We start from the raw sequence: 144,179 nt of genomic DNA on the forward strand, positions 1-144,179 counted from the left end.
AATACCATAGTCCAAAACATTGACATATATCGTAAAAAGCAGCGGTCCCAACACTGACCCCTGTTGAACTCCACTGGTAACTGGCAGCCAACCAGAATAGGATCCTTTTATTCCCACTCTCTGTTTTCTGCCGATCAGCCAATGTTCCACCCATGATAGTAACTCCCCTGTAATTCCATGGGCTCTTATCTTGCTAAGCAGCGTCATGTGCAGCACCTTGTCAAAGGCCTTCTGAAATCCAAGTACACCACATCAACTGCATCTCCTTTGTCTACCCTGCTTGTAATTTCCTCAAAAATTGCAGTAGGTTAGTCAGGCAGGATTTTCCTTTCAGGAAACCATGCTGGCTTTGGCCTATCTTGTCATGTGCCTCCAGGTATTCCGTAATCTCATCCCTAACAATCGATTCCAACAACTTCCCAACCAGATGTCAGGTTAACAGATTTACAGTTTCCTTTCTGCTGCCTCCCACCCTCCTTAAATAGCGGAGTAACATTTGCAATTTTCCAGTCATCTGGTACAATGCCAGAATGTATTGATTCTTGGAAGATCATTGTTAATGCCTCCGCAATCTCTCCAGCTACTTCCTTCGGAACCCGAGGGTGCATTCCATCAGGCCCAGCATCTTAAAACTACGTCCCCTTGTGTTAGACATTTCAGCCCTGGGGAAAAGCCTCTGGCTATCCACATGCCTCTCATCATCTTATACACCTCTATCAGGTCACCTCTCATCCTCTGTCACTCCAAGGAGAAAAGGTCAAGTTCACTCAACCTATTCTCATAAGGAATGCTCTCCAATCCAGACAATATCCTTGTAAATCGCCTCTGCACTCTCTGCAGAGTATGCACATCCTTCCTGTAGTGAAGTGACACTCTACAGCCCATTCACATTCCTCTTGGCTGCAATATCCCAGAAATCCCAGGATCCTCACCGAAAGGTGAAGCGAAGTGACTGTAAGCCCTGCTATTCAGGTCCAACTTGCTCGCATTTTCCAGGGTTAGATCAAGCTACGAAGCACTGGAGCTCTGCTGAACACCTTGCAGGCTAATCAATGCTTTTATTAACTGTGTCAGACATGAACGGAGGCAATAAACTGCTGCTGTCTACAATTAGCAATTCAATATTAATAAAAGGAAGATTACTGGTATGTAGCAGTACTAACGAGTTTAATCACAGGGACATCAGTGTAATTGCAAAGGAAAAGAATTTGCAAGCAGATTTCTACTCTCTAAAGAGAGAATCACAGGTAGATTAGAGGGTGTTATCTTTTTACTTGACTTCAAATATTCTCCACTATCGATGGCCACTTGTGGAGCTGTTTGAAACTCCACAGCAGATGTGTTGGGATGTCAATCTCCTAAATTCCTGGGTGATATTGACCTCGGGTAAACAGAGCACCATTTAATCCTGCCAGGGACATCACTCGGAAAGAGAAGTTAAACACCAAAGGTGGGAATGTCAAATGTTGGGTCTATCTGAGGGATCAGAATCAGGTTTATCATCGCGGGCATGTATCGTGAAATTTGTTAACTTAGCAGCAGCAGTTCAATGCAATACATAATCTAGCAGAGACAGAAAAAATAATAATAAATAAAATTAAACATAATCATAAATAAACAGATCAATTACGTATATTGAATAGATTGTTGAAAAATGTGCAAACATAGAAATACTGTATATTAGAAAAGAGAGGTAGTGTCCAAAGATTCAATGTCCATTTAGGAATCGGGTGGCAGAGGGGAAGAAACTGTTCCTGAATCGCTGAGTGTGTGCCTTCAGGCTTCTGTATCTCCTACCTGATGGAAACAGTGAGAAAAGGGCATGCCCTGGGTGCTGGAGGTCCTTAATAATGGACGCTGCCGTTCCGAGACACTGCTCCCTAAAGATGTCCTGGGTACTTTGTAGGCTAGTGCCCAAGATGGAGCTGACTAGATTTATAACCTTCTGCAGCCTCTTTTAGTCCTGTGCAGTAGCCCCTCCATGCCAGACAATGATGCAGCCTGTCAGAATGCTCTCCATGGTACGACGATAGAAGTTTTTGAGTGTATTTGTTGATGTGCCAAATCTCTTCAAGCTCCTAATAAAGTATAGCCGCTGTCTTGCCTACATCAATATGTTGGGACCAGGTTAGATCCTCAGGGATCTTGACACCCAGGAATGTGAAGCTGCTCACTCTCTCCACTTCTGATCCCTCTACGAGGATTGGAATGTGTTCCTTTGTCTTACCCTTCCTGAAGTCCACAATCAGAATGTATATCAGGAATATATTGGACTTCTATTTAGATATCTTGTCGATTGCGAATGTGGTCAAAGTAAGTAGAATATAAAATGTAGAAATTTGGTACTGTGTACCATATAATTAGACCAATTCTGTTTTTCCTGTGCTGCCCTCCTGACCCCTGAGTCACTAAATGGGGTGGGATTAGAGAGGAGACATAAGAAGCTGCAGATACTGGAATCTGGAGCAACAAACAATCTACTGCACGAGCTTAGCGTGCCAACGAGCTGATGGGAAAGGGATTGTCAATGTTTCAGTTGAAACGTTGCATTAGGACTAATACTTGAGAAAGCTTTACTCTGTATTCCAGTGCTTTCCCTGCCTTGGGGGTGTTCACAGCAAGAAAATTGAGGAGACTAAACTCTGTATCTAATACTTGCCATCTCTGCTCCGGGAGTGTGATAATATACCAAGCAGTGAACTTTATTCTATATCTCACACTGTTGGCCCTGTCGGAACATCGACTTGTTATCATCATATGTCTCGGGATAGAGTGAAAAGGTTTGTTTCTGTGCCATCCAGGTGTAAAAAGAAAGAAGAATGCAAAATAGAGTGTGACACACAAAATGGTGGAGGGCCTCAGTGGATCAGGTAGCCTCAATGGAGAGGAACTACCAGTTGACATTTTGGGCTTAGACTCTTATTCAGGGGGACTATGAAGGGTCTCGGCCTTCCATTTCCCTCCATTGATGGTAACTGACCCACTGAGGTCGTCTAGCAGTTTGTGTGTTTCTCTGGATTTCCAGCGACCGCCGTCTTTCTTGTGCCTGCAGGGTACAGTGTAGCAGGTACCGAGGAAGTGCAGTGCTGGAGCGCAAATAAAGAGAAAGGGTCACAGCGAGGTTGATTGGAAGATCAAGGGTTAATTTTTTAGTCTGTGAGAGATCTGTTCGGGAGTCAGATAAAGGCAGGATAGGATCTGTCCATGAATTTGGTGGCCGTTCTCTCAGTCTTTTGTATCTTCTGGTTAAAGGGATGGAGAAGAAGGGAGAATGTCTGGGCTGAGAGGGTTCTTGATCATTCCCGAGATAGCAAAAAGTGTAGATGGAGTTTGAGGAGATTTGATGTGTCACCTTAAACACTTGTTAATTTTTACAGTTGTACTGTGGAAAGCATTCTAACTAGCTGCATCGCCATCTGGTATGGGGGCACTGCACAGGATGAAAATAAGCTGCAGACAGTTGTCAACTTTGTCATCTCCATCATGGGCACTAGACTCTGTAATATCCAGGACGTCACCAACAGTGATACCTGAAAAAGGTGGAGTCTATCATTAAGGACCCCCATCACCCAGGTCATGTCCTGTTCTCATTGTTACCAACAAAAGCCTGAAGGCACACGTTCAACGATTCAGGAACAGCTTCTTCCCCTCTGCCATCCGATATCTGAATGGACATTGAATCTATGATCATTACCTCACTACTTTATTTCCAAGTTTGCACTGCTTATTTAATTTAACTATAATAGAAAAAACATGAATTGCAGTATATATATGCCTATTGTAGTTTATGTTTCCTCGATTATTATGTATTGCAAAGTCAATGAATTTCAGGACATATGCTGGTGATATTAAACCTGAACCCGATTACGATTCTGATTCACATTCTCATTCAGATTCTGGAGTCAATGGAATGAGTCTAGTTTTGGAAATGGACAGATCTCATTCACAATTCTGCAATTGCTTGAGTCATGGACAGAACAGTTACTTTACCAAGTTGTGCCACATCTGGATAGGATGCCTTCAATGGTGCATCTATAAAAATTGGCGTGGGTAGATGCTTCAATGTGGAAGGAACTTTACTTTCTTTGCAGTTCGTCCTGCTCTAGTATTATCCGCAGATTGATATTAGACAGAGTTTTACTCAATACCTATCCCAGTCCGTACCTGTCCTGAGAATGCCTGTTCAGCAGTGTAGAAAGACTTATGTCTAATATCTTGTCAATCTCGGGTTAGACCCAGCAAGCGAGCTGTGTACATTCATTGATGTAACTGAATCAAACAGGTTATGGTGAACAAGAGACTGCAGAAGCTGGAATCTGGAGCAACACGTAAATTGTTGGAGGAACTCAGAGGGTCAGGCGGCATCTGCGGAGGGAAATGGGCAGTTGATGTTTCAAGTCAAGACCCTTCCGGGTCGTCATTGTCGTGGCTATCCCTCGAGGTCGAGGATGATGGTCTTCGTTCTGAAGAAGTGGCCCACAGAGTGAAGATGCCTGTGCGTGTATTTGTTTAATGTGTACTTGATGTTGCACTCCAAGAAGCACACGATACTTCACAAATCAACCAACTGATTCCAATAGCATGGAAACCACGACGATTGGAGCTGATGGATTTGTTGCAGCCTTCATCCGCCTTCACAGCCGTTGGATTCGAAGTAACTTCGTCCGCCTGTTCCACCGTTGAGGTCCTGGTTGGACTGGTCTTTGTCAGGGTGCTCACCCTCGACCTTACCGCCATGGGTGACCCTACCAGGAGCATAGCTCCAGACGGCATTGCCCTCGGGATCACAGGACCACACAAGCTTCTCCACCACAACAAGGTGACAATCCACGGAGAAGCCTTCTGGGTATGGTTATGGTGAACGCCTCAATTCAACATTAACATCCAAAACTCAGCTTCAGGTTGTTGGTCCCTCTGTACAGATCTGAGAGTAAAGGCTTGGCTGAATACAGTAAGAGTAGAGCTCACTGCTCTATTCCCAAATGAATTCCTCCAGCATTTTGTGTGTTTCACCATATCTGCTTTATGCGTTCTTTTTACGACCTTGATTTACTTGTCTGTAGCAGGATCTGCCAGGATGGCACACAAACTGAGACCTTCACTGGACGTAAAATAACAAATTTAACCTAAAGTTGGATGGGATAGTGTAGAGGGAGCATCACTCTATCGAGACCAAGCATTCCCTTGACAAGAAGTGTTTGCTTGGACGAGGTAAAGGGAACTTTAGTCTTTAAATAATCTGAGCTGTACCAACCCTGGGATAGAGGAACTGTGACTTTTCGGGTCTTCCTTACCAGAAAAAAAAGATATCATAGGTTAATTCCTGGGATGAGAGGGTTGACAAAAGAAGCTAAAGAATTTAGGTTGGTATCCTTTGGAGTTTAGAAACATGAGGGGTGACCCTATTGGAACACGTGTGAGAGAGTCTCGAACAAGGGGGCACAGATAGAGCTTGTTGGATAGATAATTCAAAACTGACATGTATCAGCCCTTCTTTTTGCTGATGATGGTGTATCTCTGGAATTTTCTGCCCCAGAGGGTTGTGGATCCTGGATTGTTGGAAGTTTTTAGATTGGGCATAAATGCGTTTTTGGAAGATCGGGAATTGAGGATTATGGAGAACTGCCACGGAAGAGCAAGTGACCTCAGCCTAGAGCAGACATAAGCATGAGAAAGTGCAGATGCTGGAAACCAAAGCAACACACACAAACTGCTGGAGGAACCCAGCAGGTCAGGCAGCATCTATGGAAATGGGTAAGTAGTTGACTTTTCAGGCCGAGACACTTCTTCAAGATTCCTGAAGTCCTGAAGAAGGGTCTCGGCCTGAAACATTGCCTGTTTATTCATTTCCATTGATGCTGCCTGATGTGCTGAGTTCCTCCAGCATTTTATGTATAGAACAGTCATGATCATACAGAATGGTGGGGCAGACCTGAGGGTGGTTTCCACCTGCTCCGATTTCCTTGGCGTTTGCATCTAAACTGTGGCCGGAGCTATCCTAGAATTGATTGGTGGGCCATTGTCGTGAGAGATTTACTCTGGGCCTAACCCATTTTGTCTCAGTACTGGGGTATTTGATGGGCCAGTGCAGATGGAGTTTTACTCTCTACGTAACCCATGATGGCTCGACCCTGGGGGTGTTTGATGGGACAGTGCAATGGGAGATTTACTCTGTACATAACCCCTGGTGTCTCAGTCATGGAGGTGCTTGATGGGACCTTATTAAGAGGGTGGTGACACATCCCAAGGAGTGTTCCTTGGGGCAATGAAGAGGAAGATTTACTCTGTGCCTGACTTGTGGTGTCCCAACTCTAGGGTTGTTTGATGGGACACAGTGCGGAAGAAACTTTCCTCTGTCCAATTTGTGGTGTCTCAGACCTGAGAACAGATCTGTGTAACTTGTGATGCCTCTGATGGGACTGTGTAGAGAGTTCTTAACTCCGATCCATGCTCTCCCAGTACTCACCTCGGCTGCTCTGTAATGACCAAACCTGATGCTGTGGGTGCCATTAAGAGTGGTGCTCCCTCCCAACCCCAGAAGCCCCTCAGTCCCACTGATGACAAAATAGAAGGAATATACAAATCAGAACAATCCTCAGAGGCTTCAGCTGGAAGGAGAAAAGAAAGACTCAATTTCTAAGGATGCTGCAGCTATAACAAGCAGTTTTAAATATACTTTTTCAGATACATCATGACAGATTGTAAAAGGAAACCATCCGGCCTCATTATAAACAGTCAGTGGACCAGCATGTTACTCTTTATGGCTTTACGCTTCGCTGTGCAAAAATTTTGAAGAAGTATCAGAGGCTGCAGCAGTCAGCAAAGAGACTGTGACGCAGAGAGGCTGGCAAATCTGCCCAGTGTGTCGCATTGGCATCGCATGCCAGTGCCAAGCGTTAGCAGCATCAGGCAGGCATCGCCCTCGCCATCGGCCGCATAGAAAGGACATCGCGGGGGTGAAGCACAGCACCAACTCTGAGACTGCCTTTATCTTTGGGAAGTTATTAGCCTTTAACGGTTATTGTGGTTACCGGAGTAATGCATCCAATTGACAGGGAAAGCAAATTAGCTGAACAGAAAGCAGGTGTTATTTAAACATTAAAAATTCAGGCAGACTTTAGCAGAGAATTTCCTCTTGGCAGTCATTTAAATATTATGAGGAGGTGGAAATCGACAATGATTCACTCGCACAAAGAGTGTGCAATCAGGGCAAGCAGAGGAAATAACTGGCAAATAAAAGTCCTTGTTAATCGCTGCTGACAAACTAACGATGTCTCCCTTTCCGACAGCATGTGCTGGCTTCTCGGAACAATTGGTCCCCAAGGAGTATATATTCTGCAGGGACTTTGACCCCACATTGACAGGCGGGGTCTTCTGCAGGATTAAGAATTTATTTTTAATTACGTGCCTTTCACTCTCATTCCCATTCAGACTAAAATCAGCCCTGGTTTGGTACAGTGGAAATTAGGATAAGCAAGAACAAGTTCACATTAATACATCAGCTCCCTAAACGGCAGGATTCCTAAAAAGTGCTTTCCAGCCAATGAAACACTTTCTAAAATGTCACTGATTATTTTTTTAACATTGGAGCTGACAGCAAGGTCCCATAGATGATGTGACAATGGCCAGATACTCTGAATTTTCAGCGGTGCTGGTTAGGATTAGAATGGAACTGGAATTGGTTTACTATCGTTATATTTACTGAGATACAGCGAAAAGCTTGTCTTGCATACTGTTCATACAGGTCAGATCATTACATAGTACGTGAAGGTGGAACAAGGGAAAGCAGTAACAGAGTGCAGAATAAGTGTAACAGCGACAGCGAAAGTGCACAGATATAACCATCAACTGGGCTGAGACTCCAGAGAGAAACGTCCTGGCCTTCTTTCCAATGACTCCCTGGTGCTTGAGTTCAATGGCTTTTTCAAAAGGAGTCTCTGCTGTCTGTGCTCCACTCCCAGCACCACATCGTTTTTGGTTGCATTCCCTGGAGCACTTATTATTTCCAAATTTGAGGAAGGACATTCTTGCTATTGAGGGAGTGCAGCGTAGGTTCACAAGGTTAATTCCCGGGATGGCGGGACCGTCATATGTCGAAAGGTTGGAGCAACTGGGCTTGTATACTCAGGAATTTAGAAGGCTGAGAGGGGATCTTATTGAAACATGTAAGATTATTAAGGGATTGGACACGCTGGAGTCAGGAAGCATGTTCCCGCTGATGGGTGAGTCCAGAACCAGAGGCCACAGTTTAAGAATTAGGGGTAGGCCATTTAGAACGGAGTTGAGGAAAAACTTTTTCACCCAGAAAGTGATGGATATAAGGAATGCTCTGCCCCAGAAGGCTGTGGAGGCCAAGTCTCTGGATGTTTTCAAAAAAGAGATGGATAGAGCTCTTAAAGATAGTGGAATCAAAGGTTATGGGGATAAGGCAGGAACTGGATACTGATTGTGGATGATCAGCCATGATCACAGTGAATGGCGGTGTTGGCTTGAAGGGCCAAATGGCCTACTCCTGCACCTATTCTCTATTATCTATTATATTAATGACAATTACCATGTTTTCTTATGATGTAGAGAAAGCCATTCGGCCCCTCAATTCTATGCCAACCCTTTTAGCAATCTGACTGATTGCATTCCCCCCGCCCAACCTATTTCCCTATGGCCTCTTCTCTCTCTCTTGCCCAGGGATGACCCACTGTCGGTGTTGCTTGTGCGGTCTGTGCCAAATTGAACACTACTTTCACGATCAGTAATTTGTTGGCTGTTTTGAGGCGTCCAAGTGTCATGAAACGTGGAGTATAAATTCAAGTTCTTTCCTTTAAATCAGTCGCCTCTGAGATGTTAGCTGAAGTAGAGAGGGTGAAGAGGTAATGCCTGTCAAATAGATGGCTGGCATTGGTATGTTGGGCCAAAAGGCCCTTTCCTGCATGGTTCCATGACACTATGATGTATTGAACCTTAAGACACATTTTAATTCCACTTCCCATTCCCGTTCCAATGTGTCAATCCATGGCCTCCTCCACTGTCGCAATGAGGCCACACTCAGGTTGGAGGAACAACACCTTGTATTCTGTCTGGGTAGCCTCCAAACTGATGGCACGAACATTGATTTCTCAAATTTCTGGTAATGCCCCCCCCCGCACCATTCCCCATCCCCTCTTCCCTCTCTCACCTTATCTCCTTGCCTACCCATTGCCTCCCTCTGGTGCTCTTAACCCATTTTCTTTCTTCCATGGTCTTCTGTCCTCTACTATTAGATTCCCTCTTCTCCAGCCCTGTATCTCTTTCACCAATCAACTTCCTATCTCTTTAATGCACCCCTCCCCACCCCCCACCGCAGATTTCACCTATCACCTTGTGTTTCTCCCTCCCGTCCCCCCTCCTTTTAACTCTACTCCTCATCTTTTTTTTTTCTCTCCAGTCCTGCTGAATGGTCTCAGCCCGATACGTCGACTGCACTCTTTTCAATAGATGCTGCCTGGCCTGCTGAGCTCCTCCAGCATTTTGTGTGTGTTAAGTGAAAGATTGTGGTTCCCATCATCAGGTTTTGCTTTTCATTAAAGGGTCTTTGTTCAAGAAGTGACTGAGGAAGAAAATGGAACAGTGACCTTTCATTATGTGAGGACAGGAGGTCCAGAAGTCTCCCATACCACCAGGCTCAAGGACCTGGTTAGCACAGAGCTTTACAGTTCCAGCGACCGGGGTTCAATTCCCGCCACTGCCTGTAAGGAGCTTGTGTGTTCTCCCCATGACGACATGGGTTACCTTTGGGTGATCCGGTTTCCCCCCTTAGTCCAAAGACGTACTGATTGGTAGGTTAATTCGTCATTGTAATTTGTCCTATGATTAGACTACGGTTAAATCGGGGGATTGCTTGGCATCGTGGCTCTAAGTGCGGAAAGTGCCTATTCCATGCTCTATCTCAATAAATAGAAATGTTCATGAGCCAAGCTGCATAACTCTATTCACTGCAGATTAGCAACAGGGTGACCACTTTGGTCACCTTACATTCAAATGGACTTTGTGTTTTTTATATTTTAATTGTGTCACAACTGCTGAGAACTGAGGTGACGAGAAACATCTTTACTCAAAGGATGGAGGTACACTTCAAGGTTGCACACCTAGTCCCCTGCTTTACTGCTGAAGCATACTTGACCATGTTGTTAAGTGCAGCACATACGCCATCTTCAAAGTCATTGATGATGCCACTGCTGTTGGACAAAGAACAGGTGCTGATGAGTCAGAATACAGGTCCGAGACAGGACACCTGACTGGATAATGCCACAGCGGCCTCACGCTGGATACTAGATTGCTGACTTCAGAAAGGGGAATGAGACAAATGTGTGCCAGTCTACATTGGTGGATCGGTGGTAGAAAGGGTCAGTAGCTTTGAACTTCTTGAACATTCACAGATCAGATGATCTGTCCCAAGCCCAGTGCAGAAAAGCAATCAAGAAGAATGTCTATCAGTATCCCTACTTCCCTGGAAGATTAAGGAGATTTGACTTGTCACCCAAAGATGCCAACAAACTTCTACAGGAGTACCGTTTGAAAGTATCCTGACTGGTTGCTTCATGTCCTGGTAGAGCAATTTGAATGCACAGGAATGTAAGAAGCTGCTGGAACTAGTCGACTCAGCCCAATACATCATGGGCACATCCCTCCCCGTCAGCAGAAATATTGACATGAGACACTTCTTCAAGAAACCAACGTGTTATCACCAAAGATGCCCAGCATCTTGGCCGTGCCATGTTCTCACAGTTACCATTGGGCAGGAGGTAAAGACGCCCGGGTTGCACGCCACCAGATTAATGAATACTTGGACTCTGATAATGAAATTTACTTAGAACCTTTGAGCTACTTCCCTTCAACTATTCAATTCTTGAACCAACATGCACAACCGTGATCAATGCCTCAGTACAGCGTCACTAGGACCACTTTGTACGAGAGTGGACTTTGCCTTTTGTTTTGTTTTCCTGTGTGCTTTCTTGTATAACTCTGTTTAATTTATGGTCATAGAGTCCAATGGTTCAATTTAATATGAGAAAGTGAAAAAAGTATACAACCTGAAATTCTTACTCTTCACAGACAGCCATGAAACAGAGAGAATAAATGTAGAGAATAAAAGTAGTGAATGACAGAAAATGTTAGAACCCCAAAGCGCCACATCCACCCTCCCACACACAAGTAGCAGAAAAAGCATCAAACCTCCCTTCCCCACTTGCTCCAGCAAAAAACATCAATGCCCCACTACCCACCATGCAAACAGTGGCAAAGCCCCCCCTGAGACCATGATCTAGACTCTAATACAAAGTACAGTCCATCCCAACACTTTGACTTCTCAGACAGACTCTCACTAGTGATGGAGAGAAAGAATCACTCCTGCAACAGCGAGGGGGGAGACCAACGACTCATTGTTTCAGTGTTACAATCTGCCATGACACTTGTCTGAGTTCCCCTGACTCAAGGACCAACAGACCCTCAGTCACCATTGAGAAAGAGCGAGAGAGAGCGAGAGAGAGCAAGGGTCTTCTTTTGGCAGCAACGTACACCACCTGTTGTCTCAATGTTTCAACCTCCCATGATGCTTCAGTCAGCAACATCGGTGAGGACTCGGGTTGTCTACCAGGCCGCTCCCCAAAGGGCGCACATCTTACAGGCTGCACCTGGAGTTATTGAAACACCAGGCCATTCAGCAAGTACGAGAGCAAGAACCTACCGTCACTGGCCATGAAGAACCGTAATTTGATCACGGACTCTGACAGGGGTCCAGCTGCTTGAAAAGAGAAAAGAGACATGAGAAGAGAAGTCCTGAAGAAGGGTCTCAGTGCTAAATGTTGATTGTTTACTCTTCTCCGCAGATGCTGCCTGACCTGCTGAGTTTCTCCGGCATTCTGTGTGTTGCAGAAGAATAAACTATTTGTAGAGTTATACAATATGGAAGCAGGTCCTTTGCTCCAGCTGGTTCATACTGATCCGAATGCTCCATCCAAACCAGCCCTATTTGCTAGTGTTTGACTCGTAATCTTCCAATCGATCTACCTGTCCAAATGAAATTAACTATGTTTATGATTCTTCTTGTTTCTGATGGAATGTAGTTGTGATGCTGCTGCAAGTGCATTTTTCATTGCACCAATGCAAAGGTTAATTTAATATCAGAGAATGTGCATGGTATACAACCTAAAACTTATACTCTTCACAGACATCCACAAAACAACAAACCCCATAGTATGAATGATAGAAACACCGAAGCCCCGAAATCCCACTTCCCCACCCTTCACAACACGGAGAGCGTTCTGAGCGGTTGCATCACCCACTGCCTTGTTATACTTCTTTCGCACAAGCCGTTTATTCTCCTTTATATTGTAGCTTCCATTGCTCCCAATGTGGCCTCCTCCACATTGGTGAGACCTGTCGTAAATTAGGGGACCGCTTTGTCAAGCACCGCCACTCTATTTGCCGAAAGCAGAACTTCCCGGTCGCCGAACATTTTAATTCTGATTCTCATTCCTGTTTCCACATGTCAGTCCGTGGCCTGCTCTTGTGCCAAGATGAGGCCAATCTCAGGATAGAGGAGCAACACCTTATATTCCATCTGGGTACCCTCCATTCCAATGAATATCAATTTCATCCCTCTTTCTCTATTCCTCACTCTGACCTTTTACCTCTTCTTACCTGCCTATTATTTCCCTCGGGTCCTCTTCTCTTTCCCGTTCTCCTATGGTCCACTTTCCTCTCCTATCAGATTCTTTCTTCTCCAGCCCTTGACCTTTCCCACCAACCTGGCTTCACCTATCACCTTCCAGCCATCCTCTTATCCCTCCTTCCCATCCTTTTATTCAGGCATCTTTCTCCTTCTTTCTCAGTTCTGAAGAAGGCTGTCGACTCAAAACATTGCCTGTTTATTCATTTCCATAGACGCTTCCAGTCAAGATGGCACCAGGACACGATTCTTCGGGCGACACCTTGCAGGTAGCAAATCTCTCGAATTATTTCACTTTCTTTTTGTTTTGTTTGTGTTGTGGGAACTGTTAGAGCCCATGACGTGCATTTTGGAACTTGATCGAAGAATCCGGTGCTGTGTTGTGTCCAGAGAGATGCCTCGTGGAGATTAGAGACCCGGGGTGTGGCAAAAGGCTGGCTCATGGAAAAGACCAGGGACAAGGTGTGGGGTCATGAACAATTCCATCTCGAAGTGGTGAGGAAGATTAAAGCATCGAGGTGACATTGATCAATAGCTGGATCGGCGCATTTGGACCTGGTTCGGATCATTTGGACCAGGGGATGAGTTTGAGTGGCCAAAAGATGCTTCTGATATTCTGAGATTTATGTGACTATGGACTGTGCTTTATATTGGTTTCCTTCAGTTTTTAGATGCTTTCTTTCTTGTGGCCAATTGGTGGGTGAGTGATCTGTTAATTTTGAGTGTGGGAGTTTTAATGCTACTGTCACTCTGCTTTTCTGCAAGTGAGAGGGTCAGGAATTATTACTGTTGCTGTTTTCTTTCTGCAAGAGAGTGGTTCGGGAATTGTTATCGTCACTGATTTTTTCTGCGGGTGAGGGGGTCGAAGATTGTTATCGTGGCTGTTTTTTTCTGCAGGAAAGGGGTAGGGAATTTGATGCTATTGCTGCTGTTTTTTTCTGTGGGGGAGGGTGTCTGGGATTTTGGGGTCTGCAAGTTTTGTTTCTTTCCTTTTTCATGTGGGGGGGGTAGTTGACGTCTTTTCTTTCATCTACTCCCATGATCATTCTGTATTTCGTGGCTATCTGGAGAAGACAAATGTCAGAGTTGTATTGTACATGCACACAATAGAATGAACCTTTGGGGAGGAGGTAGAGGAGCCTGAAGACCTGCACTCGATATTTTAGGAACAGCTTCTTCCTCTCTGCCGTCAGATTTAAAAAGGCCCATTAACCCATGAATCTCTCTGTGGCTATCCACCCCATAGGATGATGATGGTTCCTTTTAGTCAGTTTGTGGGGAACCCCACTCCTCAGAAAGGAACAGCGTGTGTGTGAGTGGATTTTAGGTGAGTAGGGGATTGCACAGGTCCAGACCCACCCTCCCGACATCCCCTCCCAGATCCAGCGGCATGGTGGGGTCCAAGACGGTTGAGGGAAATTCGGTTGCAGTGAATGGCCAGACCAAGCTTCGATGCAAGGGGTGCCCTTTCCGCGCTTCATGGCACGTGTTTGCTAGATGGCCGTTGACCCTATGAGAGGGTTCATCTGCCCTTTGACAGGTCTTGGTTCTCGTCCTACAGGGTGTCTAGCCACCCTCTTCACCAAGCAAGCCTGGTGGGGGAGCCGGTTTAGTCGCCGACCACCGGACAATGCGACAGGTAGTACTGGGTTACATAGTACCAGCAGCACTCAGACGAGTGACCTGACCAAGCTACTATGAATACTATCATGAATACTACCTCATTATTTACCCTCTTACACTACTTATTTATGTGATTTTTAATTTTAACTTATATTATTTTTCTCTTGCACAGTACAGCTGTAACAAAACAACAATGTTCACAACACACAAGACTGTATATATAGCTAGGGTGCAGTGCTGTGTTTGTCAACATGGAGCTGAGGTTGAGTTTGTAAATCTGGCGGCAGCAAAGGATGTTGTGAACGGCGAGGGTGGAGTGCCACGGGAGGGGTGTGGGACAGGTGGCAGAGAAAGCGTGCCAGAAATAGCGGGTGGCACTGGTGCAGGCACACCCAGCCCTGGGACACCAGGCAAGGTCATTTTGATTCCAAACAAATGGTTTATTGATCAATACAGAATGTCCCTCCGGTGCTTCCCCACTTCCTCCCCTTAATCTTCTCCTTTTCCCAGTCATGATTCCCCTTTGCACTCTCAGTCCACGTAGAGACCTATAGCAGAATCAGGTTTATCATCATTTACATAAGTCATGGATTTTGTTTTTTTAGCAGCAGTAACAGTACAGTGCAATACATACAATTACTACAGAACTGTGCAAAATATATACATATATATACTGTGTGTGTATATGTATACACACTTGACTCTGATACTGATTACTGATTCTGACATGTATTTGTGCATGTGACAGTAAAGTTGTCTTTGGCTCTGACTTTTGAATCTTTGGAATTCTCTACCTTGAAGGATTGTGGACCTCAAGCACTGTTTATTCAAAGCGAGATTGATATTAAGGGACTGGAGATTGTAGGAAAAGTGCAGGGAAATAAGGTTAAGGTGGAAGATCAGACATGATCTTGACGAATTGGAGAGCAGGTTCAAGTGGTTGATCGCTGCTGCTGGGTCTTGTATTCTGCTGTTCTAACTAGAATTTCCAAACACACTAGACATCTCCGTGATATGCCAAAGCCAGAGTTGAGCTGGTCCCTCCCTCATACCCCTGAGCTGTGACTGTACTGATTTGCAAATGTGTTGGGACATTGAAAACCGTGATGACTCTTCATTAAATTAGTTCTATTAACGAGGCCCATTCTTACGCAAATTACAGTTGCTGTTAAATAGCTTTCGCTTATGCTTCAAAATTTATCTTTAACAAGCCTGACGAGCTCTGTCACTTCACTATTCCAGATAAGAGGATCACAATTATGCTAATCTAACTCGATTTACATATGCAAATACAATTAATTACTAACTCCTGATGCTCCTCAGCAGCTTGTGACATATAAGTCGTACATTATAGGAGACTGCAGGAAATGATGCATGGAGCTTTGTTGGGAGTTTCACATGGAAATGGAGAAATATTAGTATTTAGGGGGGTAGGTGGGAAACAGAGGACAGAATCAGTCCAGTCCTGACCAGAAATATTGACTGTTGTCTTCACCCCGGATGCCGTTTGACCTGCTGGGGACTTCACATCAGTCAGTCTGCTTGTTTCAGATGTAACTCTCTGGGCCAGGCTCTCACCTTTGAGCACATGGGGTGCAGGTGCCAATGCTTTCTAGTCATAAAGAGCACTGAAACAGGCCTTTCAGCCCATCGTGCCCATGCTGACCATTGCACTCATTAATACTAATCCCATTTACCCACATTAGATTGATAGTCTTCTATGCCTTGGAGATTCAAGTGCTTCTTAAATTAGGAGAGTCCCTGCTTCCATCACCTTGCCAGCCAGTGGGTTCCAGATTCCATTCACCCCCTTGTGTTAAAAAAATTCCTTCAGATCTTCTCTAAACCTCAAACAAAAAAAAAATCTACAGAAGCTGGAAATCCAAAACAACACACACAAAATGCTCTAAACTCCTCTAAACCTACTATCTCTTACCTTAAGCCAATGTCCTCTTGACTTACACAAATGCTGAAGAAACTGAGCAAGTCAGTAAGCATTTAGTCATAGTCATAGTCATACTTTATTGATCCCGGGGGAAATTGATTTTCATTACAGTTGCACCATAAGTAATTAAATAGTAATAATAAAACCATAAATAGTTAAATAGTAATTTGTAAATTATGCCAGGAAATAAGTCCAGGACCAGCCTTTTGGCTTGGGGTGTCTGACCCTCCAAGGGAGGAGTTGTAAAGTTTGATGGCCACAGGCAGGAATGACTTCCTATGATGCTCTGTTTTGCATCTCGGTGGAATGAGTCTCTGGCTGAATGTACTCCTGTGCCCACCCAGTACATTATGTAGTGGATGGGAGACATTGTCCAAGATGGCATGCAAATTTTTTTTAGGCCAAGACCCTTCCTTTGCAGTCCTAATGAAAGGTCTTGACTATAAAGGTAAAGAATTTATGCCCCTCCATAGAGGCTGCCAGGCATGCTAAATTCCTCCAGCATTTTGTATGTATTGCTCAATATTTTGATCATCAGAAGAATCTCTTGCATTTATGATCTGGCATTTTGTCTTAGACACCAACACAACGAGCAAAGATGTCTACGCTATCTAAGCCCCTTTTATGTTTATATCTCAGGTCACCCCTCAGTTCCCAGCACTCTAGGGGAGATGAACTTCCTTCTGTGATTTGAGAACAAAGGTTCACACGGTAGAGACAAGGGGATGCAGCACTCTTGGTGTTGTCTTCTCCACAAGAAGGATCCCATCTCCTGGTGATCAGCAATGACCTTGAGCTGATAGCTTGTCTGTCGTCAGACCAGTTTGGTGACCTCCTGATTCGCAGCTGCTGAGAGAGCCCAGCACGATGAGAACCTTCTCCATTACAGGAAGTGGACAAAGTCAAAATGGAACTAAATGATGACTCCTTTGCTCACATCTTCAGAAAGAGCTCTATTTCTATCTTTGATATCTTTTCTCCCCCTTTTCAAGGTTCTTTTGAAGATCCTGACCTGGAGTTACAGTCTGACTTTGGTTCTTTGCGGGAATGGGACCCGCTCTCAGGGCCTCACAACCGGCCGCTTTTTGATATCCCGTGGACGCGGCCTGGAAGACTAGCGCCTTCACGTTGCTGGATTTTTGTGGCTCTGAAGACGTGCTGATTCTAGGCCGGTGCCTCTAACTGAGGCATCGGGAGCAGTGTGTTAGCTGCCATAGGTGGTGTGTCCAGAGATTAACGCCTTTCTGGGGCCGACTCTCTGGGCGTAGAGCTCAGAAAAAGTGAAATTGTTGTTCTGTGATAGCGGTACATGGCAAGGCATAAAAATTACTGTAAGATACAATAAAATAAACAAACATTGCAAAAGGAAAATAACAAAGTCATGTTCATGAGTTGATGGATCACTTATAGATCTGATGGCAGAGAGGAAGAAGCTGGTTGGGTATGGGCTAAATCATGGTGACAGGGTCTACACCCCAAAGCAGTCTGAGATCAAGGAACGACCTGATGTTCGGATGATTTAAGTGCTGGGCCATATTGAAAAGATCAGCGTGTCAGGATCGGAGGCGAGGTGAGGGCTGGTTCTGCTCACTGCTCCACGGCATCTACTCAGCTCTACGGTGAACTGCAGTGACGCCAGGCTTCGTGTCTGTGGTCTCGCAACATTCACTTGGCTTTACGATGAACTGCGGGCACGTGGCCAAGTGGTTAAGGCATTGGACTAGCGACCTGAAGGTCGTGAGTTCGAGCCCCAGCCGAGGTAGCATGTTGTGTCCTTGAGTAAGGCATTTAACCACACAGTGCTCTGCGACGACACTGGTGCCAAGCTGTATTGGCCCTTGCCCCTCCCTTGGACAACATCGGTACCGTGGAGAGGGGAGACTTGCAGCATGGGCAATTGCCGGTCTTCCATACAAACTTACCCAGGCCTGCGCCCTGGAGAGTGAAGACTTTCCAGGCGCAGATCCATGGTCTCGCAAGACTAACGGATGCCTTACACATTACGCTGAACTGCAGTGAACACCAGGCTTCGTGTCTGTGGTCTCGCGACATTCACTCGGCTTTACGATGAACTGCGGGTGTTGCCTGCTCCAGCTGTAATGATGCCTGGCTTCGTGTCTTTAGTAACACTCCAGTTCTGAATGCTACTTACGTATTGTATAGCGTTCAGAACTTACTTATTGTACGCCCAATTTAGTTTTTTTTCTCTTTCTCTCCCTGCAATGGGTGTCTGTTTTAATGGGCTCTTTCAAGATTTCTTTGTTTTGTGGCTGCCTGTAAGGAGACGATTCTCAGGGTTGTAAAATGTATACATACCTTGATAATAAATGTATTTTGAACGTTGAACTTTGAACTAAAATGCTGAGTGTGGGTCTTCAGACTCCAATACCTACTCCCTGGTTGTAGTAATGAGAAGGAGAAGTGTCCGGGGGGTGAGAGTCCTTTATGATGGCTGGTGCCTTCTTGATGCACTGACCTTTGAAGATGATCTTGATGGTGGGGAGGTTTGAGCAGTAATGGATTTAGCTGAGATCATAACCCTCCACAGCCTCTTGAGATCCTGTGCATTGGAGCCTCGGCAGCAAGCAGTGATGCAACCAGTCCGAATACTCCCCGCCGTACCTTTGCAGAAATTTGCTAGTGTCTTTGATGACCTGCCAAATCTGCTCAAACTTCCCAACAAAGTATCAACACTGGAGTGCCTCCTTTGCAATGACAACAATATGTTGGGCCCAGGATCCATCCACTGAAATGTTGATGCCCAGGAACTTGAAGCTACTCACTCTTCCCACCACTGACCTCTCGATGAGGGCTGATGTGTGTTCCCCCGACTTCCCCTTCCTGAAATCCACAGTCTTGGTCCTGCTGCTATTAAGTGCAGAGTTTACATGAACGGCTTTGACAGCTAGTGATCCTGGGGGATACAGATAAATATTAGCTTTATTTATCACAGTTACAGCACAGCACGTGTGAAATGTGTCGTTCTGTGTCAATGGTCAGCACAGTCTGAGTATTGTGCTGCGGCAGACCGCAACTGTTGACACACATCTGGCGCCAACGTTGTGTGCCCGCAACTTGGAGTATGGAAGGAAAATGGAACAGACAGTCACGGGGAGAACATAGAAACTTCTTACAGGCTGTGGTGGACTTGAACCCCAGTCGATAATCACTGGCACGCTGAAGAAATTGTGCTAACTGCTATGCGGTCTCAGCGGCAGTCAAATCCCTTCAGGGCCGGAGGTACCCAAGTGCAATTGGAAAGGCACGGTATAGCGCTCAGGGTCTGCCGATGGCCGGGATCTCCTTTCGGAAGACTACAAGCACATCCAGCTTAAGTCTTGCCAGCAGGACAACCCACTTTCTCCGCTTCCCATCCAACAACGCCTCACGGCACAGAAGAGGAAACTAGCGGGTGCAACCACCCCCACCCCCCTTCCCATGAAAAAGTTGCTCGACTCTATTGGTCTGATCGCTTAGATCCATGGAACGCTCTTCGGAAAAATATTAAAAAGAAACCTGTCTGGGGCTACTTACCAGATATCAAAACCCTGTCAAAAGCCAATTGAATCGAGCTTCCTGTTCTTCCCTTTGTGAGTGCTCTCCTTTGAACTGTCACAGATGAAACATGAAGAATGAGATTACGTTCAACTTCTGCATCAAACCACTGACACATTCTCAGACGCTCTTTACCATTGTGTTTTGTCGATCAGTCAAGTGTCTCTGGAGACCAAATGAAGAAGTAGCAGCCAGACATTAAGATCCTGATTGTAGATCTGCGTTTTGACGATGTTCTTGCTGCGTTTCAAAGGCACCCCTCATGGGGATGTGGAAAAGCTTGTAGGATTGCTGGCTGCGTGGGCTTTGTTATGTTTGGCTCTTTGTCTGTGGAACCAGGTTGACGGTCTGGCAGCCTTCTCTTGCGTCTGCCTTGATGAGGCGTGTAGGTACTCTGAAGCAAGTTGTTAGCAGCCTTAAGGCTCGGAGCAGAAAATGGCCGTTCAGAATAGGAACCAGGTTTAATATCACCGTCATTTGTCATGAAATTTGTCGTTTTGCAGCAGCAGTACCATGCAATACATAGTAATAAAAAGTAAATCACAAGAGGAAGTGTGTTTATTGCCGTAAAGCGGGTAATTACAAGGATCTTGCCTGACTGGGGGACCTGTGATATAGGGAAAGTTTGAATAGGTTTAGGGTGAAAGGTGAAATATTTATGGGGAAACCGAGGGGGAACTTCTTCACCCAGAGGGTGATGCAAATGTGAAACGAGCTACCAGCGGAAGTGGGTTTGGTTGCAACAGCTAAGAGAGTTCAGATAAGTATCTGGGTGAGGAGGGTATGGAGGGCTATGGTCCAGGTGCAGGTCAATGGGACGAGATACAATAACAGTTCAGAATGGACTAGATGGGCTGAAGAACCCGTTTCTGCGCATAATGCTCCAGGACTCCAGGTTAGGAGAGCACAGGAGAATAAGGGGAGATCATTAAGGGGTATATGAAATTATGAGGGGTATAGATAGGGTGAATGCATGGAGACCTTTCCCCCTGGGTAGAGTGAAGCTACAACTACAACTGGAGATCATAGGTTTAGGAAGAACAGTGAAATACTTAAGGGGAATCTGAGGGGAAAACTTCTTCACTCAGAGGGTGGTGCGAATGTGGAATCAATTGCAGCATTAAGAGAAGTTTGAATAGGTACCTGGATGAGATGGGTTTGGAGGGACGTGATCCAGGTGCAGGTAGACGTGACTAAGCAGGTCTGGGCTATCATGGACTAGTTTGGTCATAGGGCATCTTGATGTGCTGCAGTGCTCTGTGACACCATGACCCTACCAACCTGAAAGAGTCAGAATGCAGAAAGCACAAAGGTGCAGCAAGATTAGGAGGCAGGGTAGAAACATACTGCAGCGAAGCATGAAGTGACATCAAGGAAAGCCCCCCTCGCCCGCCCGCCCACACGTTCCTGAGGAACAGGCACCCGGTTTGGCCACAGCTGAAGTGAGGAGAGCCCAAGCCAGGGTAAGCTGCAGGGCCAGACAACATACCTCGACAGGAGTTTAGGGACTGTGCGGCAGACTAACAGAGGTCCTAAGGGACATCCTTAATATCTCTTCAAAACATTTCACTGTCCCTGCTGGCTTCAAGACAGCCATCATCAGACAAAAATAAATGGAAGAGAAGAAGATAAAAAGTCAAGTTGCAGTTTCAAAAAGGCACCAATCTGCATGCTGTTGGTGAAAAAAATATATAACAATGAGAATGACACGGGACCGTGTAGCCTTGTGACTTACAACGTGAAAACGTACAAGAGACGAGCAACGTGGCTTACACCAGAAGTGAACGGCAAATTAGCATGAAATTGGGCAGACTTGGTTGTTTCAGCCAAACCACAAAATGAGTTTGAATGGCATTTCAAAGAGACTGAACTGAAGCCTGCAGATATACAACTAAGAATTCATACTGGAGAAAAGATAATCTGAGGGAATAATATTTGTAACGGTGAAATACAATAACCAACAAGTCACATTGGCCTTGTATATGGTAGAAACAGGAGGGCAAGCATTGTGGGGCTGTGATTAGCTGATCCAGCTAAAACTCCTTTGGAGATCCACCTGTCATTTGCACGCCACATCCCATGCAATCAAGTCGACTGAAACAAAATAAGAAAGATACTGGATGATGCCACAGCAGTGTCAAGAATGGCATTGGAAAACTCAAACATATGAAAGGTAATTTGAATAAAAATGCCACATTCAAATTTTACAAAGCCCATGCAGTTTTTCATGTCATCTGTGACAAAGAAACCAGTGAGCTAGATCGCATGGAAGCTGAAAGAATTCTTTCCAAAGTTGAGTGGAGCCCATGGGCAATGCCAATGATCCCAGTAGCTAAAAAGAATGGGTTGGTCAGGATCTGTGGTGATTTTAAGGTCACCATCAACCCAATACGGAAAGTAGATCAGTATCATCTTCCCAGGATAGAGGATATCTTTGCAAACCTTTCTGGAATGAAACACTTTAGAAGGTAAGCTCAGGCCAACTTGCAGAAGGAGGTGGAAGAGAAGTCCGAAGTGTTTCTCACCATAAGCACTCACAAAGGGCTTTATCACTCTAACAGGTTTATGTTTGGAGTAGCATCTGCACCTGCACGCTGGCAGAAATTTATGGACCACAAGGTGCTTGCAAGGCTGCCCAGGCACTCAGTTCTACATGGATGACATCATTGTTACTAGTAAGGATGAAAGGAATGTCTCCAAAATCTCAAAGCAGTGTTAAAAAGATGAGAAGGTTATGGGCTTAGAGAGTGATGCAACAAATGTGAATCCTTTAAACCAAGCATCACTTACTGTGGTCACACCATTGACGCACAAGATTTATACAAGTGTGCTGAGAAATTTCAAGAGGTGGTGAATGCCCCGAGACCAAAGGATATGGCAAAGTTATGCTGCTCCACCCCTTGTACAAACTTACTTATTACCACAGATGGGGAAGAACTGGCAATGGACAAAGCAGTGAGGTGACTTTCCGAAAGGTAAGGGAAATGGTGACATCAGACACTGTACTCACACATTATAATCCACACGGACCAGTGAAACTTGCCCATGAAGCCTTGCCTTGTGGTATAGGTGCAGTCATGTCACCTGTTATGAGTGATAGAGGTGAACATGCCATAGCCTTTGCATCAAGTTCCCTTACTGCTGCAGAGAAAAAATTTGCCCGGATTGACTGAGAGGCCTTTAGTCTGGGTTGCGGTGCGAAGTATTTCAACCAGTACTTGGATGGGAGAGAGTTTACACTCGTTACTGATCATCAACCACCGGTGTCCATTTTCAATCCACGGAACGGTGTTCCGCTAACAGCAACAGCACGAATGCAGAGATGGCATCTGGTTCTCGGAGGACACAATTCCAAGGTGGAATTCAAGAGGATGACCAATCATGGATTTGCTGATGGATTGTTCCGTTTGCCCTTGGAAACAGCAGGTGGGAACTTCTGACTGTAGCAATGAGAGATTGAAAATATTATGAATACACCTGCCCGTTGGTTGGCACAAGTCTTCAGAGCCTCATCAGGTACTTCATTGATGCTTGCTGCCTTACGAGGGTTCACCCTCCTGAAAGACAGTCTGACATTGGCATCCGAGACAGAGATCACAGAGTCACCGAGTGCACAGTTGCAGTTATATTCTCCCTTTCAAAGCGGACTTCTTCAAGTGCACCTGGTTAAAACCTCCCACAATGATGGTAAACGTGTCAGACTATCTCTTCTTCCAAACCATCTTGAAGAAGAGATTTATCTCCATGTTCCTGCTTCGATCTGATTGAACTTCTAGCACCAGTAAAATACACTTCTCCTGATTAAATGGGGTGAAGTCACTTGGTGTCATTTCTTTGGTTGTTATTATTTGTGGGAGTTTGATGGTAAAAAGTGGTTGACACATTTCCTTCTCCATATGTCACAAATATGCTTCATTAGCATTAAAGTGTGGTTGGAAGACAGGAACGACGCTGCAGGAATGCAAGCTCTCCCTTGATTCAGAGCCCCGGTACATAAATCAGAAAATATTCCAAGATCACCAACATTCCACCAACAATGCACCTTTGACTTTGGGATGTGGGAGGAAATTGGACATCAATGACCTTGGAAATAGTACTTGTTTTAGCCCAAGAGCTAAGAGACTTAAGTCGGTAGCTCAAGTGCGAGAGAAGGCCAATTGACCATTCTGACACCAACTGAGCTAAATCCCAAAGTCCAGGCAAGCGCTGAAAACATTGATGTAACAAGCCACTCTAATTCACTGGATGATGTACATGGACACTGAAAGCTAATATGCAGATGGAGCAAGAGAGTAGGAAAGTGAGTGATATGCTGGTCTCTATCTGAGCACAAGAGTAAAGTAGCCTTTCCTGCAATTATTCAGTGTCATAGTGAGACTGCAGCTGAAGTATTGTGTCCAGTTTTCAGTACCCAACCTAAGAAATAATGCTCCTGGCACAGAGGGAGCCCAGTGAACGCACAGGAGACCGGTTCTAGTCCTGGTGGGTTTGCAGCAGGAGGTCAGCTTGTATACATTAGGCCTGTATTCGCCACCAGAAAAGGACATTTCATTAAAACTTTCAGAATTCATTAGCCTTGAAGCAGGGAGGATGGAGAGTCCAGAGGAAGTTCACAAGGATGATTCCAGGAATGAAAGAGATATCATATGAGGAATGTTTGATGGTTCTGGGTCAGTACTCACTGGAATTCAGAAGGATGAGGGAGGATCTCATTGAAACCTTTCAAATGTTGAAAGGCCTAGACGAGTAGATGTGGAAAGGATATTTCCCATGGTGGGAGAGTCTAGGACAAGGGGGCACAGCCTCAGGATAGAGGGGCGCCCTTTCAAAACAGAGATGCAGAGAAATACCTTTAGCCAAAGGGTGGTGAATATGTGGAATTTGTTGCCACATGCAGCTGCAGAGGCCAGGTGGTTGGGTGTATTTAAGGCAGAGATTGATAGGATCTTGATTGGACATGGCATCAACGGTTATGGGGAGAAGGCTGGGAACTGGGGTTAAGGAAATTAGAAAAAATGGATCAGCCATGATTGAATGGCAGGGCAGGGTCGATGGACCAGATGGCCTAATTCTGCTCTTATGTCTTATGGTCTTTCCCCTAGTTGAGGAATCTAGAAGCAGGGGTAACAGTTGCTAAATAAGAACAGACTATTTAAGGCTGAGATGAGGAGAAATCTCTTCAATGAGGATGGGAAATAATTGGATCTTTACCCTGGAGGATTACCAAGGCTCAGCTAATGAGTTCAATGTGAGAGGGAGAAGATCAAATAACACCTAGAATACTTCATTGTGCCTGTAATTGACTTAGAGAACAGTTGTATAATATGAATGGAGCTGCCTGTTTCTCTTCCTATTTATTGCCTGTTATGCTGCTGGTAATTAGGGCAGCCATTCTCTTCCTAAACTTACAGGGAAATAAATACTTCTACATGTTCAACCCAAGGAAACTTGCGGCAGTTCACAGAATTTTTATTTTATATACTGGCGTCTTTTCCAAAATATTTTCTCAGCTCAACAGGTTGGAGAATACTTACATCTTTCCCTATTTTGATACCAACTGGCAGTATTAGCGAGATACTAATTCAAGCGGAGTATCAATGCAAACAGAGCCTCACACAGAGCCGTCTGACACACATCAGGAGGTTTCACAATGTGAATTAGATTCAGGTTTAATATCACTGGCACCAGTCGTGTGATTTGTTGTTTTGCGGTGGCAGTGTATTGCAATACATAATGATAAAAAAATAGAAATTGCAACAAAAAATGTACTTTTAAAAATTAAATTAAATAAGTAGCGCAAAATCTGAGCAAGAAAATTGAGGACGTGTACGAAGGTTCAATGTCCATTCAGAAATTTGATGGATTTGGTGAGAGGAAGGAGCTGCTCCTAAAGCATTGAGTGTATGCCTTCAGGCTCCTGTACTTCATCCGTGATGGTACCAATAAGATAGATAGATAGATAGACATACTTTATTGATCCCGAGGGAAATTGGGTTTTGTTGCAGTTGCACTAACCAAGAATAGAGTATAAATATAGCAATATAGAACCATAAATAATTAAATAATAATATGTAAATTATGCCAGGAAATAAGTCCAGGACCAGCCTATTGGCTCAGGGTGTCTGACCCTCCAAGGGAGGAGTTGTAAAGTTTGATGGCCACAGGCAGGAATGACTTCCTATGACGCTCTGTGTTGCATCTCGGTGGAATGAGTCTCCGGCTGAATGTACTCCTGTGCCCAACCAGTACATTATGTAGTGGATGGGAGACATTGTCCAAGATGGCATGCAACTTAGACAGCACCCTCTTTTCAGGCACCACCGTGAGAGAGTCCAGTTCCATCCCCATAACATCACTGGCCTTGCGAATGAGTTTGTTGATTCTGTTGGTGTCTGCTACCCTCAGCCTGCTGCCCCAGCACACAACAGCAAACATGATAACACTGGTCACCACAGACTCGTAGAACATCCTCAGCATCGTCCGACAGATGTTAAGGGTCCTCAGTCTCCTCAGGAAATAGAGACGGCTCTGACCCTTCTTGTAGACAGCCTCAGTGTTCTTTGACCAGTCCAGTTTATTGTTAATTCGTATCCCCAGGTATTTGTAATCCTCCACCATGTCCACACTGACCCCCTGGATGGAAACAGGGGTTACCGGTGTCTTAGCCCTCCTCAGGTCCATCACCAGCTCGTTAGTCTTTTTCACGTTAAGCTGCAGATAATTCTGCTCACACCATGTGACAAAGTTTCCCACCGTAGCCCCGTACTCAGCCTCATCTCCCTTGCTGATGCATCCAACTATGGCAGAGTCATCAGAAAACTTCTGAAGATGACAAGACTCTGTGCAGTAGTTGAAGTCTGAGGTGTAGATGGTGAAGAGAGAGGGAGACAAGACAGACCCTTGTGGAGCCCCAGTGCTGCTGATCACTCTGTCGGACACACAGTGTTGCAAGCACACGTACTGTGGTCTGACAGTCAGGTAATCAATAATCCATGAGACCAGGAAAGCATCCACCTACATCGCTGTCAGCTTCTCCCCCAGTAGAGCAGGATGGATGGTGTTGAACACACTGGAGAAGTCAAAAATCATGACCGTCACAGTGCTCACTGGCTTGTCCAGGTGGGCGTAGACGCGATTCAGCAGGTAGACGATGGCATCCTCAACTCCTAGTCGGGGCTGGTAGGTGAACGGGAGGGGATCTAAGTGTGGCCTGACCATAGGCTGGAGCTGCTCCAGAATAGGTCTCTCCAGGGTCTTCATGATGTGGGAGGTCAATGCCACCGGACTGTAGTCATTGAAGCCGCTGGGGCGTGCCCTGAGTGCTGAGCGACCTTAATGATAGACGCTGCCTATGTGAGGCATCGCTTTTTGAAGATGGCCTTGATGCTGGGGAGGCTGGTGCTCACGTTGAAGCTGGCTGAGTTTGAAAATTTCTGCAGCTTTTATCTATCCCGCGCAGTTGTCCCTCCATACCAGATGATGAAACAAGGAGTTAGAAGGTTCTCCAGAGTACATTTGCAGAAATTTGCAAGAAATTTGTAGAAATATTTTGGTGTCATACAAAGTCTCCCCAAACTCCTGATGAAATATAGCCACTGTCGTGCCTTCTTTTCTAATTGCATCAATATGTTGGGGCCAGGGTAGATCCTCAGAGGTGTCAACACCTAGAAACTTATAAGTGTTCACCCTTTCCACTGCTGATCCCTCAAAAAGGAGTAATGTGTGTTCCCTCAACATCTCCTTCCTGAAGCCTTACCGATGTTGAGTACAAGGTTGCTGTGACATCACTCTACCAGCTGATCTATTTCACTCTTGTAAGGCTTCTTATCTCCATCTGAAATTCTGCCAACAATACTTGTGCTTATGGCAAATTTATAAACGGTGCTTGAGCTGTGCCTACCCACGCCTACGTGGGTGCAGAGAGGTTAGAGCAGTGGGCTAGGCACACATCCTTGAGGTGCGCCAGTGTGGACTGTCAGCAAGGAGGAGATGTTATTTCCGACCTGCTCTGACTGTAGTCTGCTGATGAGGAAATCGAGGATCCAGTTGCAGAATGAGGAACGGAGACCCATGTTTTGGAGCTTGTTGATTGGTACTGAGAGTCTGGCGGTGTTGAATGCTGAAGTGTAATCAAGAACCAGCAGCCTGACTTGGGTATTGCAATTGTCCAGGTGATCCAAGGCTGAGTGGAGAGCCAGTGAGATTGCATCCACTGTAGGCTTATTGTGGTGATAGGCAAATTGCTGTGGGCCCAGGTCCTTGTTTAGGCAGGAGTTGATCCTGGCCTTGACTAACCTTTCAAAGCACTTTATCACAGTAGATGTGAGTGCCACTGAGTGTCATGGTCCGGTCCGTAAAGTCCGTATTCTGGTTCATGGTCCGGTCCATAGCTCCTTATTCCAGGGTTTCTGATTTTCCCCAGTTTCTGTTGTAGGCACTTGATTCTCATTTTGGTGTTGAGACATAAATACCTCTGCAAACCAGGGATTCCCTGCTGGACTGTTCTGTTCCCTTCCCTGTCTTTTCCCCCCTTGCTTGACTTTCTGCCTGGATACCTCGCCTGACTCTCTGCCTGGATACCTCACCCCCATTGTGACACTGGGTGATAGTCATTGAGACTGCTCACCCTGCTCTTCTTTGGCACTGGTATGATTGTTGCCCTTTTGAAGCAGGTGGGAACCTCCGACTGCAGCAGTGAGGGATTCAAGATTAACACTCCTGTCAGTTGGTTGCAGAGGTTTTCAGTGCCCTACCAGATACGCCTGATGCCTTACGAGGGTTCACCCTCCCAGAAGATGTTCTGACGTCTTCCTCTGAGACAGAGATCACAGAGTCGTTAGGTGCCTCAGGGATTCACACAGTTATAGTTTTATTCTCCCTTTCAAAGCATACAAGGCATTGAGCTCATCTGAAACATCACAACCAGTCATGATGTTAGGTTTCGCCTTGTAGGAAGTAATGGTCTGCAAACCCTGCCAGAGCTGACGTGCATCTGATCCTGTCTCTAATGTCAATTGGAATTGTTTTTTGTTCTTAAAATAGCCTTCCATAGATCATACCTGGGCTTCTCGTTCCATAGGTCATACCTGGGCTTGTATCGTTCTGGATCACCAGTCTTGAATGCCACAGATCTAGCCCTCAGCAGAATACAAATCTTCTGGTTCATCTATGGCTTCTGGTTTGGCTACATCTGGTATACTCTTAAAGGCACACGTTCATCCACGCAGTTCTTCATAAAGTTGGAGCCAACTCTGCCCTACTCATCCATATTTAAAGATGAATCCCTGAAGATTGTCCAGTTCTCTAACTCAAGGAAAGCAGAGACTCCTCTGCCTTCCTTGACCATACCTTCTTGCTCCTCACCACTGGTGGAGAGGCCTTTAGTCTCTACAGGTACACCTGGAGTAGGAGTACAGACTTTCCAAAGTGTGGACATGGAATAGCATAGTAAATATTCTTCATGGTGGTATCAATGGTGGTCAAGTGTGTAGGCACCTCTGGTTCCTCAGGTGACATAATTGCTGGTAGATGTTCAGAGACTTCTTCAAGTTGGCTTGTTTGAGATTCTCCCTGCAATGATGGAAAGGCATCAGGATGCATTGTTTTGTGACTGCTGATTACAGTATTCAGCTCCTGATGCTGCCTGATGTTGGTCAGAGGTGGAAAGCGCACTGCTACCAGGATGATGGCAGAAAACTCCCTCGGCAGATAAAATGGATGTCATTTGACCGCTAGATGTTTCAGGGCGGGTGGGCAAGATTGAGACAAAACCATTACCACCAGATACCTCCTGTCTCCAGTCTTCTCCCATGGGATGCTGACCACCAGTTGTCCTTCTCATAGAGTTAGATGAAGATAGACAGGTCAGACAACCAATGGTAACAGAGGTCAGTAGGGTTCCTGGAGCAAATGGAAAATAGACAGACCGTTTCATGCCAGTTTGAGTGACTCAATATGGTCAATCAAGTCATCATACTCTCCATCTTTAACTATTTTTCCATCTTATTTTCCTGCTTAGTCTTCAAAAACCTAATCCTTTCCCAAATTCCATTAAAAAGAGAAGAACTATGCATTGCTATAGTCATAAAAAACACAAAGAAAAATCAATTGTGACATAATGGGCAGCTAAAAGAGTCACTGACTCAAGTTCCAGAGATTTGGATTTGATCCTGGCCTCCTTTGCATTGAATTTGCATACTCTCCCCGTGACCGTGTGGGTTTCCTCCAGGTGCCCTGGTTTCCTCCCACATCCCAAAGATGCACAGGTTGGGAGGTTAATTGGCTGCATAAGTTTCCCCTGGTATGCAGGCGAGTGGTAGAATGTGGGTGGGAATCTGATGTGAGTGTGTGGAGATTATAAAAAATATAACTCGGAAAATGTTTAGCTCGGATGGTTGGTGGTTGTGTTGAGCTGTTCTCTGATCTTGGAAAACCGTTTGCAAACACTTTGTCACCATATGAGGAGGCATCATCAGTGTGCTGTTCACTTGTGGTGTGTCTTCTGAGTGCTTGGCCTTTATATACATATCAATCAGCTGACTGGTCATCATTACAGAAACTCAATTGTGACATAGGCAGGTTTAATATATGTTTAAACATGTGCTTGGTCACAGACTAGGAGGTTGAAGAGTCTGCTTCCATATCATTACAACAATGCTGGAAATGCTCAGCAGGTCAGTCAGCACCTGTGGAAGTGAAATAGAGTTAGGATTACATTCAAGTCTTTCCAAGCTTTAGGTAAGAGCAGCCCAGCCAATGCCACTTGCCTGCTCCCTCTTCACAACTATGCAACCCTTCCCTATTAGACAGTCTCCCAGCTTCCTGCTGAGCACTGCAATTGAATCTGCCTCTACTCCTTCCCAATCCTGACCACTAACAGTGCAAAAAGTAGCTCTCCGTGTCACGTTTTTCCCTCTGTCGCTCACTTTCATTTGATGTTGAATTTCAAGTTGCACACGTAAAGTCATTGATCTAAAGTGTTACTTTTGTTTCTCTGCCCACTGAAGCAGCCTGACCTGCTGAGTGTTTACAGAGTTTTCTATTTTATTTCAGATCTCCAGCATCTCCTTTTTTTTTTGAAATTTTTGTGCCTTTCTGTAACACCTCTTGAAACAACAGGACACTCCAACATCAAGGTAGTTCTTTTGCGTTTTGGTCACTGCTGCTAAGTATGGACCACATCTGATTTTAAGCATGGCCCAAATTCTGAAAACATTAATTTAATAAATGACCAGGCAAACAGTTTTAATCTTCTTTTGCGTTGTCTCTGTGTCATTGAGTTATAGAACATGGAAATAAGCCTTTCGGCCCACTTTGTCCCTGCTGCTCCATGAACGATACGACAGTGTTGCTCAAGGGCTGTTCAGGCAGATGCGTGTAGAGACAGGGAATGGATCAGGGTTCCCAACCTGGGGCATAATAAAGGTTGGGAACCCCTTGAAGGATACAGATGTTGTGATGTGCCAGTCGAATTTAGAATCAAGTTCTTCCCCTCCATCATCAGATTTCTGAATGGCCCATGACTTCATGAACAGTACCTCGATATTCCTTTTTTTTTCATTTATTTTGTAATTTATACCAGGTTTTTATTCTGTACATTTACGATCTGGTTATGAGTGTCTAATAGTGAAAGATGACTTTATGTCATACGCACAAGTACCTATATGCACATGTACGGTGAGCAATGTCCAATGCTGCTCGATCCATTGAATTTGTTGTTCTGAATCAATTCAGTGGTTTCTGAGTGATGGAAGAAGAATAATCTCTCATCACGAGTTACAAACTTCTACAGGGTTGGATAGGCTGCGTGCAGGGTGGCTGTTTCCCATTGGCTTGGGGGCCACAGTCTCACAGTAGGGGTTTAGATAAGAAGAGCTTTCTTCACACTGAGGGTGGTGAATCTTTGGATTCTGGAGATTCAGTCAGTGGGTGCATTGCGAACAGATATTGATAGATTTCTGGATATAAAGGGAATCAAAAGATATGTTGGGGGGGGGGGGGGAGTGTGGTAGTGTCAATAAGATGGTGACGCAAGAGATACTTAGCCTGATGAATGTTCTTGACTTGAAACATCAACTTTCCATTTTCCTTCCTAGAAGCATCCTGATCTGATAAATTCTTACATGTGGATTGTTAAAAAGTTATACTCTTGCAATAAATTAGACATAATTTATTTAGGGGCAGAGCAGGAGAGTGGGGTTAAAAGGGAAAATGGATTTTTCATAATGAAATGGCAGAGCAGAATTGACTGGACAATGGCCTAGTTCTGCTTTATATCTTATGGTCTTATAATCTTGACAAACGGTTGAGAAGACGAGAGGGGCCAAATTGCTTTTGTTCATATTTTAATGTTAAATAGATAGTTTTCTTCTGCTAAGGAAAAATTTTAAACAAGGATTCCTGCTAAGCACCTATGCAGGCCAGGCAGTATCTATGGAAAAGAGTATAATCGATGTTTTGGGCTGAGATCCTTCATCGGGAATGGAGAAAAAAAGATGAAGAGTCAAATTCAGAAGGGGGGGGGTGGTGGTAAGGGAGGAAGAAGATCAAAGTGATAGGTGAAACTGGGAGGGGGGGGAAGGGTGAAGTAAAGAGCTGGGAAGTTGATTGGTGAAAGAGGTACAGGCCTGGAGAAGGGGGAATCTGAATCATGACTGGAAAGGAAGGGGGAAGAAGCCAGAACAAAAGTCAACTGTTTATTGCTTTCCATAGATGCTGACTGACCTGCTGAGTTCCTCCACCATTTTGTATCTGTTACTCTGGATTTCCAGCAACTCCATAGTCCATTGTGTTTGGGACCTTTCAATTCTTGGCTCGGTTGAGTTGTTCTCCTATCAGCAATTCATTTGCAGACCGCTGGTCACCATACCAGGAGACATCATCAATGCGCTGTTAATTTGTGGAGTGTCCTCTGAATGCTTTGCCTTTATATACTTATCAATCAGCTGATTGGTCATTATTACTGGAACTCAATTGTGTGATGTAGGGAACGGTCTTGTCGCTGATTGGTTGCTTGGTGAACCCTGTGCATTGTGGTCTGGAACTCTAGCCACACAGACTAATAAATAGGATCAAGGCTGACATGTTTGTTTACAGAATTGTTCACGGAAGCCATGCTTCTAGTAATTCTTTTGCATGCTGTGTGCTTGCTCATTGATGAGTAATAAAGGCCAAGCATTCAAAAGGCACTCCACAAGTGAACAGTGCACTAATGACATCTCCTTCAATGGTGATAAAACATTTGCAAGTAAATTGACAAGATCACAGAACAACTCAATCTAACCATCAACCACACATTTCCTGAGTTATTTCTTTCAATTCTTCTTTAGAAGGCCTTCAAGGTTCCTGCTTAACAACTCAACCAAGAGTCAGCTGCTTCAACCTCATGACACGTGCTCACCGCTGTACTGGGAGTGTCAGACTGAGGTGTTGCAGGAGCAAGACTGGAGTGTGCAAAATAACAAGAATGTATCTAATAAATAAAAGCGAAACATATTACTGAGGCACTGACAAGCACCATATCAATCAGTGCTACAGAAGAGACAAGTCAGTCTCAACAAAACAGGTAATTAGGCCTTTAGAAGCAAGCTTTAGTTCACAAACGGCTGAGCCAAGCAGCTTGAATCAAACACTTTGTTTCATGTAAGCTACCACCTTCAGATACTGACAAGCAAAATGCCTGTTCAGCGTCCACACACTTTGCACTCACTATTTTCATTGTCTCTTTGAGAAAAAGAGTTTTGCTTGATTGGAAGATCAGTCACAATTTTTTAACACATTTGCTCAACGGTGTGTAGATATTGCTAGCAATTCTAATATTTAATTCCTCTCGTTTTAGAAGGGCAGGGGTGAACCGTTGCAATCTGTGTGGAGCAGGAGCTCACTCCAGGACATGGACCCAGTGCTAAAGAAGGAATAAATTATATTTCCATATCAGAATGGTATCTGATAGCAAAGGAACCTTCAGGTGATTTAGATGCATCAGCTGCCCTTCCCAACCATTCTTCAAGAGATCAGGAGACCCGATTGAAAAAGCCTTGGCAATTTGTCACTTATACAGTGGCAACTTCCAAGTGAAGAAACGATTCAACTTGTATGTGTTCCAGTTTAGCTTACTGCACTTGGTGCCAAAGGTGTGATCTCCAAAGGGCGGCCATATTGCAGGAAACTGCCATTCAATCTGGAAAGGCAACCCAGACCTTCCAGGCGCCTTTCACTTCAACCCACTCTGCACTTGCTGTCTGAGCTCTTGGCCTTTGCCTCTTACGCTCTTCCAAGAAAGCCCAACATAAAGTCAAGGAACAGGGTACACTCAAAATGCTGGAGGAACTCAGCAAGCCAGTCCAACATCCACCTTGCCTTCAAACTTACCTGCCCATTTCCAACACCTCCCTCCCTTTTCTTGATCTCTCTGTCTCCATCTTTGGAGACAGTCTACCTACCGATGTCTTTTAAAAACTCACTGACTCTCACAGCTCCCTAGACTATACCTCTTCTCACATTGTTACTTGTAAAAATTCCATCTCTTTCTCTCAATTCCTCTGTCTCCACCGCATCTGCTCTCTGGATGAGGCTTTTCATTCCAGAACTAAGGAAATGTTCTCCTTCTTCAAAGAAAGGGGCTTCCTTTCCTCCACCATCAACGCTGCTCTCAACCGCATCTCTTCCGTTTCGCGCATGTCTGCACTCACCCCATCCTCCCTCCATCCCACCAGGGATAGGGTTCCTCTTGTCCTCACCTACCACCCCAAAAGCCTTTGTGTTCAGCACTTAATTCTCTGCAGCTTCTGCCATCTCCAATTGCACCCCACCACCATCTTTCCCTGCACCCCCTTCTTTCTGTATTCCATAGGACTGCCCCTTACACATGTCTCCCTTGTCCATTTGTCCCTCCTCGCTGATCTCCCTTCTGATACTTATCCTTGCAAGCAGAACAGGTGCTACACCACCTCCTGTACTTCCCTCACTACCATTCAGGGCCCCAAACAGTCCTTCCAGGTGAGACAACACTTCACCTGTGAGTTTGTTGGGGTCACCTACTGTATCCGATGCTCCCGCTGTGGCCTCCTGTATATCATTGAGACCTGATGTAGATGGGAGACTGGTTCAATGACCACCTACTCTCCATCCTCCAGAAAAAGTAGAATCTTGCGGTGGTCACCTATTTTAATTCTACTTCCTATTCCCATTCTGACAAGTCAGTCCGTGGCCTCCTCTACCGCCGCAATGAGGCCACACTCAGATTGAAGGAGCAACACCTTATATTCCATCTGGGTAGCCTCCAACCTGATGGCATGAACATCAATTTCTCTAACATCTGGTAATTGCCAGAAAATTTCTGTCAAAGTGAAAACAAATTTCTGCAAATTGGTCTAAATTTATTACAGTTATTAAACATAAAATAATTGATTCCATAATTACACACCCTCTTCAAATCAGTATTTAGTAAATGCACCTTTGGCAGAAATTACAGCCTTGAGTCTGTGTGGATAGTTCTCTATCAGCTTTGCATATCTGGACAGTGAAATTTTTTCAGATTCTACCTTACAAAACTGCTCAAGCTCTGTCAGATTGCATGGGGATCATGAGTGAACAACCTATTCAAGTCCAGCGACAACTTCTCAATTGGATTGAGGTTTGGACTCTGACTTGGCCACTCTAGGACATTAACTTTGTCATTTTTAAGCCATTCCTGTGTAGCTCTGGCTTTATGCTTGGGGTCATTGTCTTGTTGGAAAACAAATTTTCTCCCAAGAACAGTTCTCTTGCAGACTGCATCAGGTTTTCCTCCAGGATTTCCCTGTATTTTGCTGCATTCATTTTACTCTCTACCTTCAAAAGCCTTCCAGGGTCTGCTTACGCCAAACATCGTGTTTAGTCTGATGGCCAAAAAGCTCAATTTTGGTTTCACTGGAACATAAAACCTTCTTCCAGCTGAATTCAGAGTCTGGTACATGACTTCCGGCTAACTCTAGCTGAGATTTCATGTGAGATTTTTTCCAATAGTGGCTTTCTCTTTACCACTCTCCCATAAAGCTGTGACTGGTGAAGCACTCGAGCAAGTTGTTGTATGCGCAGTCTCTTTCATCTCAGCCACTGTAGCTTGTATCTTCTCCCGAGTTGTCATAGGTCTCTTGGTGACCTCCCTCATTAGTTCCCCTCTTGCATGGTCATTTAGTTTTTGAGGACAGCCTGCTCTAGGCAGATTTACAGCTTGATGATTGACTTAACTGTACTCCAAGAGATATTCAGTGACTTGGAAATTTTCTTGCATCCACCTCCTGACTTGTGCTCTTCTATAACCTTTTCTTGGAGTTGCTTGGAGTGTTCTTTTGCCTTCATGGTGTAGTTTTTGCCAGAATACTGACTCACCAGCAGTTATTTCCAGATACAGGTGTATTTTTACTGCAATCAATTGAAACATATTCAAAATAGCAAGCAAACATTCAAAAATTGCAAGTAACAATATTTAAAATAGTGAGCAAAGAAGCACATTCACTTGAAAATAACCTAAATATTGCCCAAGACCTAGAATGACAATGTCCAGCGAACGATGGTACAGTCTGCTGGCAGTTTACAGACACACACAATCTAGCCTGCCATTCCACTGTTCGAACATGGGAGGGCAGCACTGAAGGGAGAAGACTGGCCCCAGCCGAGCTCAGACACCACACTGTAAGTGCTTCCATGTCTCTCATCTAGTCTGCAGGCCTAGCCAGGCAAGCTCGAAGCTTGAGGTCTTTTTCTCACTACAACCGAGGCTACACGGCTCCCACGCTGCCTGTCCCACCACCAGACAAAAGTAATAGGCCTGCAGCAGGATGCTGTCCAAGTTGCATGCCATCTTGGTCAATGTCTCCCGTCCACTACACAATGTACTGGGTGGGCACAGGAGTACATTCAGCTAGAGACTCATTCCACCGAGATGCAACACAGAGCGTCATAGGAAGACATTCCTGCCTGTGGCCATCAAACTTTACAACTCCTCCCTTGGAGGGTCAGACACCCTGAGCCAATAGGCTGGTCCTGGACTTATTTCCACCTGGCGTAATTTACATATTTCTATTTAACTATTTATGGTTCTATTACTGTCTATTATTTATGGAGCAACTGTAACGAAAACCAGTTTCCCCCGGGATCAATAAAGTATGACTATGACTATAACTTACATTATCATCCGTCCAACAAAGTCTTGCGATCGCAAGTGACATGTCCGAAACAAAGTATTCAGGTTTGTGTGTATGTGTATGTGTATGTATATGTGTACACATTCGTATAGTGTGCATGATTGTGGGTGCTTGTGTGTGTGTGTGCATATGTGTGTGTATATGTGTACATATTCGTATTGTGTGCATGATTGTGGGTGCTTGTGTGTGTGTGTGCATGTGTGTGTGTATATGTGTACATATTCGTATTGTGTGCATGATTGTGGGTGCTTTGTGTGTGTGTGTATGTGTGTGTGTGTGTGTGTGTGTGTGTGTATGTGTATATGTTTGCATATGTGTATATATGTGTGCATACATGCTCGTGTATGTATGTATGTATGCATGCATGCTTAGAGAAGTCAGATGCAGAAGTAAATTGCACCCGTGACTGTCACACAGTGGCGACATCTGTAGAACCAGTCTTAACTACAGCTACATCAGCAGGGTTGGGCTGCTGTATGTCCAGACCGGTTTGTGGTCCACAGAGCAAGAAATTGACCAAAGATCTAATATCCCAGCCTGCTGTGTGACCACCATAGATTCTGGCACGTAGAGTTGAGGAATGGCCCGCCATATTCTTTCTTCAACGATGCAAATCCCTGTCGATTTTGACTGTCCATAAGGTTTTAATTTTCCCAATAAAATAGTTTCTGTGTGTGTGTCCTCAGAAACCTTTTGAAATGTCAACACAGACAGCAGCTACTGAGAAAAATAAGGGAAAGAATGCTTCAGCTAAGTAAACACGAGGTACTGCATTGGAAACCTCGCTATGTGTCTGATAAACTTATTTATGTACACATGGCATTTCATGTCAATGCGGGCTTAGCTGGCTCCAATAAACAGACAGATGGAGAACTCTGAAGGTCTGTAGTTTCCAACTTAAAAATGTAACCCCTTTGTGAATATGCAATTCCGTTGAAATGTTCTTCCGACTAAAAGCCCCACAGAAGTGAAAAATAAAATGATTGCTTGGGCTCCTGGAATGTAGTTCAGAATTTTGCCTGTAACATATTGAAACCTTTAATAGCTGACAGGTAGGAGACATGGGCGGGAAAGAGAACTAATTCCCGTTTGCTCAGACTAGGGTGGGATGGAGGATTTACATCAAAATTCATGGATTCTGTAGATAAACTTGTTTATAGTCAGTTCAGATTTATTTTAAACATAAGACCTCTCAACCAGAAGGGCACAAGGTCAAGGAAACGGGGTCAGCTGAGACTCCACGCTGTGTCCTTCTTTCATTATCATTTAAATGGATATGGGCTTTGCAGGCCAAGCCACCATCATTCTTTTGTTCATTAAGTGTCATGCTGTATGACGAGGGCAATCATGGTCTTTCCATAACCATGATTGCTGTTGGCAAATTCTTCTGCTGAAGTGGTTTGCCATTGGCTTCTTCTGGGCAGCGTCTTTACAATTCGGGTGACCGCAGCCATTATGAATACTCTTCAGAGCTTGTCTGCCTGGAGTCAGTGGTTGCATCACCGGGACTTGTGATCTGCACCGGCTGCTCATACGACCATCCACCACCTGCTCCCGTGGCTCCGCCTGACTCTGATCAGGGCGGTGGGGAGCAGGACAGACAGGTACTAAAAACCTTGCCCAAGGGGGACCTGCAGGATAGCAGAGGGAAGGTGCAACTTACACCTCCTTTGGCAGAGACGTGTCTCCACCCCGACACCCATCACTATTGATCATTATCGTCATCCAATGCCCGTTATGCCGCTGCCATGCAGGGAAGAAATGAAGGTTCTCAATAACCATATAACAATTACAGCACGGAAACAGGCCATCTCGGCCCTTCTAGTCCGTGCCGAACTCTTACCCTATCCTATTCCCACCGACCTGCATTCAGCCCATAACCATAATCTCTGTCTGTCCTTAGCCATTTTCTCTATTGTGCCCCAGGTGTGGTATCTTGACAGTGTTCAGGGCTTCCTTCACCATGCCAGTAGTTTCCTCTCGATTTTCACTACTGTCAATCGTACAAATCCTGGGTGGAGACTCAGGAATACTGTCGCACTCAGATGTAGAAGGATTCTTCGTTGCTGTTTGCATAACAGTTCTTTTCTTGACCAATCGGTGTTGTTAGCCCTGTGTTGAACCCCAAACCTGGAGGAACAATGGACCATTCTTAGTCTGGCCTCTACCCTTTGGCCTGTTTGGCGTGGGAGGCCCTGACTCCAACCAACACAGGCCTCCAAACCCTACGACAAGGTTGTGGTCCTCTTGGAAGTTCACCATTTATAGCCCTTTCCTAATAGCCCTCGAGAGGGTGGTGGCAAGCTGCCTTTGAACCACTACAAGCCTAGAGTGTACACACCATGCTGTTAGGGAGGCAGTTTCGATATGTGACCCAACAACAGCAATGTGTCTCCAAGTTGGGACCGTGCGTGGCTTGCTGTGAGTTTGTAGCCCTTGTCCTAGGGGTTGGGTTTAGCTGGTTGTCAATAAGGAGTTGCTGAGTTGCTGCAATGCATCACGAAGATAGATGTAAGGTGCTACTGTTGTGGCTGGGTGATGGGAGTGAATGAATGGCTGTGGATAGGCTGCTTATCAAACCTTATCAGATCATCAGTCGATTGATCCCCAGTATTGTCTGAGCATATGTCAGGATCATCTTAAAGTACAAAGGAAAGAGAGAAATTGAAAGATAAAATAGTTACATTAATCTTCAGTTATATTGTAATCTTTCAACATCAAGTTGTATTTCACCACAGAATAAGGAATCCTCGTTTTTTCTTATTATTCATTGAAATCCTGAGTTAATAATTCTAGCTCAGTGTTATCCGAGACCTGGCCCATGTAAACATGAATAGACAGCTGGACGACCTGTAGATAAGTCACCCAGCAGATTTGTCACAAATGGAAGAAAGTTGCACCTTAGGTTCATAAAATAAAATAATCTGGTTGAAGTTTTATACCAAAGTTTGATGGAATATTTTGGAAATATTCCCCACAAGTGTCAGTCATCCAGAGCTGTCTAGCAAATGGCCTTTATTATAAATGCATTGGTTTTAAGAAACTCTTTTTTGCTTCACGGCAATGGAAAACAAATGATATTTTTGAAAAATAAAGGTTCAAAGGTTTTCAAGAAAGTCACTGATCAACAAATGTGACACAGTCACTGAGTTAGGGTTGAAGTTTGGCGCCCAGTATATGATCAACAAAACCACTGGAGGTTTGAAGAACAGAACCTGAAGTAATTCCTGAAGTATCTTTAAAGATAAATATTAAAGTTTAAAGTAAATTTTATTATCAACGTACATATATATGCCTTTTTTCTCCAGTCCTTCCAAAGGGCTTTGGCCCGAAACATCGAGTGTACTTTTTTCCATAGATGCCGCCTGGCCTGCTGAGTTCCTCCCGCATTTTGTGTGTGTTGCTCGGATTTACAGCATCTGCAGATCTCCTCTTGTTCGTTACCTATATGTCCTGTCCACCCTCCGTGGCAGCGAGGTTGTGAGACTGCTCCAGCCGCTACGCACTTCTGCGAGCTTCACGACGGTTTGCCCCGCTGTTTGGTGAACTGAGATGCAGGCTATGGACCTGCTCTGGCTGCCCCAAGAATCGAACCTATGGACTTAATTTGGTTCAAAATGCTGTTGCTTGCTTTTATTGTTTGCATGATTTGTGATTTTTTTTTTTCCTTCTTTCTCTGCGTATTGGGTGTTGGTCTTTTTTTCAAATTGGGTTATTTCGGGTTTCTTGCTCTGTAGCTGCCTGTACGCAGACAAACCTCAAGTTTGTATAATTTATACATACTTGATAATAAATGTACTTTGAATCCTTTGAACGTAACCACATACAAGCCTGCGATTCATTTCCTTGTGGACATACTCAACAAATCATTAGAATAGTAACTATAACAGAATCAATGAAAGACTTCTCAACTAGATTATACTTTACTTTATACTTTATACTTTATTGACGCCAAACAATTGATACTAGAACGTACAATCATCACAGCGATATTTGATTCTGCGCTTCCCGCTCCCTGGAGTACAAATCGATAATAAATATTAAAAAATTTAAATTATAAATCATAAATAGAAAATAGAAAAGGGAAAGTAAGGTAGTGCAAAAAAACCGAGAGGCAGGTCCGGATATTTGGAGGGTACGGCCCAGATCCGGGTCAGGATCCGTTCAGCAGTCTTATCACAGTTGGAAAGAAGCTGTTTCCAAATCTGGCCGTACGAGTCTTCAAGCTCCTGAGCCTTCTCCCGGAGGGAAGAGGGATGAAAAGTGTGTTGGCTGGGTGGGTCGTGTCCTTGATTATCCTGGCAGCACTGCTCCGACAGCGTGCGGTGTAAAGTGAGTCCAAAGACTGAAGACTGGTTTGTGTGATGTGCTGGGCTGTGTTCACGATCTTCTGCAGCTTCTTTTGGTCTTGGACAGGACAGCTTCCATACCAGGTTGTGATGCACCCTAGAAGAATGCTTTCTACGGAGCATCTATAAAAATTAGTGAGGGTTTTAGGGGGCAGGCCAAATTTCTTTAGTTTTCTCAGGAAGTAAAGGCGCTGGTGGGCCTTCTTGGCAGTGGACTCTGCTTGGTTGGACCAAGTCAGGCCATTTGTGATATTGACCCCAAGGAACTTAAAGCTTTTGACCTGTTCCACTTGTGCACCACCGATGTAAATGGGATCGTGCGGTCCGCTACTCCTTCTGAAGTCAACAACCAATTCCTTCATCTTGCTGACGTTGAGGGATAGGTTATTGTCTTTGCACCATGCCACCAGGTTCTTAATTTCCTCTCTGTACTCAAACTCAACATTACCCGAGATACGGCCTACAGTTGTGGTGTCATTGGCAAACTTATATATTGAGTTCGAAGGAAACTTGGCTACACAATCATAGGTGTACAGTGAGTACAGCAGGGAGCTGAGTACACAGCTTTGTGGGGCACCGGTGCTCAGAGTGATTGTAGAGGAGAGCTTGTCCCCTATTTTTACAGCCTACAGATTAGCTTTACTTGTCGCGTTCCAGTGAATTCCATTTTATTGTGCCATTGGTGAATGGGGGCAGTCGCTTATTTAAGACAACTCTTAATGAAAAGAAGCAAATTGAGAAAATTGCCGGAATTCTCTTCATTATTTGGGACACGATGCTGCTTAATCAAGGCATGAAACTTGCCAAGCACATTCTAACTAGGATCAGTTGTGCGCACTCATGTGGTTGTTAGATGCTATACTCTGCTTAAAGAGAACACTTTTTAAGTAGTGTCAGTTGCATGTGTTTGTGTTCCAAAAACAGTGTTTTTTTTATCACTGATAGTTGGTGAGAAATAAGCAGTAAGACAATCATGAACTGTTTTGCTCACTGCCGTTTCAAGCATTCCGGCTTGGGGATGCCAAAAATGGTTGGGAGTGAAAATGAAACAACTTCACTACTTCAACAAAATAGGAACTATGAGGAATTTGAAGGAATCTATCGACAATCATCTTGAATGTTACAGTGAATTTGAAGATTTGGAGGATGCAATTGTCGATAACGTTGTGTGACGGCAGTCCATTATCTGCACTAGGTGTCTGTGATGATTTGTACACTGAATGAATTCCTCCATCGATAACTATTAGGAACTAATACACAGTTTTATAGTACTGTAGTAATTTTGGTAGTGTTCTAATTTGTTCTGTATTTATTTTCATTGTTAATTGTTCTGTATCTTATTTAAAAACATAATTTGTTACTCAGTCTGTCCTTTTTATACTTTTCTGTTTCCATGAAACTTTGGCTAATTGGGGCAGCTGCTTAATTATACCAAAATATACTGGTTCCAGTGTGTCAACATGTGCCTACATGGCAGAGTAGCTCAAATCTATTTCAGCTTGGGCCTCGTAGTTCAGAATTCAATCCCTATGTTCTCTCCATGGAGTCTGTACGTCTTCCCCGTGGAATGCGTGGGTTTTCACAGGGTCCTTCGGTTTCTACCACAGTCCAAAGGCATACCCGGTGGATTAACTGGTCATTGTAAAATGATCCGTGATTAATCTAGGGTTAAATCAGCTTTGTTGGGGGTTATTGGCTGGTGCAGCTCGAAGGGCAGAAGAGCCTGTCCGTGCTCAATCTTTAAATAAATAAGTAACACACACAAAATGCTTGAGGAACTCAGCAGGTCAGGCAACATCCATGGAAAAGGGTAAATAGTTAACGTTTCAGGTTGAGACCCTTCATCAGGTCTCATCATTAAATAAATAAATTAACCAGAATCCATGGCACATTGAAATAGACAGTGAAATGTTCCCTTTGCATCGACAGCCAACACAGCCCAAAGATGTGCTGGGGGCAGCCTGCATGTCTCATCAACATAGGACGTCCACAATTATTGATCCTAACACATATGTGGAAGGAAACCCACACACACTCCTTAGAGATAGTAGCAGGAATTGAACCCTAATCTTCTGATTGCTGGTGTTGCAAGGTGTTCTGCTAACTGCTATGGTATCCAGCTGCACGTGGAGAGGATACCCTGAACATGGCCATATGGAATCGATTGAAGATGATCTTGAGAGCAGGGGATGGGACAGAGAGGATTTATTCCTTTACAGGATCCCTTTGACCAACTAAGGACCTTGTGGATTCCTTTGGGACCTGCCCTCTGTCAACCTCTGTCTGTCCCTCTGTTTCCACACCGTTGGCTTCCATTCCTGCTTGAGGAGAGGGTTAAGAATTGGTGAGTCTGAAATCACATATAGGCTTGACAGTGTGAGCTGTTTCCTCCCCTGAGAGACAGTGGTGACCCAGATGTGGCTATACATAGGGATTAGGGAAAGCAAACTGCACAACAAAACACTTCTGCTGTGACAAAACATTTCTGTACCAGGTCCCCAATCATTCATTTCTGATTACTCAGCAAAGTGTCTCTGTATGCCAATCATGTGTCAGATTGTAACAGCTCCTCAAGGCCGTTGTTATTCGAAGTGAGTTATCTTTCAAACCCTGATTCTTCTGGTAATTGCAAAGTGTGTACTACAGCAGCTCTACTTCGTTGTCATTTTACCTGTGGCCAAGGGAATAAGATTATTCCTGTTTTGGCGGACAATTGTATTTGTCTGCTCTGCTTGCCTAACTGATTCAGTGTGGTAGCAGGGAGAATTCAGTGTTTCCTCAACATGACACAACCCATTCCAACCTGACCCAAAATGATCGAACTGTTCCAACCCAGTCCAAACTTAATCCAACCCAGTCCAACCTAATACAACCTATTCCATCACAGTGCAACCCAACCCATCTAACCCAATTCAAACCAACCAAACCTTATGTAACCCACCCCAATCCAGTTCACCTAACCCCACCCTGTCCAACCTGACCCAACCTGATCTACCTGATCCAATCCAAAACAACCCAATTCATCCAACCCAACCCGATCCATTTCATCCCAACCTGATGCAACTGGAACAAATTCATCCAACCCAACCCAACCAGTTTAATCTAAGCTAACTTGATCCACCCAAGCATATAACAGTCCAAACTAGTTCAATCTTATCCAATCTGATCCAACCCATCCCAACCTCATTCAACCAAGCACACCCGAGTACAATGTGACCCAACCCGCCCCAACCAGAGCCAATATAATCCAATTCTGTCAACCCCATTTGGCTCAGTCAAACTTGATCCAATCTGATCCAACCAACCAACCCTTATTTAATCCATCTCCACCCAGTTCAAGGCAGTCAACTCCAGGGCAGAATAGAACTGGACCCACGGAGCTGTGAGACTGCTGCACTCACCACAGGAGGATAAGTGTGGGGGAAAGTGTTCCATCTTATCTTCAGAGCAATCCTCATTGAATTTCTGGGCAATCAGGCCTTTGTATTGTCTTGGAAGACTGGAACTCCCTTTCACCCTTTGGGACCCCACCAACTACTCACCACCCAGGCTTTACTCCCCCCATCTCATTCTCCCCGACCAACACCAACCCCACCCACCCAGCAACCATTCCTCTGTTCCCTGATCCCTGAAGTTTTGCTGTTCGCCCCACCCTGAAGGGACTAATCCAACTGCCCAATCTCTCCCTCCACATCACCCACCATCCTGTCCTTGATCATGATCATCGTGTTAATTCATCACCCAGCAGTGATCGTACCCACAACCTTTAGGCTCTCCCCACCTTAGATTGGACCCCAGTTTGTTTGCTGTGATCTGGCTTCTAGTCCCGTGCTTCATTCCCACCAGAGTGCTTTGGAATAGCTGAGCAGGGAGGAATTTTATGAAGATTAGGGAATTGAGCCTCTGATGTAAATACTGTATGTCACAAAATAAAATAAACAGACAGGATGAACCTGTGTCCTTTTCCTCAAAGCACATTGTGGGGCTCTTGCATCAGCATTGATCTGCTTGCTGCCTCCCAGTCCCCTTTGACCTCAGTCAATACTTCTATTTCTCTTGATATGTTGAAGACTTGCTTTCTTGTAAACATGACCTCCTGGTCTACAAATTCTCATCACTTCTGCATCCTTCTCCTCTCTGACTGTGCCATATTTCAAGCCGTTGCCTCTCTCGTCTTCCATCCCCACGGAGTCACAAAATTTCCATCTGTAGATCACTGAGTGAGAGTGGTGCCAACTCAGTAGGGAGAGGGTAGTCGTGGGTGGGTGGAGATGCATCAAGCATGGACAGCTGATTAAAAATTCATCCAGTTGTAACCATAAATACCATAGACTCTGAACTCAAAATACCTCGTTTGCCACTCTTGGAAACTTGGAGTCTCATGCCACAAATCTCTGGCCTTGCACTAAACAGGGAACAGGAGGGTAAGTATCAGAAACAGAATACAGAAATATATATTTCAATATTTAAGTTAGGGGTTGTTTTGAATGTAACAAACAATATGCCCGAGGACCTCGGGAGTGAGCAGCATCCATGAGGCGTGAGGAATTGCTGATGTTTTTTGTGTCAGATCTGTTTCAAACCTCGGCTAATGAAAATAGAAGATGCTGGAAGAACTCAACAGGTCAGGCAGCATCTGTAGAGAGGCAGTCAGGAGCTGTATTTCATGGCCACAGCGCTAATCTTCTTTGAGGTCACTCCTCGCTGGACGTTGTAGAATGTTGGGAAACACATTTGAACACAAAGGGTTGTAGAAAACAGGAACCCTCCCCCTCTAAAGCTATGAGTGCCATTGAAAGTGTGTTAGTATTAGACATTATCTGGGGCACACAGTTAGAGGAGTCACTGACTCAGGGTTACAAGGACCTGGGTTCGATCCTGAGCTCTGATGCTGTCCACGTAGAGTTTGCATATGGCAGTTTCCTTCTATATCCTAAAGCCGTGTGGGTGATCTAGCCAATTGGCCCAAGTGTGGATGTGGGAAGTAGAATTTGGGGGCTGTTAATGGGAATGTGAGAAATGGGAATATGACAAAGAGGAATGTGGCGTCAGAGGATTGATTTAATTGCTCTGAAATATTAAATGTTTGAGAGACAAGCGTATTCTGAGTTATAAAATGAAGGTAGACAGAAGTGATAAAGACATCGATCAGGCTCGAGCTCTTTGATCGGACACAAGGGGCTGTGTGACTTCCCCTGGTCCTCCCTTGTCATGGTGCACTGGTGGAAGGGCCAGCCTGTAATGTCAGAGCAGATGGTGAGGATCATTCCTTTGGTAGTGGGATATAACAGCTTCACTCTGATCCAACATTCAGAGTTACATCTGCTATTGTTTTCTAAGCTTGCGGTTTTCTCTTTCTGAGACCATAGGGAGTCATCACAAAACCATTTTACACGAGCTGGTATCATTAACAGTGACAGGAGAGGGTTCAGTCGGACTCATTACTGGAGAAATGTTCAGTGAGATGAAGCCCTCTGCATCATCCCAGTCCCACTGATCGAAAATCGCTTTCTTAATTCCTCTCGCTGAATAAATTATTAGAAACCCAGAAGTGTTTTGTTCCAATTTATACATTGACATTTTAACTGAAACAAGGAGCAGTGATTTTTACAATGATTTTAGAAAGTAATCTTGATAAAACAACAGCCATTTCATATCTAAGCAGCCAGAAAGCATAGATAGATTTACGATACACCCCACGCGTCTCACTGTGACACTCCCTGATACAACCCTCACCATAAGACCATAAGACAAAGCAGCAGAATTAAACCATTCGGTCCATCAATTCTGCTCCACCATGATATCATGGGTGATTTCTTATCCCTCCCACACTCATTCTCCTGCCTTCTCCCTGTAAACATTATAGGCATCAGTTAGACTCGTGAGACCATGGATTTGCGCCTTGGAAGGATTCCAGGGAGCAGGCCTGGTCAAGGTTGTATGGAAGACCATCGGTTGCCCATGCCACAAGTCTCCCCTCTCCACGCCACCGATGTTGTCTAAGGGAAGGGCACTAGGGCCGACACAGCTTGGCACCGGTGTCGTCGCAGAGCAATGTGCTGTTAAGTGCCTTGCTCAAGGACACAACACGCTGCCTCGGCCAAGGCTCGAACTAACGACCTTCAGATCACTAGACGAACTTCTTAACCACTTGGCCACGCGCCATTAGTGCCCTTACTAATCAAACCTACCAACCTCTGCTTTAAATATACCCAATAACTTAGCATCCACAAACAGGTGTGGCTTGAATTCCGCAGATTCACTCTCTTCAGGCTAAAGAAACTCTTCCTCATTTCTGTTCTAAAGGGACGCTCTTATATTCTGAGACTGTGTCCTCTAATCCCCCACTATAGGAAATATACTATCCACATCCACAACGTCCAGACCTTTCATATGTTCAGTACATTTCAATAATTCCACCATCATTTTTGTAAGGCCCCACGAGTTCAAGTCCAGAGCCATTGAATGCTACTGGTATGTTAACCCATTCATTCCCGGACTCATAGAGTCATAGAGAAGTACAGCGCAGAAACAGGCCCTTTGGCCCATCTAGTCCATACCAAATTATTTAATCTGTCTACTCGCATCCAGCTGCATCGAGACCATAATCCTCCATATCCTTACTATCCATGTACCCATCCAAACTTCTCTTAAACATTGAAATTGAGCTTTCATCCACCACATGCAGTGGCAGCTCAATCCACACTTTCACGACACTCTAAGTGAGGAAATTATCCCTCATGTTCCCCTTAAACTTCTCAGCTTTCACCGTTAACCCATGAACTCTGGTTGCAGTCCCACCCAAACTCATTCACATTTAACTCCTACAGACACTCTCCAATGTCACCACGTCCTTTCTTTCAATACTCCAAGGGAGATGATTCTAGTCCTCTTGAAATGCATGCTCACAATGCATTTGGCTTCCTTACCACCAAGACAGCTTGTAGGTTAACCTCAGGGAACACTGCAAAGAACTCCAAAATCACTTCATACATCTGATTTCTGAACTTGCAACCCATTTGAAAAATAGTCTATGTATTTACACCCCACATCGCTGACTGTAACACTCTGATACATCCTACACCTCTCAATGCGACACTGATACACAACACACACCTCACTGTGACTCTGATACACACCACACCTCTCACTGTGACACAGATACACCCCACACCTCTCACTGTGACACTGATACACCCCACACCCTTCACTGTGACACTGATACACCCCACACCCCACACCCCTCACTGTGACACTGATACACCCCACACCTCTCACTGTGACTGACACACCCCACACCCCTCATTGTGACACTGATACACCCCACACCTCTCACTGTGACTGACACACCCCACACCCCTCACTGTGACACTGATACACCCAACACCCCTCACTGTAACTCTGATCACCCCACACCTCTCACTGTGACACTGAAACACTCCACACCCATAACTGTGACACTGATCACTCCACACCCCTCACTCTGACACTGATGCACCCCACACCCCTCACTGTGACACTGATACACCCCACACCCCTCACTGTGACACTGATACACCCCACTCCTCTCACTGTGACACTGACACACCCCACACCCCTAACTGTAACACTGATACACCCCACACCCCTCACTGTGACACTGATACACCCCACACCCCTCACTGTGACACTGATACAACCCACACCTCTCACTGTGACACTGTGAGACCCCACACCCCTCACTGTGACACTGATCACCCCACACCTCTCACTGTGACACTGATACACCCCACACCCCTCACTGTGACACTGTGTCACCCCACACCCCTCACTGTGACACTGATAAGCCCCACACCCCTCACTGTGACACTGATACACCCCGCACCTCTCACTGTGACACTGACACTCCCCACACCCCTCACTGTGACACTGATACACCCCGCACCTCTCACTGTGACACTGACACTCCCCACACCCCTCACTGTGACACTGATACACCTCACACCTCTCACTGTGACACTGATCACCCCACACACCTCACTGTGACACTGATACACACCACACCCATCACAGTGACACTGACAAACCCCACACCTCTCACTGTGACACTATGACACCCCACACCCCTCACTGTGACAGTGATCACCGCACACCTCTCACTGTGACACTGATACACCCCACACCTCTCACTGTGACACTGATACACCCCACACCCCTCACTGTAACACTGACAAGCCCCACACCCCTCACTGTGACACTGATACACCCCACACTCCTCACTGTGACACTGACACTCCCCACAACACTCACTGTAACACTGATACACCCCACACCTCTCACTGTGACACTGACACACCCCACACTCCTCACTGTGACACTGACAATCCCCACACCCCTCACTGTGACACTGACAAACCCCACACCCCTCACTGCGACACTGACACACCCCATACCCCTCACTGTAACATTGATACACCCCACACCCCACTGTGACACTGACACTCCCCACACCCCTCACTGTAACACTGATACACACCACAACTCTCACTGTGAACTGATACACCCACACATCTCACTGTGACACTGTGACACCCCACACCCCTCACTGTGACTCTGAAACACCCCACACTACTGACTGTGACACTGATACACCCCACAATCCTCACTGTGACACTGACAAACCCCACACCCCTCACTGTAACACTGATACAACCCAAACCCCTCACTGTGACACTGATACACCCCACACCCCTCACTGTGACTCTGATACACCCCACACACATCACTGTGACACTGATCACCCCACACCCCTCACTGTGACACTGATACACACCACAACCCTCACTGTGACACTGACAAACCCCACACCTCTCACTGAGACACTGATACACCCCACACCTCTCACTGTGACACTGATACACCCCACTCCTCACACTGTGACACTGACACACCCCACACCCCTAACTGTAACACTGATACACCCCACACCCCTCACTGTGACACTGATACAACCCACACCTCTCACTGTGACACTGTGAGACCCCACACTCCTCACTGTGACACTGATCACCCCACACCTCTCACTGTGACACTGATACACCCCACACCCCTCACTGTGACACTGTGTCACCCCACACCCCTCACTGTGACACTGATAAGCCCCACACCCCTCACTGTGACACTGATACACCCCGCACCTCTCACTGTGACACTGACACTCCCCACACCCCTCACTGTGACACTGATACACCTCACACATCTCACTGTGACACTGATCACCCCACACACCTCACTGTGACACTGATACACACCACACCCATCACAGTGACACTGACAAACCCCACACCTCTCACTGTGACACTATGACACCCCACACCCCTCACTGTGACAGTGATCACCACACACCTCTCACTGTGACACTGATACACCCCACACCTCTCACTGTGACACTGATACACCCCACACCCCTCACTGTGACACTGACAAGCCCCACACCCCTCACTGTGACACTGATACACCCCACACTCCTCACTGTGACACTGACACTCCCCACAACACTCACTGTAACACTGATACACCCCACACCTCTCACTGTGACACTGACACACCCCACACTCCTCACTGTGACACTGACAAGCCCCACACCCCTCACTGTGACACTGATACACCCCACACTCCTCACTGTGACACTGACACTCCCCACAACACTCACTGTAACACTGATACACCCCACACCTCTCACTGTGACACTGACACACCCCACACTCCTCACTGTGACACTGACAATCCCCACACCCCTCACTGTGACACTGACAAACCCCACACCCCTCACTGCGACACTGACACACCCCATACCCCTCACTGTAACATTGATACACCCCACACCCCACTGTGACACTGACACTCCCCACACCCCTCACTGTGACACTGACAAACCCCACACCTCTCACTGAGACAGTCTGATACACCCCACATCCCTCACTGTGACAGTGATCACCCCACACCCCTCACTGTGACACTGATACACTCCACACCCCTCACTGTAACACTGATACACACCACAACTCTCACTGTGAACTGATACACCCCACACATCTCACTGTGACACTGTGACACCCCACACCCCTCACTGTGACTCTGAAACACCCCACACTACTGACTGTGACACTGATACACCCCACACTCCTCACTGTGACACTGACAAACCCCACACCCCTCACTGTAACACTGATACAACCCAAACCCCTCACTGTGACACTGATACACCCCACACCCCTCACTGTGACTCTGATACACCCCACACACATCACTGTGACACTGATCACCCCACACCCCTCACTGTGACACTGATACACACCACAACCCTCACTGTGACACTGACAAACCCCACACCTCTGACTGAGACACTGATACACCCCACACCTCTCACTGTAACACTGACAAACCCCACACCCCTCACTGTGACACTGACACACCCCTCACCCCTCACTGTAACACTGATACACCCCACAGGACTTATTGTAACAGTGATAAACCCCTCAACCCTCACTGTGACACTGATACACCTCACACCTCTCACTGTGACACTGTGACACCCCACACCCCTCACTGTGACACTGATCACCCCACACCTATCACTGTGACACTGATACACCCCACACACCTCAATGTGACACTGACAAACCCCACACCTCTCACTGTAACACTGATACAACGCAAACCCCTCACTGTGACTCTGATACACCCCACACCCCTCATTGTGACACTGATGCACCCCACACCCCTCACTGTGACACTGATACACCCCACACCCATCACTGTGACACTGATACACCCCACACACATCACTGTGACACTGATCACCCCACACCCCTCACTGTGACACTGACACACCCCTCACCCCTCACTGTAGCACTGTGGCACCCCACACTCCTCACTGTGACACTGACAAACCCCACAACACTCACTGTGACACTGTGACACCCCACACCGCTCACTGTGACACTGATACACCCCACACCTCTCACTGTCACACTGATAAACCCCACATGCCTCACTGTGACACTGACACTCCCCACACCCCTCACTGTGACACTGACAAACCCCACACCTCTCACTGAGACAGTCTGATACACCCCACACCCCTCACTGTGACAGTGATCACCCCACACCTCTCACTGTGACACAGACAAACACCACACCTCTCACTGTGAGTCTGATACACCCCACAACTCTCACTGTGACACTGATACACCCCACATCACTCACTGTGACACTGACAAACCCCACACCCCTCACTGTGACACTGATACACCCCACACCCATCACTGTAACACTGACAAACCCCACACCCTCACTGTGACACTGATGAACCCCACACCCCTCACTGTAACATTGATACACCCCACACCCCTCACTGTGACACTGACAAACCCCACACCCCTCACTGCGACACTGACACACCCCACACCTCTCACTGTGACACTGACACACCCCACACTCCTCACTGTAACACTGACAATCCCCACACCCCTCACTGTGACACTGACAAACCCCACACCCCTCACTGCGACACTGACACACCCCATACCCCTCACTGTAACATTGATACACCCCACACCCCACTGTGACACTGACACTCCCCACACCCCTCACTGTGACACTGACAAACCCCACACCTCTCACTGAGACAGTCTGATACACCCCACATCCCTCACTGTGACAGTGATCACCCCACACCCCTCACTGTGACACTGATACACTCCACACCCCTCACTGTAACACTGATACACACCACAACTCTCACTGTGAACTGATACACCCCACGCATCTCACTGTGACACTGTGACACCCCACACCCCTCACTGTGACTCTGAAACACCCCACACTACTGACTGTGACACTGACAATCCCCACACCCCTCACTGTGACACTGACAAACCCCACACCCCTCACTGCGACACTGACACACCCCATACCCCTCACTGTAAAATTGATACACCCCACACCCCACTGTGACACTGACACTCCCCACACCCCTCACTGTGACACTGACAAACCCCACACCTCTCACTGAGACAGTCTGATACACCACACATCCCTCACTGTGACTCTGATACACCCTACACTACTGACTGTGACACTGATACACCCCACACCCCTCACTGTGACACTGATCACGCCACACCTATCACAGTGACACTGATACACCCCACACTCCTCACTGTGACACTGACAAACCCCACACCCCTCACTGTAACACTGATACAACCCAAACCCCTCACTGTGACACTGATACACCCCACACACCTCACTGTGACTCTGATACACCCCACACACATCACTGTGACACTGATCACCCCACACCCCTCACTGTGACACTGATACACACCACAACCCTCACTGTGACACTGACAAACCCCACACCTCTCACTGAGACACTGATACACCCCACACCTCTCACTGTGACACTGACACACCCCTCACCCCTCACTGTAACACTGATACATCCCACAGGACTTATTGTAACACTGATACACCCCTCAACCCTCACGGTGACACTGATCACCCCACACCTATCACTGTGACACTGATAAACCCCACACTCCTCAATGTGACACTGACAAACCCCACACCTCTCACTGTAACACTGATACAACGCAAACGCCTCACTGTGACTCTGATACACCCCACACCCCTCATTGTGACACTGATGCACCCCACACCCCTCACTGTGACACTGATACACCCCACACCCATCACTGTGACACTGATACACCCCACACACATCACTGTGACACTGATCACCCCACACCCCTCACTGTGACACTGACACACCCCTCACCCCTCACTGTAGCACTGACAAACCCCACACCCCTCACTGTGACACTGATACACCCCTCAACCCTCACTGTGGCACTGATACACCCCACACCTCTCACTGTGACACTGACACACCCCACACCCCTCACTGCGACACTGATACACCCAACACCCCTCACTGTGACACTGACACACCCCACACTTCTCACTGTGACACTGATACACCCCACACCCCTCACTGTGACACTGATATAACCCACACCTCTCACTGTGACACTGATACACCCCACACACATGACTGTGACACTGACAAACCCCACACCCTCACTGTGACACTGATACACTCCACACCGGTCACTGTGAGACTGACACACCCCTCAACTCTCACTGTGACACTGACACACCCCACACCCATCACTGTGACACTGATACACCCCACACCCATCACTGTGACACTGTGAGACCCCACACCCCTCACTGTGACACTGATACACCCCAGACCCCTCACTGTGACAGTGATCACCCCACACCTCTCACTGTGACACTGATACACTCCACACCCCTCACTGTGACACAGACAAACCCCACACCTCTCACTGTGACAGTCTGATACAACCCACACCCCTCACTGTGACACTGATACACTCCACACTCCTCACTGTGACACTGATACACCCCACACTCCTCACTATGACACAGATACAACCCACACCCCTCACTGTGACACTGATACACCCCACACCCCTCACTGTGACACTGATACACTCCACACCGGTCACTGTGAGACTGACACACCACTCAACTCTCACTGTGACACTGATACACCCCACACCCCTCACTGTGACACTGTGAGACCCCACACCCCTCACTGTGACACTGTGTCACCCCACACCCCTCACTGTGACACTGATACACCCCACACCCCTCACTGTGACACTGATACAGCCCGCACCTCTCACTGTGACACTGACACTCCCCACACCCCTCACTGTGACACTGATACACCTCACACCTCTCACTGTGACACTGATCACTCCACACCCTCACTGCGACTCTGATACACTCCACACCCCTCACTGTGACACTGACACACCCTACACCCATCACTGTGACACTGATCACCCCACACCCCTCACTGTGACACTGATACACCCCACACCTCTCACTGTGACACTGACACACCCCACACCTCTCACTGTGACACTGATACACCCCACACTCCTCACTGTGACACTGATACACCCCACACTCCTCACTGTGACACTGATACACCGCACATCCCTCACTGTGACACTGATACACCCCACACTCCTCACTGTGACACTGATCACCGCACACCTCTCACTGTGACACTGACAAACCCCACAACACTCACTGTAACACTGATACAACCCACATCCCTCACTGTGACAGTGACACACTCCACACCCTTTACTGTGACTCTGATACACCCTACACCCCTCACTGTGACACTGATCACCCGACACCTATCACGGTGACACTGATAAACACCGCACCCCTCACTGTAACACTGACACACCCCACACCTCTCACTGTGATTCTGATACACCCCACACCCATCACTGTGACACTGACAAACCCAACACCCCTCACTGTGACTCTGTGACACCCCACACCCCTCACTGTGACACTGACAAACCCCACACCCCTCAGTGTGACTCTGTGACACCCCACACCCCTCACTGTGACACTGACAATCCCCACACCCCTCACTGTGACACTGACGAACCCCACACCCCTCACTGTGACACTGACAAACCCCACACCCCTCACTGCGACACTGACACACCCCATACCCCTCACTGTAACATTGATACACCACACACCCCACTGTGACACTGACACTCCCCACACCCCTCACTGTGACACTGACTAACCCCACACCCCTCACTGCGACACTGACACACCCCATACCCCTCACTGTAACATTGATACACCCCACACCCCACTGTGACACTGACACTCCCCACACCCCTCACTGTGACACTGACAAACCCCACACCTCTCACTGAGACAGTCTGATACACCCCACATCCCTCACTGTGACAGTGATCACCCCACACCCCTCACTGTGACACTGATACACTCCACACCCCTCACTGTAACACTGATACACACCACAACTCTCACTGTGAACTGATACACCCCACGCATCTCACTGTGACACTGTGACACCCCACACCCCTCACTGTGACTCTGAAACACCCCACACTACTGACTGTGACACTGATACACCCCACACTCCTCACTGTGACACTGACAAACCCCACACCCCTCACTGTAACACTGATACACCCCACATCCCTCACTGTGACACTGATACACCCCACACCCCTCACTGTGACACTGATACACTCCACACCCATCACTGTAACACTGATACACACCACAACTCTCACTGTGAACTGATACACCCCACACATCTCACTGTGACACTGTGACACCCCTCACTGTGACTCTGATACACCCCACACTACTGACTGTGACACTGATACACCCCACACCCCTCACTGTGACACTGATCACGCCACACTTATCATGGTGACACTGATAAACCCCACACTCCTCACTGTGACACTGACAAACCCCACACCCCTCACTGTAACACTGATACAACCCAAACACCTCACTGTGACACTGATACACCCCACACCCCTCACTGTGACTCTGATACACCCCACACACATCACTGTGACACTGATCACCCCACACCCCTCACTGTGACACTGATACACACCACAACCCTCACTGTGACACTGACAAACCCCACACCTCTCACTGAGACACTGATACACCCCACACCTCTCACTGTAACACTGACAAACCCCACACTTCTCACTGTGACACTGACACACCCCTCACCCATCACTGTAACGCTGATACACCCCGAGGACTTATTGTAACACTGATACACCCCTCAACCCTCACTGTGACACTGATACACCCCACACCACTCACTGTGACACTGTGACACCCCACACCCCTTACTGTGACACTGATCACCCCACACCTATCACTGTGACACTGATACACCCCACACTCCTCAATGTGACACTGACAAACCCCACACCTCTCACTGTAACACTGATACAACGCAAACCCCTCACTGTGACTCTGATACACCCCACACCCCTCATTGTGACACTGATGCACCCCACACCCCTCACTGTGACACTGATACACCCCACACACATCACTGTGACACTGATCACCCCACACCCCTCACTGTGACACTGATACACCTCACACCTCACTGTAGCACTGACAAACCCCACACCCCTCACTGTGACACTGATACACCCCACACACATCACTGTGACACTGATCACCCCACACCCCTCACTGTGACTCTGATACACCCCACACACATCACTGTGACACTGATCACCCCACACCCCTCACTGTGACACTGACACATCCCTCACCCCTCACTGTAGCACTGACAAACCCCACACCCCTCACTGTGACACTGATACACCCCTCAACCCTCACTGTGACACTGATACACCCACACCTCTCACTGTGACACTGACACACCCCACACCCATCACTGTGACACTGATACACCCCACACCCATCACTGTGACACTGTGAGACCCCACACCCCTCACTGTGACACTGATACACCCCAGACCCCTCACTGTGACAGTGATACACCCCAGACCCCTCACTGTGACACTGACAAACCCCACACACCTCACTGTGACACTGATACACCCCACACCCCTCACTGTGACACTGATACACTCCACACCCCTCATTGTGACACAGACAAACCCCACACCCCTCACTGTGACACTGATACACCCCACACTCCTCACTGTGACACTGACAAACCCCACACCCCTCACTGTGACACTGATACACCCCACACCCCTCACTGTGACACTGATACACTCCACACCGGTCACTGTGAGACTGACACACCCCTCAACTCTCACTGTGACACTGATACACCCCACACCCATCACTGTGACACTGACACACCCCACACCCATCACTGTGACACTGATACACCCCACACCCATCACTGTGACACTGTGAGACCCCACACCCCTCACTGTGACACTGATACACCCCACACCCCTCACTGTGACACTGATACACCCCACACCTCTCACTGTGACACTGACAATCCCCACACCCATCACTGTGACACTGATACACCCCACACCCCTCACTGTGACACTGATCACCCCACACCTCTCACTGTGACACTGACAAACCCCACACCCCTCACTGTGACACTGATACACCCCACACTCCTCACTGTGCCACTGATACACCCCACACCCCTCACTGTGACACTTATACACCCAACAGCATTTACTGTAACACTGATACACCCCACACCCCTCACTGTGACACTGATACTCGCCACACCTCTCACTGTGACACTGATACACCCCACACCCCTCACTGTGACACTGATACTCGCCACACCCCTCTGTGTGACACTGATACACCCCACATCCCTCACTGTGACACTGATACACTCCAGACTCCGCACTGTGACACTGACAAACCCCACAGCACTCACTGTAACACTGATACAACCCCTCAACCCTCACTGTGACACTTATACACCCAACAGCATTTACTGTAACACTGATACACCCCACACTTCTCACTGTGACACTGATTCAACCGACACCCCTCACCGTGACACCGATACACACCACACCCCTCACTGTGACTCTGATACACCCCACACCCCTCACTGTGACACTGATCACCCCACACCCCTCACTGTAACACTGATACAACCCACACCCCTCAATGTGATACTGTTACACCCCACTCCCCTCACTGTGACACGGACACACGCCACACATCTCACTGTGACATTGAGACACCCCATACCTCTCACTGTGACATTGATAAACCCCACATGCCTCACTGTGACACTGACACACCCCACAACACTCACTGTAACACTGATACACCCCACACATCTCCCTGTGACACTGACACACCCCACACCCCTCACTGTGACACTGATACACACCACACTCCTCACTGTGACACTGACAATCCCCACACCCCTCACTGTGACACTGACAAACCCCACACCTCTCACTGAGACAGTCTGATACAACCCACACCTCTCACTGTGACACAGACAAACACCACACCTCTCACTGTGAGTCTGATACAACCCACACCTCACACTGTGACACTGATACACCCCACACCTCTCACTGTGACACTGATACACCCCACACCCCTCACTGTGACACTGATACACCCCACACCCATCACTGTGACACTGACAAACCCCACACACCTCACTGTGACACTGATACACCCCACACCTCTCACTGTGACACTGATACACCCCACACCCCTCACTGTGACACTGATACACCCCACACCCATCACTGTGACACTGACAAACCCCACACACCTCACTGTGACACTGATACACCCCACACCCCTCACTGTGACACTGATACACCCCACACCCCTCACTGTGACACTGACAAACCCCACACACCTCACTGTGACACTGATACACCCCACACCCCAAACTGTGACACTGACAAACCCCACACCCCTCACTGTGACACTGTGACACCCCACACCCCTCACTGTGACACTGATACACCCAACACCGCTCACTGTGACACTGACAAACCCTACACCCATCACTGTGACACTGACACACTCCACACCCCTCACTGTGAAGCGGATAAACCCCACACTCCTCACTGTGACACTTATACACCCAACAGCATTTACTGTAACACTGATACATCCCACACCTCTCACTGTGACACTGATACACCCCACACCACTCACTGTGACACTGATACACCCCACACCCCTCACTGTGACACTTATACACCCAACAGCATTTACTGTAACACTGATACACCCCACACCCCTCACTGTGACACTTATACACCCAACAGCATTTACTGTAACACTGATACACCCCACACCTCTCACTGTGACACTGATACACCCCACACCCATCACTGTGAGACTTATACTCGCCACACCTCTCACTGTGACACTGATACACCCCACACCCCTCACTGTGACACTGATACACCCCACACCCATCACTGTGAGACTTATACTCGCCACACCTCTCACTGTGACACTGATACACCCCACACCCCTCACTGTGACACTGATACTCACCACACCCCTCTCTGTGACACTGATACACTCCAGACTCCTCACTGTGACACTGACAAACCCCACAGCACTCACTGTAACACTGATACAACCCCTCAACCCTCACTGTGACACTTATACACCCAACAGCATTTACTGTAACACTGATACACCCCACACCTCTCACTGTGACACTGATTCAACCGACACCCCTCACCGTGACACCGATACACCCCACACCCCTCACTGTGACTCTGATACACCCCACACCCCTCACTGTGACACTGATCACCCCACACCCCTCACTGTAACACTGATACAACCCACACCCCTCAATGTGATACTGTTACACCCCACACTCCTCACTGTGACACTGATCACTCCACACCCCTCACTGTGACACTGACACACACCACACTCCTCACTGTGACACTGACAATCCCCACACCCCTCACTGTGACACTGACAAACCCCACACCCCTCACTGTGACACTGACAAACCCCACACCTCTCACTGAGACAGTCTGATACACTCCACACCCCTCACTGCGACAGTGATCACCCCACACCTCTCACTGTGACACAGACAAACCCCACACCCCTCACTGTGACACTGTGACACCCCACACCCCTCACTGTGACACTGATACACCCCACACCCCTCACTGTGACTCTGATACACCCCACACCCCTCATTGTGACACTGATACACCCCACACTCCTCACTGTGACACTGATACACTCCACACCCCTCACTGTGACACTGATACACCCCACACCCCTCACTGTGACACTGACAAACCCCACACCTCTCACTGAGACAGTCTGATACACCCCACACCCCTCACTGCGACAGTGATCACCCCTCACATCTCACTGTGACACAGACAAACCCCACACCCCTCACTGTGACACTGTGACACCCCACGCCCCTCACTGTGACACTGATACACCCAACACCGCTCACTGTGACACTGACAAACCCTACACCCATCACTGTGACACTGACACACTCCACACCCCTCACTGTGAAGCGGATAAACCCCACACTCCTCACTGTGACACTTATACACCCAACAGCATTTACTGTAACACTGATACACCCCACACCCCTCACTGTGACACTTATACACCCAACAGCATTTACTGTAACACTGATACACCCCACACCTCTCACTGTGACACTGATACACCCCACACCACTCACTGTGGCACTGATACACCCCACACCCCTCACTGTGACACTTATACACCCAACAGCATTTACTGTAACACTGATACACCCCACACCTCTCACTGTGACACTGATACACCCCACACCACTCACTGTGACACTGATACACCCCACACCCCTCACTGTGACACTGATACACTCCACACCCATCACTGTGACACTGATACTCGCCACACCTCTCACTGTGACACTGATACACCCCACACCCCTCACTGTGACACTGATACTCGCCACACCCCTCTCTGTGACACTGATACACCCCACACTACTCACTGTGACACTGATACACTCCACACTACTCACTGTGACACTGATACACTCCAGACTCCTCACTGTGACACTGACAAACCCCACAGCACTCACTGTAACACTGATACAACCCCTCAACCCTCACTGTGACACTTATACACCCAACAGCATTTACTGTAACACTGATACACCCCACACCTCTCACTGTGACACTGATACACCCCACACCACTCACTGTGACACTGATACACCCCACACCTCTCACTGTGACACTGATACACCCCACACCTCTCACTGCAAAACTGATTCAACCGACACCCCTCACCGTGACACCGATACACCCCACACCCCTCACTGTGACTCTGATACACCCCACACCCCTCACTGTGACACTGATACTCACCACACCCCTCTCTGTGACACTGATACACTCCAGACTCCTCACTGTGACACTGACAAACCCCACAGCACTCACTGTAACACTGATACAACCCACACCCCTCACTGTGACAGTGATCACCCCACACCACTCACTGTGACACTGTGACACCCCCACACCCCTCACTGTGACACTGATACACCCCACACCCATCACTGTGACACTGAAACACCCCACACCCCTCACTGTGACACTGTGACACCCCACACCCCTCACTGTGACACTTATACACCCCACACCCCTCACTGTGACACTGATTCAACCGACACCCCTCACCGTGACACCGATACACCCCACACCCCTCACTGTGACTCTGATACACCCCACACCCCTCACTGTGACACTGATCACCCCACACCCCTCACTGTGACACTGATACATACCACACCTCTCAGTGTGATACTGTTACACCCCACTCCCCTCACTGTGACACGGATACACGCCACACATCTCACTGTGACATTGAGACACCCCACACATCTCACTGTGCCACTGATACACCCCACACCCCTCACTGTGACACTGACCAACCCCACACCCCTCACTGTGACACTTATACACCCCACTCCTCTCACTGTGACACTGATACACCCCACAGCCCTTACTATGACACTGTGACACCCCACACCCCTCACAGTGACACTGACAAACCCCACACCGCTCACTGTGACACTGTGACACCCCACACCCCTCACTGTGATACTGACAAACCCCACAGCCCTTACTATGACACTGTGACACCCCACACCCCTCACAGTGACACTGACAAACTCCACACCGCTCACTGTGATACTGTGACACCCCACACCCCTCACTGTGACACTGACAAACCCCACACCCCTCACTGCGACAATAATACCCCTCACACCTCTCACAGTGAAACTGACAAACCCCACAACCCTCACTGTGACACTTATACACCCCACAGCATTTACTATAACACTGATACACCCCACACCCCTCACTGTGACACTGATATACCCCACACCTCTCACTGTGACACTGATACACCCCACACCCCTCACTGTGACACTTATACACCCCACAGCATTTACTGTGACACTGATACACCCCACACCCCTCAATGTGACACTGACAAACCCCACACCCCTTACTATGACACTGTGAGTCCCCAGACCCCTCACTGTGACACTGACAAACACCACACCCCTCACTGTGACACTGTGACACCCCACACCCCTCACTGTGACACTGATACACCCCACACCTCTCACTGTGACACTGACAATCCCCACACCCCTCACTGTGACACTGATACACCCCACAGCACTCACTGTAACACTGATACACCCCACACCTCTCACTGTGACACTGACAAACCCCACACCCCTCACTGTGACACTGACACACCCCACACCCCTCACTGTGACACTGATACACCCCACACCTCTCACTGTGACACTGACAATCCCCACACCCCTCACTGTGACACTGATACACCCCACAGCACTCACTGTAACACTGATACACCCCACACCTCTCACTGTGACACTGACAAACCCCACACCCCTCACTGTGACACTGACACACCCCTCACCCCTCACTGTAACACTGATACACCCCACAGCACTTACTGTAACACTGATACACCCCTCAACCCTCACTGTGAACTGATACACCCCACACATCTCACTGTGACACTGTGACACCACACACCCCTCACTGTGACTCTGATACACCCCACAACACTCACTGTGACACTGACACACCCCGCCCCCTCACTGTTACACCGACAAACCCCACACCCCTCACTGTGACACTGATACACACCACAACCCTCACTGTGACACTGATACACCCCACACCTCTCACTGTGACACTGACAAACCCCACACCCCTCACTGTGACACTGACACACCCCTCCCCCCCTCACTGTAACACTGACAAACCCCACACCCCTCACTGTGACACTGATACACCCCTCAACCCTCACTGTGACACTGACACACCCCACACTTCTCACTGTGACACTGATACACCCCACAGCTCTCACTGTGACACTGATACACCCCACACCCCTCACTGTGACACTGATACAACCCACACCTCTCACTGTGACACTGACACAACCCACACTTCTCACTGTGACACTGATACACCCCACACCTCTCACTGTGACACTGATACACCCCACATCCCTCACTGTGACACTGATAAACCCCACATCCCTCACTGTGACACTGACACACCTCACACCACTCACTGTGACACTGATACACCCCACAACACTCACTGTAACACTGATACACCCCACACATCTCCCTGTGACACTGACACACCCCACAACTTTCACTGTGACACTGATACACCCCACACCCCTCACTGTGACACTGATACACACCACACTCCTCACTGTGACACAGACAAACACCACACCTCTCACTGTGACAGTCTGATATACCCCAGACCCCTCACTGTGACATTGATACACCCCACACCCCTCACTGTAACACTGACACACCCCACACCTCTCACTGTGATTCTGATACACCCCACACCCATCACTGTGACACGGACAAACCCAACACCGCTCACTGTGACACTGACAAACCCCACACCCCTCAGTGTGACTCTGTGACACCCCACACCCCTCACTGTGACACTGATTCACCCCACACCCCTCACTGTGAAACTGATACACCCCACACTCCTCACTGTGACAGTCTGATACAACCCACACCCCTCACTGTGACACTGATACACCCCACACCCCTCACTGTGACACTGACAAACCCCACACCCCTCACTGTAACACTGATACACCCTAAACCCCTCACTGTGACAGTGATCACCCCACAACTCTCACTGTGACACTGATACACTCCACACCTCTCACTGTGACACTGATACACCCCACACCTCTCTCTGTAACACTGATACACGCCACACCCCTCACTGTGACACTGACAAACCCCACACCCCTCACTGTAACACTGATACACCCCACACCCCTCACTGTGACAGTGATCACCCCACAACTCTCACTGTGACACTGATACACTCCACACCCCTCACTGTGACACTGACAAACCCCACACCTCTCACTGTGACACTGATACACCCCACACCCATCACTGTGACACTGATAAACCCCACACCCCTCTCTGTGACACTGTGACACCCCACAGCTCTCACTGTGACACTGATCACCCCACACCTCTCACCGTGACACTGATACATCCCACACCCATCACTGTGACACTGTGAGACTCCACACCCCTCACTGTGACACTGATCACCCTACACCCCTCACTATGACACTGATACACCCCACACCTCTCACTGTGACACTGACAATCCCCACACCCCTCACTGTGACACTGACAAACCCCACACCCCTCACTGTAACATTGATACACCCCACACCCCTCACTGTGACACTGACACTCCCCACACCCCTCACTGTGACACTGATACACGCCACTCCCCTCACTGTGACACTGATCACCCCACACCCCTCACTGTGACACTGACACACCCCACACCCCTCACTGTGACACTGATACACCCCACACCCCTCACTGTGACACTGACACACCCCACACCCCTCACTGTGACACTGATACACCCCACACACCTCACTGTGACACCGATACACCCCACACCCCACACTGTGACACCGATACACCCCACAACCCTCACTGTGACACCGATAAACCCCACACCCCTCACTGTGACACCGATACACCCCACACCTCTCACTCTGACACTGATACACCCCACACCCATAACTGTAACACTGATACACCCCACATCCCTCACTGTGACTCTGATACACCCCACACCTCTCACTGTGACACTGACAAACCCCACACCCCTCACTGTGACACTGATACACCCCACACCCCTCACTGTGACACTGATACACCCCACATCCCTCACTGTGACTCTGATACACCCCACACCTCTCACTGTGACACTGACAAACCCCACACCCCTCACTGTGACACTGATACACCCCACACCCCTCACTGTGACATTGACACACCCCACACTCCTCACTGTGACACTGATACACCCCACATCCCTCACTGTGACACTGACACACCCCACACCCCTCACTGTGACACTGACCAACCCCACACCCCTCACTGTGACACTTATACACCCCACACCCCTCACTGTGACACTGATACACCCCACACCTCTCACTGTGACACTGATACACCCCACACCCATCACTGTGACACTGACCAACCCCACACCCCTCACTGTGACACTTATACACCCAACAGCATTTACTCTAACACTGATACACCCCACACCTCTCACTGTGACACTGATACACCCCACACCCCTCACTGTGACACTTATACACCCAACAGCATTTACTGTAACACTGATACACCCCACACCTCTCACTGTGACACTGATACACCCCACACCCCTTACTATGACACTGTGTCTCCCCACACCCCTCACTATGACACTGACAAACACCACACCTCTCACTGTGACACTGATACACCCCACACTTCTCACTGTGACACTGACAAACCCCACACCCCTCACTGTGACACTGATACAACCCACACCCCTCACTGTGACACTGATACACCCCACACCCATGACTGTGACACTGACAAACCCCACACCCCTCACTGTGACACTGATACACGCCACTCCCCTCACTGTGACACTGATAAACCCCACACCCATCACTGTGACACTGAAACACCCCACACCTCTCACTCTGACACTGATACACCCCACACCCCTCACTGTGACACTGATACACCCCACACCTCTCACTGTGACACTGATACACCCCACACCCCTCACTATGACACTGACAAACACCACACCTCTCACTGTGACACTGATACACCCCACACTTCTCACTGTGACACTGACAAACCCCACACCCCTCACTGTGACACTGATACACCCCACACCCCTCACTGTGACACTGACACACCCCACACCCCTCACTGTGACACTGATACACCCCACACACCTCACTGTGACACCGATACACCCCACACCCCACACTGTGACACCGATACACCCCACACCCCTCACTGTGACACCGATACACCCCACACCCCTCACTGTGACACCGATACACCCCACACCTCTCACTCTGACACTGATACACCCCACACCCCTAACTGTAACACTGATACACCCCACATCCCTCACTGTGACTCTGATACACCCCACACCTCTCACTGTGACACTGACGAACCCCACACCCCTCACTGTGACACTGATACACCCCACACCCCTCACTGTGACACTGATACACCCCACATCCCTCACTGTGACTCTGATACACCCCACACCTCTCACTGTGACACTGACAAACCCCACACCCCTCACTGTGACACTGATACACCCCACACCCCTCACTGTGACATTGACACACCCCACACTCCTCACTGTGACACTGATACACCCCACATCCCTCACTGTGACACTGACACACCCCACACCCCCCACTGTGACACTGACCAACCCCACACCCCTCACTGTGACACTTATACACCCCACACCCCTCACTGTGACACTGATACACCCCACACCTCTCACTGTGACACTGATACACCCCACACCCATCACTGTGACACTGACCAACCCCACACCCCTCACTGTGACACTTATACACCCAACAGCATTTACTCTAACACTGATACACCCCACACCTCTCACTGTGACACTGATACACCCCACACCCCTCACTGTGACACTTATACACCCAACAGCATTTACTGTAACACTGATACACCCCACACCTCTCACTGTGACACTGATACACCCCACACCCCTCACGGTGACACCGATACACCCCACACCTCTCACTGTGACACTGATCACCCCACACCCATCACTTTGACACTTATACACCCCACAGCATTTACTGTAACACTGATACACCCCACACCCCACACTGTGACACTGATACACCCCACTCCTCTCACTGTGACACTGATACACCCCACACCCATCACTGTGACACTGACAAACCCAACAGCCCTTACTATGACACTGTGACACCCCACACCCCCACAGTGACACTGACAAACCCCACACCCCTCACTGTGACACTGAAACACCCCACACCTCTCACTCTGACACTGATACACCCCACACCCCTCACTGTGACACTGATACACCCCACACCTCTCACTGTGACACTGATACACCCCACACCCCTTACTATGACACTGTGACTCCCCACACCCCTCACTATGACACTGACAAACACCACACCTCTCACTGTGACACTGATACACCCCACACTTCTCACTGTGACACTGACAAACCCCACACCCCTCACTGTGACACTGATACAACCCACACCCCTCACTGTGACACTGATACACCCCACACCCATGACTGTGACACTGACAAACCCCACACCCCTCACTGTGACACTGATACACGCCACTCCCCTCACTGTGACACTGATAAACCCCACACCCATCACTGTGACACTGAAACACCCCACACCTCTCACTCTGACACTGATACACCCCACACCCCTCACTGTGACACTGATCACCCCACACCTCTCACTGTGACACTGATACACCCCACACCCCTCACTGTGACACTGACAAGCCCCACAGCACTCACTGTAACACTGATTCAACCGACACCCCTCACGGTGACACCGATACACCCCACACCTCTCACTGTGACACTGATCACCCCACACCCATCACTTTGACACTTATACACCCCACAGCATTTACTGTAACACTGATACACCCCACACCCCACACTGTGACACTGATACACCCCACTCCTCTCACTGTGACACTGATACACCCCACACCCATCACTGTGACACTGACAAACCCAACAGCCCTTACTATGACACTGTGACACCCCACACCCCCACAGTGACACTGACAAACCCCACACCCCTCACTGTGACACTGTGCCACCCCACACCCCTCACTGTGACACTGATCACCCCACACCCATCACTGTGACACTGACAAACACCACACCCCTCACTGCGACAATGATACCTCTCACACCTCTCACAGTGAAACTGACAAACCCCACACCCATCACTGTGACACTTATACACACCACACCCCTCACTGTGACACTGACAAACACCACACCCCTCACTGTGACACTGATACACCCCACACCCCTCACTGTGACACTGACAAACACCACACCTCTCACTGTGACACTGATACACCCCACACGTGTCACTGTGACACTGATCACTCCACATCCCTCACTGTGACACTGACAAACACCACACCACTCACTGTGACACTGTGACACCCCACACCCCTCACTGTGACACTGATACACCCCACACCTCTCACTGTGACACTGACAAACCCCACACCCCTCACTGTGATACTGTGACACTCCACACCCCTCACTGTGACACTGATCACCCCACACCCATCACTGTGACACTGACACACCCCACACCCCTCACTGTGACACTGTGACACCCCACACCCCTCACTGTGACACTGACAACCCCCACACCCCTCACTGTGACACTGTGACACCCTACACCCCTCACTGTGACACTGATACAACCCACACTTCTCACTGTGACACAGACAAAACCCACAGCCCTCACTGTAACACTGATACACTCCACACCCCTCATTGTGACACTGACACACCCCACACCCCTCACTGTGACACTGATACACCCCACACCTCTCACTGTGACACTGACAAACCCCACAACCCTCACTGTGATACTGTGACACTCCACACCCCTCACTGTGACACTGATCACCCCACACCCATCACTGTGACACTGACACACCCCACACCCCTCACTGTGACACTGTGACACCCCACACCCCTCACTGTGACACTGACAAACCCCACACCCCTCACTGTGACACTGTGACACCCTACACCCCTCACTGTGACACTGATACACCCCACACTTCTCACTGTGACACAGACAAAACCCACAGCCCTGACTGTAACACTGATACACTCCACACCCCTCACTGTGACACTGACACACCCCACACCCCTCACTGTGACACTGTGACACCCCACACCCCTCACTGTGACACTGATACACCCCACACTTCTCACTGTGACACAGACAAAACCCACAGCCCTGACTGTAACACTGATACACTCCACACCCCTCACTGTGACACTGACACACCCCACACCCCTCACTGTGACACTGTGACACCCCACACCCCTCACTGTGACACTGATACACCCCACACTTCTCACTGTGACACAGACAAAACCCACAGCACTCACTGTAACACTGATACACTCCACACCCCTCACTGTGACACTGACACACCCCACACCCCTCACTGTGACACTGTGACACCCCACACCCCTCACTGTGACACTGATACACCCCACGCCCATCACTGTGACACTGATCACCCCACACCCCTCACTGTGACACTGATACACCCCACACTCCTCACTGTGACACTGACACACCCCACACCCCACACTCCTCACTGTAACACTGATACACTCCACACCTGTCACTGTGACACTGATCACCCCACACCCCTCACTGTGACACTGACAAACCCCACACCCCTCACTGTGACACTGTGACACCCCACACCCCTCACTGTGACACTGATCACCCCACACGCATCACTGTGACACTGACACACCCCACACCCCTCACTGTAACACTGATACACTCCACACCTGTCACTGTGACACTGATCACCCCACACCTCTCACTGTGACACTGACAAACCCCACACCCCTCACTGTGACACTGATACACCCCACACCCCTCACTGTGACACTGATACACCCCACATCCCTCACTGTGACTCTGATACACCCCACACCTCTCACTGTGACACTGACAAACCCCACACCCCTCACTGTGACACTGATACACCCCACACCCCTCACTGTGACATTGACACACCCCACACTCCTCACTGTGACACTGATACACCCCACATCCCTCACTGTGACACTGACACACCCCACACCCCTCACTGTGACACTGACCAACCCCACACCCCTCACTGTGACACTTATACACCCCACACCCCTCACTGTGACACTGATACACCCCACACCTCTCACTGTGACACTGATACACCCCACACCCATCACTGTGACACTGACCAACCCCACACCCCTCACTGTGACACTTATACACCCAACAGCATTTACTCTAACACTGATACACCCCACACCTCTCACTGTGACACTGATACACCCCACACCCCTCACTGTGACACTTATACACCCAACAGCATTTACTGTAACACTGATACACCCCACACCTCTCACTGTGACACTGATACACCCCACACCCCTTACTATGACACTGTGTCTCCCCACACCCCTCACTATGACACTGACAAACACCACACCTCTCACTGTGACACTGATACACCCCACACTTCTCACTGTGACACTGACAAACCCCACACCCCTCACTGTGACACTGATACAACCCACACCCCTCACTGTGACACTGATACACCCCACACCCATGACTGTGACACTGACAAACCCCACACCCCTCACTGTGACACTGATACACGCCACTCCCCTCACTGTGACACTGATAAACCCCACACCCATCACTGTGACACTGAAACACCCCACACCTCTCACTCTGACACTGATACACCCCACACCCCTCACTGTGACACTGATACACCCCACACCTCTCACTGTGACACTGATACACCCCACACCCCTTACTATGACACTGTGACTCCCCACACCCCTCACTATGACACTGACAAACACCACACCTCTCACTGTGACACTGATAAACCCCACACTTCTCACTGTGACACTGACAAACCCCACACCCCTCACTGTGACACTGATACACCCCACACCCCTCACTGTGACACTGACACACCCCACACCCCTCACTGTGACACCGATACACCCCACACACCTCACTGTGACACCGATACACCCCACACCCCACACTGTGACACCGATACACCCCACACCCCTCACTGTGACACCGATACACCCCACACCCCTCACTGTGACACCGATACACCCCACACCTCTCACTCTGACACTGATACACCCCACACCCCTAACTGTAACACTGATACACCCCACATCCCTCACTGTGACTCTGATACACCCCACACCTCTCACTGTGACACTGACAAACCCCACACCCCTCACTGTGACACTGATACACCCCACACCCCTCACTGTGACACTGATACACCCCACATCCCTCACTGTGACTCTGATACACCCCACACCTCTCACTGTGACACTGACAAACCCCACACCCCTCACTGTGACACTGATACACCCCACACCCCTCACTGTGACATTGACACACCCCACACTCCTCACTGTGACACTGATACACCCCACATCCCTCACTGTGACACTGACACACCCCACACCCCTCACTGTGACACTGACCAACCCCACACCCCTCACTGTGACACTTATACACCCCACACCCCTCACTGTGACACTGATACACCCCACACCTCTCACTGTGACACTGATACACCCCACACCCATCACTGTGACACTGACCAACCCCACACCCCTCACTGTGACACTTATACACCCAACAGCATTTACTCTAACACTGATACACCCCACACCTCTCACTGTGACACTGATACACCCCACACCCCTCACTGTGACACTTATACACCCAACAGCATTTACTGTAACACTGATACACCCCACACCTCTCACTGTGACACTGATACACCCCACACCCCTTACTATGACACTGTGACTCCCCACACCCCTCACTATGACACTGACAAACACCACACCTCTCACTGTGACACTGATACACCCCACACTTCTCACTGTGACACTGACAAACCCCACACCCCTCACTGTGACAGTGATACAACCCACACCCCTCACTGTGACACTGATACACCCCACACCCATGACTGTGACACTGACAAACCCCACACCCCTCACTGTGACACTGATACACGCCACTCCCCTCACTGTGACACTGATAAACCCCACACCCATCACTGTGACACTGAAACACCCCACACCTCTCACTCTGACACTGATACACCCCACACCCCTCACTGTGACACTGATACACCCCACACCTCTCACTGTGACACTGATACACCCCACACCCCTTACTATGACACTGTGACTCCCCACACCCCTCACTATGACACTGACAAACACCACACCTCTCACTGTGACACTGATACACCCCACACTTCTCACTGTGACACTGACAAACCCCACACCCCTCACTGTGACACTGATACAACCCACACCCCTCACTGTGACACTGATACACCCCACACCCATGACTGTGACACTGACAAACCCCACACCCCTCACTGTGACACTGATACACGCCACTCCCCTCACTGTGACACTGATAAACCCCACACCCATCACTGTGACACTGAAACACCCCACACCTCTCACTCTGACACTGATACACCCCACACCCCTCACTGTGACACTGATCACCCCACACCTCTCACTGTGACACTGATACACCCCACACCCCTCACTGTGACACTGACAAGCCCCACAGCACTCACTGTAACACTGATTCAACCGACACCCCTCACGGTGACACCGATACACCCCACACCTCTCACTGTGACACTGATCACCCCACACCCATCACTTTGACACTTATACACCCCACAGCATTTACTGTAACACTGATACACCCCACACCCCACACTGTGACACTGATACACCCCACTCCTCTCACTGTGACACTGATACACCCCACACCCATCACTGTGACACTGACAAACCCAACAGCCCTTACTATGACACTGTGACACCCCACACCCCCACAGTGACACTGACAAACCCCACACCCCTCACTGTGACACTGTGCCACCCCACACCCCTCACTGTGACACTGATCACCCCACACCCATCACTGTGACACTGACAAACACCACACCCCTCACTGCGACAATGATACCTCTCACACCTCTCACAGTGAAACTGACAAACCCCACACCCATCACTGTGACACTTATACACACCACACCCCTCACTGTGACACTGACAAACACCACACCCCTCACTGTGACACTGATACACCCCACACCCCTCACTGTGACACTGACAAACACCACACCTCTCACTGTGACACTGATACACCCCACACGTGTCACTGTGACACTGATCACTCCACATCCCTCACTGTGACACTGACAAACACCACACCACTCACTGTGACACTGTGACACCCCACACCCCTCACTGTGACACTGATACACCCCACACCTCTCACTGTGACACTGACAAACCCCACACCCCTCACTGTGATACTGTGACACTCCACACCCCTCACTGTGACACTGATCACCCCACACCCATCACTGTGACACTGACACACCCCACACCCCTCACTGTGACACTGTGACACCCCACACCCCTCACTGTGACACTGACAACCCCCACACCCCTCACTGTGACACTGTGACACCCTACACCCCTCACTGTGACACTGATACAACCCACACTTCTCACTGTGACACAGACAAAACCCACAGCCCTCACTGTAACACTGATACACTCCACACCCCTCATTGTGACACTGACACACCCCACACCCCTCACTGTGACACTGATACACCCCACACCTCTCACTGTGACACTGACAAACCCCACAACCCTCACTGTGATACTGTGACACTCCACACCCCTCACTGTGACACTGATCACCCCACACCCATCACTGTGACACTGACACACCCCACACCCCTCACTGTGACACTGTGACACCCCACACCCCTCACTGTGACACTGATACACCCCACACTTCTCACTGTGACACAGACAAAACCCACAGCCCTGACTGTAACACTGATACACTCCACACCCCTCACTGTGACACTGACACACCCCACACCCCTCACTGTGACACTGTGACACCCCACACCCCTCACTGTGACACTGATACACCCCACACTTCTCACTGTGACACAGACAAAATCCACAGCACTCACTGTAACACTGATACACTCCACACCCCTCACTGTGACACTGACACACCCCACACCCCTCACTGTGACACTGTGACACCCCACACCCCTCACTGTGACACTGATACACCCCACGCCCATCACTGTGACACTGATCACCCCACACCCCTCACTGTGACACTGATACACCCCACACTCCTCACTGTGACACTGACACACCCCACACCCCACACCCCTCACTGTAACACTGATACACTCCACACCTGTCACTGTGACACTGATCACCCCACACCCCTCACTGTGACACTGACAAACCCCACACCCCTCACTGTGACACTGTGACACCCCACACCCCTCACTGTGACACTGATCACCCCACACGCATCACTGTGACGCTGACACACCCCACACCCCTCACTGTGACACTGTGACACCCCACACTTCTCACTGTGACACAGACAAAACCCACAGCCCTCACTGTGACACTGATACACTCCACACCCCTCACTGTGACACTGATACACCCCACACTCCTCACTGTGACACTGATACACCCCACACCCCTCACTGTGTCACTGATCACCCCACACCTCTTGCTGTGACACTGATACACCCCACACATCTCACTGTGACACTGACACACTCCACACCTCTCACTGTGACACTGATACAACCCACACCCCTCACTGTGACACTGAAACACCCCACACCCCTCACTGTGACACTGATACACCCCACACCCATGACTGTGACACTGATACACCCCACACCCCTCACTGTGACACTGAAACACCCCACACCCCTCACTGTGACACTGATACACCCCACACCCCTCACTGTGACACTGATACACCCCACACCTCTCACTCTGACACTGATACACCCCACACCCCTCACTGTGACACTGACAAGCCCCACAGCACTCACTGTGACACTGATACACCCCACACCTCTCACTGTGACACTGATCACCCCACACCTATCACTGTGACAGTGATACACCCACACCCCTCACTGTGACATTGAGACACCCCGCACCCATCACTGTGACACTGACCAACCCCACACCCCTCACTTTGACACTTATACACCCCACAGCATTTACTGTAACACTGATACACCCCACACCCCACACTGTGACACTGATACACCCCACACCCATCACTGTGACACTGATACACCCCACTCCTCTCACTGTGACACTGATACACCCCACACCCCTCACTGTGACACTGACAAACCCCACAGCCCTTACTATGACACTGTGACACCCCACACCCCCACAGTGACACTGACAAACCCCACACCCCTCACTGTGAAACTGTGACACCCCACACCCCTCACTGTGACACTGACAAACCCCACACCCCTCACTGCGACAATGATACCCCTCACACCTCTCACAGTGAAACTGACAAACCCCACACCCATCACTGTGACACTTATACATCCCACACCCCTCACTGTGACACTGACAAACACCACACCCCTCACTGTAACACTGATACACCCCACACCCCTCACTGTGACACTGATACACCCCATACGTGTCACTGTGACACTGATTACCCCACACCCCTCACTGTGACACTGACAAACCCCACACCCCTTACTATGACACTGTGACAACCCACACCCCTCACTGTGACACTGACAAACACCACACCCCTCACTGTGATACTGTGAGACCGCACACCCCTCAGTGTGACACTGATTACCCCACACCTCTCACTGTGACACTGACAAACCCCACACCCCTCACTGTGATACTGTGACACCCCACACCCCTCACTGTGACACTGATCACCCCACACCCATCACTGTGACACTGACACACCCCACACCCCTCACTGTGACACTGTGACACCCCACACCCCTCACTGTGACACTGACAAACCCCACACCCCTCACTGTGACACTGTGACACCCCACACTTCTCACTGTGACACAGACAAAACCCACAGCACTCACTGTAACACTGATACACTCCACACCCCTCACTGTGACAGTGACACACCCCACACTTCTCACTGTGACACAGACAAAACCCACAGCACTCACTGTAACACTGATACACTCCACACCCCTCACTGTGACACTGACACACCCCACACCCCACACCCCTCACTGTAACACTGATACACCCCACACCTGTCACTGTGACACTGATCACCCCACACCCCTCACTGTGACACTGAAAAACACCACACCCCTCACTGTGACACTGTGACACCCCACACCCCTCACTGTGACACTGATACACCCCACACCTCTCACTGTGACACTGACAAACCCCACACCCTTCACTGTGACACTGTGACACCCCACACCCCTCACTGTGACACTTATCACCCCACACCCATCACTGTGACACTGACACACCCCACACCCCTCACTGTGACACTGTGACACCCCACACTTCTCACTGTGACACAGACAAAACCCACAGCCCTCACTGTGACACTGATACACTCCACACCCCTCACTGTGACACTGATACACCCCACACTCCTCACTGTGACACTGATACACCCCACACCCCTCACTGTGTCACTGATCACCCCACACCTCTTGCTGTGACACTGATACACCCCACACATCTCACTGTGACACTGACACACTCCACACCTCTCACTGTGACACTGACACACCCTACACCCATCACTGTGACACTGATACACCCCACACCCCTCACTGTGACACTGATACACCCCACACCTCTCACTGTGACACTGATACACCCCACACCCCTCACTTTGACACTGGTACACCCCACTGTTCTCACTGTGTCACTGTTTGATATTTCTCCCATTTCCTAGTGTGACCCCCACGTTCCTCATTTCCAATCGTCTCCTGATTTTGCTGATGACCATCTCTGCCTCCAGCGTTACAACACCCGCAAACATTGCACTCAGCATTTTTTTCGGTACTGCTTTTAGTGACTGACCCTTTATTTATTCACCAATATATTTAGCTGAACAGAATATATGGCTCGGTACTCATGACTAATGGGGATTTGAGAATTCCTCGCTTTCTGCAAATTATCCTGCATGGCTTCAGTAAGTACTGACATATAACCAGATTCTCTTACCCACTGTACCGCTAGATAGTGCTGCTGGTAGCTCCGTCCGTGTTTTCATATTTAAATAATGCCTTTGAGAATGCTATTTAAATTCCCAATTTAGATTCAGTAACATTTTTAATTGAGTCATCTTATTGCCATAATACACTGAGTTACAATCTCTTTTACAATGAGAAACTCACTCCCCCAGTGTTTCTGCAAGTAACAGTTCAGTGTAAGTGATGCATGGGAGCAGGAGGTCCTGGTTTCATCTACAGTCTGTGTAAATGGCTGATTGCTGACGTGTTGATATTAGCAGTTGCAAAGGGATAGCAACCACTCTGGCCTCTTCCTCCTCATGGGCTGAGAAGGCTGGGTTCTACCTTGATTAAAACCCTTTGTTCCTCACACCTCCACTGATTTTGTAGATTAGCCCATTAACTTGGACTTATAATCAAAATGGACTACCCCTTTAGTGTGGTCTGTCTAGAGTCAATCGTATTGAAATGTTGTGAGGGGAAAGTAGAGAAATATCAGAATCAGAATTATGTTTAATAGCATTGGTATATGTTGAAATTTGTGGTTTTTGTGTCAGCAGTATAGTGTAATACATAAAAAGAGCAAAAGTTATGATAATATATTTTCTATTTTTTTTAAATACATTATATATAATAATGTATATATGTATCTTCTCTGTGGATTGTCACCTTCAAAGATTCAAAGATTCAGAAAACTTTATTGTCATTCTAACCGTACATCAGCTCTGCAGGGCAGAATGAGATAGAGTTTCTCAGGAGCAGTGCAATCATAACATAACAAACGCAACACTAAATAATAATCATAACAATAAATAGTCAAACACAACAGCCACATGTCAGGTAAAATCAAGTTATAAGTGTCCAGTGCAAGTTAAAAGTGTCCAAAGCAGAGTCAGGTAGAGCAGCTATTTAGCAGTCTGACTGCCTGTGGGAGGAAGCTGTTTAGTAGCCTTGTTGTGGTGGAGAAGCTTGTGTGGTCCTGTGATCCCGAGAGCAATGCCGTCTGGAGCTATGCTCCTGGTAGGGTCACCCATGGCGGTAAGGTCGAGGGTGAGGTCCCTGACAAAGAACAATCCAACCAAGACCTCAACGGTGGAACAGGCGGACGAAGTTACTTCGAACTCAACGGCTGTGAAGGCGGATGAAGGCTGCAACAAATCCATCAGCTCCAATCGTCGTGGTTTCCATGCCATTGGAATCAGTTGGTTGATTTGTGAAGTATCGTGTGCTTCTTGGAGTGCAACATCAAGTACACGTTAAACAAATACACGCACGGGCATCTTCACTCTGTGGGCCACTTCAGAACGAAGACCATCATTCTCAACCTCGAGGGATAGCCACGACAATATATGTGTGCGTATAAATATCCATACACACACATAATGTACTATATGTGAGAGCCAAAACATAGTGGGGTAGTCTTCATGGCTTCGTTGTCCATTTGGAAATCTGATTGCAGTGGGTAAAGAGTTGTTCCTAAAATGTTGACTTTGTGTCTTATGGCTCCTGTACCTTTTCCTTCATGGTAGCAATGAGAAGAGGGTTTGTCTTGGGTGATGGGGGTCCTTAATGATTGATTCCATCTTTTTGAGGCATCGTGTTTTGGAGATGTCTGCGATGTAGGGGAGCCTGGTGCCCATGCTGAGTTTGCAACCCTCTGCAGCTTTTTCTAATCCTGTGCAGTGGCCTATTCATACGTCACTGTGGTGCATGCACCGTGAATGCCGTCCATGGTACATCTGTAGAAATTTGCTCAAGTCTTTGGTGATCTACCAAATCTCAAACTCCTAATGAAACACAGTCGCTGTCATGCCATCTCTGAAATAGCAGCAATATGGTGGGCCCAGGATAGATCCTCAGAGATTTTGACACTCAAGAACTTGAAGGTGCTCACCCTTTCCACTGCTGATCCCTCGGTGATGATGGTGTTTCCTGAAGTCCACAAGCATTTCCTTGGCTTTACTGGTTGAGAGCAAGGTGGTTGTTGCAACACCTCTCAACCAGCTGGTCTATATCACTCCAGTACGGCTCCTTGTCACCATAAGTCCCAATGAGAGGGCTATGCTTTTCACAAGGACAACGCCCACGAAGTGGATAGTCAGCCACTCGAAAATATTGTGGTTAATATGTGATCTTACTCCATGTTTGCCCATATCTTGAACTAAAACTTATCCGTCTATCAAATTATCAATTACCCTGGCATCTGCTGATATTAGAGCATGGAACATAGAACAGTAACGCACAGTATGGGCCCTTTGGCTCACAATATTGTGCCAATGCTTTTAACCCATGATCAATCTAATCCTTTCCTCCTACACATCTCATAACCCTCCACTTTTCTTTCATCGATGTCTCTTAAATGCCCCTAATGTGCCTACCTCTAAAACCACCCCTAGTAGTGCATTCCAGGCAACTAAAAAGCCTACCTCTGACATCACCCCTAAAATTTCCTCTGATCACCTTAAAAGGATATTATTAGCCATTGATGCCTTGGGAAACAAGGTGTTGGCTGTTCACTCTCTAAGCCTCTTATCTTCTTATGTCACTCAATGAAATCACCTCACATCTTCCTTTGATCTAAGGCTTCTTCAACCTTTCTTCATCAGACATACTCTCGAATCCGTGGAACATCCTGGTAAATTTCCTCTGCATTCTCTCTAAAGTTTCCACATCCTCCCTATAATGAGTCGACCAGAACTGAACACAATACTCCAAGTGTGGTCTAACCAGAGTTTTATAGAGCTGCAATGTTACCCTGTGACTCTTGAACTCAGTCTCTGACTAAGGAAGGCCAGCACACCACATGCGTTTTAACCACCTCTCAACTTTTTTAGCACATCAATATTTAGAGAATTTAGAATTTCCACCAAATGTTTCCTGACTTCTTTATACTCTGCCCCCGAGCCTGAATTCTCCAAATGAATGGAAACGAGTTCCTTCCATCTCCCCTCACCAGTTGCCACTAACAGTTAGAAATCAGATCCTAGATCACACATAATCTGTTAATTTCAATAGCTGCTTCTGATCTCTTCCCCATCCCAGCAGCCAACAATTTGACAACGGAGGTGGCTTTTTGCAATGTCATGGCTGTACCACCAATTCAAATATTAGAAATTAATAATTAAACCTTTATTAAATTTGACAGTGTATGTGAATTCCAAAACTTGGCAACATTTTGGAAGTTTATTCAAGGCAATCACAACTCGGCACAAAAAGACAGACTGTGGTTTGTAAATTTAGTGGATTTGGCAAGACCACAGTTACACACTTGAAAATGAGTAAGTGAACAATATCTAATAACCAAAAAACTCTGCAGATACTGGAAAAACTGAAATAAAAGTGGAAATTGCTGGGAACACATAGCAGGCCAGACAGCATCTGTGGAGAGGATAGCAATGCTACAAATATTTCCGTTGTATTCCGCTGACCAAAGTTAATGCAGAAATGACCCATGTAAACATAGCAACGTGAAGTCACACCCTTCAGTCAATGTGCCAGATCTGTCACAGGTTATCCAATTGTAATATTACCTCAGTTTTGCTCTTCCCATTTGTGCAGCCTGGTCTACAACATTTCTCTGTCTGCTTCAGTAGTTTGTAACAACTCTGACCTGAATTTCGGAGATTTTATGTGCTTCTTTGTTATTTTTTCACTCTCACCCTTTGCCTCTCCCGTTCTGTTTCCATCTTCCTGTCCCTCTCTCTCACTCCCTCACTTTCTGTCTCCCTATCTCTCTTTGCTTGTTGTCTCCCTCGCCCCATCTCTCTCCCTCACTCATCCAGCTCCCTGATCTCTCATCCATATTTCTCTCCCTTGCCTCACCCCATCTCTCCCTCACTCTCTCTGCCTATCTCTCTTCCGCTTATCACTCCTCCATCTCTCCCTCTCCCTCTCACACTCCAACTTCTTCATTAAGCTATCATCCAGACGGCTTCATTGATAGTGCATCACCATGGCAACCCAGGAGATATCCCCTTTGTCCTATCCCTCCTTCCTCCGCCCCTTTTGCAATTTAAAATTAACTTGTTTTCTCTTTCATAGTTCAGCCTGAACTGTTAGCTGTTACTCTGTCCGCAGACCTGCTGAGTTCTTTCAGTGTTTCCTGTGTTTATTTCAATTCTTTACCTGTTGGTAGAACAGATTAATTCAATGGTAAATTAGCCGCCCACTTCAACTGCCCTGCCTGGGATGTCTGTAAAAAATCTCACAATGGTACAATGGCTTGGTCTTTGTTCCAGGCGCTGGAGGTGAATTTTTATTGTTTACGGATTCTTATTATCAGATATTCTATTATTGACCATTCCGCCCAGTAAATCTGCTTTTTGCCATTGCAATAAAATATGCAAATTAGAATAAAGCTCATGTTCACAAAATAAAATATGCCTATGTGTTATTCCTTCACATTTACATTAAAATTTCCCCTTGCTTTTCCTGCCCAAGATTATAATGGGAATGCTCTATGTAAACAATACACACTGCAGTTACACCTTCCTTTCAATGGTGGCGCTGTGGCACCTCTGTTATCATTCTTCAAGGCACTGCACATCAGAATTAATTTCAACCAGATCAGCATTCTCAAATTTGTATTAACATTGTTATTTACCTGTAAATATTGTTAAATGCAGATATTTTATGAAAATAATGTCTATATGATTTTCTTTAAACGGGGCCTTATTTAAATCTGAATGCCATTGTCTAATTATTCACTGTCCATTCAATCTGATTTCACTTCAGCACCATGTTAGACCTTACCATTCGCTTTGCAAAACCCAGGAAAATCGTAGTTTTTTCCTCATTCTCTGTTCTGCTCATATAGCCTCGGTTTCTCTATATTTCTATTTCAGTTCCTCTGTCCTGACCTTACACGCTTTCTCTCTCTCTTTGCATTCCTGTCCCCAGCTAGCTATCTCTCTTTCACGGTCTCTTTATTTGTGCCTTGCTGTGTTTGTATCTCTGCCTCTCTCTGTACCTCTGCCTGCTGCTGTTTCTATCTCACAAGGTTTATATCTATTGTGTCTCTGTCACCTTTGTCTCGTTGTCTCCGTCTGTCTGCCTCTCCCCCTCTCCCTGTCTCTCCTTTCATTTTCTTACCTCTTCTACTCTCTGTTCATGCCCTTTGTTACAGTATTAAGCAATTGCTTTTGCATGTTGTCTGCCTGTTTTTCAATGCTCATGGTACATTTGACAATATATTTGCTGGGGAGAGGATTACACATTGCAATAAAGAACTTCTCCCCAGAATGCTGCTTTCTAAGTGATGCTTAAATAAAAAGAACTGCGGCTAGTAAAGAAATTAATGCAGTATTCAAGTGACAGAGATAAAGAAGACAAAATTTCAAATGAATGTAATAAAATAAAGGAATTTCAGAAAGTTGTGAATTTAAGAAGCACAAGCCAAAATAAACTAGAATATGAAATATCTCATTGAAGTGTATTGTGTACATAATTAACACGGGGCTGGCTGGAGGCTGAATTCTTTCTGGTTTTATCTATCTGTTTAATTCTTTCCAGCGATGTTGCGCCCTTGTTCCCTTCCATTTGTCTTTACAAAGTTTTCACAGTTGTTAACCTGCTTTTAACAAGGTCTTTTATTTTTGTAAATTGCCTTTCATGCCTTTTACAATGACAACAAATGACCATCCTGCTATGATGAAATGACAGCTAAAATGACTTTGACTTTAGAGTGGCAAATTTTCACAGTGCAGAAAAAGACTATTTGACTCTCCACTTGATTCCCCTCCCCCCGCCCCATTTAGCTTTTACTGATGCTCTGTGAATGAGTCTTTCTTGCAAGATTTAGGAGCTAGAAACTCCATTTTGTAATGGTGCATTTTTAGTGCTGGAGAGTCACGCACTTGCAATAAATACGAGGAATTCACCGCTGAGATGTGGCGGGGTTTCGATCATCCAGGAAGTGGAAGAGGAGCAGCGATGTATCACCTGTGCCGAGGTTCATGCTTGGTGCTGGATTACACCGTGGAATCCAGGAGCGTTGCTGTGGAGTGCGGCTGGAATGCTGAAGTTCTGCTGGCCCATTACCATCACAGGCCCCGTCTATCTGGGAGAGGCCTCCAACCTCAAAAGCCTTCTGAATTAAATTATGAGAACACTCAGTCCTCTTTTATTGTCATTTAGAAATGCATGCATGCATTGATACAATGTTTCTCCAGAGTGATATCACAGAAAACAGGACAGACCAAAGATTAACACTGACAGAACCACATAATTATAACATATAGTTACAGCAGTGCAAAGCAATACCATAATTTGATGAAGAACAGATCATAGGCACAGTAAAAAATAGTCTCAAAGTTCCGAGTCCCCGAAAGCAGGCGGCAAAAGGGAGAAACTCCCTGCCATAAACCTCCAGGCACTGTCAACTTGCCGATGCCTTGGAAGCACCCAACCGCAGCCGACCCCGAGTCCATCTGTCTGAAAACTCTGAGCTTCCAAGCAGCCTCTCCGATACAGCCTCCCGAGCGCCATCCTCTGCCGAGTGCCTTCGACCTCTCCCCGGCCACTGAAACACGCAAAGCCGAGGATTTCGAGGCCTTGTGCTCCGGGGATTCCGGTTACCACACAGTAGCAGCGGCAGCGAAGCGGGCATTTCAGAAGTTTTCCAGATGTTCCTCTGTCCTCTCACATCTGTCTCCATCAAATCAGGATTGTGCACTGTCCCCTACTTGACGGATTACAGACATCACCACCAAAGTGGCCGCGTGCGCTGCCGTCACACCGCCATCTTCTCCCCCCTCCCGGGAGGTTCGAATTGATGAGCACCTTATAGAACAACCCGCCAGATCATCAGCTAGAATCCCAGTTCCGATCCCAAAACAGGGTCCCCAGCATCAACACCTCTGGAATACATGCAGGTAGGGAGAGCCCCCTTAAACACTTCCCCACCCCCACCACCAAGAGCATGAGTGTCAGTGGATAAGTAACTTGTACATTTACTGCAGAGCCACTGATCACCCACACATCAAATGCCCACTGAGTCCAAGAGAGCAGCTCTACCAGGTAGAGATGAGGGGTCTCTGTCTATAAGCTTCCCATGGCCTCTCATTCCAGCACCATAGCCTGACCTACTGTCTCTGTCCTCCACCACTTCCCAATGGTTCTACACCCACAGGGGGCTCTGGTGGATTCCGGCACAGCAGGCAGCTTTTTGCACTGGGCTCTGTGTGGGCAGCTTGGTCTCCCTACTGAGCCTCTCTGTCCCCCACTTCTGCATTGTGACCAATAATGGATGCTCATTGGGGTCTGGGATGATCGGACCACACACGAGGCCTGTAAGCGTGGGCGCCCTCTCATCTTGAGGTACCGCTGGCTCTCCATTCTTCACCCTCACTCTGTCTGGTCATCAGATTCACTGCTGCGTTGGGGAACCGCCTATCGGATCACCTGCCTGCACCTTCAAGTGGTTTCACCCTGTAAATCTCTGGAGACAGAGGAATCTCTCGACCTCACTAAACCCCCACACGTATGCCACGGCTTAGCCATCGTCTTCGGTAAAAGGCAAGCCAGCACCCTGCCACGTCATAGGCCTCACAACTGAGCTATCGACCTCCTCCTGGGCACCATCCCTCCCCGAGGTTGTCTGCTCTCCCTCTCCTCTCCTGAGACACAAGCCATGAATGACGACATTGCCAAAACGCTACAGCGTGGCTTCATTCGCCCACGCCCATCCACAGCCAGTGCTGCATTCTTATTTGTCAAAGAGAAATGGGGGGGGTGTGGTCTTCGTCCCTGCACTGACGACCGTGAACTCAACCAAGTCACCATTAAGAAGCGTTACCCTCACCCTTTTATGGATAACACATTCAATACACTCTGCGGTGCCCAGATCTTCACCAAAGTCGATCAGGTTGTAGGGAGCTCATACCTGATCCACATGCACCGGGGGATGAGTGGAAGATGGCATTCGTAACACCCATTGGACCCTACGATTACTCGGTGATGCCTTTTGGACTTTTGAACAGGCCAGCCATTTTCCAAGCCTTCATCAATGAGATTCTCCAAGACAGGTATGTTTTTGTGTGCCTTGTTGACATCCTCATCTATTCCAAGGACACCCAAGACCTCATCTGTCATGTACGTTCAGTCCTTCAGCGCCTCCTCGAACCCCAACTGTACAGTGAGTTAGAAATATGCCAGTTCCGCACCGCAGTCATTTCCTTCCTGGTTTATTTCACCACCACACAGCATAACGATGAACCTCATGGTTGAATGACCCTGACCGCGGCCCCTCAAACAGCTACAGTGCTTCTCCAGCTTCTACTATCATTTATCAGGAACTACAGCCAAATCTCTGCTCCTCTAATCTCCCTCCCCAAATCACCTACCTCACCTACTTCCTGGGACTGCTGCCGCAGACCACACTTTCAATGAGCTCAGGAGATGCTTCACCGTCCCTCTCATCCTCTGCTATCCAAACCCCCCTGGACCTTCTGTGATACAGGTGGCTGCATCTGGCTTGGGCACCGGGGCTAATCAGTCCCAGCGAGGACCAGATGGGAAGACACTTCTGTGTGTCTTCTTCTCACACAAGCTCAACTCTACGCAGCACTGTTATGGAGTGGGAGGCTTGGAGTTACTTGCTATTGAAAGGGCCTTGGAGGAATGGAGATATTGGCTGATGAGGATCATTGAGCCCTTCCTGATCTGGACTGACCACCAGAATCTCAGATCCACCCTACAGACCCTCCAACTGAACCCAAGTCAGGCTCGCTGGGCCCTCCTCTTCGAACAATTCAACTTCCACATCTCCTGCCAACCCAGCTCCAAGAACACTGAGGCGGATGCCCTGCCATGACAGTTTGACCCAGCTGAAAAGGAAAGCAATCCTCAGCTTATCGTTCCATCCTCTCAGATCCTCACCCCGATCCTCTGGGATCCAGAGAACCAGATCCACCAGGCACTTCAGCCCCGGGCTGCTCTAGCAGACACAGCTGACAGTGGTATGCATGCACCAGCAGCTGTGTGTGCTGAGGAACTCCACTGGGCCCCGTCCTCACCCCTCTCGGGCCATCTAGTCACACGACACAATCTGGATGATCTGCGACAACGATTCTGGTGGCCCTCCGTGATTGCGTGTGCTCGTCAGTTTGTCACTGCCTGCCCACAATGTGCTCAATCCAATTCTTCCTACCAGTGACCCTCTGGGATCATGTGACCCCAGTGCCTGTAGTCCCACATCGCCAAGGATTTCATCATCGTCTTGCCAGCTTCTGTTGGAGCCATGGTGATCATGACAGAAAAGGACTGGTTCCCAAAAGCAACCCATTTTATTGCGTTCCCCAAACTTACTTTAGCTGCCGAGATGGTGGGCCTAGTTCTCCACTGTAGCTCGTTTCCATGGTTTCTCTCAGGACATTGTGTTGGACTGGAGCCCACACTTCATCTCCTGCTCCTGGCATGCCTTCTGCTCCCTCCTCTGTACCTCAGTGAGTTTGCCCTCTGGCTATCAACTACAGACCAATGGTCCATCAGAAAGAACTAATCAGCCACCTCAAACCCTTCCACATGGAAGAAGTATCTGTTCTGCCATAGCCACGTTAGCTTTTGAAGCGCTTTATGGCTACCAACCCCCATTGTTCCCCACGGAGGAGCCAAAGGTAGAGGTGCCATCTACCAGGGCTCTGGCTTGATGAAAATGGAATGATTGGAATAGGGTAGCCTGTTTGCCAACCACGTTGGCATTCAGGCACACTCCTCCACCTGGGGATTGTGTCTGGTGTCTGCCTGAGATTTGTAACTGCATCCCAACTCCCACAAACTATCGCCCCGGTTTATCAATCCAGGCACTTATCGTCTCCAGTTGCCACCGTACCTCACGATCTCCGGAACCAACGAGGTGGAGAGTGGTTCAGTGCACGCGGTTTGCCAGCTGATGAATTACATCATCATGGAGGGAGTGTGCAGTACCTAGTCAATTGGGAAGGGTACAGCCTGTAGGAAAGGTCTTGCAAGTTACATCTTGGATCTATCACTCATTGAGGAGCTCTACTGGACCCATCCGGATCATCCTGGGGTGTCAGGAGTCGGCCATAGAGGGGAGGGGTTCTGTCAAACCTGCACAGGGAGACACCTCCCAGTCTCCATGCAACTAACAGGAGTCACCTGCCACTCATTCCCAACTCATCACCTGCAGACTACTTAAACCCTGCTCTCACCCACATTGAACCAGCAAGTGTCAACCAGTTGCTCTTTGCCTTCAGTTAACCTTGTTTCCTTGTCATGTTAAATATCTGATCTCTCTTAGAAACCATAGAAACAGTACAGCACAGAAACAGGCCTTTTGGCCCTTCTTGGCTGTGCCGAATCATTTTTCTGCCTAGTCCCACTGACCCGCACCTGGACCATATCCCTCCATACACCTCCCATCCATGTACCTGTCCAAGTTTTTCTTAAATTTTAAAAGTGAGCACGCATTTACCACTTTATCTGGCAGCTCATTCCACACTCCCACCACTCTCTGTGTGAAGAAGGCCCCCCCTAATGTTCCCTTTAAACTTTTCCCCCTTCACCCTTAACCCCCGTCCTCTGGTTTTTTTCTCCCCTGTCCTCAGTGGAAAAAGCCTGCTTGCATTCACCCTATCTATACCCATCATAATTTTATATACCTGTATCCAATCTCCCCTCACAGGGAATAAAGTCCTAACTTATTCAACCTTTCTCTGTAACTGAGTTTCTCAAGTCCCGGCAACATCCTTGTAAACCTTCTCTGCACTCTTTCAACATTAATATCCTTCCTGTAATTGGGTAACCAAAACTACACAGAATTCTCCAAATTCGGCCTCATCAATGTCTTATGCAACCTCACCATAACATTTCAACTCCTATAATCAATGCTTTGTGCATAATTATGCATAATTTACTGGCATAATTTACATATTACTATTTAACTATTTATGGTTTTATTACTATTTATTATTTATGGTGCAACTGTAACGAAAACCAATTTCCCCCAGGATCAATAAAGTATGACTATGGCTATGACTAAAGGCCAATGTACCAAAAGCTCTCTTTACAACCCTATCTACCTGTGACACCACTTTTAGGGAATTTTGTGTCTGTATTCCCAGATCCCTCTGTTCTACTGCACTCCTCAGTGCCCTACCATTTACCTTGTATGTTCTACCTTGGTTTGTCCTTCCAAAGTTCAATACCTCACACTTGTCTGTATTAAACTCCATCTGCCATTTTTCAGCCCATTTTTCCAGCTGGTCCAAATCCCTCTGCAAGGTTTGAAAACCTTCCTCACTGTCTACTACACCTCCAATCTTTGTATCATCAGCAAATTTGTTGATCTAATTAACCACATTATCATCCAGATCACTGATGTAGAATACTGTTTGGTGGCCCCTTGTGGCTTGTTATTTTGGAGTTTATTGGCGCAAATCCATGGTCTCATAAGACTAACGGATGCCTATTTAAATTAGTAAAACTTGGTTTACTCCTAATGTGCCGAAGGGATTGTTCACATGGTCAGTTTCTCTCATGACTCTCCATAGCTCTAAGACTGGCCCATTATGCTTTTCTAAACCATCGTGACAACAAAACATGAGAATTGGATTTACTTGCTTATGAATCTTCATTCAACGATAACCTCCAGCAGATTTTAACATTGACCTTTTGAGCTCATTTGTGATGATTTGATATCCAGAATAATGAGGACATCATCCAGTTTCTTTCTACATCCTAAGGATAAAGTGACACGGTGGCATACTGGTTAGCACAATACTTTACAGTACTGGCAACCCACGTTCAATTCCTGCCAGTGTGTGGAAGGAGTTTGTACATTCTTTCTGTGTCCACGTAGGCTTCCTCCGGGTACTCTGGTTTTTTCCCATATTCGGAAATCATCTGGATTAGTAGGTTAATTTGTCCCAGGGGTGTAATCATGTTCCTCGGCCTTGTTGGACCAGAGAGGCCTTGTGCTTCATCTTTCTGCTCTTGGACTGTATTCCTTGGAGTTTAGAAGAATGAGGGGGAACCTCATAGAAACATTTTGAATGTTGAAAGGCATGAACAGAGTGGATGTGGCAAAGTTGTTTCCCATGATGGAGGAGTCCAGTACGAGAGGGTATGACTTAAGGATTGAAGGGCACCCATTCAGAACAGAAATGCAAAGAAATTTTTTTAGTCAGAGGGTGGTGAATCTATGAAATTTGTTGCCATGGGCGGCAGTGGAGGCCAAGTCATTGGGTGTATTTAAGGCAGAGATTGATAGGTATCTGAGTAGCCAGGGCATCAAAGATTATGGTGAGAAGGCGGGGGAGTGGGACTAAATGGGAGAATGGATCAGCTCATGATAAAATGGCGGAGCAGACTCGATGGGCCGAATGGATGACTTCTGCTCCTTTGTCTTGTCTTATGGTCTAAATAAAATAAATAGCACAAAGCATGCGGGTTAGTTGGTTAAATGTCTGCTATGAATTGCTTCCTGTGGGCTGAAGAATCTGAGGAGATTTGATGTGGATATGGGGATTGGCTGTTCCAGGATTGGTGTGGGTCAGCATGGACTCAGTGGGCTGAAGGGCCTATTTCAGCGTTGTGCCTCTGCATGGCTCTATGAAGAAAAGGAGCATTTGTAGGCCTCTCAGCCCCTTAAGCCTGCCCCACCATTCCATATGGTTACAGCTGTCAAGTTTTGGCATAGAAGAAGCAAGCTGATTCACAACATAATAAATAGGGATGGAAAGATCTCGCTGCTCTCACTGAACTGTATGTCAACACTTCGCACAGAAGGCAAAGTTCAGCAGCTTAACCAGTGCTACAGACAAGAGAGAAGCGGGACGTGACTACGGATAAATGAAAGCACATCAGGCAACTCCCAACAACTCCCACGATTCCCCTAATAAGTATAAGGAGCGTGAGGGAATTATTGTCATTATTTAATCACCCATTAAACCTAGAATCAATTACAGTCCTAATTAATGGCTGATTGCTTAACATAGCCTTCTGGCCTTCATCTCCACTTGTGTCCCTAATGTCTGCTCAATATTAGCATTCACACTCTGTTGCTTTCCTTGAGGGCTCTTCTTTGAAAACTTTTGCGAGACAACTTTTTTTTGGAAAATAAAGATGAGCCCTCTCACTTCAAAGCCACAAAACTGTGCGTTCAAGTTGGCTCCTGCTGCAGGGATCTTCAGCATGAAAGTTAGGCCAAGGCCTAACTGAGGGAGATCTGAGTCGCCAGGAAGTGCTGCCCTCCATTAGGCCGAGGTCCCTACTGCCCTCTTTGTCTGACTCATTCAAAGGAAAGTAATGAATGTTCTCCAAGGTATTCAGCTCCAGCTTTATCCCTCAACGAGTGACATCAGTAGATTATGTGGCATCAAAACACTGTTATGGTGGGATTGTGTTGTGGTGTATTAAATTTAGTAAAAATATTAGACGAAAGTCCAAACAATTCCGAGTGACACTTTACTTCTTTGAGCCTGCAGCATGTAAGGTGTCTGTACAAATTCAGCCCCATAGATTTGTTAAATGTTTGTTAGTGGTGGTTCTATTCTTACAATATAGATTTGTTAATAGCCTCTGGATTCTTACTCAGCCTCAGGCACCAGGGGCATGTAAAAACAAGACCAGGGAAGTTAACTGTCTCTGCGTGTCTCTCAGTGCTTGTGGATTGAACCACTATTTATTGAGGCACCCTTTACTGGGCTCAGTTCTTGGGACTCCCCCTAGATTAAGGATCGTGATTGATAGGTGCCTACGATGGACCCAGAGTGATCTCATGAGTCGGAGCTCAGAGTTTTTTTTAAATTATGAAGACACGCAGTCCTCTTTTACTGTCATTTAGTAATGCATGCATTAAGAAATGATACAATATTTCCTCCGGTGTGATATCACAAAACACAGGACAGACCAAGACTGAAAATACTGACAAAGCCACATAATTATACATATAGTTACAACAGTGCAACAATACCATAACTTGATGAAGCAGTCCATGAGCACAGTAAAAAGTTCAAAGTCTCTCAAATGTCCCACATCTCATGCTGACGGGAGAAGGAAGAAAAACTCTCCCTGCCATGCCCCGACCACAATCCGACTCTGAGTCATCAGAAAACTTCGAGCCTCCGAATCAGCTCTCCAACACCGAGTACTGAGCGCCATCTCTGTCCGACCGATTCGACCTCAATCTCGGTCGCCAACAGTAGGCAAAGCCGGAGATTTTGAGGCCTACCCTCCGGAAGATTCCCGACCACGCAGTAACGACAGCAGCGAACGGGGGTTTCAAAAATTTCTCCAGATGTTCCTCTGTGCTTTCACGTCTGTCTCCATCGAATCAGAATTGTCCACGGCTCCTACTTACTGGATACGATATCATTTTTCACCGGAGGGCTGCGCACACGCGGCACGTTGTTAGAGTTCCGCTAACAAGGGCGACAATGAAGCGGTGGCTGAAACTTTTGTGGAAGTCTTTGTAACTTGTGGTGTAGTATTTAGTCTGGGTTATTTGTGCTTTCTGTTTTATGACAATAAATTAGGCTTAAGTTACCTTGTTGTGCCTGTACGCTTATTGCCACATTACTGGACACTCGAGTCGGCTTGGGTCTTTTGGGTCTGATCAACCCAGCCCAGTACAGGGATCTTGCCACACAGCAGTTGGCTGCCATGTTTGTCACATAACAACAGTGACTGAACTCGAATGGTTGCTTCACTGGCTGTGAAATTAATATTGGTTTATAGAGAATCATTAGAAGCCGAATATTGCTGTACACATTAGAGGCACTTGCTCCTGCAATGCCCTTTTTTCTCTTCCTCTCCAGTGTATAGTCTGCCTATTGAACATGTCCCACAGCAGGAACAAATAACTGTACCACAGCACCTACTGCAACCACATGGGTTGACACAAGGTGGTCCGGTTTCCTCCCATATTCTAAAGACTTACGGGTTAGTAGGCTAATTGGTCACACAGGTAGAATTGTGTGGTGCAGGCTCATTGGGAGAGAAAGGCCAGGTGTTGTGTTGTATTGCTAACTAAATAAATAAGCCTGCTATCAGAGAGACCCCTACCGTTTGGTGCCTTCTCCACCATCCAGGGCATGCTCTCTTCTCATTACTACCATCAGGGGAGAGATTCAGGACCATGAAGTCCCACCCTTAATGTTTTAAAAATGGATACTTCCCCTTCACCATCAGATTTCTGAATGTTTCATGAACCCAGGAAAACTGCTGCCTTATTGCTCTTTTGCACAATTTATTTATTGTAACTTTTGGCTATTGCTATTGCTTGTATGGTGCGGTGGGGGGGGGGGTTGTTTGATACTTTTACTGGTGCAAGTAGGGAGAGGAGAACAGTGAGCTTTGGGGTTCTGATATTTCTGTCATTTATTCTTTGTTTTCCCCCCACTGTTTTGTGGATGTCTGTGAAGAATAAGAATTTCAGGTCGTATACTGTACACACTCTCTAATATTAAACTGAACCATTGAACCACTTTTTATGTTTTGCACTGTACCGCTGCACAAAACAACAAATTTCCTGACATGTGTCATTGATAATATGCCTAATTCTGATTCTGATTCACCGCCTTGTTTAAATGTGTCCCCACTTCCAGGAACTCATGTACCCGTGCCCAGAGGTCTGTTTGCTCAACAGCACCTCTTAGGACCCTGCCATTCTCTGGGTAAGCCAAGAACTGATTTAAATTCCCAAAACGCTTCCCCAAGGTAAATTCCATCAACCATTCCTTGGTTCACTTTCCCAGATAATATTGAAGTTGTTGGAGCCTTAGAAAACCTGCCTCGCAGTTTTTGTGTCATCTACTAACTTAGTAATCAAAACATCTACATTCTCATCCAAGCCGTTAATTTATATGACAAACAGCAGGGGATCCAGCATCGTTCTCTGTGGCACAGTGCAGGTCACCTCTCAGTTCTCCCTGTCACAGTCCTGGTGTAGACGAGTAGGCTCCTTCTTCTGTAACATCAGTGTTTTCCCTCTCTATAGAAAGTGCCTGAATTGCTGAGGGCTTCCTGCGTTTCTTGTTTCCTGTTTGGTAGTCCATATGTATAAATTTAGTCTGCCAGGCGAGAAACACCGCCCTGTCTTTAACAAGCATAGGAGGAAATAATGCTAATGCAGGCAAATGAGATTTTTGTAGATGGACAAAAAGATTGGCAGGGATGTGGTGAACAGAAACACCTGTATGACTCTAAGATCCTCCGCGGCTCAGAACACAGACCAGCATGTTCATGCAATGAAGAAGATGAAGAAACTCAGCAGACTCTGGAGATGAACGGACAGCCGATGTATCAGGAGGTGGTCCTTCTCTGGACTGTAGTCCAGGTGAAGGGTTTCTATCCAATTTGTCAATAATTCCTTGTTGCCTATGATACTCTCTTTGGGGGGGCATTGCCATTGGGGGGGGGTCAATGTTTCTGCTGGTGCTTGTGATGGGATGGGGAGCTTTGGGGTTCTGATGTTTCTGTAGTTCATTCTCTGGGTTTTTTCTGTTTCATGAATGTCTGTGAAGAGTAAGAATTTCAGGTTGTATACTGTATATATTATCTGATATTAAATTGAACCATTGAAACATTGAAATTGAACGACTATGCCTGACCCATTCAGTTCCTCTGGCATCTTATCTGTTGCTCTATATTCCAACATTTATTGTCTCTATTGTCCCCTCGAAGCTTAATATGCTGATAATTTCCCCACTAAGCCATTTTGACTCATCCTATCTCAAACATTCCTTTTTCACTACCCATCCTTCCCCCACAGTCCCTTCTACTGAAATCCTTCTTGCATCTCTCTTCCTCACTTCTGAGAAACTGAGCGTCACAAACTTGATATCTCTCTCCACAGACGTTGTCTGACTTGCTGTGTTTTCTATCATTTTCTGGTTTTTTTTTCATGATATGCAGCATCTGCAGTATTTTTGCTTCATGGATTTTCACTTTCTCAATGGAGGGCTTCCATGTACAAAGACATTCCGGTTGGTAGGTTAATTGGTCATTGTCCCATGATTAGGTTAGGATTAACCTCCCAGATGACCTCAACCTTCTCATGGTTTGGAGGCTTGCGTGCCTCAGTAACCCAAAGGACTGCAGTGGCTGGGGTCAGTGCCTTATGCTTTGGCTCTTGGTAGGGCCAGCCAGGCCAAGCAGGTCAAAGGGCAGAGGCCAGGCTAAAAGTGGTCCACTGGTCCTTCAGGTTCGGGGATTCAACTCAAGGCTAGCAACCCCGCCTGGTAAAAGCAAAATTGTCACGGAAACAGCAATGAAAAGTCCTTCTACATCTGAGTGCAACAGTATTCCTGAATCGTAAACACAAAATACTCTGCAGATGCTGGGGTCAAAGCAGCACTCACAACACGCTGGAGGAACTCAGCAGGTCGGGCAGCATCCGTGGAAACGATCAGTCAATGTTTCAGGCCGGAACCCTTCATCAGGACTGATTAGAGAAGGGGCAGAGGCCCTATAAAGAAGGTGGGGGAGGGTGGGAAGGAGAAGGCTGGTAGGTTCCAGGTGAAAAACCAGTAAGGGGAAAGATAAAGGGGTGGGGGAGGGGAAGCAAGGAGGGGATAGGCAGGAAAGGTGAAGAAGGAATAGGGGAAAACACAATGGGTAGTAGAAGGAAGCGAAACCATGAGGGAGGTGATAGGCAGCTGGGGGTAGGGGCAGAGTGAAATAGGGATAGGGGAAGGGAGAGGGAGAGGGAGGGAATTACTGGAAGTTGGAGAATTCTATGTTTATACCAAGGGGCTGGAGACTACCTAGACTGTATATGAGGTGTTGCTCCTCCAACCTGTGTTTAGCCTCATCATGGCAGTAGAGGAGGCTATGTATGGACATATCTGAATGGGAGTGGGAAGCAGAGTTGAAGTGGGTGGCAACCGGGAGATCCTGTCTGTTGTGGCGGACGGAGTGGAGGTGCTCGATGAAGCGGTCCCCCAATCTGCGTCGGGTTTTACCGATGTAGAGGAGGCTGCACCGGGAGCACCGGATGCAATAGATGACCCCAACAGACTCACAAGTGAAGTATTGCCTCACCTGGAAGGACTGTTTGAGGCCCTGAATGGTGGTGAAAGAGGAGGTGTCGGGACAGGTGTAGCACTTACGCTTGCAGGGTTAAGTGCCGGGTGGGAGATCCGTGGGGAAGGACGTGTGGATCAGGAAGTTACCGAGGGAGCGATCCCTGCGGAAAGCGGAGAGGGTTGGAGAGGGAAAGGTGTGTTTAGTGGTGGGGTCCTGTTGAAGGTGGTGGGAGTTGCAGAGGATAATGTGCCAGATCCGGAGGCTGGTGGGGTGGTAGGTGAGGACAAGGGGAACTCTATCCTTGTTGTGGTGGCGGGAGGATGGGGTGAGGGCCGAAGTGCAGGAAATGGAGGAGATGTGGGTGAGGGCATCATTGATGACGGCAGAAGGGAAATCACAATCCTTAAAGAAAGAGGATATTTGAGATGTCCTGGAACGGAAAGCCTCATCCTCGGAGCAGATGCGGCGGAGACGGAGGAACTGGGAATAGGGAATGGCATTTTTGCATGTGGTGGGGTGGGAAGAGGTATAGTCGAGGTAGTTATGAGAGTCGGTGGGCTTGTAGAAGATGGCAGTGGACAGTCTGTCTCCAGAGATGGAGACGGAGAGATCGAGAAAGGGGAGAGAAGTGTCAGAGATAGAGCAAGTGAATTTGAGGGCTGGGTGGAAGTTTGAGGTAGAGTCAATGAAGTTGATGAGCTCAGCATGGGTGCAGGAGGCAGCACCAATGTAATCGTCAATGTACCGAAGGGAAAAGTTGGGGAGCAGTACCAGAATAGGTTTGGAGCATAGACTGTTCCACATAACCAACGAAGAGGCAGGCATAGCTGAGGCCCATGCGAGTTCCCATAGCTGCACCCTTAGTCTGAAGAAAGTGGGAAGAACCAAAAGCGAAGTTATGAAGTGTGAGTATTCCTGAGCCTCCAGTTGGGCTTGCATGACTGTCAGGAGTGAAGATCAAGAGGAAGCTACTGACATAAAGAAAGCCCTGAACACCAGAGATGGAGGACCTTCCATCTGCCCTAAACTCCAGCGGCATAACGGGTTGTACTTAAGTAAGTAAGGCTAGGATTAAATTGGGGGATTGCTGGTGGCATGGCTTGATGGGCAAGAAGAACCTATTCTACACTGTATCTCAGCGATAAATAAAAATGTTCAACAGCAAGAAATATGAGCATTGAGGCCTGCCATGGATTATTTCTGTCATGCTCAAAGCAAGCATGTGTAGAACACGAGAACGGTCCGGGTTAGCCACTGATACAATGGCCTCTTCAGTAGGCGGGACGAGCACATCACTGCTGGCATGGTAACACATGATGTGTGATTGCAGGGGTGAAGTTTGTTGGCACAACTGGCTCCTGACCCATCTGTAGGGACAGAAACAAAAGGGATGAAAGACCCATTGCAAAAATAATTCGGGTGATAATGGGCTCTGTGTGTGTGTGTGTGTGTGTGTGTGTGTGTGTGTGTGTGGTGGCTAGGATTTGCAAATTATCTGCATTAACATTGCTTACTGCAACGCTAATTTTCCAGTTACAGGAGCTGAAAGCCTTGCCTGCATGGAGAAAGGGAATGTCACAGTCAGTCAGGTGAAGAGATGAAAACATTGAACTTCTATGCTCTCCTGACCTTGGTTTAAGATGAAGTCGCATACACAGATAAACAGCTGCTTAAGAGGAATTGCAGTTTAGCCTTGTTTAATATCTTTCTTTTAAAGGGGAGTGCACTTATCCATCATTCTCTGAGAAGGGAATGCCTGTATAGCCATAAACAGCTTCATTCAATACCACACACAAAACGCCGGAGGAACTCAACAGGTCAGGTAGCATCCAGGGAATGAACTAACAGTCGGCGTTTCGGGCCGAGATCCTTCTTCAGGACCAGAAAGGAAGGGGGGAGGTTGCCAGAATGAATAACGCGTTTAGTACCATTCTCTTAAAGGGGAGTGCATGTCTAGCCACATTTAATAATCATCCTCTTAAAGGGGAGTCAAAGCCAATGTTGAGTTTATTGTTGCGTGCATGGGTGCAGAGTAAAACGTACAGCAGCATCGTAAGCACACAGCATCAGGGAAGCACCATTCACAACAGAAACATAAATTAAGCATCAATTATACACAAATTTTCCAAGTCGATGCTTTTGCTGAAGCAAGGGGGGGGGTTGATGCATTTTCTGCTGCTTACGCATGGGAGGGGGGTCTTTGGGGTTCTAATGGTTTCTTTAATTCATTCTTTGGTGTTTTTTTCCTTCTGTTTTGTGGATGTCTGTGAAGAGTAGGAATTTCAGGTTGTATACTGTTCACATTCTCTGATATCAGATTGAACCACTGAATCACTGAATTACAAAACTAAAAGCAAAGTCCGTGTTAGTGCAAAGTGATCCAAGTCATAATATTGCTCAGCTGCAGTGGTTAGGACTGTGCAGGGTGGAACATAGAACACAGTACAGTACAGGAACAGGAACAGGCCTTTCAGCCCACAGTGTTGAGCTGAACCAACTAAAAAGTAAATTAAAACATCCGTCAAAAATGAATCCCTCCTACCTACACGATGTCCATAACCCTCCATCTTCCTCATATTCAGATGCCTATCCAAACATCTCTTAAAAGCCTCTAATATATTTGCCTCTACCACCATACCAGGCATCCACAACTGTCTGAGTAAAAAACTTACCCCTCACATCCCCGTTGAACCTGCCCCCTCTCACCTGCAATTCATGCCCTCTGGTATTAGACATTTCTACCCTGCGTAAAAGATGCTCCCTCCCGACTGTGCAGTTTTGGTCCCCTAATCTGAGGAGAGACATCCTTGCCATAGAGGGAGTACAAAGAAGGTTCACCAGATTGATTCCTGGGATGGAAGGACTTTCATATAATGAAAGACTGGATCGACTAGGCTTATACTCGTTGGAATTTAGAAGATTGAGGGGGTATCTAATTGAAACATATAAAATCCTAAAGGGATTGGACAGGTTAGATGCAGGAAGATTGTTCCCGATGTTGGGGAAGTCCAGAACGAGGGGTCACAGTTTGAGGATAAAGGGGAAGCCTTTTAGGACCAAGATGAGGAAAAACTTCTTCACACAGAGAGTGGTGAATCTGTGGAATTCTCTGCCACAGGAAACAGTTGAGGTCAGTTCATTGGCTATATTTAAGAGGGAGTTAGATATGACCCTTGTGGCTAAAGGGATCAGCGGGTATGGAGAGAAGGCGGGTACAGGGTTCTGAGTTGGATGATCAGCCATGATCATACTGAATGGCGGTGCGGGCTCGAAGGGCCGAATGGCCTACTCCTGCACCTATTTTCTATGTTTCTATGTTACTCTATCTACGCCTCTCATATTCTTACGAACTTCCATCAGAGCTCCCCTCAGCCTCCTCAGCTCTGAAGAAAACAACATGAGTTTGTCCAACAACATGAATGGCTGAGGGGAAGTAGCTGATCCTGAACCTGATGGCGTGGAAATTCAGGTTTCTGTGTCTCCTGCCTGCTGGTAGCAACAAGAAGGCGGCAAGGTCTGGATGATGAGGATCTTTGATGATGGACGTTGCCTCTTGAATCAGCACCTCCTGTAGGTAATACTGATGGTGGAATATTCCTGTGTTCACCGTTCCCTGCAGCTTCGTAAATCCCTACACATTCAATTTTCCATTCCAGACCATGATACATATAAACTTGTGTTTAGAACATCATTTCTTTAAAGGAGAACCAGAGGCAGTTTTGTTTAATAAACATTCTCTAAAAGGGAAGTGTACGTTCTAGCCTCATTTCTTTGATAATTCTCTTAAAGGGGAGTGTGTACAGCAACATTTAATAATACTGTTCTTAAATGAAAGTGCATGCAAAACCTTGTTTATTAATTCCTTAAAAGAACACAGGCTTGTGTAATAATCATTCTCTTATAGGGGTGTCATTGGGCTACACTCTAATTTTTCTCACCTGCCTCTGGTTTCTTGATCCTCTTTCTCCTGACAATCCTGGTGTGCTCATTTACCACTGAAGGTTGTTACAGCGGGCTTGGGTGGTCATCATCCTACAACACAGATGAGCCCATTGACAGTCAAAACCAGATGTCTTCATCTTGGGCACAAAGTGATCCATTACCCATCCTGAATCTCCCTTGAGGAGGTGGCTGTGAACTGCCCCTTTGAACTGCCGTAGTCACCCTGATGAAGGTGATTCTAGGGTGTTGTTGCAGTGGGAGTTCCAGGACTTAGACCCAGGGACAGTGATGAACCAGACTTACAGAGGCTGCTCCTGAGTTATGAACACTCCGTTTATTTACCTCCCCATTTACCACTGACATCACATGATATTATTAAATTCAAAAGTCTGACGTACTTACATGAGTTCGTTCTTACAAATAGCAGAACTAGTTTCCCCTCTCTCTCTCTCCACTTTTAGCAATTGTCCGTTCTCACTGGATTTATGTCTATATGCTTGTGACACTATTTATAACAATAATATGGAGGCACGGCTACCATATCAAGCGAGTTCTTACTGACACCTGTTAAAATGGAACCTGTAAGTGGCTGAATTTTCAAGTCAGGATGGTGAGCGAGTAGAAGGGGTAGTTGGAAGTGATGGTGGTCCCACCCATCCCTGTGCTCATCCATCCTGGATGGTGGAAGGCAATATTGATTCAGTCAGGACTTCACCCAACTGGTCCACTGGTATTTCAGTCTGCTATCCTTCCAAGCCACAGGCATTGAAGGACTATATTTAATGTCCATAAGTCTTCAACTTATAGGAAGGTTGGACTGAGCTTGTGGGAACATAAACCCAAAGGACAGTAACAGCAGGAGACGGTCACTTGGCCCCTCAGACTCCATGATAGATTGGCTCTAGAAATCATCTTTCCTCTGCCAGTTCCCCAGAGCCTTCAACTTCTTCAGGTCAAGGATCTTTCAAAGGACTGGAGGCGTGAGATCTGCTGAATGTTTCCCGCTTTCTGAATTATTTATATGGTGGAATACAAAAATACTTTTGTTCTTTGTGGAATCTTGCAATACACAGTGTCTGCCACGTTTCTTAAATTGTCATTGAGGCTTCACTGCAAAGCTCCTCCAGGGACTGTGAGCTGTTCAGATGTCCTGAGGTGCACAATACTTTGCTTTCTCTTGGTGAACCCAAGCGACATGACTCTTCCTAACCTCTGTGTGACAAGCTCTTAACCTACTCAAGGTGTTGTGGGTTCTTCCTGTGCTCTGTAATTGAGATTGAATTAAACATATGATGACTGACAATCACCAGTTAATGGAGCCCTTATGTGTTTAGAGGAAATAATCACAGGTGCTGGAAATCCAAAACTAGGACAGAAATTAACCAATTTCCTGGATCAGCCTAAACTCTACTCAGCTTTCTCCTTCGGAAACAAACAGCATCCAGTGTTGGAAAGAACACCTTCATGGATGATGGAGATCTGAAATAAAAATAGAAAATGCTGGAGATATTCAGCAAGTCAGACAGCATCCGTGGGCAGAGAAACAGAGATTATGTTTCAGGGAGATGAACACTTTTTTTATTTTAGGATCCAACTGTACCAAGTTCAGCTGGGAGTGACTTTGGTTGGGATTTGCGTAATTCCGCTTTGACACTGAGCAATCAGATTTTGCTTTGGGTTTTATATCATGAAATTGCAAGATTCTCAGCTGAAGGTTTAGGCATTCATTAGTTAGAGGCATATTCTGTATCTCAGACTGGTTACTTTATGGTTTTTGGCTAAATATCCCTTGACACACAGTGCAGGCTTCTCCTGCACTGACAAATCTCTGTCTCATGGACAGTACTTTATAAAACTCTTGGTTTTATACTTTTCTTGTTGGAACAAGCACACTGCTGATATTTTCCCACACTTCAGGGACACAGGAATGGTAGTATACCCTCCAGCCTCTTGTGATCGAGCAAAATCGTTAACTCCAGGAGATTACTTTCCATGTTGCAGTTTAAAGCAAGTTGGCGCTCCAGAAATATTGTGTTTACAGCAACTTCCCACTGACCTCGAAGCCCTGAAGCAGTTTTACCTTTAGACATCTGCAGAGTTGGTTGAATAAAACTTTTCTATTGCAGCCAAACTTCCCAGCATGTTGTTTTGAATGGCTGTTTGAACATTTTGTTACGGCAAGCTTAGCTAGTAATTTAATTCGGCGTTTGAACTGACATACCACAGGGAAGTTCAGAGGCCCTTCAGTCCAGACACATGGGGAGATGGACTGGGTGCGAGCAATGTCTGTGCCTCATCGTTTTGAGATGCCACACTGACAATTTGCTCTTGAGCTAACAGTGGCCAACACCAGGCTGGAGAAACAGCAGCCGGACACAGAGACACCTTGTCAGCAGACAGTTGCATGAGAATGTAAATGTACAGCATGGGTTCAGGAAATACATAAATCAAACCTTTCACTGTTTCAGTCTCTTACAGATTACCTCTGACAGCTTAAAACTGGACAAAGAGGACTTGTTTGTTTGCTCAGGATAGGAAATAAATCTACTCAACCTAAGTAGACCATGGCACTGTGATTGATTTCAACTGCCCTCATAATAAAAATGGATGTTTACTTCTCCTTGATTGTCTCTCTGGACAGCCTCGGGGTTTTGGTGCTCAGTGGTGTATAGATACTCTCTCTTGCTATGAAGAGGCCATAATTCCTGGTCTCACAGCAAACAACGTGGATATGGGCACCTCCAGAGAGAGAATAGTGGCAGCGTTGTTAACGCTCCCTATAGAAACTAATAGATGACAGAGTCTATGGCTCAGAGACAGTCTAAATTCAAATAAGAACAACACTTATTACAGACACAAGAAACTGCAGATGCAGGAAATCTTGAGCAATGCATACACAAAATACTGGAGGAACTCAGCAGGTCAGGCAGCACCTACAGAAGGGAATAAGCAGTTGACGTTTTGGACCTTGACGCGAGTGAAGCGTCTCTGCACAAGATTGCTTCCATCTTACAACCTAATAGTATGGACAGGGAATTTTTCAGCTTCAGGTAATCCGTTGTTCTCTCACACACATTAGGCTCACCTGACCACCTATTTTTTGTCCTTTTGGTCATCTTTCTCAACCCCACCCCCACCTGTATCATCTGACCATCATTCCCCTTCTCACGTGGTTGAATTTATCACCCACCAGCTTCCATATCCCCCCTACCCACTGCTATGCCAACGGTTCAATTTCTCATCAGAGAACGTATACGGTATACTGTTACGTACCCCGTAACGGGTTAAAGAACCAGCAGAAATGGAAAACAGTTGGAGTATGGTATTGCTGTTAACATAAGTTATTTTATTAGTAACTACACAATGCAGTAATATATAACCAGATAAATCAAGAGTTAAGGGTGTTATGCAGATATAGTTGAATATATATAAATCCCCAAACTTCTTCAAGCTTAGGTGGTAGTTGATACAGTCCTAGAATGGTAGGTAAGAAAAGTTCAGTTCAGATGCACAGTTTAATTAATGAGAGATATTTGTAATCCAGAGGCAAATGTTGTGAGAAGACAATTACGTCGATATTCCACAAATTCCACAATAGCTATACCAGATAACAAGGGCTGTAGGTTTTATCTCCGAAGTTGTTCCTCTCCACACACGAAGTATCGCCGACAGTGATCTTCAACGAATATCCTTTCAACACAAGTGTTACCACACCTGAATTCAGCTACCGGTCATCCCAAAGTGGTGGCCACAGGATACTCCAACAGAATCCACATATGGATTATCACCAACAGTAGCTTATCACAAAGGGGACCCTCTTCAAGTGGTAAAACTACCAACCCAGGCAAGGATTATCACACACAGGTAGTTTCCACACAAGTTTACCTCCAACACACAACGTGATAGTCACTTATCCAGTTCCATGACATACGAAATAACTCCAACAGTGATTTGCTACAGGGGTACCTTTCTTCAGTGAACTACCACACCCAAACAAGGGTAACACACAAGTGGTATTCACAAAGGTACTCCCCTCACCAGAGAACCCACTCCTGTGGATTAACTACATGACAATCACACCTTCGTACTCGAATGGAACTCAAACTCACCCTTACGGGCTACTTAGGAGAGAGTCCAAACAGTGACCTCTTTGTCACTAGGTTTCTTCTGTTTCAAACCTTCCTCTCCCCTCTGCAAACTTCTTCTAGTTGCAGTACTTGTGAGAGTCGTTTATCAATACTCTGGATCAATCTCAACCCACCCCTTTGCGGGCTACTGAAAGTTTAAACCAGGACCTCGCTCACTGGTGTCTTTTATTGATCGAATCCATCTTGACGCTGAGCATGTGTTTCTCTGTAACTGTCCAGGCCACACCCGGAGATTTCCAAATACCAGGCTGCACAGTGAGTCCAAGAACGAGAACCCACTGGCTGTCAGGCGCCATAGTCTGAGCTGCAGCTGTCGGTCACGGACTCTGACAGGAGCCCAGCCACCTTGAAAAGAAAAGAGAGAGATAAGACAAGAAGAAGAAGCTGTTTTGCGGATGAACTGAAGAAACCACCCGGGTCTGCAAAAAACTCTAGCCTCCATCCTGGCGATCTTTCCTCATCTCTCTCAGTCCCGATTCAGAGGCTCAACACGAAACATCATCACACCGGTTTGCCTCTGCAGGTACTCCCTGGCCCTACAGCTTTTCCAGGGCTCTGTCATTTTTGTTTTATTTCAGAGACAGGCCACTCCGTCCAGCCGGCATATTCTGGACTCTACCTCCACTAAAGCCTCTTTTCTCAACTCCATCAGCATGATTTCTACCCCCTCTAACATCAGCTGTCCACCCACCGCCCCCTGATCTCCGTGACTCATCTTGCCTAAGACTTTTGCACAGTACTGTATAAATCCCAGTTTTGATTCCCGCTCCACCACCACAACAAGAGGAAATATCTTCACCTCTTTCAATCCATTCAATTGTTAAAGGACCTCGAGGATACCATCTCGAGGCCATCCTTCTCCAGAGAAGGCCTTAAGGCATCCACTATTTTGTGGTTGCTTTAGCTCTCGGTTCTTGTGACATTGTTGGACTCTAATCATTGCACAAGTTAAGGGATTTAACGCCAGCAACAGGTTAATAATACAAATCACTACTTTGGTCTAATGTCTTCTAGACCGGGCTGGAGCGATGAGTGGCTGACAGCGGGTAATCAGTTCCACCTGCAGCTGATCTGGTGCGTGATGAGATCAGAAGGTGATACAGTATTACAGAATAAAAATAGGCTCTTTGGCGCACTGAGCCTGCACCAACAATCGACAGCCCTTTTACATTAACTCCACTGAGTCCACCCCATTTTTCTATCAACACCCTCCAGATTCCCCCAACTCAACTCATAAACCCCTCTCCATGGACTCTGTCTATGCTCCTCACTGCCTCGGTAAATCAGCCAACATATTCAAAGACCCCACCCACCCTAGACATTCTCTCTTCTCCCTCCTCCCATCATGCGGAAGATACCAAAAGCCTAAAGGCACGTACCACCAGGCCCAATGGCAGCTTCTCTCTCACTGTTATCAGTCTCTTGAATGGACTCTTGGGAAATAAGATGGACTCCTGGCCTCACAATCTAGCTCGATCTTTCATTTTATCGGTTATCTGTACTGCATGTTTTTGGTAGCTTCTACACTTTAATCTGCATTGCTTTTGCTTTTCCTTATTCTAATTCAGTGCACTGTGTAATGACCAGTATACAAGACAAACTTTTCATGTGACAACAATAAACCAATACCAATACCTGTCATCGCCCACTGCTCTCACCTGGACACCAGGGGTATCTACAGTGGCCTATGAACCTACCAGCTCTGGGATGTGGGAGGAAACTGAAGCACCTGGGGGGAATCCCACATGGTCACAGGGAGAACATGCAAACCCCACACAGACAGCACTGGAGCTCAAGAGCAAATCTGCCTACCAGTGCTGTGAGGCGGTCATACTATATGCTGCATCAATGTCCCGTCCACCTAGGAACGGATGATTGCATTTGCCAGCTTCCGCCAACTGCTAAGTCAAAACATCGTTGGTTATACTTTGGGGTCAGGTTGGGTCATCGTCATCGTCAATGACCTCGACACCATTATGATGATGATGGTGTCGAGACTAGCGGTTGATTTGGATTTAAGTGAGGGAGAGTTGCGCAGCATCAGCCTCACTCTCTCTTCCCAATTTCCATCTGGATCCAGTGGCAAGACAGAGTTGAGACGGCTGGAGATGGGACTAGGCGCAGTGGATGACCAGGACGTCTTCTGTGTCTTGTCCTGCTCTACACGTTCCACGACGCTTGCAGAGACCGCCTTCTTGACCGTTGGACCTTCCATTGGTCTCGTCTGCTCAGTCCGCCGGAGTCTGTCTTGACATGCTGGGATAGACAACTCCCTATCTCACCGAGGGTTTGAGACCCGTCGGCCACCCTCACCTGGTTTAGCCGGCTTGCTGACGCCGTTGCCCGGGTTGTGGCCGCTGTCGCATGCAAACAGCTACGGGGAGCCACGGGTGAGAGCTGAGTGCCTGGTGGGGACTCCTCCCTGTCACCCCATGCATCCCTCGGGGTCAGGTACTGGACTAATGAAGGGTCTCAGCCCGAAACGTTGTTGCTTATTTCCCTCCCAAGATGCTGCCTGACCTGCTGAGTTCTCCTCACAGTTTGTGTGTTTTGCAGTGGGATGCTTTGGTTCTCCAAAAACATGCCCTTATCTTTTCAAAGAAAGCCTGACTCTAAAACTGCTCCTTTGTTCTGTGAGGCCTCGTTGGCACGAAGTAACATTATACCCACAGGCCACCTCACTTTAATCTCCAACCTTTGCTGAAGATGTTCATTATCATTAACTTCTATAACTGCTCAGTGCCATTATTTATTAAATTCAGAATAGTGCAGGCTCCTTTCAAGCAGTGCCCTACTCTCTCATGCATATGTTTCTGGTGAAGCATCTAAAGAAATGTTCTGAGGAACAGTAAAGATTTTTACATCAGAAGATTATATATTCTGCTTCATTTAAAACTCTTTCTTTACTTCTAAGTTAATAGATTTTTAATCTAAATGAAATTATGCAAAGATACTTGACAGATGGGGTAATCCATATTCAACAGAGCAATCAAGCTCAGTTCACAGGAGCTTATAATGGTCCTTTTCCCAGTTAACCTCTGCCTTCCATAACTGAAAAAGAGTGCGGATGCAAGAAATCTCAAATAAAAATAAGACTTCTTGGAAACACTCGGCAGGTCAGGCAGCATCTCTGGAGGGAGAAACAGAGTTAACTTTTTAACTTTGATGAAGGGTCAGAGGCCTGGAATGATAATTCTGCTTCTCTCTCCACGGTTCTTCCAGAATGTGCTGTGTTTATCTCGGCCGGAAGTGTGGCTGTGCTGGCCGATACCAGAGCCATAAAGTTGTTACTTGCATTCTACTGCAGGGTCTTCTTCATCTTCTTGCCCAGTGGAGCATAGGCCATCGGTGGACCTCCTGTCTCCATCGTCCACATCCGATGGTATGGTTGGAGTTCATCAATATTTCTGTAATCCATTGTATCCACTATGGCCTACACAGCTCTGCTGCGGGGTTCTGAGCACAAAAATGCACACTGATTCATGCAGTGCTGATAACGTGATACAGTGTTGACGGAACTGTCATCAGCTGATGTGTTAAACATGTTATCTCTCAGTGCTAGGTTTCTGCCCTGCTGTTATTGTTTACCTGCACAGCACTCTCTCTGTAGCTGCTATACTTCAATTTGCCTCCGCTCCTCTTTTCCCTCATACTGCTTCAATGAGCTATATAATGGATCGAGCACACAAGGCCAGCTTTTCACCATACCTTGGTTTACTTACTTCCCTCTCTATCTCCGAACTTTGTCCCTCTTCCACCTCCGCTTCTACCCTTCACTTTATTGAGCCTCGTGCATTGTTATGTGCTGTTGCTTACTCACTTACTGCCCGTTACGCCACTGGCGTTTAGGACGGCAATGAAGGTCCTCCACCTCTCTCTGTCCTCGGCCATCTTCTCTAATGTGCCTCAGGTGTGGTTCAGGGTCCTCATTTCTGTTTCTGCGGTACACAGCCACGTTGTCTGGTGTGGTGGTAGAGGCTTGGATGTGAGGAAGATGGAGGGATATGGACATTGTGTCAGTAGGAGGGATTCGATTTTGTTTTTTTTTAATTTACTTTTTAGCTGGTTCGGCACAACACTGTGGGAGGAAGGGGCTGCTCCTGAGTTGTTAGCTGGTTCGGCACAACACTGTGGGAGGAAGGGGCTGCTCCTGAGTTGTGCTGCTTTATGTTCTATGTTCTATGTTTTATGTACTATGTCTCTGGTCTTCCACGTTTCCTCTGCCCTTCAGGGATCCAATGAAGTGCTGTCTTGATGATGGAGTTGGCCTCCCTTCTCATCACGTGCCCAGTCCACCTCCAACACTTCCTCACAATGACTGAAACCACGTCATCTTGACGACACTGGAGGAGTAGGGCCGGCTGGGGATTCTCCTTGGCCGGAAGATATGGAGGATGTACTGGAGGCTCGTGGTGTGGAATGACGACAGCTTGACGCGGTCACTCTCTGTCACGCGCCAACATTCTGATCCGACAAGTCTGTGTTGTTAACTGAACCCTAATGAGAAAAACTAATTGTAGGGTTAGTTTATGCTTTACACTCAATTTTCCTTTGGCAATGAGATTAAAATCTAAAATTTGAAGGAACTTAAGTACCAGCAACAATTGGAGGCTGGGCTGCTACGTTACAGGGCCAGAGACACTTGATCGTAATATTTGATGATGTCTGTCAGGAGTATGTGTGTTCTGCCTCTCACTATGTTGGCTTTTTCCAGTCTCTCCAGCTTCTTCCCACATCTCAAATCCATTGGCCCATGCTACTGAGAGATATATTCATCAAGGCTTGTGCGTGAGGGTCGTATAGCAGTACAGCACAGAAACCGTCCGTTCAGCCCATCCGGACTGTGCTGGAAAACGATAGGTTGCAGGATAAAGAAATAAAGGAAATGGGGAATGGGACTGATAGATTTGCGCTACAGGAGCTGGCAAGGAGCCAATGGACCGAATAACTTCTCTCAGTGTCTCTCTGTCTATTTCTTTAGAAACAGCCCCTCTTTATCTCTCTGCTATTGGTCCCCCTCTCTCTTTCCACCCTCCCCTTTTTCAATTTTGATTGACGTACAGGCATTCCAGCCCTTCGAATGCACTGCCCTGTAACCCCCAATTTAACCCTAGCCTAATCACGGGATAATTCACAAGGACTAATTCATCTACTAACCACTATGTCTATGGACTGTGGGAAGAAACCGCAGCACCTGGAGAAAACCCACACATTTCCTTACAGATGACAGAATTCGACTTTGAGCTCTGGCTCCCTGGGCCGTAATAGTGTTGCGCGACCGTCACTGCAGATGGATTCAGGTTTCCTTCTGAGTGACAGCTTCATCTCTCGGGCAAGAATCATCGCCACGACTGCTGGGCGTGTGTTAAGAAGACGTGTGTTGGGTGATCGGAAACAGAGACTCTCTCAGATGAACATAAATAACTCCAGAACATTTTGGGGACAGTTAGCTGATGTGCCCATGGTGTCCAGAACAGAAATCAACCAGCAACGCACACACTGCCTATGTGCTTTTATTCATGGCAATACAAGAAGACCGTTTGGCCCATTGCGTCAATTCTAACTGCCCTGTTCCCATCGCTCCAATTCACTTCTGATTTCCCTGCCTCTCATCAACTCGCTGTTAACACTTTTGCCTTCTGGGGTAATTTGCAATGGCTGATTGACCTACAATATTGGACTGGGGTTCAGCAACAGAGGGAGAACATGCAAACTCCGCGCAGGCAGCACCCAAGGTGAGGACTGAACCATGGTTACCAGTGCTGTGGGGAGGTGGCAACAACTGTTGCAACGGCCTCCGGCATTGCTTGTTGAAGAAGCTTGTTTCTGTGACAACACCACAGAATGCTTTAATAGCTGTGAAGAGTTGGGTGCATCATGTGTTTGTGAGACACGCTGTATAACTGCAAGCCAACCCTTCTGTTGTTTCATTTTACCACCTAGTCTCAGCTGGGACTGGCCTTGGAGTGGTTTGCACTGTCACCTGAAGCCCGATAAAGGAAACAACTTTATTACTCAGTACTGAAGCACACAGATCCAAGGAGCACTAAAACCTCAGGAGCAAGCTGCAGTGACTGTAACCCTCAGGTCTCCTTGTTTACTTATTTATTATGTTTCGAGATACAGCACAGTGACAGGCCCTTGTGCTCCCACAAACCCACACTGCCCAATTATACCCATATTCAAAGTCCAAAGTTCACAGTTCACTTTTTAACAAAGTCACCATATACATCGCTGAGATTCATTTTCTTGCGGGCATACTCAATAAATCCATAACAGAATAATAATCATAAAATAATCCAGGAAAACCTCATCGACTTCATCATTCAACCAGTGTGCAAAAGACGACAAACTGTGCAACTTACGCAAGAAATAGTAATGATTAAAAAAAGGTAAGCAATAAATATCGGGAACATGAGATGAAGGGTCCTTGAAAGGTAAGTTCATAGGTTGTGGGAACATTTCAGTGATGGGGCAAGTGAAGTTATCCCCTCTGGTTGAGAGGAATAACTGTTCCTGAACCTGACGATGTGAGTCCTGAGGCTCTTTTATCTTCTTCCTGATGGCAGCAGTAAGAAGAGAGCATGACCTAGGTGGCTGGGGGCCCTGTTGATGGATGCTGCTTTCCTGGGACAACGCTCAATGGTGGGAAGGGCTTTACCCATGATGGACTGGGCCATAACCACTACTTTTGGATTTTCCATTCAAAGGCATTGGTGTTTCCATATCAGGCTGTGATGCCGCCAGTCAAAGTACTCTCCACCACAAATCTATCGAAGTTTGTCAAGATTTTAGATGTCATGACAAATCTCCACAAACTCTGAAGGAGGTAGAGGTGCTGAGTGTGTTCTTCACAATTGCACTTAAATACTGGGCCCATCTCAAGTCCTCTGAAATAATAACATAGAACATGGAAATTTACAGCACATTACAGGCCCTTCGGCTCTCAATGTTGTGCTGACTACGTAACTTACTCGAGAAACTGCCTAGAATTTCCCTACCAAATAGCCCTCATCTGTTTGTTAAGCTCCATGTACCCACCCAAGAGGCTCTTAAAAGACCCTGTTGCATCTGCCTCCTCCACCCTCGTTGGCAGCCCATTCCACACACTCACCACTCTCTGTGTGAAAAACTTACCCCTGACATCCACTTAGTACCTATTTCCAAGCACCTTAAAACTGTGCCCTCTCATGTTAGCCATTTCAGCCCTGGGAAAAAGCCTCTGACTGTCCACGTGATCAATGCCCCTCATCATCTTATACACCTCTATCAGGTCACCTCTCATCCTCCATCGCTCCAAGGAGAAAAGGCCGAGTTCACTCAACCTATTCTCATAAGGTACGCCCTCCAATCCAGGCAACATCCTTGTAGAGTCTCCTCTGCACTCTCTCTATAGTATCCACATCCTTCCTGTAGTGATTTGACCAGAACTGAACACAGTACTCAAGTGATATCTGACCAAGGTCTTTTATAACTGTAACATTATCTTGCAGCTCCTGAACTCAGTCCCACGTTTGATGAATGCCAACTCACCATACGCCTTCTTAACACACTGTCAACCTGCTGACCCCAGGATCTCTCAGATCCTCCACACTGCTAATAACACTGAGGAATTTGAAGTTGCTGACTCCCTCCACCTCTGCTCTCCTGCTGAGGACTGGCTCATGGACCTCAGGTTTCCTCCTCTTGAAGTCAATAATCAGCCCCTTGGCCTTGCAGACATTGAGTGAGAGGTGGTTGCCGTGGAACCGCTCAGCCAGATTTTCAACCTACCTCCTATATTCTGATTCATCACCACCTTCGATTCTGCTTATAACAGCGGTGTCATCAGCAAACCTGAATATGGCATTGGAGCTGTGAATTAACCTAATAATCCGTATGTCTTCAGAATATGAAAAGAAATCAGAGCATCCACAGGAATCCCAGGTGGTCATAGGAAGAATGTTCAAACTCCTTACACACAGAGGTAGAATTGAACCCAAGTTACTGGCGCTGCTGTGGAGTGGATTGGCCTACTGCCCCAGTCCTCAGGACGGGGTCTGAAGACTGGGATAGGCTGACGAATGATCTCCTTACACCAGGGGTGGCAGAAGTTGAGCATAACACACACGGGATGTTGAAGGAACTCAGCAGATCCGACAGAGTAAACAGTAATCAATCGATGTTTCCGGCCGAGACTTCTCTTCAGGATTGAGAAGGAAGGAGGAAGATGCCAAAATAAAAAAGGTGGAGGAAGGTGATAGATGAGGCCAGATGGATGGGAAAGGTCGAGGGTTGGAGAAGAAGGGATCTGATAGGAGAGGAGAGTGGGCCACAGGGAAAAGGGAAGGAGGAGGGACACTAGGGGAAAGTAATAGGCAGGTGAGGAGAAGTGGAGGTCAGAGTAGGGAATAGAGGAAGGGGTGAGGAATTTGTTCACTAGAAGTCGATATTCATGCTACAAAGTTAATATGGCAAGAACAGGTCTCACCTTTAATAATGCGTGGAATATAACGAGTGTAGAACTGTCCCTTCAGAACAATTTAACTGATAATGTCATAGACAACCTAATGAAAATGGATACAACTCTTGGAGTTGAAGCTGGTGTGTGTTATCACCTCCACGCTCCCCAAAACCTCGCTGAATGGAGCGGAATGGGTTGCAGTGCAGAAGATGAGCATTTAGCCCACTGAATTGGAGATCAAGACTAAGCCCACCACAGATCTCAGCCTTGTGTGCTCTACTGGTCAAGTGTCCATCCGGGTACTTCTGGTTGACATGCATATGATGGGCTGAATGGCCTTGTAGCCATAACTTTCAACAATTTCTATAGATGCTTTTTTTTTCCCCTCGTTCAGTCTAAACTTCAGCCTGGTAACATCTTTGTTGGTCTCCTCCTTCCTGTCTCTGATGTGCTAACTAGGACTACACACACTACTCGCAATTCCAGCCTTAGCTAACGTTCAACAGAATACAGCCTCAAAGGGACTCAAGTTATTGCAGGCAGTAGAACGGGAGCAACAGCCAGTCTGCCACAGGAACTCCCTGGGTCAAGCAGCATCTGTGGGGATAAACAAGTTTGCAGTTTCCTTCTCCATCAGGACCAAACATATTAATCTCATGGCTACAAACGTGGAGACTTTGTAACCTGTGATGAGTCATTCATTTCCAACTTGCCCAATGCCTTTCTGTCAATGACAAAGCACAAGCCAGGAGTCTGATGGAAACTTTTCACTTGCTTCAATGGCAAGAAAATTGATGCCATCTAGGACAAAGCAACCCACTTTATCAGTACCCACATCCATCTCTCTACACACTCCACGACAGCGCATAATGTCTACAGTGCATGCGCCATCTACCAAATGAGCTGCAGGTACAAGACAAAACCACTCCAACGGCATCTCCCATACCAGAGAGCTCCTTCATCAAGGACTGGTGTGGTAACTGCATGGGAACACTATCAGGTTCCCCCCCTCTATTGCACATCACCCAGGCTTAGAAGTATATCACTGGTTCTTCTTTGCCACTGGGTCAAGAACCTCCCTTCCCGTTGGAGCTCAATCACCAGAAGGACCAGAATCGTTCCACACCGTGGTTGTCCACCACTGTCTTCAGGACAGTTAGGGATGGGCAGGGAATGTTGGTCTCAACAGCACTCTAGATCCTAACCTCAACCCTAATCTTGAGTAATCAATAAAATTAAAGCTACCAATAGAGATAAGACCATAAGATCATAAGATATGGGAGCAGAATTAGGCCATTCACCCTTTCGAGTCTGCTCCACCATTTCATTATGGCTGATCCATTTTCCCTTTCAGTCCCAATCTCCTGCCTTCTCCCCGTATCCCTTCATGCCCTGACTAATCAGGAATCTACCACCCTCTGCCTTAAATATACCCAATGGCTTGGCTTCCAGAGCCACCTGTGGCAACGAATTCCACAGATTTACCACTCTCAACATTCAATAGGTTTCAATAAGGTCAGCCCTCATTCTTCTGGATTCTGGTGATTAGAGGCCCTGGGCCTTCAAGATAAGTGTCTTTGTAGTTCAGACTCAGTTCAGATTCTCTCTGCAATTCTCCTTTGCAATTCTCAAAACACTACTGTGCTCAAAGTTTAAGTTTTGGACACACACACACACATATACACACACACACACATCATACACATACCACACATGCACACTAATTCACACAGATATACATAGAACATAGAATAGTACAGCACAGTACAGGCCCTTCGGCCCACAATGTTGTGCTGGCCCTCAAACCCTGCCTCCCACATAAGCCCCCACCTTAAATTCCTCCATATACCTGTCTAGTAGTCTCTTAAACTTCACTAGTGTATCTGCCTCCACCATTGACTCAGGCAGTGCATTCCACGCACCAACCACTCTCTAAGTAAAAAACCTTCCTCTAATATCCCCCTTGAACTTCCCACCCCTTACCTTAAAGCCATGTCCTCTTGTATTGAGCAGTGGTGCCTTGGGGAAGACGCGCTGGCTATCCACTCTATCTATTCCTCTTATTATCTTGTACACCTCTATCATGTCTCCTCTCATCCTCCTTCTCTCCAAAGAGTAAAGCCCTAGCTCCCTTAATTTCTGACCATAATGCATACTCTCTAAACCAGGCAGCATCCTGGTAAATCTCCTCTGTACCCTTTCCAATGCTTCCACATCCTTCCTATACTGAGGCGACCAGAACTGGACGCAGTACTCCAAGTGTGGCCTAACCAGGGTTTTATTGAGCTGTATCATTACATCGTGACTCTTAAACTCAATCCCTCGACTTATGAAAGCTAACACCCCATAAGCTTTCTTAACTACCCTATCCACCTGTGAGGTAACTTTCAGGGATCTGTGGACATGTACCCCCAGATCCCTTTGCTCCTCCACACTACCAAGTATCCTGCCATTTACTTTGTACTCTGCCTCTGTACGCCTTCTTCCTTTTACTGGTCTACATATTATACTTCCATTAGTGAATGTTTTTCTTCTGAGTACTTTTCACTTCTTCTCCCTCCAATATTTATCATGCAGAAAGACCCAGCTGATCTCAGCCCTCCCTTTTGGGTTCTCAGACAAACTGACGCTAGCCAGGTAATCAAAAATTCCAGCCTTGAATTATCTCATATCTAACTGCGTGACTCTGTGTCTGCAGCCTAATTTGATTCTAATGAACCCTCACTAGAAGTCTCTACAAATTGTGAGTTACTCCACCAGATTAGCTTCCCGTAAAATACCACACTGACTACACTTCAACACAACTTGTATTTATTGCCTTAATGGGATAAAATGCCATAAGGGATTTTCATAGGACTATTATCAAACAAACGTTTACCAAACCGCATAAAGAGCTGTTAGCAGAGATAGTCCGAACCTTGGACACTGAGTATCTAAATGGAATAGAAAGGACATTGAGAAGCAGAAAGACAGGCAAATAAAGCAGATAATATGGGGTAAAACTCATTAATGGCTCAGTAATGCTGGTCACGATTTCTAATGTGGAGTAATGTTGAACAGTGTTAGATCATGAAGAAAGTTTTCTGCACTTTGGCCTTCATTAAATCCATGTATTGAGTCCAGGAGACGGGATGTTATGTTGAAGTTGTATAAGATATTGGCAAGGTCTAATTTGAAGTATTGTGTGCAGTTTTGGTCACCAACCTGTAGGAAAGACGTAAATAAGTTTGAAAGAGTACAGAGAAAATTTACAAGGATGTTGCTGGGTCTGGAAGACCTGGGTTGTAAGGAAAGGCTGAATAGGTTAAGACTTTATTCCTCAGAACGTAGAGGAGTGAGAGGAGATTTGATAGAGATATAGATAGGGTAAATACAAACAGGTTTTTCCCACTGAATTGGACGGGACTACAACCAGAGGTCATGGCTTAAGGGTGAAAGGTGAAAAGTTTCAGGGGAACACAAGGGGAAACTTCTTCGCTCAGAGGGTCCTGAGAGTGTGGAACAAGCTGCTAGCACAAGTGGTGCATGCGAGCTCGATTTCAATTTCGGTATGTACGTGGATGGTAGTGGTATGGAGGAGTACGGTCCCTTTTCAGGTTGACGGCAGCTTAAATAGTTTTGGCATGAACTAGATGGGCCAAAGCACCTGTTTCTATGCTGTACTTTTCTATAACTCTATGGCTCTATCTGGCGGTACTGTGATCTAGAAGTCGAAAATGAGGATCAATCTTGTGATTGTAACCGTTTTATTCAGATTTTGTAACAATAAGGAAAATAGTAATCAATTTACTCTACCATAAAGAAGGGAGAGAACAAAGAAAGAAAGGAAAAGAACAAAGAAGTTAGGAGTAGGTAGTTTAAATAATTTACCATGGATTAGGAGAGCTGAAAAACTTATTTTTGTGTAGTACTTTTCTACGACTCTTCGATTCTAGGTTGTTTTATATAATAAATTAGCCCAGATTAAAGTAAACACAAGAAATAACCTATCAAATAGTCAGATTCAGCGGTTGACACAGGCTGCAGAGAAACTTCTAGAAAAATACAGAATTAGCTGCATTGCAATTACTGATGATTCACTGAACAATTTCACAGATATCGGAGATTATATAAAAATATAACTGAGCAAAAGGAAGTTAAACTACAAGGAAAATGCAAGTGAAAGAACAATTGCTCTAATCCAACAGCAGTAAACAACCTGCTGGGGGACCAAAGTGTGTCGAGCAGTATCTGTGAGAAGAAAAGAGTTGTTGTGTCAACACCCCTATATCAGGGTACTAGGTCATGTTGATGAATGTAGACTAATGTTACACCGGTTGGTGGATGTAGATGAATGCTAACTAATGTTACACTGGTTGATGAATGTAGATGAATGCTGGTTGATGAATGTTGACTAATGTTACACTGGTTGATGAATGCTGACTAATGTTACACCAGTTGATGGATGCTGACTAATGTTACACTGGTTGATGAATGTAGATGAATGCTGGTTGATGATTGTTGACTAATGTTACACTGGTTGATGAATGCTGACTAACGTTACACCGGTTGATGGATGCTGACTAATGTTACACTGGTTGATGAATGTAGATGAATGCTGACTAATGTTACATTCGTTGATGAATGTAGATGAATGCTAACAAATGTTACACTGGTTGATGAATGTTGACTAATATTACACTGGTTGATGAATGTAGATGAATGCTAACTAATGTTACACTGGTTGATGAATGTTGACTAATATTACACTGGTTGATGAATGTAGATGAATGCTAACTAATGTTACACTGGTTGATGAATGCTGACTAATGTTACACTGGCTGATGAATGCTGATTAATGTTACACTGGTTGATGAATGCTGACTAATGCTATGTCAGTTGATGAATGTAGATGAATGCTGACTAATGTTACACTGGTTGATGAATGTAGATGAATGCTGACTAATGTTACATTCGTTGATGAATGTAGATGAATGCTAACAAATGTTACACTGGTTGATGAATGTTGACTAATATTACACTGGTTGATGAATGTAGATGAATGCTAACTAATGTTACACTGGTTGATGAATGCTGACTAATGTTACACCGGTTGATGGATGCTGACTAATGTTACACTGGTTGATGAATGTAGATGAATGCTGACTAATGTTACATTCGTTGATGAATGTAGATGAATGCTGACTAATGTTACATTCGTTGATGAATGTAGATGAATGCTAACAAATGTTACACTGGTTGTTGAATGCTGACTAACGCTATGTCAGTTGATGAATGTAGATGAATGCTGACTAATGTTACACTGGCTGATGAATGCTGACTAATGTTACACTGGTTGATGAATGTAGATGAATGCTGACTGATGTTACATTGGTTGATAAATGCAGACTAATGTTACACTGGTTGTTGAATGCTGACTAACGCTATGTCAGTTGATGAATGTAGATGAATGCTGACTAATGTTACACTGGCTGATGAATGCTGACTAATGTTACACTGGTTGATGAATGTAGATGAATGCTGACTGATGTTACATTGGTTGATAAATGCAGACTAATGTTACACTGGTTGATGAATGTAGATGAATGCTGACTAATATTACACTGGTTCCTAAGCTGATTTTACCAATGAGAACTTGGATCCAAAGGGACATGCTGAGGTTGTGATTGTATCTTGGGAAGATCTGTAAGGACAGGAAAATTGATTTAATTGATAGGAGGTGCCTTTTGAAAATAATGAAGGTGACTGATGGGGTGCCACTGTAGCATAGCAGTTAGCATGTATTACAGCTCAGGGAGCTGCAGAGTTTGGAGATCAATTCTGGTGTCGTTCTGTAAGGAAACTCAACACATCTTTCCCATGCAATATGTGGGTTTTCTCTGGGTCCTCCGGTTTCCTCAGGCAGTCCAAAGATGTACAGGGCAAGTAAATTGTCCCATAATTAGCTTAGGGTTAATCAGGGTTGTGGGGTTCCTGGGGGATGCCTGTTCCATCCTCTATTGCTAAGAAACTTTTAAAAGTCAAAATTTGATATTTCTTGATCAGGATTGTTGAGAGTAAATTTTTCAGTCAAAGAGCCCAGTGTCTTCTCCCTGAATGCTCAGGACATGGCTCGTGTTGGCAAGTACAGCAATCAGTGCTCCCGGAGTAGCCTGCAGTCTCTGGGAATTACTGATTAATCAGGGTATTGCTAAGAGCAGCGTGGGAGAAAGCAAATCACTTTGCCATTAAAAATAATTGTGTGTGACTTTTATTTGCTACAGATTATTGGTGATGGAAATTGAAAGGTTCCTGCCCTGGCAGTCAGGCATCAGTTCTTTAGGTAATTAAGAACTTGTTTTCTCTCCAGTGTGATGTGTTGTGAGGATAGATGGGTCTGGCAGGCAGTGGCAGAGTACAGGAGAAAGGAGGTTGGGATGCCACTGGAGAGACCAGAGACCATGAGGATTGCCCATCCCACCACACTGGCAGTTCATCTGAGTGGGACGAGTGATGCTGTCGTTTAGCTTCTGCGTGTGCAACCCTGGAATATTCCATCATTTAAATGTAACGGGTTCTTGTTTAACTAATGTCAGTCTTACGCTGATCTGACGGTTGTCTAGACTGGCCTGATATCACTTATTCACACTGTTTGGACTGGCCCAGCTCATCACTAGTTCACTGCTGTCTAGAATGGCCTTGCTCATCACCAATTCACTCCTGTCTAGACTGGCCCAGCCCATCACCAATTTACTGCTGTCTAGACTGGCCCAGCTCATCACCAATTCACTGCTGTCTAGACTGGCCCAGCTTATCACTAATTCATTCCTGTCTAGACTGGCCTGACATCACTAATTCACTCCTGTCTGGACTGGCCCAAGCTTATCACTAATTCATTCCTGTCTAGACTGGCCCAGCTCATCACTAGTTCACTGTTGTCTAGAATGGCCTTGCTCATCACCAATTCATTCCTGTCTAGACTGGCCCAGCCCATCACCAATTTACTGCTGTCTAGACTGGCCCAGCTCATCACCAATTCACTGCTGTCTAGACTGGCCTGACATCACTAATTCACTCCTGTCTGGACTGGCCCAAGCTTATCACTAATTCATTCCTGTCTAGACAGGCCCAGCTCATCACTAATTCATTCCTGTCTAGACTGGCCCAGCCCATCACCAATTTACTGCTGTCTAGACTGGCCCAGCTCATCACCAATTCACTGCTGTCTAGACTGGCCTGACATCACTAATTCACTCCTGTCTGGACTGGCCCAAGCTCATCACTAATTCATTCCTGTCTAGACAGGCCCAGCTCATCATTAATATGTTGCTGTCTAGACTGGCCTGACTCATCACTAAGTCACTGTTCTCTAGACTGGCCCAGCTCATCACCAATTCACTGCTGTCTAGACTTGTCTAGACCCTGACGAACTTCACTGGTGACTAGACTGAGCTTGTCCCATCCATCCCAGTCTTGGTGAGTCCCCAACAAGCCACTTGACTGTAAAATCCTTACTGCGAGTAGGATGTTCACTGGCTCTTTCATACAGCATTGTCAATTACCAGGATATTACTGGACCCTTAATGGTGAATGCAAGTTTTCAAAGGCTGCTCTGGTTTGCCCATCAGCAACATGGCCACAACACACATCACTCTGCTTTTTCAGCCGGACCACTGTTCCCTTTCATGTACACTTGACTTGATCTTGTCTGTGGTGTCCAGGGAGTACGTTTGTATTAGTATTCACCACTCTTGAGCAATGCTGTCCCAAATGCTTTGGAAGTCCATTCCCACAGAAAGAAAGAGAAACTTGAATTTTGTTCCCTGAAGACATCCCAACACACCTCGCGGATGATGGATTGCTTTTGAAATCCGGTCACTGTTGAGCAGTGAGTGAACCCAAGGTCACCAGCAATGTCATATAAATGTAAATCTCTCTTCCCTTCTTTCTACTCTTTCTTTTCTCTCTCGCCTTGTCTTACATCCTTTTGGGATCTGAGTGAATGAAAGGGAATTAAGTGGGCTGATATTCAAAACACCACAACAATAGCTGGCTGGAGAACGCACTGAGGGCTTAGAGCAGACAGGTGAAACCGTGTGTAAAATTGAGATTTATGGCTTTATCTAAAAGATAATCAAGTACTTTGGTGGAGGGAACACTCTAGGTGTTACGCTGACAGACCATGTATAAAGATAGCTGAACAATACATTTTAACTTCTTAGCGAGAGCTTTAAAGTGCTACATGTGTATCAAGACAATCCTTATTAAGACGCCCCCCCTGTAATAACTGAATAATGAACACTCCAGTACTGCAAAGAACAACCATGGTGATTTATTCTGGTATATGTGAAAGCTGCTTGCCTCAGTACTGCAGAATTTTTTAAAGTCTTTTCCACTAAGCCAACAATGAGGCATTTGTTCTGTTGAGTTTCACGGCCAGTGAAGTCTGGGAGGTTGGGAGATTGTCGGGGTGAGAATTTATTTATTTATTTATTGACATACAGTGAGAATTAGGCCCTTCTGGCCCTTCGAGCTCAGCAAGCCCCCGATTTAAGCCGAGTCTAATCGTGGGATGAGTAACATACCAACCAGTAAGTTTGGACTGTGGGAGGAAATCGGAGCACCCGGAGGAAACCCACGCGGTCACGGGGACAGCGTACACGTGATGAACCCACACGGTCACGGATAGCGGCGGGGGCTGAACCCGAGTTGTCCGTACTGTAAAGCATTGCACCAACTACTGCGCTACCGTGCTGCCCCAGTCGGGAGGATTAAAAATAGCCGCTCCAAGTAAGTGAGGTAATAGGTCTTCGTGGCAACGCGGGTGATGTGATAGCCAACTTGTGCATTGATGGTTTATGAAAGGAAGACTTTTCAGCCCATCAAGTCTGTGCTGGCTCACTGATCAATTCTGTTCCCCACCTCCCAATGTTCTTTCAGCTTCCCCTAGGTTTTACTGCCCACCCATATATGCAGGGCAATTTACAGAAGCCCATTATTCTACCACCTGTCTCTCTGAGGGATGCGAGGGGAAATGGAGGAAACTCACACGGTCACAGGAAGAATGTATAAGCTCAACACAGACAGTATCCGAGGTCAAGGGGCTCTCAGGTCACAAGTTTTATAGACTGGTCGGTTGAGTTATTTCACCTTTTGGAAGGCAGGGTAGACTTGCTTGGCCCATTGCTATTCCTCTTGCAGACCGTTGCCGAAGAACTTTGGGCACTGGGAAAGGGATTGATACGTTCATCTCTGGGACTTCGCCGGCTCAGTCAGTTTTCCCAAGCAATCTTCACAGCCTCGGTAACAACCTGGCCATATACTGTGCAGTCGAGTCTCTTGTGAAATGTGACTCATAGCCTGGAGTGATCAATAGATCTAACATCATGTGTAGTGACCCTGACTGGGCACAGCCAAGCTTACAGAAAGAACGAACCTGGATTTCTGAAGCACATTTTTCAATCTCGAGTCACCTAAAAATGTTTTACAGCCTTTGAAGTATAGTCACCGTGGCGACTTTGGGGAGAAAATAGTCAGTTTGTGTGCAACAAGCTCCTGTAAGCGATAAATGAATAATACGCGTTGGCAATGTTTCTGACTTATTGGAGAAGACACATGAAATAACTCACGGCGATTCTTAAATAGAGTTATACCGCCTGGAAGCAGGGTTTTCGAGACAACGTCCCTAATGGGGAAAAGGCAGGTAGGTGGAGGTGAGTCCATGGCCAGATCAGCCATGGCCTTATTGAATGGTGGAGCAGGCTCGACAGGCCAGATGGCCGACTCCTGCTCCCATCTCTTATGTTCTCATTAGGCACTCATTTACACAAATGACACTTTATTTCTTCCAACAATTCCCTCAACTCCTCCCAGCTTCCACCCCTCACCAATACACAAGGAACAATTTACAGTAGACAACTAACTACTTCTTCTTGAGCCCATTAGCCCTAACGGGGAATAGGCCACCAGCCTCAAGTCCTCGGACCCAGGCCATCCTTCCACATTGTAGTCCACTTTCTTGGCGTTTCTTTCCTCTCCCGGGATGAGGCCTACAGAGCTTCTGTTGACGTTTCTGTAGCTCTTGAGTTTTTACGGGATAGAGTTGCTAGCCCCAGGCCCAGCCCTCCTCCTCTCACAGCCGGGCGTGGGACTGTCCATGGCGGGATTACGACAACTGACCTACCAACTCTCGTTTGTTTGGATGTGCAGGATTTGGAGTGCTTGGGGTATCTCGCATGGTCATAGGGAGAATGAGCTAACTTCACCTCAGCCTGCCCTGCTTTAATTTGAGAGGGACAGTCAATGGAAGGGTCTAGGCAAGGCCTCAGTTGAATGAATTTTCCAGAATAAAAAAAAGCACTGAAATGTCTCGGCCCGAAACATCAACTGTTTATTCCTCTCCACAGACGCTGGCTGACTTGCTGAGTTCCTCCAGCATTTTGTACACGTTGCTCCGGATTTCCAGACTCCCTTGTTCATTGAACTATCACTCAGGATTTTGTGTTACGGAGTCATTGAGTTATACAGCACAGAAATGAAATGAGCCTACTGCAGCAGTGACATAATACGTGTCAAGGACAAACAGAAGTTAACATAAACTTAAATTAACATATATTATACATAACTTACAGTGTGCAATGAAACAAAATAAACAATAACAGTAGAGCAAGAATGAGAGAGAAGAAAATAAATTGTCCAAGATAGTGTCAAGATTCCTCAGGCTCACTGTGTTCATGCCAGTCTATTTGCCTGCATTAGGATGGTGTCCTTTTATGTCCATGTCCATTGAATATGGATACTGTAAGGCTTGGATAGAAAGGACACAGACAAGATATTTCCATCGGAGGGAGAGTCGAGGATCTGAGGGCACAGCATCAGAGTAGAGGGATCTCCCTTTAAAGCAGAGATGAGTCAGAGAATGGTGGGTCTGTGGAATCCTTTCCCACATAGGGCTGTGGGGGCCAAGCCATTGGATGCATTTAAGGCAGAAATGATAGGTTCTTGATTGGAAAGGGTATCTGAAAAAGGTTGGAGAATTGGGTTGAAAAAGATTCCACCATGATTACATGGCATAGCAGACTTGGTGGGCTGAATGGCCTATGTTTCTATATCTTATGGACTTATGTAAATGCCTGTCTAAATATCTCTTAAACATAGAGATTGCGTCAGATTCCAGCACCTCCTCTGGCAGTACATTGCAGTAGAGCTACTAGGACTTGATGTTCCAATCCCTATGGTAAGCTGGCACTCTCGATGTTGGCAGTGGGCTTGGAGTGGTGACAAGGAGGGAGGGTAGGTACGTCATCGGGGTCATCAGGTGGGCACCCTCCTTTTTTGACGTTTTGTTGATAAGTCCACGACATCTCCAGAGGGCTCAACGGTGCTACCTGGCGTCCCAGATACACCCCCCTCAGTTCCATACCCTCCTGTCTTCATCTTGCAGCCCAGTTGTTGTCTTTCCTTTTAATCCAAATCCAATTGCTGCTTTCTTCTGCTGCATTTGACAAGGACTTGATTGCTTGCTGGAGGGAGTGACCCCTCACTCCCATCATTAACCACGCTCCATACAAACAATTAACCTCTCAAATCCCCTTTCAAACTGCTTCCCCTCACTTTATGCTCCTGTTTGCCCCTGACCATGTCATTATCTGGCCTAGTTTGGGAGCAGGACTTAAGCTCACAACCTTCAGTTGCTGTGGCCTGTTGCCTCTTTTGCAGCAGACGTAGAGGAAATGAGGAATCAGAAGGACCTTTTTAAAAGTGGACAAATAGGTGAGAGTTTGCAGAGATCTCAGGATCTCGGGATCCATGGTTGCACAATAGCAGCAAATGAAGGTGCCAGAGATTTTTGTGGACCTGGTGACTTCTTTCAGTTAATCCATGAAACAGTTTAATTTCTTTCGTTAATGTATTTTTTTCTTTTTTCAAAGTGGCTGGGATCCTGTCAGGAACTGTGATCTACAGCTGCACTCAAACTGTGTTCTTCACAGCGATGGGTTCTTGCCCTTGGAACTTCGCTGAGCGGCCTGTCATTTTTGATATCTCCAGATGCGGCCTGGAAGTCGTGTGCCTTCAGGGGGCAGCCCTGGGGTCAAGCCGATTCCTTGCCCGTGTCACTGACTGAAGTTTCGTGGGAGTCTGAAGTATCGAGACAGCACTGTATGCTGCAGATTGAAAGATCGAAACGGTGAGCTCTTGATCTCCCTCTCACCTGCTGCAGGATTGATATCTCTCCCTCCTTCATTGGTGAGAGAGCCTGCCTGAGATAACAAAGTGTTGAGGCGAACAGTAGTTTTTGGTGGACTCTGGATCATGGTCTCTGGGGGATTTGCTATTGCTTGCATGGAGGGTGGTGGGGGGGGTTGATGTTTGCTGGGGCAAGGTGGGGGAAGGGAGTGTGTTGATGCTTTTCTGCTGCTTGTACATGGGAGGGGGACTTTGGGGTTCCAAAATTTTCCTGTCATTCATTCTTTGGGGTTTTTCTTCTGTTTCATGGATGTCTGTGGAGAGCAAGAATTTCAGGATGTATACTGTATACATTCTCTGATATTAAATTGAACTATTGAACCATTAAATGATACGTTGATGCTGGACAAAATTATGGTGAAGATTAATATAGCAGGCTACATGCAAATGTCAAAGCCAGTGAGAAATGTAATATTTCAGAATACTAGGTTTACGGATCTCCTAGATCTACACCTAGGGCTGCCGGCAACAGTGGCGGAGGTGGATACAATAGGGTCTTTTAAGAGACTTTTAGATAGGTACATGGAGCTTAGTAAAATAGAGGGCTATAGGTAAGCCTAGTAATTTCTAAGGTAGGGACATGTTTGGCACAACTCTGTGGGCTGAAGGGCCTGTATTGTGCTGTAGGTTTTCTATGTTTCCATGTTTTTTACATCTGTGAAAGTGTTGAGGATGACGAACGCACCTCACAGTCCAGTTAGCGAAAGCAAAACCCAAGATTTTTGCAGGGAATGCCAGGGGCAAAAGAATCCATTTTCCCAATTTTCTAAGAGTGCACTTGGATCTTCAAAAACTAAAGGTCCATCTTCAACAGTGACATTGGCAACAGGTGATGGAGCAAGTGAATGAGGTACATCCTTGGAAGATGAATGGAGGTTAAATGCAGATCAAATCTCCCTCTACATTTCCTCATCAAATACTCCTGGTGCAGGTACAGCATCTCTCCCAACATTAAATGTTCCCATTACTGCTAAAGCAAATGGTAAATATGAGATAAATCTTTCCCCTGTATTGTCCTATCAAGTTTTCCGGTTGCAGATACAACACAGACAAATCTACTTCCACAATGTCAGAATCAGAATCAGGCTTATGATCACTGACATTTATTGTGAAACTTGTTGCTTATACTCATATTTATATAAATATCACCAAGTAGTTCAAAAAATAGCTAAATATTTGACAGTAGGGAGACACCCTTGCCCATTTACCCCTCCCCACTGATCCAACTCCCCCGTCCATTCATCCCTCCCCAGTGATCTCTCTCCTGGCACTTATCCTTGCAAGCAGAACAAGTGCCACGCCTGCCCTTATACTTCCTCACTCACCCCCATTCACGACCCCAAACAGTCCTTCACCTGTGAGTCTGTTGGGATCACCTACTGCATCTGGTGCTCCCACTGTGTGCCCTCCTGTATATCGGTGACACCTGGTGTAGATTGGGAGACCACTTCACTGAGTACCTATGCTCCATCTGCCATCTCCTATTTGAATTCTATTTCCCTTTCCCATTCCAAAATGTCAGTCCATGGCCTCCTCTACGTCAGTGATGAGGCCACACTCAGGTTAAAGGAGCAACACCTTATATTCCATCTGGGTAGTCTCCAACATGATGACATGAACATTGATTTCTCGAACTTCCAGTAATTACCCTCCCACCCAGCTTCGCCATTCCCCCATTCTTATTTCCTTATCTCCTTACCTACCCATCTCCTCCCTCTGGTGTTCCTCCCCTTCCCTTTCTTCCATGGTCTTCTTTCTGCCCTCTCCTATCAGATTCTCCCTTCTCCAGCTCTTTAGCTCTTTCACCAATCAACTTCCCAGCCCTTTACTTCACCCTCTCCCCTTCTCCTACCACCTTCTACTTCTTCGTCCCCGCCCCTTAACTTCTTGCTCTGACACTCTCATCTTTTTTTCCCAGTCTTGATGAAGGGTCCTGGCCTGAAACGACAACTGTTTACTCTTTTTCATAGATGCTGCCTGGTCTGCAGCGTTCCTCCAGCATTTTGGGTGCATTGCTTGGATTTCCAGCATCTGCAGATTTTCTTGTGTTTGACCTAAGGATTCAGGTAGTGTTCATGGTTTCATGGGTTCATGGTCCGTTCAGAAATCTGATAGAGGAGGAGATGAAGATACTCCTCAAACATTGAGTGTGTGTCTTCAGGCTCTTGTACCCTGAAGGTAGTAATGAGAAAAGGGCATATCCTGGATGGTTGGGGGGGGGTGTGGTCCTTAATGATGGATGTTGTCTTTTTGAGGGATCACACTTTGAAGATGTCACTCAGTGCTGTGAAGGCTAACGCCCATGATGGATCTGGCTGAGTTTACAGCCCTCTGTAGCTTTTTCCTGATCCTGTGCATTTCCCCCACCATATCCGATGGCGATTGCACCAGTTAGAATGCTCTCCATTGTGCATCTGTTAAAAATTGCTAGCCTTGTGAAACAGGCCCAGGACAAGTGCATTATCAGTAGAATGCACAGTTAAGCCCCCTCGAACTGTTCCATCAAACACACCCAAGGCAGGCACTACATAAATTGCTCTTCCTGCTCTGACCAAAGTCCAAGCAGCTAGCTGCAATGATCCTGTGGAAGAAATAAAAGCTTGAAAAAACACAAACATCACCACATTCAAGGGCAGCTTCTATCCCATTGTAATATGACCCTTGAAAGGATCTCTTTTACAATAAAAAGGAGTTCTTCATGGCCCTTACAGCTTATTGCCTACCTGCACTGCATTTCCCTGTAACTATAACAACATATTCTGTATTGTCTACCTGCTCTGCATTTCCCCGTAACTATAACAACCTAGTCTGTTTTGTCTACCTGCTCTGCATTTCCCTGTAACTATAACAACATAGTCTGTATTGTCTACCTTCACTGCATTTCCCTGTAACTACAACAACATAGTCTGTATTGTCTACCTGCACTGCATTTCCCTGTAACTATAACAACATAGTCTGTATTGTCTACCTTCACTGCATTTCCCTGTAACTATAACAACATAGTCTGTATTGTCTACCTTCACTGCATTTCCCTGTAACTATAACAACATAGTCTGTATTGTCTACCTGCTCTGCATTTCCCCGTAACTATAACAACCTAGTCTGTATTGTCTACCTGCTCTGCATTTCCCCGTAACTATAACAACCTAGTCTGTATTGTCTACCTGCACTGCATTTCCCTGTAACTACAACAACCTAGTCTGTATTGTCTACCTTCACTGCATTTCCCTGTAACTACAACAACATATTCTGTATTGTCTACCTGCTCTGCATTTCCCTGTAACTATAACAACATATTCTGTATTGTCTACCTGCACTGCATTTCCCTGTAACTACAACAACATATTCTGTATTGTCTACCTGCTCTGCATTTCCCTGTAACTATAACAACATATTCTGTATTGTCTACCTGCACTGCATTTCCCTGTAACTATAACAACATAGTCTGTATTGTCTACCTGCACTGCATTTCCCTGTAACTACAACAACATAGTCTGTATTGTCTACCTGCTCTGCATTTCCCTGTAACTATAACAACCTAGTCTGTATTGTCTACCTGCTCTGCATTTCCCCGTAACTACAACCTAGTCTGTATTGTCTACCTGCACTGCATTTCCCTGTAACTATAACAACAGTCTGTATTGTCTACCTGCACTGCATTTCCCTGTAACTACAACAACATAGTCTGTATTGTCTACCTGCACTGCATTTCCCTGTAACTACAACAACCTAGTCTGAATGCTGTTATTGCTTTTCCCCTGCACTACCTCAAAGTACTTACATTTGCAATGATCTTTATGGATGACATTCAAAACAAACTTTTTCACCTTGTAAAGGTTAACAAATTATGAACGGCATAATCTCAGAGTTAAACTTATCCCACAGAGGGTAGGAATATCTGGAATGTGCTGCCGGTAGTGTTAGAGGCCAAAACAATTACAATGTTTAAAGTAATAGACACCCGAGATGCTGCAGATGCTGGAAATCTTGGGAAACATACAAACTTCTGGCGGCAGCTCAGTCAGCATCCATGGAGGGGAAGACGTAGTTGATGTTTCAGGTCATGATGAAAGGTCTCAGCCCGAAAGGTTGACTGTTTCTTTCCCTCCATAGATGCTGCCTGACTTGTTGATCTCCTTCAGCATTGTGTTTTGCTCAATGTTCAAAAGGCAGGGAAGGAACGGTGTGGAGGGATATGGGTGTAATGCCTCATGAAGTAGAATGGTGTTTGCACAAATGTGCACCTCCGTCTGCTTGGGCAAAGCAGCTCTTTCTGCGCTGTCCATTACTAAGCGTCTATAGCCAGTGAACAGTGGCTGTAGCGTGTACTGTGGCAAGCCCTCAGGCTCCCTGATCCATCACCTCAACAACCAAGGAGGTCAAGAGCAGCAAGTGCTTGACAGGAGCACCTCTCCCAGTTCTTCCTTCAAGTCACCTACCCTTCTGGCTTGGAAGATGTACAGTATCACTGTTCCTTCATTGGAACTGTGCCTGAGCTCCAGAACTCTCTCCCCCCAACAGCAGCATGGGAACACTAACAGTTCAAGATGGTGGTTCACCCACACCTACTCAGATCGAATCTACAGGGACAGTACACTATTGATGGCAAGATCTCTAACAGTTTTGATGTATAGACGGGTCTTGGGGTCTGGGCTCGTAACTCCTGGAGAGGGGCCGCACAGGTTGTCTTTATTAGTCAAGGTGTTGAGTTCAAGAATCAAGCCGTTATGCTGCATCTTCATAAAACTCCGGTTAGACCACATCTGGAATATTGTGTTCAGTTTCGGTTGCCCCATTTTTAGGTAGGATGTGGAGGCTTTGGAGAGGGGGCAGAAAAAGTTCACCGGGATTCTGCCTGGATTAGATGGCATGCCTTATAAGGGGAAGATGGAAAAAGTTGGATGGATTTTTTCTGGAGAGGCAGAGGCTGAAAGGAGATCAGATAAAAGTTTTGTAAGATCATAGGTTATAAGAAACAAGAGAAAGTCTGTAGATGCCAGAAATCCAAAGCAACACACACGCAAAATGCTGAAGGAACTCAGGTCAGGCAGCATCTATGGAAATGAATAAATCTCAACATTTCGGACAGAGATCTTCCAACATTTTGTGTGTGTTGTTTTAGGTTACGAGAAGTTTATAAGACATAGAAAGCTGGTCTCTTCCCCCCTCCCACCCGCCCTGCGGACAAAATGCCTAATAAGAGGGTGCATACATTTAAGATGGGAGGGGCAAGGGAAAAGTGTGGGACAAAGAGTGTTAGGTGCCTGGAATTCACTACTGGGGTGATAGAGGAGGTAAACCTGTTAGAGAAATTTAAGCTTTACATTTCCATATTCTTCAGAATCCTTTGTGTTTATGAAGTAAATAGCTCGTGTGTAGATTGTAATAATCTCATTGGATTATATCTTATTTAGATAGAGCACAGAATAGGCCCTTTTGGCCCTTCAGGCCACGCCACCTAGCAATCCCCCAATTTAATCCTAGCCTAATGTCATTCGGGGGGGGGGGGCATTGATGGCAGACCCAAATGAAAGATACAGACACTGAGGTACTGGGAACTGGACTGGACTGGACTAGAGTCAGGGACAGGACTGGACGCAGACTAGGAGCTGGGACAGGAACACAGACTTGGGCTAGGACTTTGGCTGGGAAAGCAGGACCAGGACAAGGAACTGGGTACTAGGAGCCTGGATTTGGAATCAGAGCCAGAGATTGGACGAGGACCCAGAACCTCAGTCTTGACTGGGGCTCGGACCCTGGAACTAGGCAAGGATATGACGTGGCTACAGGACTAGGTGAGGCTTGGGTTCTTCGAGGCTTGGGTATGGACTCCAAACCAGAGACTGGGCAAGGACCCTGAATCTGGGTCTTGACTTGGGCTCAGACTCCGGAACTAGGCGAGGACGTGACATGGCTACAGGACTGGACGAGGCTTGGATTCTTCGAGGCTTTCCTGGGCAGGACATGGTTCACCTTCTTGGAATGCAGGGCCAGGCTCCTCCCTTGGACGCTGGGCCGGGATGCTTACTAGGATGCAGGGCCAGGATAACTGCCGAGGTAAACCGCCAAGGAAACTGTCAGGGATTCAGATGGAGAGGGGAAGGGAACAGACCAGCCTCAGAGTTACAGCAAAGATGGCCTGGCTTACCCAATGGAGGCAAGGACAGAAAGGGACAGATCCAACCACAGGATAGCAGCAAGGACAGCCTGACTTACCCCCACAGAGGCAAGGACAGGAAGGGAGCTCAATCCAGGATGACTCTGAAACACAAGGCTGCCAGCAACCTTGGCTGGCTACAAAAACAACCAAATCTACATCCAGCTCAGAACCAGCCCCCACACACATGCTCCCAGGGCCACTTATATTCCCAGCCCCAAGACCAGCATCAGGTGCCTATGATTAAGCTCAACTGAAACAAGGGACAGCCGGAAGACCCAGAGTCCAGAGTCCATGGACCGGACCGTGAACTGGAATGCGGACTTCACGGACCGGACTGTGACAGGACAATTTACAAAGACCAACTAACCGACCCACCGGTACGTCTTTGGACTGTGGAGGAAACCGGAGTACCTGGAGGAAACCCACACAGTCGTGGGGAGAACACACAAACTCCTTATGGACAGCAGCGGGAATTGAACCTGGGTCACTGGTATTGTAAAGCACTGTGCTAACCACTGAACTACTGCGTCACCCCATCTGCTGCACCTGATGGAAGCAGCAAGTGCTTGGTTGTTGATGGTATTCCTCGGTGAAGAGCACACTCCCGTTCCTTCACTGAAACTTTGCCTGAACTCTGGAACCCCTATCAGCCCCATGGGAGAACCATCACCTGAGGGGCTGCGACAGTTCAAGAGGGTGACTCAGCCCCACATGCTCAGATCAAACCTAAAGGGTCAATACACTTGATGCAAGACCCTTAACAGTGTTGACATACAGAGGCTTTTGAGCACCAATTCCACAGCCCCCTAAAGGGTGAGTTTGGCAGTTCTCCCAATACTGTTTATCCTCTTTCAGGTTCATTGTAAACACCTCCTCGAAGTATACTGTGACCTCTTGAATGCTTCCCTGCAGTGGGTTGGATATAGAATTGATGGGCTGAAAGGCCTATTTCTATACATCTACACTCTCAATTATATCGGCCTATTGCAGGGTCTTCCACCAGGACCTCCCAGGTCATGAAAGGAAGCAAGAGAAATGGACATAGGAGAACATTTCTCTGCCACTCTTATTTTCTCTGCTCTTCAAATGATCCTTTACCTCAGTCTCCCTTGACCTCCCACAAACAGCATCTGCTCCTTGGACTGTCTGAACGAATGCCCTAATTCAGAAGGAGCTGGGAGCCCGAGCAAGATCCCCAGCTCCAAGACAGCGTTCTGCAGTTCACTAGAAAACCCGCCACCACCCTCAGACAGGTTATGTGTGCTGGAAAAATATCCTTCAGTCCTAAACAGCATAAACTCTGCAATCATCTAGCTTCTGCCCTGGCGTGACAAAAGAAATTCAAATCTACTGATTAAAATCTCATTGACACTCTTGTGACAGTTTAATCAACTTTTTTTCCCCACTATAAATTTTGAAAAAAATCTGTCAGAAAACATTTGGAAAGTTGTTCCAAGTGAGGATAGAGAACGATTGCTCATCAGCCCTGGAGCTGATGAACTGTTTAAGTGTCTTCTGAGCTTGTCTGTCACAATGCCCTCTTCTTCTCCGTAGTCAGCTCGTGTGTGGGAGTTTCAGGAGGCCTCTGTTTGCAGCCTCGCCGTCACTGGAATGCAGCAGATAAAGAGGCGCAGTCAATTTAAACGAGATCTGACAGGGTGCTTAAATTGACGTTATCCCTGTAACCGCATATGGTCTGCGCATGCAAGCAGCGAGTGAGATCTCCTTCCTGGAAAGCAAGTGCCTTTCCAATGTTCTCCCCAGTTAAATGATTAAATTACTTTCAATAGCATGCAGGCAGTGAATCATTACCACTCAGCTGGCTCTTTGTGAAACCAGAGGGAAATACTCCTGCACCCACTAAAACCACTGCCAGTGCCGTCACAGGTCATTCAGCGGGAGCCACTGGAGAGACCGAGGTTCGATCCTCGCCTCAGGTGCTGTCTGCATGGAGACACACACTGCTCTTCCTTTGACAGCGTGGGTTTTTCCTGGGTGCTACGGTTTCCCCCCACAACTGAAAGAGCTGTGGGTTGGGAGCTAATTGACTGCTGTAAATTTCCTCATCTGCATCTCAACAGAAGGTTCTCTGGGATGGATGAGGTACCTGATGGGAGACCTCTCGTGACTTGGGAGACGGCTTCATCGAGCAGCTCCCCACCACACGCTGCAAGTGGGATTTCCCGGTAGACAAATATCTTAATTCCAATTCCCATTCCCATTCCAACATGTCCATCCATGCCTCCTCTTGTGGCGAGATGGGGCCATCCTCAGTATGGAGGAGCAACACCTTATATTCCGTCTGGGTAGCCTCTAACCTAATACGGATTGGTATGAATATTGATTTCTCCTGCCTGAAAACAAAATCCTCCCCCCCCCAAACACTTTTCTCTATTTCTCATTCTGCCCTTTTACTTCTTCTCACCTGCCTATTACTTCCCCCTGGGTCCCCTCCTTCTTCCCTTTCTCCTATTGCCCACTCTCCTCTACTATCAGCTTTTTTCTTCTCCAGCCCTTGACCCATCCCTCCCACCTGGTTTCACCCATCACCTTCCAGCCAGACTCTTTCCCCTCCCCATAACGTTTAATTGAGGTATCTCCCTGCTTCCCTTTCAGTCCTGAAGCAGGGTCTCAGTCTGAAACGTCGACTGTTTACTCTTTTCCATAGGTGCTGCCTGACCTGCTGAGCTCCTCCAGCATTTTGGGTGTGTTGCTCCAGGCAGTTAATGGGAATGTGGGGAGAGCCGATAGCAGGAAAAGTTACGAGAGGGACTTTAAATGAACGTCCTCTCCTCTGCCATCAGGAAATATGAAAATTAAACTGATGGGAGTCACGACATGAATTAATCAGCATAATAACTGCAGTTACTTACAGAACATCATCTGTTGCCTCAAGATATCACTAAAAGTCCACAAAGTAAGGCTTAACAGGATATGTTGCAGATAAAATCAGGCAGGGCAAGATACTTCTGAGTCAATTGAGATGAATCAGTAGATTTATTAGTGCTGACAGGAATTCTACTGTCCTTTGTGATGTAGTACAGTCTTACTTCCACCAGAGACAGCAGTACAAGGCTTCAGCTCTGAACAGTGCAGCCGTGGGTAGTACAGGGTTCAGAGTTCGTGGTTGCTGATGAAAGGTGACACCTTCAACAAAACAGAAACCCCTCCGTGGATCATGGTTGGAATGCATTAAATGTGAATAGATCACTGGGGACCAAGAGAGCAGTGATCCGTGGGTGTGATCACACTGACCGTCTGCGAACAGGGTGTGGTCACACTCTCCACTGGGTACACGGAGCTCCCATGTGGTTCAACCACAAAACTAAGAATAAATGGAATTGAGTGTGTATATATTTACACACACACACACACACACGCATGCATACACACACATGCACACTCACGCACACACACACACGCACACACATACACACACGCACGCACACACACACATGCACACTCACACACACACACGCATGCATGCACACACACACATGCACACACACACACACACACACGCATACACACGCACACATGCACACTCACGCACACGCACACACATACACACACACACGCACACGCACACACATACACACACACACGCACGCACACACACATGCACACTCACACACACACATGCACGCACACACACAAAACATACATGCAGGCGTACTCACATAATAATGATACCATCTTTTCCGTGCAATTACAGCCGTCAAACACATGCAGATCTTCATAACGACCTAGTCCCTCGAACGATACACAGTCATCAGAACAGACACGCAGAGGTAAGGAAGATATTCCAACATAGGATGTCAGTTGAAGCTCTTTATCAACTAGTTGACCAGCCAGGGTGCTACCAGTGCGTGAGTAAACCTGAGCAGCAGGTAGCAGATACAATGTACCACCGACTGAGAAAATACCAGGAGAGATTGTGGGCTGCTTAAGAAACTTTCTTGAACCTTTTGTTCTCCCCTCAGTCATCTCAGCCTCTGAGACAGATTTGCCGTGGTTATTATGTATTTAGTACACCCATCTCCTGTCCCAGCACTTCTCTGGGCTGTGTGCAGCTTTTGCTAGCTAAATCTTTTCTACGCTTACCCTGAGGAATACAACAGCATTTAATGCTCAGGGTGCATTGGCTATCACTATCCTAGCTTCAAACATGGTGCTCAAAAAGTACTCAGGCTGGTATGATGAGATAATCCTTGCGACAATGGCTGCGTTTTGCTCGGACGGTTAACTTCCACCTCTTGTAAAGAACAATCTTAGGAGAGCAAGATCCCAGGCTGCCTGATGACATGAAGACAGCAGTGCATTCTGGGACTAGAATACATTTCCCTCACATTCAAAGGGAAATCAGAAAATTGTAATATTATTTCAGAACATTGAGGTAAGTAGGACGCAACATGTGCTGTAATTCACTCTATCTTGGAAGGGAAGATTTGTTAAATTTCAAAAATCCCCTTCGTAACAGGTTGGGAGAGTTTGGGGTTCATTCTTTGGGGTACTTCTCTGTTTTTGCGGATGTATGCGAAGAAAAAGAATTTCAGGATGTATATTGTATATATTTCTCTGGCATTAAATGTACCTATTGAAAATGAAGGCACAACTATCATTGTTTTGGCTGGGTAAAGATTCAACCACAGGGCAGCAGAGTAGCACAGTTGGTAGAGCCGGTGCCTCACAGATCCAGAGTCCTGAGTTCAATCCTGACCTCGGTTGCTATCTGTGTGGAGTTTGTATGTACTCCCCACCCCACGTGGGATTCCTCAGGTGCCCTTATTTTTCCCACATCACAGGACCTGGATTAACTGACTACTGTAAATTACTGGAAATAGATTCAAAGGGGAGTTGATCAGCATATGTGAGAGAGGGAAAATGAGTCATGGGTGTAGGAAATATTAGTATTGGTATTGTCGGGAGTGCCAAGATGCAATGAGATGTTTGTCCTCCATACTGTTCATTCAGATCAGATCATTACACAGTGCATTGAGTAGAATATGATAAAACAATAACAATGTGGAATAAAACGCAAACACAAGGAAATCTGCAGATGCTGGAATTTCAAGCAACGCACATAAAAAATGCTGGTGGAACGCAGCAGGCCAGGCCGCATCTATAGGAAGAGGTACAGTCGACGTTTCGGGCCGAGACCCTTTGTCAGGACTAACTGAAGGAAGACATAGTAAGAGATTTGAAAGTGAGAGGGGGAGGGAGGGGAAGATCTGAAATGATAGGAGAAGACAGGAGGGGGAGGGATGGAGCTAAGAGAGCTGGGAAGTTGATTGGCAAAAGGGATACAAGGCTGGAGAAGGGAGAGGATCATGGGACGGGAGGAGAGAAGCAGCAGAGGAAGATGGAGAGCAGGCAAGGAGTTATAGTGAGAGGGACGGAGGGAAAGAAAAGAGAGAGAGAGAAAGAAAGGGGAAAAAATAAATAATAAATAAATAAGGGATGGGGTAAGAAGGGGAGGAGGGGCATTAACACAAGTTAGAGAAGTCAATGTGTGAAAGCTACTGACGAAGTGCAGGAAAGTGCAAGATCACAATGAAATAAATTATGAGGCCAAGAGTCCATTTTATCATTCAAGTGGTCTAGTCAAGGGTCTGATAACAGAGGTACAGAAGTTGAGACTGGTGGTACGTGCTTTTAGGCTTTTCTGTCTTCCACCCGAGGGGAGAGGGGAGAAGAGAGAATGTCTAGGGTAGGCGAGGTCTTTGGTTATGTTGGTTGCTTCAATAAGGCTGGTTCCCGTGATGTACTGAGATGTGTCCACAACTTCCTGCAGTTTTTAGTGCTCATGTGCGGAGAAAGCCATTATGCATCCAGACAGAATACAATCTATAGGGTATCAATAAAAATTGGTAGGGGTTGACGGGGGTATGCCCATTTTCTTTTGCTTCCTGAGGCAATGGAGATGTTAGTGAGCTTGAAATAAAGAAAGCGCAGATAGATCTGGTGGGATTGATACCCTGGGAACTAGCAGGAAATTGATAATCTGAATGGCCTTCTTCGATGCCATAACCTGCAAAATCCTGGTTATCATATCACATGTATTTTCCTTCTTGCCCGATTAAGAGGTTTAGACCTGAGCAGATAGGTGTTTGGTATCAATCCAAATGGGTTAGAGAGAGGAAGGTAGATGGAGGAACAGCAGGGATTAAAGTGAGAGTGTTGAGAAACATTGAAAAGAAGGCGGTCACATAGGGAATGGGTTAATATCGATGTGGTAGAAACGTGTTTACGTTACTGACTTGCAGCCAGAATTCTGGAACTTTGTGCGGAGATGTGAATTCAAAGCCTGCTGGAAATTTAAATTCAAGAATGAAATAAGTCTGGAATTTCATAAAATACCTAGTCTCAGTAAGGATTACCACATGACTACAAAATTGCTATAAAACCCCATATGGTCCAGGGAAGGAACTTCAAACCCATGGTTAGGGACAGACGCTAAATGCTGGCAGGAAGAATAAGAAGACAATATAGACCAACCGGCACCATCCTGGAAGATGTGCAGAAACAGAGGATCGGGTGCAGGAATGAGGGAAGTGACAGAGGCTAAGGGAGTGCCTACCTACATGTAGCACCGTTATAGAAGAGTTACTCCTTCCCAGCTCCAGGAACTCAGGTTCGATTCTGACTTCTGCCCGCTGTGTGGGGTTTCTAAGTTCTCCTGATGTCCCAAACGGTGAGGAGCCTTCGTGATAGATGCAGGCTTCTTTAACGTGGTTGGTGGTGAGGAAGGTTGTGGGCACGAGGGGGTCTGGCTGAATCTACAACCCTGCGCAGCCTCTTGCAACCCTGTGCTTTGGAAACTGCTTACGAGGCTGTGATTCAACCAGTTAGACAGAAATTGGGAAGAGCCTTTGGTGATAGACCAAATCTTCTCAAACTCCTAATGAAGTATATCCATTGGCATGCCTTCAATATTATAATATTATCAAAATGTTGAACCCAGGATAGCTTCTCTGAGATGCTGATGTTTGGGAGCTTGAAGCTGTTCACCCTTTCCACCTGTGATCTCTCAATGAGGACTGTTCTCCTGAATCCTGACATTAGATTTAGATTATGAGAACACTCAGTCCTCTTTATTGTCATTTAGAAATGCATACATGCATTAAGAAATGATACAATGTTTCTCCGGAGTGATATCACAGAAAACAGGACAAACCAAAGACTAACACTGACGGAACCACATAATTATAACATATAGTTACAGCAGTGCAAAGCAATACCGTAATTTGATAAAGAACAGACCATGGGCACAGTAAAAAAAAGTTCTCAAAGTCCCGAGTCCCTGATAGCAGGCGGCAAAAGGGAGAAACTCCCTGCTATAAACCTCCAGACACCGTCAACTTGCCGATGTCTTGGAAGCAGCCAACCCCAGCCGACTCTGAGTCCATCCGTCCGAAAACTCCGAGCTTCTGACCAGCCTCTCTGATACAGCCTCCCGAGCGCCATCAACCTCTCCCCGGCCGCTGAAACACGCAAAGCCGAGGATTTCGGGGCTTTCAGCTCCGGAGATTCCGGTTACCATACAGCAGCAGCGGTAGCGAAGCAGTCATTTCAGAAGTTTTCCAGATGTTCCACCGTGCTCTCACGTCAGGATTGTGCACGGTCCCCTACTTGACAAATAACAGATATTCATCACCGAAGTGGCCGCACGCGCAGCTGTCACACCGCCATCTTCTCCCCCATCCCGGGAGGATTTATACGGGACATGCGGGGTGAATCCGAAGAAAGCATCCAATTCAGATGGAGTACCTGGTTGAGTACTGAAGACCTGTGCTGACCAACTGGCTGGATATCTTCAACTTCTCTTTCCAGCTCTGTGTGATACCCACTTCCTTCAAGCAGGCTTCAATCGTACCGATGCCCAGGAAGAGTGTGGTAACCTGTCTAAGTGGCTATCGCCCAGTGGCACGGTGCATCGCCACTGTGCTGAAGTGTTTTGAAAGGCTGGTGTTGAAGCATATCAGCTCCTGTCTGAGAGGTGACTTGGATCCACTGAAGCAACACGTCTACAGCAGATGCTATCTCACTGGCTTTTCACACAACCCTGGAACATCTGGACAGCGAAGATGCATACATCAGGATGGTCTTTATCGATTACAGCTAGGTATTTAACACCATCATCCCCTCTAAACTAATCAGTAAACTCCAAGACCTGGGCCTCAATACCCCCTCGTGCAATTGGATTCTGGATTTTGTAGACCCCAGTCAGTTTGGATTGGCAAAAACATCTCCTCCACAATCTCCATCAGCATAAGGAGCACTGCAGGAATGTGTACTTAGCCCCCTGTTCGACTTGCTTTTCACCTATGACTGTGTGGCTAAGTACAGCTCCAACATCATATACAAGTTTGCTGATGACACCACTGTTGTGGGCCGTAACAAAGGGGCTGGTGAATCAGCGTACAGGAGGGAGATTGAAAATTTGGCTGAGTGGTGTAATAACAACAACCTCTCACTCAATGTCAACAAGACCAAGGAACTGATAGTAGACTTCAGGAGAGGAAAACCAGAGGTCCATGAGCCAGTAAACATTGGAGAATCAGAGGTGGAGAAGGTTGGTAACTTTAAATTCCTGGGTGTCACTATCTCAGAGGACCTGTCATATAAATATAACTGTGAAGAAAGCACGACAGTGCCTCTACTTCCTCAGGAGTTTTGGGAGTTTAGGTATGTCATCAAAAACCTTGGAAAACCTCTATCGATGTGTGGTGGATAGTGTGCTGACTGGCTGCATTATGGCCTGGTATGGGAACACCGATGCCTTTCAGCGGAAAATGCAATGGACTCAGCCAAGTACTCTGTGGGTAAAATCCTCCCAACCATTGAGCACATCTACATGAAATGTTGCCACAGGAAAGCAGCATCCATCAGCAAAGATCCTCCCCACCCAGGCCGTGCTCTTCTTGCTGCTGTCATCAGGTAGAAGGTACGAGAGCCTCAGGACTCACACTACCAGGTTCAAGAACAGTTCCCACCCCTCAACCATCAGGCTCTTAAACAAAAACGGCTAGCTACACTCATTCAAGTACTCTCTTATCTTGTTATTTTCATGCTTGTTACTTATTTCTATTTATTTAGTATCTGCATTTGCCAGTTTGTTTACAGTTAACAGTTCCTGATGTTAACAGTTTACAGAACCTGTTTACAGTTACTGTCCTGTAGATTTGCCCGCAGATGAAGAATCTCGGGGTTGTATGTGGTGTACGTACTCTGATAATAAATTTTACCTTGAGCTTGGGACTTTGAAGAGTTTTGAAGTTTATTGCTCTGATTTCCAGCTACATCCCAGAGAGGCATGATTTGGTAGTGAATTGGACTAAATGAATTGACCTGACAGGCAGCTAGCCTTGACTCAATGGCCATAGTGTCTCCCCTGTGTCATGACAGTTCCATGATAGGAGGGGCTGAATGTCCTCCTCATCTTCGCAACAATTCGATGATTCACTGGGTTTCCTCCTTGCTGGCCCAACCCACCACCATCTCACTTCATGTCGCTGGCCCACTGGTCTGCCCAAGGGCCTTTGCTTCATCTGCGAGCTAACCTTGTTATTCTTGGAGGCACCTGTCAGGCACGGCCTGGTCTGGGCTAGATGCACAAAGTGTCGGTGCAGCTCAGCGATTCACACAACAGTTATGGAGGGGAATAAACAGTCAAAGTTTCAGGCTGAGACCCTTCATCAGGACTGGAAAGTAGGCGGGAAGAAGCCAGAGTAAGTAGGTGGCGGGGAAGGGGTTAAGAGGAGGAGCACGTGCTGGAAGACGATAGGCGAGACCAGGTGAGTGGGACGGGAGAGGGGGCTGAAATAAGAAGCTGGGAAGTGATAGGTGGAACATTGGCTGCTCATACCCCTCCATAGATACTGCCTGACCTGCTGAGCATTTTATGTGCGTTGCTCAAGATTTACAGCAGCTGTAGTGTTTACATCTAGTTCTGGGCAGTTTGAGACCATCGTGTGTGGTGGGTCGGATCCACACGGTGGTGACATCAAATCCGGGCGGAGAAAGCCGCAGGGTCTTCTTGCTTCGGCACATGGGGCTCAGAGCCACTCCCCCTTACCCCGGCACAGCACAGTCACAGGCCGGGGTTCGACCCCGTCAGCAAGGAGAGCCATTTGGAAGCTCTGCATGGCTGAAAATTAGGAAAAACTGCTCACATTCATCTGCACCGCCTGACAGTGAGAGCCAGAGGCAGCTGAAACATCAGAATTTGATGGCCTTTTAGTAGGAATTAATGATGATCAGACACGCTGATTATGGAGTGAAAACAGGCTAATGGAGCCTCCTGCTGTGTGACACCTTCTCCCGGTCCATTTATTAAATGCCCTTTTACTTGTAGGATTTTCTATCTGCCTTTCTGAGGGATTGTCTCCTCAAGGGAAAAAACACGAGAGAAGCAGCTGCAATTGGTACACAGGACTGTGAGACAGAGATAAATGGCCAGAGGTTTAATAAAATGGACAGAGAATGTAGGCAGCCTTGTTCATCCTGCATAACCTGCCTTCATTAAACATGCCATCAGTTTTCCGTGAGCTCTCTAATGTTTTTGTCTCTGCAGGAGTCAGTAGGAAAAATCAGTAATGTGATGCTCGCTCTCACTGACTGATGGGAATTGTGTGCGGAATATTAATCCAGTATCTTCAAGGTGTTTCAGCCTCAATGACTTCTTATCAGTGTGTTTTAATTCACTATACTCCTGACTAACTGAATTACTGAGGCTTAGACTTCTTGTAGCAAGGATGCATACTTGTGTGGGGAAGTAGAGGAAATAGATGGTTTAATATGTAAAGCTATTTTGTGTCCATTGCAACTCCCTTCCGTGCTATGCATGAGCCTGTGTGGTGCTATCGCCTCTTTTTGTTGTGTCTGCTCTTACTTGGAACATGAAGCCGACTGTTGCCCTCCAGTGCTGAGGGGGGTGGGGATAGGATCAGGTGACCCACCCCAGTGCACCCTATATTTTTCCACAGATATATTTTGCTCATGAAGTACAGCACTCTCCAAACATCTTACGCACATTTATAGCTAGGGTGCCTAAGGCATTTGCACTATACTGTAGTAATTTTAAGTATTGCACTGTACCGTTGCTGCGGAAGAAAAAACAAATTTCATGATATATGTGAGTGATGATAAAGCTGATTCTGATATGAGTCTCTACTGTGCAATGTGAGTGGGAAGGGGGCAGAGAGAGGGGAAAAGGGGAAGGGAGAGGGGAGAGAGTGGGAAGTACCAGAGAGACATTCTGAAATGGTCAATAAGCCAATTGTTTGGAATCAAATGGTGTCTGCACCCTTGCCATCCTCACTCCTGGCACTCCTCTCTGCCACCTGTCCCACACGGCTCCGCAGTGCTCTACCCTCACATTCCCAACTTCTTTTGGTCCCGCCAGATTCACAAGTCGCTCTCCGCTCCATGTTGACGAACACAGGAATGTGCAAAGTCTTAAGCACCCTAGCTATATATACGTGTGCCTAAGACATTTGCATAGTACTGTATATAATAAATCCAATCAAGTCATATGTACCATTATCTTCATTCATTGTACCAGACAATTCAATAAATTCACTTACAATATATCAATGTTTTTTCCTTTAATATTGCAGCGGTGAGAGGCTGGTACAAAGAGCCCCCAACTCTTCAGCATTCAGAAGTAGCTAGCCCATGGTCCTTCCGCACAGAGCCTTTGCGGTGGCTGCACAGAGCTTCTGTGCATTCCTCAGCACGTCTTCCTGCACCCTGGTATCTGCCAGTGGGCAGTATGATGTTGGATGTCCAGTGGGTCTCTGGCTGAACAAAGCGTGTCTTTCTTTCTTTCTTTTTAAATCTTTTTATTAATTTTTCAAAATTATAAACTCAATTACAAAGTTAGTACAAAGAGATTGGAATAATGTTCATCAGCATATATAAAATGAATTTTAAGTAACATAGATATAAAAGACTTCCAAACTCATAATGAAATTAATCATTAAAAAAAGAAATAAAAAGAAAAAAAAATATAAAAGCAAAAAAAAAACCCAAAAGGAAAAAAGAACCCCCCCCCCAAAAAAAAAGCAAAACAAGGCTAGACCAACAGCTTTTATCAGACACGTTCAATAATGTTATTAACTCCGCTCCTCTCATCATATAATTTAAGTTTAGAAAAAAGATTCGGAAAGGTCAGATTACATCATATGAAAATGTTGCATAAAAGGTTTCCAAGTTTCTTCAAATTTAATCGACTTCTAATTTTTTCTAAATTTAAACTTAATGCGGTTTGAGAAAACCATTGGAATGTAGTTGGAGGGTTAGTTTCCTTCCAGTTCAACAAACAGATCTTCTCGCCATTAAAGTAACAAAAGCTATCACGTGTCTTTCACTGAGTTGATAATCTGTTGATGTTGATGTTTGCTTTGGTACGTGTGCCTAAGAGCAGCCCTTAGGCACAGACACCCATGTTATTCACCTGCTCCCTAGAGACTGCAACACAGACCACTGGTAGGTTAATTGGACACTGTAGATTGCTCCTTGTTTATGGGTGAGGTTCTCAATCTGGAGTCCACAGGCCCCTCAGTTAATGGTAAGGCTCCAATGCATAAACAACGTTGGGAACCCCTGACCTGGGGAGATGATGGGAATGTGTGGGTGAACAAAAAAAGATAGAATTAGAGTAAAGGCCTTTCCTTATTGTCCTCTTGGTGCTTTGGTCAATCACTTTCATTCTAAGTCCTTGGGTCTTCACTTCCTCCATCAATGGTAAGAGTTTCTCTCCTTCTACAATGTCCATGGACCTTCCACTTTGCAAATACTTCTATCAGATCTCCTTGTAGACTTCTACGCTCCAAGGAGAACAAGGCTAGCTTCTTCAACTTCATGGTTTCATTCCTGAAAACTGTCCTTAACCCAGACTGTTCGTAGGTCATGATTTGCTCACTCCTCTCTCAGTTCTGATGCAACGTCTTGACCTGAAACGTCAGCAATTCCTTCCAACCCCACAGATGCTGCTTGATCTGTTGAGTT

Source organism: Mobula birostris, chromosome 32 (assembly GCF_030028105.1).
Source record: "Mobula birostris isolate sMobBir1 chromosome 32, sMobBir1.hap1, whole genome shotgun sequence".
NCBI classification, from domain to species: domain Eukaryota; kingdom Metazoa; phylum Chordata; class Chondrichthyes; order Myliobatiformes; family Myliobatidae; genus Mobula; species Mobula birostris.